The sequence below is a fragment of the Geospiza fortis genome, unplaced genomic scaffold, assembly GCF_000277835.1.
Source record: "Geospiza fortis unplaced genomic scaffold, GeoFor_1.0 scaffold40, whole genome shotgun sequence".
Taxonomy (NCBI): domain Eukaryota; kingdom Metazoa; phylum Chordata; class Aves; order Passeriformes; family Thraupidae; genus Geospiza; species Geospiza fortis.
The window spans coordinates 10,620,268-10,726,340 of record NW_005054297.1 but is presented as its reverse complement, the minus strand read 5'-3'; the positions used below and the strand labels follow the sequence as shown (position 1 = coordinate 10,726,340).

General features: G+C 35.5%; 2 protein-coding genes across 2 annotated transcripts; one reads left to right on the top strand and one right to left on the bottom strand.

Annotated features, from left to right (window-relative positions):
* The first annotated feature begins 5,427 nt into the window (after window positions 1-5,427).
* On the top strand, window positions 5,428-100,174 carry ATP8A1 (ATPase phospholipid transporting 8A1). Its single transcript, XM_014311944.2, has 37 exons — window positions 5,428-5,503; window positions 7,364-7,478; window positions 8,679-8,778; window positions 9,480-9,578; window positions 12,586-12,631; window positions 16,538-16,578; window positions 17,474-17,547; window positions 21,631-21,700; window positions 22,302-22,429; window positions 25,598-25,709; window positions 26,538-26,703; window positions 28,902-29,029; window positions 31,653-31,730; window positions 34,097-34,185; window positions 34,722-34,766; window positions 37,355-37,427; window positions 39,198-39,303; window positions 39,896-39,978; window positions 40,134-40,183; window positions 44,864-44,933; window positions 45,934-46,018; window positions 49,516-49,655; window positions 51,314-51,452; window positions 52,628-52,692; window positions 55,930-56,102; window positions 58,657-58,840; window positions 58,949-59,059; window positions 65,583-65,657; window positions 65,775-65,897; window positions 68,380-68,458; window positions 71,637-71,698; window positions 74,855-74,911; window positions 75,361-75,468; window positions 87,301-87,389; window positions 87,783-87,875; window positions 95,328-95,419; window positions 95,695-100,174. The coding sequence occupies exons 1-37, from the start codon at window positions 5,428-5,430 to the stop codon at window positions 95,790-95,792; spliced, it is 3,522 nt and encodes a 1,173-aa protein (XP_014167419.2). The 3' UTR covers window positions 95,793-100,174.
* A 3,858-nt stretch (window positions 100,175-104,032) lies between these two features.
* Window positions 104,033-105,715, bottom strand: SHISA3 (shisa family member 3). The gene is made up of 2 exons (XM_031055620.1): window positions 105,697-105,715; window positions 104,033-105,411 (listed from the first exon to the last, which is right to left on the bottom strand). Exons 1-2 carry the CDS (start codon window positions 105,713-105,715, stop codon window positions 104,960-104,962), a joined length of 471 nt encoding a protein of 156 aa, XP_030911480.1. The 3' UTR covers window positions 104,033-104,959.
* Window positions 105,716-106,073: the final 358 nt, after the last annotated feature.

The window sequence follows — 106,073 nt, the reverse complement described above, 5'->3', positions numbered from 1 at the left end:
GGGCCTGGGGTTCTCGGCCCGGGAATGAGCCGGAATCCCTCTTTTGTGTGTGACATGTACGTGTGCGCTGATCATCAGAAATAAGCGTTTCTGATACATGGCTTGTGCCAGGAAGCTTCGGACAGCGCTGAAGTCTCGTACCTAAGTGGATTTATTTAACCTCAGGTAACGTGTCAGCAGCTGCTTTGTGGAAAGAATCGTTCCTGTAGAATTACAATACTATAAGGTTTATTTTATGCAAAAGTAACATTTGAAATCGTGGACCCCAAAGCAGCGGTATGTTGGGGCTGCCTGTGGTTTTTGGTTGCTGTAGGTAACAATAACAATGTCCCGGTAATGGCATAAGTATTGAGGCAGTTATGCTGGATTTATCCCCTTGTCTGAAAGTTTCCTTGCTTAAACCATCTATCCAGTTGATTTTTTTTTTGTTTGTTTGTTTGTTTGTTTTATTGTGCTTTGTTTGGTATAGGTAGGCAGAAACCTCCTCCTTGTATATTTCTTTCTTCTTTCAAACAAAGAATATTTTATTTAGCTTTTGTGCAAGGAAAAGCACAAAGAATCATAGATTAGAAGTGGGCTGTTAGATTGATGTTCTTTTCCAGTTTTACCATGTTTATGCCTTCCTCCACCAAAAGTAGTTTTGTAGGAGGTCTGGCTCTGCCTCTGCCTAGGAAATGTTAATGGCAAAGAAATAGAAGGATGCATCTTTCTAAGAAGAAAGGGAGAAAGTGCATCCTATCAGGAACACTTCTGAAATGTGTTTACAACCAGAGCAGCAGTCCTGTATACTCACAGTGATTAGTAGATGCACATAATGAGACTAGTTAAACGTCCGATTTTTCAGTGCTTAATTTCAATTCCTTTTCACTTGCCCTTGTTCCAGACAATTGGTTTTCACTGCAAGCTGAGCATTGCATAAATAAATTGGGAAAATTGATGCTCTCTTTAAAATTATCTAATTCCAGAACTCTTAATGGTTATTAATGGAATAAATATGGTGTTCCCTAAAGGTAACTGGCTATCTAAGATTTACAATTGCAATAAAAGGAAAAAAAGAAAAAGTCTGGTTTATTTTTCAAGGTTGAATGACTGTGAAGCAGTTAAATAGTGGATTTAAGAAGCTTACCAAAACTACTTTCTTTAGGACTGACAGTAGGTATAAAGCATCTTTTAAGAAACTTAACTTTTGCAAAATGACATGATAGTTTTTTCATTATACCAGTCAAGTTGATTCTATATGACTCATACTGTACTTTACTGTATATATAGTACTACTCAAAAAAATCTGAAATCTGTTTTCTTAGTCTTATATTAATGTGACACTTACTAATTAATTTGATCTATAGTTAGTCTTTGCTTAGATATAATTCACAGTGAAACCGACATCAATTAGTCTCTTTTTTCCTATTTGAGACGAGTGATTCCAAGTCCGGTTACGCCATACATTTAGACTACATAGTTGCCATTTCTAAACAGCTCTTTATAAATGCTACTGTTTTCTAAAACAGAGAACTTTTTTCTTTTTTTTTTCTAAAACAGAGTGTTTTCTAAAACACTCTGTGGTGTATTTGACAGGGACATAAAGGAACTGTCAAACCCTAGTTCTGGCAACAGCCCAAGTCTCTTAGATAAGCACTATGCCAAGTGATGGTAAAGCTTCTTTCAGAGAACTCTGCCAAAGTCTTGCCCCAGTGCAGAGTCGTTACTGGCAGGGTCCCTCTGTGTTCTTGGAACACTGGTAATACTGTAATCACAAACAACAGCTTCCATGACTTCTCTCATGGTGTGGACCATTCCTTAGCCTAAGAATTGTGGGGGTCTGATGGGCAGTATTACTTGCCTTGTTCTAGAATTTTTGTATTGTATCTTTGGGCTTAAAATCTGACTTTTCTCTCCTGTCACTGCAGCAACTAATTCCTGCTTCAGAGACCTTTTCCATGGATAATGAACCACCTTACCAGGCTGGACTGCCTTGAACACCATCTCAGAAAGAACTAAGCTCTCTCTCACATGAAGAGATAGTGATAGTGTTATTAGAAAAAAATCAAATGTTGTGCTCAGCCAAAACAAACTGAATCAGAACTGTCAGAAGGATGTGCACATGTAGCATTCCCAAGAAGTGGTCAACAGTTGCACAGAAGAATTGACACTACAGTCTGTAAATTATTGCAAAATAAAAATTATAGGTATTTTAGGGTCTTTAGCCAACATGCTACCTGTGTAGAAAAAGAATTTGAGCAAAAGTGAACTACTGATTTTGTGCTATTCTTCCAAACCTCTGCAAATTCTTCATGGCTGATGAAGGATAACCAAGCACATTCTAATAGGTTTAATAGGTTTAACCATGTTTTAATAGGTTTTTGAGTCTGTTATCCTGTTGCAAGAAATAGGTGCTGCTTACCATTCTGAAGTGGTATGTGTACCAATTAAGTCTCTCTCAAGGCACAGAAGATCTGGCCCTCTTAAACAAATATAGGAAATTGGTGTCATGTATTCTGCAATTGCAAAACACGAGGGGAATTTTTTAGCAGTGTGGCCTACATAAAGCTTTATTAAATACAGTAACTAACTGTGGTTATTTTAGCTATATATAGCTTCACAGTTAATATATGCATCTATTAAATAATATGAAATTGGATCATTCAAGTAATTCTATTTCTTTTGAGAGGTTCTGGGATAGTGGAATTGTTCTTCTCAAGTCTTATTAGGGTTCTCTGAAGATTGAAGCATTAATCCTTTTCTTCTGTGTGTTGGTGGAGTTCAGTGAACTATATTAGGTCATTGAGAAAGGGTAGAGAGTTGAGATGCCATGATGCTGCCTACCAAAACTAGTAGGTAATAACTGGTTCTCGTTGGTGTTGTACAAAACACCACATCTTGTACAAAATCTAGGTAAAGCTGAACTGGGGTAAGATGAGATGTCTTTCACATGAAGAATGTATTTTGAAATTCTGTAGTGGTCATCAGATTGTCTTCAGCAGACTATCAGTTTTTGTAGTGCCTAATGTATCCTTAGGTATTTCTGGTTATGGTCTTTAGGACTATATAACATTTTACCAGATGCAGTGATCATTATAGTCCCTTTGTCTGGGGGTTATTTGTGCCAAGTGTGTTTTGATCCCAGTGTTTCACAACAGGGAAAAATCTTGATTTAGTTTCTGGACAGGTTTGGCCATCTCAGTGGTACCAGCAGGTTCAAGCAGGTCATTTAAATGTCCTTCTGTGCTCTGACTCCTTGGAAGGATAGACTGATGGGTCAGATTCCCAGTGCCTATTCTGTCACTGAAGGTCTGTCATGGCTTTGCAGCAAATAATTCTGAAGACACTTTCATAGTGATTCCACCTTTGAACTATACCACGTGCTTCAGAAATATGAGCTAGCGAACAGACTATTCTGGCATTGGCTGGGGTAGAGTTAGTTTTCTTCCTAGCAGCAGATACAATGCTGTGTTTTGGATTTAGGCTGAGAATAATGTTGATAACACACTGATGTTTCAACTGTTTCTGAGCAGCACTTACACTAAATCAAGGACTTGTCAGCATCTCATACTGCCCTGCTAGGGAGGAGGCTGGGAGTTCAGAAGGTAAAGGAGGGGACACAGCCAGGATATCCCTGATCTTTTGGTATTATCCTGAACAGCAAAACCAGGGAGAGTTGGCAGGGGCCTGGCAGCCTGCTGCTCAGGGACTGGATGGACATTGGTCAGTGGTTGGTGAGCAATTGTGCATTGCTTGTTCTGTTTGTTCTTTTATCATGATTTTCCCTTCTTTTTCTGTTCTATTAAGCTGTTTTTATCTCAGCCCATGAGTTTTACCTTTTTTTCTGATTCTCTGCCCCAGCACTTGAGGTAGGCAAGTGAGTGACTGTAGGGTATTTAGCTGCCTGCCAGGTTAAACCACAGCACTTAGTTGTGTAAGAGGTTCTTGGCTACAGCATCAGCTTTCAAAGGTTTTGAAAGCTCTACTTAGAGAATAAAAAAGAATTTTTTTATGATGAAGAGGAGTGTATTAAGATCCTTTTGGCAATTTGGTCGACGGTTTTCTTTCCTTCCCTTTATTTCCACATCATAGTATATGTGTATGTAACATTACAATCTTGTCGTGAAAATGAGACTCTTTTAAGGAATGGAAGCTGAAAGTCTTAAACTACCCTACCTGAAGGAAGAATTAGGGATATGGAATTTGCTGTTGTTGTTTTACTAATATAGAAACTTTTTAATCAAGACTGGTTTAGGAGGAGTCCCTGCAAATACTGAGTGTTTCAAGAGAGATGCTTCTTCCAAATTTCTTATTGGAATCAAAATATGGTCTTCAATGGGTGCTCTTGTTGAAAGAAACTCTAACTGGTTTGAGGGCTGTTTGTTTGTTTCATTGGTTATTTATTTATTTGCAATTTGTTGTTACTGAAGATGTTATGGGTTTTTTGCTGGGTTAGGCTGCCAAATGAGCTTGTGTTGTTCCTGGAGTATTTTGTTGGTGCCTGTTAAGGTAGGCCAGTCTGTTAGGCTGGCTGTCCTTCCTCTGAAGAGACTTCTTGAGATAAATACTGATGTTTGAATGTGTGTGTCTTTCATTGGGTAAGGAAGGAAATACAAAAAATTGCAGAGGTGAATGTAGTAGTGGGGATTTCCTGTGTCATAATAGAGTCTGTGAATTATAAATGGGAAGTGGGATGAAATTAAAAGTTTCTGCTGAGCCTTTTCTCAATATGTGGAGACTTGAACTTGCAAAGTAGTGTCTGAAATGTATTTTGAATAGGTAAGAGGCAATATATTGGGCCAGTGGACTGGATAATGGCTTGGGTTTTGCCTAACACGTTTGCAAGCATTTATGAAACGTGCTAGAAGTAAGCATTAAGTTTTCATATACAGCCCTAATTGTCTTGACATGCTATACATTTTGATGTATTCAGTTGCATTATAGTATATTTTCAGTGTCTTTTTCTTGTTCTCATACAGAATGAACAGTGTATATTTAATGAGCAACTATATACACACTTTACTGGTAGCATGTTAAGATTTTATGGTGATTGATTTATGCTATAGTTGTTGGTACTTTACAAGCTCCAGCCTGAAGACTGCTTGGGCCTGTTGTCAGCAATGTAGTGGCAGACTGCTTGACAAAACATTTGTGAAAAGCCTTGGGAGGGAAGAATACATTGGTGTCCCCTTTTACAGATGAAAGTTGGGATGCAGGCTGGCACAAGATTCTTCATAGACGAATATACAGAAAGCTCAACTTTCACTGGCAAGTGGAGGCAGGTGCTGGGAATGTCAATGAATCTAATAAAACTATTTCAAGTTAAGCACACACAAAATTAAGAATATACTGATGCCACTTCTCTGGCTAGTGTCATAAAGAAAATCTGGACCAAGTGAAGGAATCTCATTAAGTAACAAGACCAACCAATTAAGATTAACCAGCGTAATGGCCTTGGCTTCCAATGGTCACATCCTTCCAACTCAAGATTGGTCCGTCACAATGAGCACAAAATCAAGCCAGGGTGACAGAAGGACTGGATGAAGCAAAGCATTTGCTTTGCTGTCCCACATAATATCCTTGTCTCTAGAGACACATGGATTTGATGGATGGACCACCCAGTGGATAAAGAAATGGCTGAATGGTTGCATTTCAAGAATTGCAGTCAACAGCTCCGTGGAAAGCAGTGAAAATTGGCATTCCTTAGGAGTCAGTATGGGAGCTGACCTTTTTTCACATTTTGTCAGTGATTTGGACAGTGAGATTGAGTGACCCCTCAGCAAGTCTGCTAACAATGCGAGGCTGTGTGATGTGGCTGACATGCTGGAGGCAAGGGATGTCATCCAGAGGCACCTTGACAGTCTTTAGAGGTGGCCTGTGTGAACCTCATGAAGTTCAACAAGGCCAAGTGCAAGGTCCTGCACATGGGTCAGGGCAATCCCAAGTGCAGATACAAGCTGTGTATGGACTGACAGCAGCCCTGAGGAGAAGGACTTGGGGGTGTTGGTGGACAAGAGGCTCCACAGGATTTGACAGTGTGCATTTGGAGCCCTGACAACCAGCCACATCTTGGGCTGCATCAAAAGAGGCATGACCAGCAGGTGTAGGTGTCAGCATCTTGATGGGCAGATGGGTGCTTCTGCCCATCTTCTCTGCTCTTGTGAGACCCCACCTGGACTACTGAATCCAGTTCTGGGGCCCCCCACGTAAGAAAGACATGGACCTATTGAAGCAAGTCCAGAGGAGGGCCACTAAGTTAATCACAGGGCTGGAACACGTGTATGAAGACAGGCAGAGAGAGTTCAGCCTGAAGAAGAAAAGGCTCAGAGGAGATCTACTAGCAGCCTTCCAGTGTCTAAAGGAGGCCTGCAAGAAGGTTATAGAGGAACTTTTAACAAGGGCATTTATTGATAGGACAAGGGGAATGACCTTAAGCTGAAGGAGGGTAGGTTTATATTAGGTATTAGGAAGAAGATCTTAACTATAAGCATGGTAAGGCATTTTGAACAAGTTGCCTGGAGAGGTTGCAGACTTCCTGTCCCTGGAAGTGTTCAAGACCAGGCTGGATGATGTTCTGAGGAACCTGATTGACTGGAAGGGTCATGACAGGAGGGTTGGAACATGATCTCTAAGGTTCTTTCCAAACCAAACCATTCCTGTGAATTAGTAAGGAGTCCCTGACAAAGCTCACATATAAAAAGGTGAACCTACAAGAGGTCAAAGCAGCAACAGGTGGCTGTAGAAGAGTAGAGAAAGATGGATTTAGGTGGCAAAGTCACAGCCTACCTGGGGTTTAACCTGGTGAGTGCCTTATAGATGGCATTCTTGTTCTCCTTCCAGATGTAACAGCAGGAAGATGATGACTGAGAAGGGTGGTGCCTCTAGGCTGTGTGCCACAGGGAACCTGAAACAAAAGACAATAGAATGGAGTAAACAGTGTCTTCTTCCCTTTGGTCTCTACTGATAAGATCAGCTTTCAGGAACCCCAGGTTCCTGATGCCAGTTGGAAACTCCGAAACAAAAAAGACTTACCTTGGTGGAGAATGATCAGTTTAAGGAACAGTTAAACAAACTGGCAATACAATAATCCATGAATCTAATAAAATGCAGTCATAAATGCAGAGGGAGCTGGCAGGTCTCACAGTTACGCCACTCTCAGTGATCTTTGTAAGGTAAGGATGGTCTGTGGGGAGTGTAGGTTTTTAATGAGCATCTTGAAGATATATAAAAACAACTTTTCTGTTTCTTCAGGGGTCATTATCTGTGAGAAATGCAAATACATTGAGTTCGCATCCACAATAAATGTCCTTTTTGTGTCATGAAGTGCCTTGAATCTTGTGTCAGTAAATCTATTTATGTGGAAAATCATGCTGTGGTTTTACAGGCTATGAGAAGACAGAGGATGTTTCAGAGAAAACTTCCCTAGCTGATCAAGAGGAAGTGAGAACTATATTCATCAATCAACCCCAGCTAACCAAATTCTGCAATAATCATGTCAGGTATTAACAAAAACACTCGAGCATTGCATGCTGAATAGCAAAATTGAAAAGGTTACATTAATTCTATTTCTGTCATTTCTATTGACCCCCAACGACAGTCTTAGACACTGGAGGGAGGAATGAAGTGAGATCAGGAGACAAGTAAGCTGTTTCAGTTACAAACCTGACCTGCATTTTTAAGAATGGAGTGGGGAAGATACAGCTGCTTTACAGCTGTACCATCAATGTGTCCCTAGAGAATGGATTTGTTCTTCAGGTTTCAGTTCAGTCCGTCTTTGAATGTATTCCTTGCAGCTGAATGCTGATGCAGATGTACTGTACTTGAGCACAGCGTTGTTTGTGCTTTGGAAACACTTGGCTTTTTCAGTCAACCAGTTACAAAGATGCTGTGGTTGCCTGTGAGACTAGTTTTCAGTTTCAGGTTCAGGCTTTAGGGACTTTGTTGATGGTTTATGCTGGGTTTTTTGTTTGCTTTTGATGAATTTTAAGTCATACAGTAAATACTCGTAAGTAATGTGTGTTTAGATCTGATAACGTCCTCACTTCTGTTGTTAAAATTCAAAGGAAATGAGCAGCAAAGATACCTCTGTCCCAAGTAGGTGTGTTTTCTGAAGGTAGCTTTAAAAATGTGCAGAAATTTTGTAGACATTGAGAATAATGGGGGGAGGGAGGGGGATTTTCCGTGACCTTGAGAAACTTTAGATGCTATTTCTTGGTGTATACAACTTCTCCTTCTGTCTTTTGCTTGCTTACAGAGTAGAGGGCTTTTGCAGGATACATTCATTCCCCCCTAATATTGACAGTTTTATGCAAGGTCAAAGTAAATATGACTGACTTCAAAATAAGCTAAAATATTCTTACAAACCTTTTTCTTAAAAGTTTTTAGCATGATTGTTTTTATATATATGTTGTTTTAGAACCGTAGAGGGTGGTGGTCTGTTCTTAAACAGATGTAAAAGGCTGACAGAGAGATGGGAGCTCAAACATTTTATGAGGATGGCTTAGCAGAGATTGTTTTCCTAGGATAAATTTTATTATCTTCTTCCAGCCTAGCAAAAGCACACTTAATAGTATTTATCAGTTTAGAATCAAAAAGCAAACTGTTTTGTTTGAAAGCTTGTATAACTGAGAGGGAAAGAATACATTTGAAGAAGTTTTTGTTCTGTAATAATAGCATGTGTTTTTGTCTTTTCCTCTCAGCACTGCGAAGTACAACATAATCACATTCCTGCCAAGGTTCCTTTATTCCCAGTTCAGAAGAGCTGCTAATGCATTTTTTCTTTTTATTGCATTGCTTCAGGTAAGATCCACAATAGGATTCTAATGTTTTAAACTTGTTAAGAGACCATTTATATTATAGACAGAGATACTCAGATACTTGAGATTGCTGTACTGTTCTTTCCAAGCTAGCTGGCCTGTCAGAACAGCTGTATCATGTAGACATATCTTTAATAAAATGCTTGGGTTTGTGGCTTTCTTGCTCCCTGGAGATTACAAAATGCACACAAATATTTTTCTGTAAAACAGGTTAAGTATAGCTGAAATTCTGTTGGGTCAAAAAGACTTGTGAGAAGAAAATTCCGGTTAAAAATATCTGGCATATACAGAAAACTGTTACCTGTAGTTGGCATTTCTTCTAGAGGATAATGTCTAAAAACATACTGAGCTATATGAACAAAAATCTAAATTGGAAAGTTTAGTTATATTTTATAAATGCCTATTTTAATTCAGTTTGAAACATGGGAAAGGAAGGTGAATATTCTGCAAACACTAAAACCTTTGGAAATAGTACCATTGAACACTGTACTGTTTAAAGTACAGATGTTCTTTTATTGTATCAGCTGCTTCTGAATTGAAGACTATAAAGCTCTCTTGGAAATAATTAACACAGTGTCTAAAAAGTGAATTCATGTGTCTTTATTTGCACAGAAAATACTGTTTCTTGTATTAAAAATGTTTTCAACCAGCAATGCAAAATATTTTTTTCTCTTTTTTTAATAGCAAATACCAGATGTATCACCAACAGGACGCTACACAACATTGGTTCCTCTCTTATTTATTTTAGCTGTAGCTGCAGTGAAGGAGATAATAGAGGATATTGTAAGTATTTAATAGCAATAGTTTATAAATAGCTATCATATTTTTCATTTGTAGTATTACAGAAGTGTTTCCTGGTTGTCAAATCCAGGTCCAAGCATTTGATGCACCTCTTTATTTCTAATGTCCCATGCATAAAATCTTTAGTTTCACTGTTGTGACTTTTCATGGTTTTTTTAAACAAATGGGGAATAGGCCTTTTCAGTTTTTTCCTGTTGCTCCCGTCCAGTGCAATTAACTGTTTGCATTTCCTAAATGCTAGCATTTTCCTGGTGCCAAGTGTGATCTGCTGACTCCTGATGGCCAGGAACAGACATAGGTCCTTGTTAGGCACCTATGTTAGGCTTTCCTAGGCTCTTTCTAGTCACTGTCTGTGGTAGTGGTTGTTTTGCTTTCTTCTTGCATTGAAAGAAAACCTTCAAAGAGGTGGGACATTGTCAACACAGAGGCATCCATTCTGATTTATTTTATTTTGAGGGAAGGAAAGGAATTTCAGTCTATGCTTCACTTCATACAAAAGATGTTGAGGTTTTCTGAGTACCTTTTTGCACTCTCTTCAATAAAACTGTGTGATAGAAACCTGTCTCTCTAACTAGCTTAAAATAATTTAGTCTTTTAATTGATGTCTTTTGTATCTAAGGAATTAAAGTAATCTTAATTATTTACCAAATCACTCTGTATAGTAAGAATTTATTTATCTGTGTTTGTTTTATTTTAGTTCTGCAGGTATTTTAGAGGGACAAGACATTAGATATGTCATGATACAGCAGTGTCTTGTCTACTAGAGGAGTAGTGTTCCTGTTTGTGGGCTTGAGTTTTGGAAAGGGTTGCAGGTAGTGTAGTCTTTCCTTGCACACAAATAGTAAGCTGCCTGGGAGCATCAGATTTATTGTGTTTGAGCAGAATTACAATGTATATGCAGAAACATGATCAAGGGGAAGAGTGCTGAGCTGCAAAGGAGGTTTGGAATGGAGAGTGGTTGGTCCCATGTGTCCTTTATTGATTGGTTTTCTCCTCAGTTACCTCTGTGAATGGATGGTAGGCAAGATATTGGCTCCCTAGGTTGTATGAAGCTCCTGGATCACAGAGTTAAGTGGTCCTGCAAGACACAATGAGGTTTACATTAAATATTTTTCTTCTATTTGGCATTTCTAGTTTTTTCTGCTTTACAGTCAGCTTCTCCTTAAATGCCTTTGTTGCTTTCTCTTTACATAAACAAAACCCCTTTAAAAAAAAAGCCATCAAATCAATTCATGTTCTTCTAGATATTTTTAACCATTCTGCTGTTAATGCTTACAGACTTACACCATCTGTCAGTGTCTAGGCAAATATAAAACTGAAGCTGCTGCTACTGTACAAAGTGTCCTTTTTAAAATTATCTCATCCAGTTGCTTTTCTTCTGTTATTTATTTCTACCATTTGCTCTTTGTAACTTGAAGTGTACAGTTTGGTGTGGCAGGGGAGAAAGACAGGGATCAGGTATAGTGGGTTTTGCATATACCAGCTAAATAAAGTTCTCATTACCAAATGCTACAGAGATACCTGAAACCAACACAGCTGTACCATTTTCTTGCTGAGAAAGCTGACCACTTTCTGCATAGTAAAATATTCAATGTGTTTTCCCTTAACCATTAATTTTCATTATGTTTCAGTTTTTTTACACAGTGAAATATCTAGGATCTCCATTAATGGTGATCTTCATCTAATATTAAAGCTTTTGGATGGGAACCTTGTATACTGATAATAACAAATACATTTGTCAAAATAATACTTTTAGCTCAAGAACCAAATGTTTCTCTTTCTGGAATGAAACACCAAGAAGATGTTAGCAGAAGATACGATTCATACACAGCATGTGTTTTCCATATATGCTTCAAAGGTGCTAGCAGGATTTGTAACATGCAGTGTTAGACTGTCAGCTGGTTCCAATAATTTTCACCTGTCGCACCTCAGAAAGCGCTGGATATTAGCCTTTTCCAAATGGAGGAGATTCACCCTGTGGGCAAATAGACATCTGCTATGGTCAAGTTAGGCTTTCCCTTTGATCAGAGGTTATTTATCTGTACAGTCAGCCATCTTTTTGAAAGGAGAATCTGCTGGTTATCTATGAAAATCTAGTAAAAATAGTATTTCAATTTTGCAGTTACATGGTGGCCTTTTAAGAGCTGCTAGCTCAGAGTCAAATCAACATTTTATTGGCAATAAATCACTCAAGTATCTTGACCTATTTTTCTTTCGTTTTACAAGATTGCTTCTGATTTTGTTTGTATCACAAAGGCATGAACTCTGAATGTCTGTTTAAAAAGTGCACCTAAACCAGTTAATTCTGCTAAATTCAATTTTCTAAAACATGTTCCTGCTCAGGAAAAACTGAGTTCACGAATCCTAAATAGTGTGTTTAAAGTAGTACTTTCCTAAGCTTTTTGTGTCTGAGCTTGGTCGTACCTTGAAAATGCTGGCTGTTAATAACTGTATCAAAATATTACTGTCAAAAGATGTCTTACAGCTACATTAAAACTGAGGGGCATCATCACCTTTTTGTGGGGGTGTGCTGTTGATTTTTTGTTTATCTGTTACTGTTGTTGAAGTCTGCAGGCAGCTTTTTAGAAGTGGAGTCATTATGTTTACACAGTCATTGCCTGACTTCAGATGTCTGTATGAGACCCTCAGATGAAGAATTGTTCCATGATCTTTGCTGTGGTAGAGTCGTCTCCCAGTTCCAGGAAAGGACAAAGTTACAGCATTGAAATGCACCAGTTCCTTATGTAAGGAACTTGTCCAGATAGAGATTGCCCACATGAAAGGATATTTTAGTACAGTACAATTAGCCTGGAACTGGATGTCACTTTCCTGCATAACTATGCAAGTAATTAATAGTCCTGTTTAAATACTTATGTGGTTTAGTGAATAGATGAGTAGGAGGGGCTAATAGATGGGTTTTTTTATTAGAAGTATGAACGCTTTATCTTATCAACAAAAGTCTTTAACCACTCTGCATTTTTTAATTTAGAAAAGACATAAAGCTGATAATGCGGTGAACAAGAAACAAACTCAAGGTAAGAAATTTTTTTAACCTTTTTAGGGGGATTGTTGAATTTTTGCACATGGTAGTAATACAACTCAAACTGCTGACATAATTGACTGGGAAATCACATGTGCAGATTACTTCAAAATTTCTAAGGTAAACAGTTGAACTAATAATTTGCAGTGATGTTATCCCTACAAAATGGAATATGTTCTAGATTAAGGTTGTGAAGTTCCTAAGAAACTTGAGCATTTATTCATTTAGCACAGGTGATGCTGTCACTATTAGAAGATTGTAATCACCTGTATATTTAATGGACCTACATTATAATTGTACTCAGAAATGCAGACTTTTAATTATAATTTTTTTCAGCCAGCAATAGGAAGGAAGCGTCAAAAAAATAGAACTGTCTTTCTATGCTGCTTCAAAACTGTGGATAAACACTAATGGAGTTATTTTGGGTTTGATTTGTTGGGGTTTTTTATTAAATCAATGTACCAGTTTGATTAGAAATTATGAGATATTTAGCCAGTGTACCCTAACCAAAATATTGGCATGTAATTTTTTTTAATAGATTTTGATAAAGTGGTATAAAACTGTGATTATTTTAGCTCAGAAAGTGAGGGAGTTATTAGTATATCCTAAACATGTTTATCAGGTAGTATGTCAAAATTTAGGTTCCTGCTTTGCTGCTCTTCAACTTTTCATGTTACTTGTTCTGAGGTAGACCTCTCTTAATGGAATCAGTCCTGTTTTTATAAACAGGAGGAGGAATGAGTGTCATGTGAATTTGATTCCAGAAAATATGAAAAATACCACAAAGAGAAAAATCTTACATGGAATCCTTTTAAATATATAATAAAAATAACCATTATTTTTTAGGGAGAAATGTAGTAATCACTTAAAAATTTGTGTAGCACTGCATAATACTGGAAACATAAATTTTAAAGCCTACCTAAATTGTATGTAAATCTTTACTGTAAAATTTAGGGAGGCTTGGAGGGCAAGGTAGCTTAGGAAACTATTGAGCATGTAGAAACTACTGAGCTCAATAGCAGGTAGGGAGAGATTAGGATGGGGAAACTAAACTATTGACTGAAGTCACAGAAATAGAAATCTCCAGAGGCCTGGAGAAACAGATAACCTATTAGCAATACATAAAAAACAAAGGAAGACTTAATATCGACATCCAAAATTATCACCAACCACTCATAGCTTTTGAGATTACAAGCAGTTTTGGCGGCAGTGAAATCTTAAAATGCCTTTTCAATTTTAATTTTTGTCCACAGTGTACAAAGTTTTAATAAAAGGCTTGTTTTACTGTATTTTCTGAATCTTCTTCTTGGTTACCTCTCCTCAAGGTCTTTGGTAGCTGTTCCTAGGATTCCTGAGTGTTCTATGCATGTAGAAGAGTATCTGGGAAGTTAAATGTGCGATGAGGATAAATGAAATACTGCTCACACTGAGAAACATTTCTTAAGCTCATGCAGGATTCACATATGTGCAGCATTGATCCTAGCATCCTGACAAATCAATTTTTAAATATATTGTCAAGTACAATCTATTGTCAAAGCAATAATTAAAAAGTTAATCAGTATGGTACTCTCTTACTTTGTTTTTGTGTATTCAGCAGTTCTGTGACCCTGGAAAGCAGCGATGTGCATAGTACATTGTATGTGCACCTCCACCTTTGGTTGCCTTTTAAACACAGAGAATTGTTAGTGAAATGACATAAGCATGTGTAGATTCTGTATATGGGTGCCCATTCAACTTTCTCTTACTTAGTGATGATCTGTATCTCAGTCAGGCATAAGCAATTAACTTTCTAAAAGTTTACTATAAAAAAACCTTTTACAAAGGATTTGGATGTATTAGGCTGCATTGGGGATAATTTTTTGTTGCCTCAGGCTGCATACATGTGTGATCCAGGAGGACACTGTCAGATATTCTGACAGGGTGAAATCTGCATTTCTGTAGCGTGGTGAAGCAGCCTTCTGTAGGGCAGATGGAAAATGCTTTTGAAAATCAGTTGTAAGAGACAGCTGAAAAGTGGGAGATACAAATGAGAAAGTCAGAAGACTGCAGAAGACTTTATGGTGCAAGTTTCTGACCATTATATAAAAGGTGCATAACAACACCACTTCTTTTTTTGTTCTCATAAGAAAATTTATTTAACTGAATGTTAGTGTGTGCTAATTGTCCTTAAAAGCTTACCAGATCAAAGGTTAGGGTTAGAGTACTCTTGAGATTTCAGGTGGCTCAGCATGTTTTCAAGAGTCTGACTCATCTGTTTTTGAGCTGATTTTAACCACTTAAACCAGCAAGAAACAAATCCAGAAAGAAAAAATGATAGTGTCCTTCCATGGAGTGGATTAAGCTGGCTCATCAAAGGGCCCAGCAAACCCAGGAGGCAGCATGCACAAAACAGTGAGGGCACGCACCTTGGCATGGGGTGACAGCAGGACAGGACCTTTGCTCTGCAGCCAGAATCACCTTCTTAAAAAGTCCCTGGCCACAGCTGGTGACATACTTCTATTGCAGACCTGCAGAACTCCAGTGGCACTTATTAAACTGTAACTGTTTGTGAAATGTAGTTGTCTGGACTGCTGCAAGGTATACTTTTAATTCTTGTCTGTTCTTTCATCTGATTGGTGCCATGGCCCCATCAGTATTGCTGTATTGTAAGCTGTGTTGCTGACACAAGGGGATGGAAATAGGTAGTTGGCAGCACAATTATCAAATGTCTTGGGTTTCTTAGGACAGTGGTACAACCAGTCATCATGCTGAACCTGTAGTTTTACCAGTGGAGGGAAATGATTTGTCAAAATAGATTTTGTATAATGATCAACTGGTTGGTGAGGCAGTCATTAAAATGTCTTGCTTACTGTCAGAAAAGGAGCCTGCCCCATCTACCATTGCCCTGAGCATATCAACACTAATAAACTTGGGGGAAGGAAGGTGAAGACTTACTAAGCAGGTTAAATAATGATTGCAGATATCACTGAGATGCACAAAAAGAGGAGTCAGTCTGGACAGAACCTCCAAGAAGACTTAAATGTAAAGCCCATGTGTAGTCCCAGATTTTTATCCACTTTTTTGAAGTCAGCACACTCCTGTGCAAGAATTTGGTCCTGATTGGAACTGAAGCTTCCTGATGGTTTGAAAGCTGGAAAACAGAGTGAAAGGGAGCAATTTCTTAAAGTTATCAGAGTATTGATACATAGCAACATGTTTCTTTTTCCTTTTGTACATCCATCTTCAGTAACTGCGGCTAAAAAACCATTACCTTTATTATTCTCTGAAAATACAATCTTGGCAATTAACTGGCAACTAGACATGGTTTTTGTATCATAATAGTAACATGTAAAACTAGAATAGTGGAATGTGGTTTCAATATTAATTGTTACTACCAGGGAAAAACTATACTAAATACTGCTCTAAATAGCATGGGGTATTTTCAGGATATTTGTGGCGGAGGTGACTGTGGTGATCCTTAAGTTCTCTTCTATGACAATAACAACAGAAGAGATAAACTATAGCGAACCTCCTGGCACTTTTAATGAATATTGAATGTATTCCTCTCACCCCTTAAGTAATTTCAAAATTTTTTAACTTCAGAATTTTTTATTCCAATTACTGATTTATTTTGGAAAACACATTATCATAAAATCTGTATCAGATTTATTTGATTCTCAAGCCCTGTAAAATGTTCTCATTGACTTTGTAATAAGATTCAATGATACAAAAACTATTATCAAGAATATGTGCCATATATTTGAAATGCTTGAGCTGAATTCATAGAAACAAGGCATGCTCTAAAATATTATGTAAATCAGATGTGTCTGTATGGCTTTTCATGAGGAATATAGCACATACCTGTATACTGCAGTTAGATTGTAGGACTGGAAAATTCTTTATTTTTTTCCTTTTCTTTTAGTACTACGAAATGGTGCATGGGAGATTGTCCACTGGGAAAAGGTGTGTGTCTTTATTGGTCACTTTTAGAGCATAAAGCGTATTTAATATTTGTTTTATTTCTCCATGTAATTTTTAATGATAAAAATAACTGATATTATGGGAAATGTATAATCTCTTGCATTTTATTTTTTCTTTTTTGATATTTGTCTCTCAAAACGTACTTTGAAGTCAAGTCAGTTTTGATGGCATGAGTTCAAGCTGGTCAAGGTCAGTGGGAATAAGCTGAATAATATGATGACTGAGGCAAAATTACTCACTTCCTTAGTATAATGTGGTTTGCCAAGGCAGAAACTTCTGTATGGAAACTAGTTACTTCCTGTATTTGTTGAACTTCATCGGCTTAAATCATAAGAAGTTTAAAGGTGTATGCGCAGTGGTACCACAAGGAAGGGACTCTTAAAGGTATCTTTCAAGAACTAAATGTTGTGCTATCATCTAGTCACTTCATTTTAATGGTTTCCATACCTGAAAACTTGAAGAAAATTTGATCCACCGTAATTTGGAGGTAAGGTTCAGATGAAATTGGTTTATACCTTTGAAGAAGCAAGGATATAGTGTGATGCAACAAAACGATGGTCTTGGGTGAGATTAATTTCTTCTTTAACTCAAATTCTATCTTTCAGTAAAGTATTTTACAAAACCAGCAAAATTAAAGACATGCATAGAGAAGGCTATTAAAGATTAGGCTTATTTAGCTAATTAGGCTTACTAAAGATTTCCAAAGAGTTGCAGTAACTTTTGGCAGAACTCCAAGCTGTACAATCTGACTTCTCTAAGTGTGTGAGTTTCTAACAGTCTTGCTAGCAAATTCAGCAGGTAAATATTTACTATGCTTAAAACAAGGGTATAATACATTTTGTTTGAGACCATTAACCAATTCCCAGTTTTCTTTCAGGTAGATGTTGGAGATATAGTTATAATAAAAGGCAAAGAGTATATACCTGCTGACACTGTACTGCTCTCATCAAGGTAGAGATGCCCACTGATACTTATAGTGTAGAGGCTGGTTTCTCTACCCTGCATTTATTTATTTATTTGTGATTGCTCCAAGGAAATAAAGAATAAACAAAAGAGCTGCTGTTCTGAAGTGTAGTCTTGTGTTCATTTGGTCATTTCTCATTTAAAGCAATGGGTTTTTTTTTCAACTGTGACAATTGCAGTTTTGAAATTACACAGGCATTCAATTTACTCCTAAGAAAAATGTAGTATGTTAATTTTGTTGCTGAATATAATACAAAAAAGGCTGCTTCTCTGTCTGAAAATTGGACCTCAACTGCCATATTTAGCCATGTTGGCTTTTTGATATGTACCCAACAAATTTCATCCCATAAGTAAATTGAAATTGATGTATTGCAGGGAACAGAAATGGTTTCTAAATTATATAGTCTCCAGTTTGATAATTGAATCACGGAAAAAAGTGAACATGATATGTGAATCATCAAATTAGTACTTATCTGAACACTCACTTTATTATCTAATGTTTATATTATGAATAATTTCATCAGTTGGAAGCAAGACTTAATTTTTAGCATGTCATGCTGTGACCCTTTTTACATGGACAATCAGAGATTGTTTATCATCATTTCCTTGGACAGTTTTATTTAAGAAATCCACATCTTAAGTGGGAGATGCACGTTTTTCAACATCTATTTGATCAGGTCAACAGACAACATATTCTAAGAATCCTTTTTAATGGATTTTACCTAAATGTGAATGTATTGTAATTTTTTTTTTCTGGCACAAGCAGAAGTGTTATGTGTATGACTATGATTTAGATATGAACCCTCTGTGACCCCACTGAAGTTAATTAATCTACTTATGCCTACAATTAATAAAGTTGGGATCTTACGCATTTCTGTTGACAGACTGTGGTATAGAGTAGTACATCGTTTCTCTGTCTTCCATTATATTTCAAAATTAAGTGCAACTGTTTCTAAAACACTTCCAATAAATTACTATCAAGTGTAAAGTAGATCCCAGAAAATATTACAAATTTCCCTCATAGTCTGTCTTCAGTGCAAGTGTTATTCATAACTTAGCTTGTGTTGAGTGTCCTCTGTAAACCTTTTACTTCTGTACATTGAGAAGCTTTTACAAATTCTCCACCAAGATCTTTCCTTCTCCAGCAAGAACTTTGCAGGCAATACACCAAGCAGCAAGGACACTTTCTCTGTCTGACCTGATGATAGCTTCTGTCATGCTAACCATAGTGTCTTGCAGGTGGAAGAGATTACATCCTCTCAGAGCAGCTTCTTCATAATCTTCCTGAGTAATCCCTTAAATTTTAGTCTGTTCCTAGATGTCTTCACAGTTTTGCCCTTTCAGATTTGGAGGACATTGCATCACAGTTGTGGTTTACACACAGGAAAATACCAACTGCCTAAAAAGCCTACTTTGCAATCCTTGTACCCCTAAAGGAATCTTGTATCATGAGTTGACAGTGAAAATAATAGTTAGCTGCTACTGGACTTGTTCAGGACTGTTTCCGTTTTGTTTAACCCCTCTTTAGTGCCCTTATTAGAACACACTATGTGTGTCCAACTATGTGTATCCAACTATTACTCACATTGGATTTTTCTGTCAGCTTTTCTTCCAGGATCCAGTTTGCAGTGGGGACTCTTTGAATAACAATTGATTTTCTAGGCCCAGTTCAGGCATTTTTTCCAGCTAAAACATCTTCCCTAGTTAAATTACTAGGATCCTGTTCCAGCCTTGCTTCCAGGAGAGAGCCCTGTACTACTACATGACCTCTAATTCTCCCTGCATACTGGCATGTGCTCTCCTCCATCTCTCATCTCCATGTGGCCATGTTTCTTTTGGAAGACTCTCATCAATTTCGCTTTCATATCTTTATTGATGCCCAGCTACATTTAAGGTTCCAAAAGCAATGTGAGTGTGTGGGCCTGATTTTAATTCAAACTAATAAGACTGGAATGTTTTTACCAGCAATAGCAGTTTCTGGAGAAAAAGAGGGTCTTAATTATTTTAGGAAACTATAATCTCTTACAGTGAAGGACATAAACCTCTGAGATTTAAATCTGCATGGTTCTTGCTAGTTCAGTGTACACTGAAATTTGCGAAACTGGAAAAAATACAAAACAATTTTCAGCATGTCTACATAAAAAAGGTACTTGTTACCTGGCTCTTCAGAAAAGCTGGTGAAAAGTTGGTTGTTGTGGGTTTTATTTTCTTAATTGGTGTATGGAGTGGCTGGAAACTTGGTGAGTTGAGAAATAAGCATAACACTTTTTTATGTTTACATACAATGGCTATGTGTTCTGCAGCTTAAAGTTTGTGCCTTACAGTAAAATAAACCACTTGAGTAAAAATGAAAGTGTTCTAGCTCTTTTCTTTCTGACCTGATTAAAATAGATTTTGAAAAAATTGTCATCAGACATTTTAATTAACATGTATTGTCTGAATAATAATTTCAAACTCTGTCTTTTTGTCTTTGTTCATTTGTTTTGTTTTGTTGTTGGTTTTTTTTCCCCTGTCACTTATTTTTCTGTTCTAATCATTTCAAACTGGGATGTGTAGGTGGCAGTAGGGGAAGTAGTGAAAGTGACCAATGGGGAACATCTCCCAGCTGATCTCATCAGTCTGTCATCAAGGTTAGAATAAAGTAGTTGCACAGGATATGTGTATGTGGGTCCTCATATACCAAATATGAATAACACTGCCATGTTGATAATCTTTGCTTTGCTATTTACCTTTCTCCAACAAGGCCTACATATTTATAAAATTAGAAAGGGTTCTTTTATCAAATATAGACCATTAAAGTGAAAATGCGCAAGAACACTTTAAGAAGTTAAAATTGTTTCACTCCTCTTGGTTTTTACACTACCCCCATGGAATTTTATCAAACATTGAAAAAACACAGTTAAACACCAGGTTAAATATATGTTTAAGAGGAATATACATGTTGCTACCAACTTGCTGTTTTCAGCAAAGAATATAGTTTAACATTGGTAGGACTGGTAGAGGACCCTCTGCACAAACTTGGATGTTGCACAATCTCTGCTGCATGTGGTGGCAAAAGCAGCATTGTTCTTGTGTACTGTGACAAAATGCATGTTTCTTAGACATGTCAGCTTTATGCTATTGTCTGCACTCTTACCACACTTTGTTTTTTCCCTAACTAATCAATGGGCCTGCCTTGATCTAACAATAACTTACTTTGGAGGTCACTGTAGTCTGCTGCAGTTCTTGCAATTAAGCATGTGTCTCACTTGAAATATCTTTGCTGCCTTAGTTTGTTTTAAAAGTGCTTTACAAAAATACTGTTTGGTTTTTATTGTTAACTAATAAAAATGTTAGAATTGTGAAAATGTCTTACACAGGTGGTTCCATCCAAGCAGGCTAAATAAAAGTTGTTTATATTTTTGGAGAAATTTGCCAAGAATAAAACAGTAGCCTGAATGTACTTTATTATAATTTTTGACATTTTAATGCTTATACTTTAAAAATTGTATTAAAATAACCTACTTAACATTATCCTTAACATATCCAAATAATTTTAAATTAAGTCACTTATCTGTAGCCACTTTTCCATTAATAAAAGAATTTTTAAAAACAATTGATGCTCGAATTTCATGCTAGAATGAAGGAAAACACTAGAAGCATTAAAGTGGTATAGAGAGTAAACTTTTTTTCTTTTAAGTTTTACAGTGGTTTTATGACTTATTTGATCATTTTCAGAATCAAAACTGTCTTTCTGTCTTGTTTCTGTCTTAAACTCCTGCTGCCTGCTCTAGTAAGCACTACAAATGCACTGCACTGTGTCCATATCATAATCTCATACGTAAAGACAGAAAACTTTTGCTGAGTACAGTGATTTTGTCAATGTTTCCTTTAAGAAAATGGGCTTTGGCAAACTTCTCTGAAAATGTAAACTACTGTTAGTTTTTATAGCTTTGGCTGTAAATTATTCTGGTTTTGAAGAGTTTATAAGACAAACCTGTTTGTATAAATAAGTATTACAAGATTACAGGAAGTAAATGGATTCTGCCCCCTATTATAATTTTGAATTCAGGACTTTTTTTCTCTTAATAGTGAACCACAAGCCATGTGCTACATTGAAACATCTAACTTAGATGGTGAGACTAACTTAAAAATTCGACAGGTAGGAATTTAATTTCTGGGAATATTGCTTATGTTATTTCTGTCTATTAATGCTTATAAAAACATTTTATTACATTGATGGATGTTCTAGAAGACTGAAATTTTAGTGGTTTGAATAAAAAACTACGGATTATTGGCATCATAAAAGTGGAGGAATGAGTGGTTGCTTCTAAGTCATTCTTTGTGCTTTGTTTTGGGGTTTTTCTTTGGGAGAATAGGTAGAAACATAAGTGGTTTGGGTATTGGCTTTGTTTCTAGAGAGCAGATGATGGGGCAGAAGCCCTGCAGAAAGCAGCTGATGGGGCCAGTATTGTCCTTCAGGGACAGGTAGGGAAGAGCAGATTTTGACTGAGTGCCCTGTCGCTATGCAGGGACATTCTTGCTGAGCTCTCTGAGGGATTATGACCCTGTCTTGGTCATGGTATTTTCAGATGCCAAGGTGACTTTTTCACTGTAGCACCTAATTGCGACAGCAAAGTGTAGCTGGTCCATTTGCTCCCATAGGGATGATTGTTTCCCGGTCTTGCTGTTAGATTTATAATATGTAGATTTGTTATTGGATAGTGTTTTTTAATGTCATGACAAATGAATTTTGTTTCCAGGGTTTGCCACTAACATCAGACATCAAGGACACAGAAAGCTTGATGCAGCTCTCTGGCAGAATTGAGTGTGAGAGCCCAAACCGACATCTCTATGACTTTGTTGGAAACATCAGACTGGATGGGCATGGGTATGTAAATACCAGGAAGAAGGTCTTGGGAGATTCAGTCTATACAGTAAACAGCTATGTGTTAAACTACTTAAGTAAAAATATGAATAGTAAATCTTCTTTTATGTATTGTCTGCTAGACTTTACTCTTTTGAAAAACTAGAAGCATAAAACCTTACTTCTAAATGTCTACAACTTGAGTTGTTTTACTAGTTGTCCTTCAGAAAGCATTAAGTATTAATAATAGGAGAGACTGCTAATCAAATTCTGGAATATGTGCCTAGTAACTCACTTCTTAGGCATGTCATTTATTACAGAAGCTGAATATAAATAATTTCTTGTCTCTTTTATTGTTTTAATTGTTCTTTTCTTCTGTTTGTCTAAGTGTGGAGTGGAACAAAGTCCATTGCTATATACCTCAAATTCTTCTAATTTGGTAGCTGAAAAATGTTTAATACCTTAGTTTACTGAAAGTATGTTCCTTTAAAAATAGAAAATGTGCACTTAGAACACACATGCTTGTACAACTGCTTAAAATTCTTAAAATATTGAAATGCTCACCAAATATCGATAGTCAGTCATTCACTCTGTGAATTCACAAAAGATTTATTGCTAGATCTAGAATTGCTGGATCCTTCATTACCAAAGATTTACAGTATTTCTTATTTTTTTGGTAGATATTTATTTCTCCATATCCAATATTGTTCATGTTTGTGGTTTTAGACTGATACATATAGTACTAATTACTAAATAGCTCTTTTTTTTTTCCCTTAATATTCCAGTTTTTTATTTACTGATTTCTTACAGATGCACTCTGGGATTTTTCAGTCACAAGAGTGTGGATCTATTATAATTCCATAGTACTTGTCATTAAGAAGAGAAAAACATTTACCTGTAATTCTGCTCTGAAGGTAATAGTTATAACAGACCCACACATTCATTCTTCCTCCCTGGCTAGAAGGAAAAACATACTTTCCTTTTAAATCTAATAATTTAAATTTTAAAATTTGAATTAAAAAATGACTATTGAATGTGCTGATGGCTATTATGCCTCAAGAATGTGTAAGAGGCTGCCATCTGCTGGTCAAGAAATTTTTCATTTGAGAAATTATGTTTTGGAATATTTTGCCTATAGTTCCTGTGCAGTGGGATAGTTCCAAAAGTGTGGCTCTAATATAATATTTACCTTCAGTGAAAAAGAATTACAGGTAAGTAACTCTTTTTGGATCTTGTCCTTACTTCAGCCTGAAAAATCAGGGATCTGTTCTTTTTCTGCCCATTATATAGGGAGTGCAAATTCATCTAATTGATATTTACTTGTCCAGATCTTTAGACCTTCCTACCACATTATGTAGGTGCAGCAGTTGTGATTTACACTTTATGCATTACCATCTTATTTGCAAAAGCAATAGAGGTAGAGGATACTGAAAATGTGTCTCCCTCTTCTTTCCCTTAATGTAAGTCACAGGAGTGCCATAAATGTTATATGCTGTTGACCTTTTCAGTCTTTTCTTTTGCCCTTCATGGGAGAGCAACTCAAAAAAAAAGAAAAAAAAGGTTTTCTTTTTATCCTTTTGGATATCCAGTATTCAAGGAGACAGAACACCATTACAGGTATTTTGCCTTTTGGCTAAATCTGTGAACCAGAAGAGGCAAAAGTTTTCTGGCTATCCTCAGCCTTTGAGTGAGCTAACCCTTATCCCCAAAGCGTGCAGCTCTTTATTATGCTTATGAGTATACAGAAGCATGTCAGCTTGGTTTTAGTCCATGAAGACAATTAGCTAGAGAAAGGAGAAAAGTTCTGTGGGCTGGTTTATATGAACCTGTGACTAGACAGTGGCTTGGTGATTGTGCAAAACAAGGTCTAATTATAGTTATCCAGGCCTAAAGTATATGTTTTCTTGAAGACATTCTTAAAATTTTGGGTAAGAGTGAATTATACTTACTAACAAAAACATTTTGTTGTGTAAGTTTTCACATGTGTCTCAGAAATTATTAGCTCTTGATATACCCTCTGCCAGGAAAGCTTTCTAAAATCACCTTCCCCCACTGAAAATACCCTTTACTGAATACAACCCAGGCATGTTGGTGACAGTCAGTAGTTAAGTAAAATGCAAGAGAAATGAGATGTGTTGAATCAGTTTTAAGAAGGCTGAGGCTGGGAAATAAGAGACTTGAGATCTCTGTCAAGCCATCACTTTATGAGAGCAGAGTGTGATCACAATATTGAGTATTTGTTACCTGGCAGATCTGGGCTTTCCATACCCTGACTATATTCTTTGAGCTACCCAAAATGTTACTATATCATGACTTTTTCAGATGCTTTATATTTTATATATCAGAGATACAGCTGCTGTCCTTAATCAAGTTAATTTGTGATATTAATAATGTATTGCTTTCAAACAAATAGAGTTAGTGGTTTTAGGTAAGAATTCCAAACACTAGAGCACTTTTGACAAGTGTGAACTGCCAGCTGGTATTTATAGAAAGAAAGGTACCAAAACAGGACACATTTATCCATGGAAAAGAGTAATAATTATGGAAAAATTTTGTGTTTTAAGAAAAATTTGACATACATTATATGTATAAAGACACTGTCTGAATTTAAGACAATTAAATGTTTCCTATGTCTTTTTAGGGTGTGTTGCTCCTTAACTATACATAGTTTTAAAAGAATAACAGAACAAAATATACCTGATTTTGCAGTTTAAAATATTAAAATGCATGAAATATTATTGTGAATGTTAAATAACTGTGTTCATAAAGGATGGTTATTTCATTAGAAGAATAGACTAAGTTAAGAATTCACAAAATTATTTCATTTGAAAATTGCTTTGAAAATCAATTTTGTAAGAGATCATTTAGGAGAAAAATTGATAATCATAAATCAGAGGAGAATTAGATATTTTTACTTTCAGTATGCTTGGTTAGTGGTACCATATCAAAATTAGTAGTCCATAATAAAAATTAGGCGGTAAGTAATATTTTTGAAACCTTCAATTTTTGGCCTGGTTTTATCTCTCAAGTTTTCTCTGTCGAAACTCCCAAAAAGTTAACTGAAAATTAGATTCCTAAACTATTAACAATAATAATGTAAATTTTGAGAAATTAGTTTTAACAAATGTTGATTACGTTTAGTCATTGACATTGACTGGTTTAGTGTTAAAATGTAAAACTTCTTACTTCTAGTACTGTTCCATTGGGATCTGATCAGATTCTGCTACGAGGAGCTCAGTTGAGAAATACTCAGTGGGTTCATGGGATAGTTGTCTACACTGGACATGACACAAAACTTATGCAGGTTTGTCCCTTGGATTTTGTCCAACCTGTCTGTTTTATTACCTTAATTTACCATTCCATGGTATAGAAGCATGACTTGGTTCAATACAGTACTAAAATGTCAGTAACAGAGCATCTTTCATATCAATTAAAAGTAAGAAAAATAAAGCAATTTCTTGTTATTTTAGTCACTTAGTCCCAAAGTAGTTTTTCCACTCGTAAGCATATTCATTGATTTTTATCTTGTAAGTTGTGCTTTGAAAACTCTTTATTAGCAAGTTCTGTTATCACAGTTTGTCTTTTTTTTTTGACTGCTCCTAAAACTGTCCTGTTGTGGGGCTTTCTTTCCAGTACAAAGATAATCATTCTTGTCAGAAAACAAAATGAGGAGGGAAGAGACTGAAATTACTTTGCCTAATGTGTTTTGAAGTATCACAACTGAGATGCACCTGTTGAGAAAAAATAATTTCAGATTGGTTATTCATGCATTATTTAATGCTTTTCTAATTTGTAAAACAGCTACTTGAAAAAGAACGTATCGGCAGCTGTCTCTATTGCACTGACAAGGTGTATTCACATTCATTTTTAATGTTTTCTGTTAACTATTGGTGTTACCACTGTTCTGTGTGATTGTTTAAACTTCTTGTGTCACAATTCTAAAGCCCCAGTTCATAGATTTATAAGCTGCTGGTTTTGAGGTTTTTTTGAAGTAAAAGAGTTGGGGCATTTTTGGTGATGATGTATTTGGGAGAATATTTAGAAAAGGATACAATAACATGTAATTTGAAAAGCAAGAACCATGTTACCTCATGTAATATTTAATACCACTGTTGGTTTTTGTCTTTTGCAGAATTCAACAAGTCCACCTCTTAAAATGTCCAATGTGGAACGAATTACAAATATTCAGATTTTGATTTTGTTCTGCATCCTTATTGCCATGTCTTTGATCTGCTCTATTGGTTCAGCTATATGGAACCGAAGGCATACTGGAAGAGACTGGTATCTCGATCTAAATTGTAAGATCTAAAATATTATATTAATATTTTAGTATTTGGTTGCCTTTCATATTTGGAAAAGAGGATAATTACCTTGCACAGTGTGGTTTTTTTGTCAATCTCTCTTCTTTGTTTGTTGACTAAAGTCCTTAGGCTAGGTATATCACAGCAAGTATAAAATTTGCCTTGCTGTGCCATCTGAGCTCTTGCTAAATTCAGGAAGGGCAAGATGATTTGTTTGTCTGCTTTTTTCAGGCTTTCCATCTCTGCAGCTCAACAAGGTCTGCATCAACATTCTACTGGCATAAACAGTCAGCTTCTTAGACATCAGTCTGAAGCCTCTTTGAGCTGTTACTAATAGATTACATTTAAAGCTGCAGTGCCTTTTCTGAATTTTTATATTTGTCTTAGGAAGTGATGCTGTGGCTTTATAATTTTTACAGGGTTTTAACTAATCCATATCAGAACTTAATAGACTCCTCCTAAAGAAGATAAAAGAGACACCACAGGTCTCTTTTAATATATTGTACAGGGCAGCTGTACATAAGGTGGATGTAGGGCAGTGTGATGTTGCACAGGCCATCACAGCAGCATGGAACATACTAACAGAGTCTGACCCTCTGTAAGAAAACAGGATATAAAGGAAGTTTTCCTGAACATGCTTTGCAGTCAATTATTCGTGTTTTCAGAATTTTTAGGACCCTTTTTACTTAGGCAGAACCAGAACTAAAACAAAGCTCCTGAGTACAAGGCTTCTGAATGTAGTCAACAAAGAGGGGTTTTTTGGGGTTTTGGTAAGTTCTTAAAGAAAAATATTGAAGTTCTGATTTGAAGGCACTCCTAAAGTTTCTATGTCTGCATTTATGATGACCTTTGTTTCCTTTCTTTTCGATGCTGAGAAAGAAACTTTATTTTTTATTAATTAAGAAACTTAACTTTTGTGTTTTCCTAGTGAGGTAAGAAAAAGTGAACTAGTTAATAGAATATTGACAATTTTACGTAATATCAAAGAAAGACATCAGATGCGCTTCATCTGTGCATTTTTTTTCTTTTCTGGGAAATATAAAACTTTTAAGAATATAGTGACTTATATGTGGTTAGCACAGTAGTGAAGCACTTCATAAGTTGTTATTCCTGAAAAAAGAAACATGAAATAGTGGCCACTGATATTTTGGTTTGTGTGTTCTGAACCGAGTATCCATGTCAGTTTCTTTTCTGATATATGTCCCATGATTAAATGAAATTGTTTTGGGTTTTGTAAGGTATGTCCTGTAAGGCTCTATTCAGCATATAATTGTTCTGATAACAGATATGTAAGAAGCATTATAATTTATATGTGTATGCATTTTATCCCCCTTTCCCCTTAGTTATTTAATTTTTTAGCTCCCTGATCTTTTAGGCAAGTACATCATTTGATGCTGGAATCGATATTAATGAAAGTCTCCAAAACCTCCTTTCTTGGATCTTGTAGTAACAACCAAATCCACGTTGGACAGACAGTGGAAACCTATCTGAGGCTGATTTTCTTTGAGATACCTTAAATAGAGCTAGGCAGGCTCCATCTTCTACCCTTCTGCTGTACTGCACAGCAGACTTTCCCATTCTCATCCTCTCTGAGGTGCTACTGCTAGAGTTATCTTTGTAAGAAAAATTTAAAACTTAAAAGGAAAAAGTAGTATAAAACTACTTGTTTTATATGTTAATATTCACATTTCCAGTTGTTTAGAACTTCCATTAAACTCTCTAATTTTGTATCTTCCTTTCATCTTCCTTTACCTCTTCCAAAGCATTTTGCTCAGTTGAGGGAGACTATATGATTGTATGAAGGTGGATGGAGAAAAGAATCATTCCACTGTGTATTTCCCCTTTCAAAATATTAAACTATAATATTTTGAGTTTAGAACTTGGTTGCTTATATAGATATTCCCAGATTTTGATCTTAAAATGGAGAAAAAGAGGGAATGGCTGGTAAGTTTGCTCTTCAGAAATTGGAGATGATTGCAAAGATTGCTGAATTTGAACTCCACTATTATAACTGAGATCCTTAACTCTAAGGAAGGTCTTAGCCATAGGCAAGTGATACTGTAATTAATTCCAAAGATTCTTCTTAGAACACTTTAATAAAAATCAGCTGTTAATGCAATATTTTGAATAGAGTACATATATATAGTTCTAACTACAGTCTCAAGTATTTATTTGATTACTTTGTTTTTTGGCAGATGGTGGAGCAAGCAACTTTGGATTGAATTTCTTGACTTTTATCATTCTCTTCAATAATCTTATTCCAATCAGCTTGTTGGTTACACTTGAAGTCGTTAAATTTATCCAAGCATATTTCATAAATTGGGTAAATATTATTTTTGTAATATTGATTTCTAAAATCATGTGGTTCAAAAGTGAGTGAAATAATGCATTGCTTGTCTATGTATACATTTTTTCAGACTTTTTCTAAATGCTGTTTATTTATTATTAGTGGAATCTGAGGAGATAATTATAAATTATTTCATTTAGTGTGCTTATAGCTGCACCAGATTGATTTTTGGAGCATGTTTCTTGTGATCCACTCACTAATTGTAGAGGAGCAAAGTGAACCTTCTGTGGATTGCAGATAGAAACTTGAAGTTCAAATATTCCCACAAACATGGTTAAAACCAAACAAGTTTAAATGTTGATAGTAAAAAAATTGATACATTTTATTTAACAGTAAATTAGAAAGAAGGAAATACAAAAAGGGGGTGGGGAGATAGGAAGAGTGAGAGAGATTAAATAGAAATATATCAGATTAAGTAGAAATACATCAGACCTCTGTGGGTCCCAATGACGTGTCATTGGTCTTCTCCACCTAGTCTTCTTGGTGGTGAGGGTCCCCCTCTGAAAGGCATGGAATTCAATATTTAATTAACCAGCCTGATTTGGGCCATATGGAAATGTCCAGGGCAAGTTTGACGCTGTCTCTGGCAAGACTCTGGATGGGTTGCATCATTTTGCATAATGTGCAGTGCTCTGAGGCACGGCCTCAGGAATGAGTCTGGGGAGCACTTTGGGGGTCTTTGATGATTGTGACACCCCCTGGGTTGCTCCTCACATGAATGTCCTGTGGATGTGGCTTTCCTGGGGTGGTGGGGGGTTGTTTCACAGCTGAGCCAGTTTGTGGGATGGAGGATGGGTGTTCACTACCTCTGACCAGAGGTTGCACCACACACCCAAGGCCCTTCTCCTCCTCCTCCACCCTTGGTGGGGAAGGAGTCTCTGCAAACCTGGCAGCAGGAGATAAGACTGGGAGCTGTGGCCTCCCCCAGCCCAAAGCTAGGGAGGGATGATTTTCAGGACAGCTGCTGGGCTTGGCTCTCCAGTGGATGCTCTCCCAGCTTTATCTGTTTCTTCCCAGACCTGAGATGATTGAACAAAAGTGTCCTTTTATCTTATCTCAAGTTCACTTAGGCGGTTTAACTCACAGTCCAAGGTTTCATTCATGGGACCCATTCAAGGTGGGCTTTGGTGATGCAGCTTTTCGCATCAATGTTTAATCCATGAACTATAGCATTTCAGTCTCTTGACAGTGTTTTTCTGCTTTTTACTTTCTCATTTTTGGTATTCAGGTATCAGTTTCATTCAGAATGATCAGAAGAATGTGTTTTGCAGTGCTGGGGAGTTTTGTCCAGTTTCATATTTTCTTTCCAGACTTTGGCATTTTGCTTTGGCATTTTGCTTTTTTTTTTTTTTTCCTGAGCACAACCCTAGTTTAATGGAGTGGGGTTCATTGTACAAAGGCAGTGTTGCTAGTATTATCCCTTATGAAATATATAAAAATCATTTTGACATCCTTTCATTTTTTTTTCCTTAATGAATTAGTGGAGAAAATGAAGGGTTTACTCTGAGTGGGTGTGATTTGATTTCCTTAAAGCCATGTAAACATACCTTCCATTTTTCCCTTTTTTCCATATGTAAATTTATCATAGCATTCTGAACACTTTAATCTGATTCCTTGATCATATGTGTGAAATGGATTTGTATGTGTGAGATATGTTATGGACATATAGATAAGAATGCATGTGAAGTAGCAGGTGAAACATATGCTTTATTTTAGAAGTTAAATACTTTGTGAGCAGTCAGCTGGTTTTAGTTTCTTGAGGGGTTTTGTGCTGTAAAACAAACTGTTCACAAATTGGAGAATGCAGTGAAATTCTTCCATAATTTTCTGTATTTTAAAATAAATATTCAACAAAGACCCATCTTGAATGTGGAGATTGCCACTGTTTATACAAGAAATCAGAAAGGCAGTTTTAACTTCTCTTCCTGCCCCAGTTTCTCATTATAAGAGATTAGTTGCCTTTAATTGATCCTAATCCGGGACTCTGGACATTTATCTTAAGTAATATTTCTCTTTGTGTGTAGATTATATTTGTATGGGGAAGTTGGTTGTCTGCAATCTGTTGCACAAGGTTACCATGTTTGACAATGTTTTAATCTTTTACTGTATTTAAAAACAAACTCTGATGTTTATTTAACAAGTAAGAGGAAAAAAAACTCACACCATATGAATCATATCTTATGTTTATTGTGTATTCTCAAATATATCTTCTTGTTTTTATCTCAAGATATATTTATCTTGCTATTTAGAAATGACTGGTTGTGCATACAATAGAAGTAGGTAAGACTCACTTCTCTCCAAGAGTAATTTCTGTTTGTTGCCGATGTCATTTTAAATGTGTGGGTCAACAGTTTTTCAATATACTGATCACTAGAAATAATCTGAGCAAAATTACCCATGAGAAAATCTTACTTCTTCTGGGGACTCTTGGGAGTGATCTGATAGTGTCTGCAGCTTACCATGTTGAAACAATCTTAGGTAGATCTATTCATGTGTGGTCTTTTCTTCTACACTTAACTGTTCTATTTATCTGCTAGATTTTTTGTGAGAAGTTCTGGAAGACTGATTTTTAAATATATGTACCTTTCTTTATCTCTAGGACATAGACATGCACTATGAACCTACGGACACTGCTGCAATGGCTCGTACTTCCAATCTCAATGAAGAACTTGGACAGGTAGTTAAAAGAATTACTGATTCTAACTCTGTATTGAAATTATTCATGTGAGGATTTATTTTAAAAAATATACTCTTGCCTTAGTATTTGCGTATTTCTATTCTCTTTGTTTTGTCAGATACTTTTAAAAATACTTTGCAGTATCAGTGAATTAAAACTAGTATTACATGAACAATCTCTGTATCAGTGTGCATGTGGTAATCACAGAAGATTGAAGTGAATCAATAAAGCTACAAAATCAAAGGAATTTTGAGCATTAAGGCTGTCTGTAGCATAAAATTTAGTCTCAGTATATACATGTATGATAATGTGTGTTGTCAGTATGTAATTTTTTTTCACATTCTCTGCATTCCTCAGAAGTGACAGTGAGTATCTTAGGGCTGAATCAGTTCTATAAATGTCCTCTTTTCTTGCCACTAAAAACTAGAACCTGTGAATGGAATGGGGGCTGAATTAAACCCTGGAAATTTCGGCTTAATTCTTTGTGCTTTGGAGTTCTCTTTTAATACTGTAAAATCAGTTGGACTTTTCACAAGACATCACTTGTTATATGTTGTTCATAATTGGGAAGTATGACTTAGTGCAAGTGTGCCTGGGGCAGAGGGTATGCTTCTACAAGAACTACACATGGTATTTGCTCTTTCAGTCAGTTGTATTTGCAGTCTGGCTTTAAAAGCATGCTGAACTTTCTGGTACACTGGTGGTGAGCAGCTCTTGCTGTGGAAAATAAATTACGTGCTCATTTAATTGAATTGTATTATGAACACAAGTATGCATGTTCTTGTATTTCCTAACCTAGAAGTTCTCATAACTAATACTTTATTGCATAAGCATGTAAAAGCTGTCTCTAGCTTTCCAAAACCAATAGCTGAGATTTAGCCATATAGTAAAGCAGTCCTAGGTGTCTTTTGGAAAAACTGCTTGAAGGTTAACATGTTCTATGACTAGTCTACCTAGAGGAGTACAGAGCCTTTGCCTGTTTGGTTTAATATGTATGTGCAGAAAATTTTGTTCTTTTGCTGGCTTTGAAGGGGAGTACAAGCTTCTCGAGTGGGGAAGAGTCTTTGTTGAATCTTAGCTTTCCTTCTGTTTCACTTTACACTGTCTGTTTTTTCTAGCTCTGCAGCTAGTTTGTTATTCACATTCCGAGACACATTCTTTCCTTTTGACTTCAGCAGTTTTTGTCTTCATTTCTTAGGATTCTCATCAAATTCTCCTTCACCATCAAGAGCTAGTCAGGCTTCTTGGGATCTCCACTTTAATTTTTTTGGCAGGTTCTTAATTTGAGCAGATTTTTGTACAGAGATCATAGGACTCTACTAAAAAGAGCAGGTTTCTTCTTTGAAGTACATGAGGGTTGCACATGTAATGAAGATATTTGCCCCAAGAGATCTTCAGGTTTTAAGAAAGGCAAAACTTTGGTGTTGGGAAAAAAGGTTGAATTTTTTTAGCTGCAATTCCCACTTTCCCATTGTGCCCACACACAAAAAAAAATATACAATTTTCAGCATAAACCTGACACAGAAAGATTCCTTATAACTGCTGGTTTTACTAAGGCATAGTTCCTCAGAAACATTTTTACTAATACATAGCTTTATTAGTCCCAGATATAATGTAGTTACTTCCTAATTAAGAATTCTTGGATTTTTTTTTAATTAGAAGTAAAATTTAATGAATTGAAGTTTACCTGTGACTCGTAGAACTTTTGGTTCATCACAAACGACCTCATTTCTTCATATATTAACTTTTTTCATAAGATTAGGTTTAAACAAAACTTAAAAATATCACAGGTTTATGTACTTCAGCTTTGAATTTTAAAATGCTCTACCTAGTAGTTTCTGGAACAGAAGGGTTTGTAATGCCAGGGGAATAGAGTAGGTAGAAAGGAATGTATTTCTCCTTTTCCTGTAATTTGGCATTTCTGAACTGTTGTGCTTTTACTAACATTTTGGGTTTAAGAAGATATTTCTGGGTCAAAAAGATTGGCTCAGAAATGCATATAGATACTTTTCTAAAGCATATTGCTTTCTGTCCAAAGTTTAATGTTTTACTGGCAAATTCATTGGTCTTCACAAGTTTCTTGCACTTCAGCAAAATGAAGAGTGAGGGATGGTTAATTACACCACTGTGCACTGAAGAAAGCTTAAGTTTCCTGACATCTCAGTTGATTGATTTGTTTGGAAATGGATATGAAGGCTGTGTATCTGCAGTGTTTATGTATTGATTTTGTTGTTCGATTTTTTCCTATAAACTGTGAAAATTGCAGAACAGATAAAAATATTTCATATGTTGATGGTCATAAATTGTACTAGATATGTCACTAACTGCTGAATATTGATGTATAATGGATTTTATTGTTCATTTAGGTCAAATACATATTTTCTGACAAAACGGGTACCCTGACATGCAATGTCATGCAATTTAAGAAGTGTACAGTAGCAGGAATTGCATATGGGTAGGTATTTTTATATATTTCTTCATCTGTGTGCCTCTGCCTGTCCATATGTACTCATGCATTAATACTGTAGTTAAAATAAACTTACACCTGGAAATATCTACAACTCAGTCAGCTTTTTGTGACTATAAAATAGTACTCATAAGAGACAGGATCACTTTTGTCACAACGTCTCTTTTTGCAAAGAGGAACAAAATAAAGTTGAGATATCGCAGGCTTTCTGCTGTAAGGTAACTTCAATATCTTCAATATGCATGGTTTTGTCATCATTTACCCTTTTTAATGTTGTAACAAACAAAACCCTGAAGGAGACTTGCAAAAACTTGGTTTGTTATAGTTTATGAAGTCTGAATAGAAAGACCATATTTTTGCAATTTTCATTGCAATCTAGGCACTAGCAAAATAGCTGCAAAGCAGGGGTTTTTAGTAATTTTGTTTTATTAACTAACTACTTTTTTTTAACACATGATCCAATTTTTAGCATTTGTGATTCTTTCTCCTCTCCCTGTTCTGTTTTTTCCTTGCTTCTTGTGCAGCCATTGCCCTGAGCCTGAGGATTATAGTGTTCCTTCAGATGATTGGTAAGCTCTAAAAATCATTTAGCTTCTGCTGTTTCTTGAAGATTCAGGTTTAAAAATACTGAGCAATATATTTAAAAATGGAGCTAGATGTGAGATAGTTTACTGCTCAGAAGTTAATTTAGCATTGAATTCAGGCAGACTGACAACCTTACACAAAGTTATGCCAGCCAAATCCTATGGCATTAGGTTGCGTACTGTGGAATAGAATCTCTAGGTGGGTCCCTGAAATATATTGCTGTCATTATACTGACAGTCCTGGTGCAATTCAAAACTACTTATTGGAGAGAAAGTTTTGTCTTTTATTATCATCTGGTATTATGGTAACTTTAATCACACTTTTCTACTGGTAGTCAGTAATATGTTAGTAATAATCAATAATATGTTTAGAAAAAAATCCATATTTGAGAGTGAAAAATATGTAATGTTATTGTTGCTATTTTACTTCCTCCAGATAGTTTTAGAATATTAGCACTACATAGTTCTTAACTGGAACTGAGATTAGAGCACCCAAATACACCTGGGACTAAAATTAATGTCTTAATGGGGTCTTCAGGAAGGAGGTCCTGGCTTCCTTTCTGCTGTCATCTACATGAAGCCTTGTGCTTCTTCATCATACTTTCTTGCTCTAAATATTTGCAATATCATTCAAAGTAAGCTCAGATATATCAGAGAAAAAAATGTAATTTACAGTCTTTAAATTATCATTATTTTATTTGTTGAAAGTGACAACAAGACAATGTCACACAAAATTGGAATGTGTTGTTGTCTTTTGTTGAAAATATTTGAAGGAAAAAAAATCTTGGCTAAATTAGAATTAATAATTCTTTGTTTAGATAGATAAAAAACCAAAGCCAGAAAAAATCCTCCTGCAACATACAAAAGGTAGTACACAGGCATACCCCAAAATCTTACCTGACCTGAATATCATTTGATGTAGAAGGAAAATGTTTCCTAAAGATGCACAGATTTGCTTAACTGCATACAAGTAATTTCATTAAAACAATGCAGTGCTTAAATGAAATGAAGCATGCTTGCTTATAAAGGATTAATGAAAAAAGACTGGTTTTGAATAAGTATTTATTCATATAAATATGAACACATCTGAAATGGATAAACTGATATCTGAACAGTAGTTTTAAAAAAAAACAACACAAATCATCTAGGTGAAGAATATATTAGAAATACTTAGAAAATATGATACTTGAAATTTCTTGGTGTGTGTAAATCTATTGCAATTAATAAAATCTCTTTCTCCCAGTAACACTTCTAGCCCTAACATGACTAATATACTAAATCCCAAATCTTCTTTTTTTTTTTTGTATTAGAAAGATTTGTTTTCCACTTCATTAAAACTTACACCTGGAAATATTTTTCTGTATTTTAACACTGAGAATCCAGAAAATTTATATCAGAAAGCTTTAAGCAAACAAAGCTTAAAGCTTAGACTCTAAACAAATATAATGTGTCTGAAGGTGTTAATATTTGGCACTTCAAGATCTATTTGCCTTGCATTCAAAAAAGAAGTCTTGGTGAAGAAGAATGCTTCAAATTTTTCCTGTAGTTACAAAGTTAGAAAAAGTACTCCTTGCATGGTGGTACAGAGGAGATTCTGCATTTTATATTCCTCCATGGTAGTTACTGGAGGACTAAAACAACTCACTTCTTGTTTTCATATAGAATCTTTAGACTGCCTTTGATGTATATGGCTTATTCTTCAACTTAAATTGCCAAATGTATTTATTCTTTTGTAAGACTGTGTAATCCAAAGTAAATGAGAAAAAAAAATCCTTCAACTGGATTTACTTTTCAGCACTGTTTTGTTTTTGTTTTCAAATTCAAAGTCATCTAGATTGTCTTAGTACTTAGCTGTAGTATTAAGACTGCTGCTGTAGTCTGCTGCAGTAACAAATCTTCCTAGAAGTATCTACATATTTGAGCTCTCTCATTCAGCCAGAATATTTGTGCAGTTTGGGAGATGTTAGTGTATGCCTTTATTTCTTCAGAACCATCTCCTCCTTGCATCTCTTAAGTCCATACTTCACCACTACTGTTGTGTCTTCTTTATCCTTCAATTTCATATGTTCCTTTTTGATTATAAGCAATAAAAAGCAAATTCTCTGCATGTAGACTTCTCTGATGTCTGAACTCATTTGTTTATCTCTTTCAGATTCCAGACTTGCTTTTCTGTAGACATTTAGAAACTTATCCCAAAACTGCTAATTTCTTGATGAACTATGATCTCTTTGTGCATATATATTTTTATGCCCCTTCTATAATCTCATTCTAGAGATCAGAAGACAAGAAGCCTCAGTTTTACATTGTGGATATATTTTTACTTCATCCTTCATTACCTGAATTCAGCAGAAAGATTTTGCTGGATTTATGTGTATTTATATAACCCAAGGTTTCTTTGAATTAAATAAACTTTGGAAATGCGAGACAATTACCTTTTCAATTCTTTTTCTCGCAATACATGATTGCAGCCTTTATTGTAGCAGCTATAGCCCAAAACTTGTGTTTGGATGATTTGTATATAAACTGTTAAAATCATGCTAAGAGTGATCTCTTTTTTACTCAATTATTTCTAGGCAAGGCCCACAAAATGGAGAAGAAAAAACATTTAGTGATGTGTCATTACTGGAGAATCTTCAAAACAACCATGTAAGTTATATAGAAACAATTATCATTGTTTTGTGACATGAAGCCATTGCTTCCAAATTCAAAAATAATTCAAAAGATTATGTCCTTTGAGGGAAAACAAAAAAATTGTGTATTTATACAAAATCAGCGTGAGGTCATGAATACTTTTGTAATTGTTGCTGATATATGTTAATTACATCCAACCCTTATTTTCTCCCCTCCTTTTTTGTTTTGATGCTATGGTTCAGATGTTACTAGTTTAGAGTAGTCTTGTGTTCTTCTTTCTCTGGGTATTTTACTGGTGCTCCTGCTGTTCAGATGATATCATGACGTCGAATAAAGCTTTCAGGATAAGCCAAGTTAACATCCTGACATGACTTACCTGGGCTTGGACAGGAGTCAGGAGTTAACTGTATGCCTTGGGTTTATGTGCATGCTTCCATAAGGTTAGATCTTCAGATGATTAAATGAAGGAGGCATTTTGGAGACTTATATTTGCCCCAAAGAGACAATACATTTCTCAGGAAAATAACAAGTTATTTATTATCTGATTAGGAAACAGTACCATCATTACCACTTTCTGCTTTTTGTTCGTGCAAGAGATTTTTTACCTTGTCATAACCAACACCTACTTTAAACAATGTAACTGTTTGAAGAGTTAAAGTAAATTGCGCTTTTCTTTTCTTAAATTTTGTCCTTGCAAGAGGCTAGTTCCAGTTTAAATGACAGACAGTGAAGGAGCTTTTTCTGGTAGATAGGTATTATTAAGTATATATAATATAAGCATGCTATAAAAATGTGTCTGTATGCATCTTAAAAATTCAAGTACGCATTCAAAGAGAAGTTTCAACAGTGTATTTTAAATGTATCCAGAAGTGCTTTGGAAAAGAATTTGTAGTTCAGCTTTGTGAATGCATCTTAGAGGATCTGGGGGCCATCAGTGGAAGAGAATAAGAACTTGCTCCCATTAGTGTTTCTGCACTGCAGAATTAAAGTAGGTTTTCAGAGATTATTGTCTTTTATAAGGTAATTGTAATGTTATTCTTAGTCTGAAATACAAAACTGAAATACTGTAAGCATGCTACAAGAAACCCTCCGCTGAGGTGGCAGCTGCTTTGAACTCACAGGGAATGCTGGGGTTTCTTTTAAACCTGTCAGTTCATTCATTTTGTAAATGCCAGCTGCAGTAATAAGGTTCTTAGCTGTATTTGTCAAGTCCAATCAACTATTCTACTTATATGTTTCTTTTCCCCTCTTTTGGCTAAATAATTTTAAATTGTTTCCACTTTTAACATTTTGAACTGCCTGATATATTCATCTTTAAAGCAGTCTGATCTTGCAACATTTTCCGTGTGATTTTTGTTTGCTACATCTTTCTAAAGATTCTCAAAAAGTGTTGTCAAACACAGTACTAGACAAAAGTAAAAAGAGACTATTTTTTAGTAAAAATTACAACATCCAAAGACACTTCTGTGAATAATGTAAAATTCTTTCAATACATCATCCATACTTACCTTCCCTAAAAAGTAATTATCTGAACTGTTCCATGTTTCTGGTTATCTAATTTTGATTGTTATGGTAGCAAATGCCACTAAATTCTATTTATATAACCAGTATGTAAGTACAGCAGAAATAAGTTATCCTGCATGCTGAAATTAGTTTACAGATAGTATTTAAAGAGGTACCTTTCATTAAATTTTTGTGGGCTATTATTTGTCTATATCTATTATTACATTTTGGTTGTTTATTGCTTAAATGATTAATCACACTCTGACCTATTTTTTTTCTTAGCCAACTGCACCTATAATATGTGAGTTCTTGACAATGATGGCAGTGTGTCATACAGCAGTTCCAGAAAGAGAAGGTGATAAAATTATATATCAAGCAGCATCTCCAGGTGAGACTCAAATAACTCAGCAAACCTATTTCTATCAACTCAACAAGTAAATTTTACTCAGTTTGTACTGACAAGGGCAAGGGCAGAGGTAGTGCCATAAATAAGGTTAACTGGGTCATGGCACTGTTTCACTGGGCATTGCAAGCAAACTCCATTCTGACCTCCTGAGCCACTTGGAGGCAATTGATGACTGTTGGAGATGTGGTTGCTGGTTTCCTGAATGTAGGCATTGAAGGTATCTGTTATTTACAGGAATGACTTACCACTCTTCTCTTCCAAACCAGAACTTAAACAGAAAGCATTGAACATTGTCCAGTGACCTGAGGAAGGTGCTAACCTAGGTGCTTTGAAGAGGGTGCTCTCATTACTGAGCTGAGAGGTGTGTTCCTTTCAGGGCCTATTTTCTCTGAACTGTTAACTCACTTCACCAGTTTTCACAGGAGAAACAAAGAGTTCTTTCCAGTGCCACATTTAATCTTAAAATCCATAAATGAAAAGGAAGTGAAAAGTAGAAAAGCCTGGACTGTGTTGCTTAAATCGTGATTAACAGTTTTCTGATACATCTGTAAAATAACTATTGAACTTGCTGCAGATGAAGGAGCGTTGGTCAGAGCAGCCAGGAATCTTCATTTTGTATTCACTGGAAGGACACCTGACTCAGTAATCATTGAATCTGTAAGTACTTTGGAATAACTTTATAATTTACTGCATTTGCTTATGCTTTAGTTTAAATAATCTGAATAATGGCATTGTTTGGTTGGTTTTGGTTCTTTTGCTTGAGATTTTTTTTTAAATTCTTACCCTTCTGGTTTGTTTTTTTTATTCTTCAGTTGGGACAGGAAGAGAGATATGAACTGCTAAATGTCCTGGAATTTACAAGGTAAATTTGTACTTGGTGTCTTTTTGAGAAAATACTTGGACACTTCTCTCATGGATAAAAATGCTTGCATTTTTTTATATTTTTACAGGTAAAGTATGCAGTTGTGTAGCTTGAATCTGTGTAATATGTAAACACACTATAGACAAAGCAGAGTACATGATTAAGATTACACTGCCCAGTTTATTGTAAAACATTTTGGAGACTTTTTTTTTCCTTGTTGTCTACCTTATGACTTATATTTTTCACTTTTGCCTTTGTTCAAAGATTTAAAAAACCTTTGATATCAAAACTTTTTAAAAATCTGTAGAAAATAATATAGGAAAGTATTCAAACTTCTAAATGTATTTCTGAAAGTCCTGACACCATATGATTTATCAAAAAGTAAATGTATTTATCATTACTGCTAAATGAAATTTTGCATTTGACCTTAAATATGCTTGGATGATTATGGTTTGTTTAAATACTCTGGACTGAGATTTATTATCTTCTGAGCAGCATCACTGCAGTAGTTGACCAGTTGGTTTACTTGGGATATGAATTTATCACATCTTTTGCTTTCAGTAAAAATTTTATGGTAAAGTTCTTCAAGTTATAAATGTACCCATAAGAATTATGGATGCAGTTTCAATTCTTATGCAGAGCTGTTTGTATTGTATCTGTGCATGCTGCCTGTGTTCTAAATGGTTGTGTAGGCCTATTGCTTACTTTGGCACAGGATAAGGAAGAGATTTGCATGTAGAGGAAGTTCCTTTTTTTCTTAAAATGATTACTCATAATTGGGCTTGTGGCAAGTGATTGTTGTTTTCCTTCCTGTCATATTATATTTCCCTTAAGCTTAGATCAAAACAAAAAAAAAAAAGGAGGAAAAAATAAACAATCCAATGCATGAGAGACAGACTGGAGATGTATAAGTTGTGTGAAATCAGAGTGGTTGCCTATAGTTATAGTAATAGCAGTAATAATATGAAACAATGAAAGATTCAACAGAAAGTAATTTTTATAGTTTTGAATGTATTTTAATGTCTGTTTGCAATTAATGGAGTTTTTTTATATTGTAGAGGACATAGGTGAAGTTTTTAGATTTATGTCATGATTTCATTTTTTTTTGCAGGCATTGCTTGCATTTTATTTTTCTTGTAAGTTAGCAAGTATGTAGTGCAAAGTGCATTGCTGTTAATTTGACTTCTGTGAAAGTTCATACTGCATTTCTGGAGTAGCAGTGAAGGATTGCTGCTTTGTTTCTGGTTTTGATTTTGTCTTGATTTCATCAATTTTTTTAAACTTCTGCATAAGTCTAAAATTGTAATTTAAACAGTGATGCTTTATGGAGGTGAGAGAATTGCTTCTAAATCTCAACTTTCAGAGATACAAGTTTTTTGGTTGATACTGATCCCAGAATCTTTTTAAGTATTCAGTTTTTGTAGATGCTTTTGTTCTTATTCGGCAATATTTAGCTGTGCTTGGAATTGACTTGTTGGAAGCACTAGAGGTCACCCGTGTTCCACAGCAAGAGAAATTTTGGCTCCAAAACAACACTATTTGTATGGGTAGGAGCATGTACCTTCAGAGAAGTAATCTGTTTTGAATAAAGTGTTGAGTTAAGAGTTTGCAGGTGTTCCAAGTTTTTCCCAGAAAAAATGCCAATGAATTCCTTGCCACTTTCCAGTACTGGCTAGATTAAGACTCTTCTGCAAGTAGAGTGCAACAGCATCACGATTTGATGGGACAGTCTTACAGAGAAGCATGTTACAGAAGTAGAATTTGTGGGAATGCTTGATAGACTTGTCACTTCTGATATTCTCTTTTTTCAGTGATTGTGCTTGTGCTTGTGAAAAGAGAAGTCTTTACCTGTATTTACAGTATTTATCTGAAATTCATACTTTGATTAGTCTCTCCTGTATGATTGGTTTCCTGAGTAATCCACAGTGTCTTAGCTGTTCTACTGGGCAGACAGAAGGCATCCTAGAGCATTTGGGGCCTTACCTCCTCTCATCCATTCAGAGAGCTCTAGAATACACTGATTTTGTGACTGAAGTCATGATGCTTCTAAAAGTAAAAAAAGAGTTAGTGGCTGACAAAGGAGGTACCAAAACCTCTGTAGCAGTTTTTTTTTCTGTGGTTGTTTAATCCTAAGTCAGGTTTTAGAATAACTGGACCTACCAAGAGCTGCTTGGCTCTTGTGACTTAGGGAAGTAATCTTGTGACTTAGGGAAGTATTTCTGTCTCTTTAAGATGCTTCTGTCTATTTATAATTCCCCTGCAACTCCTTGGGAATTACCAGCTATTCTGCCTCTAAGTAACAGCCCAAGGGGTTACCCAGGCTGCAGGTCCATGGAGATCACAACAGTGGGTTTGCAGGATCCCATAGCACACAAGGACACAGGGGCTTTTTTACCTACTTTTTTTTTTAATTGCAGATTATTAAAAATTACTGTTAGCAAAGGAATGTATACAAGCACACCCTTGAGGGTGTGCTTGGGGATGAGGATGAGGATGATTTGATTGGGGCTGACTCTTAGAGAGGCTCTGTGTTGGGGCTGACTCTCTGGTAAGTCATTTGTGTGGGGCACAGACATAAGGAAATGCAGGACACAACCACATTCAGCAATCAGTAGATGCTCCTAATTTCTGTATTTCACTTGGGACTGCCGGTAGATGATGGTGGGTTCTTTTCTCCAAGACAAATTTTTATTTTTCCAGATCTTTGTCAATTCCTAATTTCTTATATTTTCTTCATTTTCCAGACAAAAAATTCTAGCATTCTAGTTAAGTTTTGTGCATATTGATGGTATCTCAGGATGCCTCCAATTTCTAGGCTTGCAGGCATTTTCTCTGTCACTATTTCAGCAAACATCTTCTGTTCAGTATTTTTTCCCATTGTAACCAGGTCACCTTTATGGCTGCTCACATTGCTTCTACAGAGAGCAAGCAGAACAAAACAGTGGTCTCACATTACAGTTATTTGTATTAGTGCAATTTAGTGGCTTACTGTAGTTCACCTGGAAAAGGAAATAAATCTGTCACTGCCATAAAAAGGTTTTTAAGAAGTTAGAAGTCCTTGAGAGTAACTCTTGGTCATTAGCTTTATTGCAGTTTTACTAAGAAAGTTTATGTCAGTCAAGATTCAATATCTGTCTGTATAGCTAAAATTCAGAATGCTACAGGAAGTCGGTTATTCTTTGATACATCTTCAGTAGAATAATATGCAGCTCCATACAGGACTTCAAGGTTGCAATCTTCTGGTATTGCAAGACAAGTACAAAACTGCTGAGTTTTTACCTGTAAAGGGTAAATAGATCAAATTATTGTTTTATACACCCCCTAACCTACTGTAATTCCTTCACTATTTCTGAATTGAACATTCAGGCAAGTGTAATGAATTCAAGTAGCAGAAGCTAGATAATCTTGGCTAGAATCAATGTGGATCTGAGACATGCTTTTATTTTAGGCAGCTTAACTGTAGTTTAGATGATCCTAATCTCTCCAGTGTTGTCTAAGTAGATTCACAACTGGACACTGTCTAAAGCTTTTTGGAATTCTACTTATCTGAGGTTTAGAGGTGAAATGGAAAAGAAGTTGCAGTAGTTAACGGCTTTGTATGGGCTTTTGTGCAGTATTCACAGTAACAATGTCATTTAATATTGCTTTTCAGAAATTTTTACTTGAAGCAGAGTGCACACCCAGGAGGAATTAGAAAATGTTTTCCTGAAGATACTCTTCAGCTTGTTACTTGACCTATAATTATAAATTTCTCTCTTTCACCTATGTCCACATTCCATTTACAGAATGTTTTCTGTGGGAGTCTGAACTTCAGGAACCATTTATACAATAATGCTCCTTGATGATGTATAAATGGGATCCAGTTCCAACTGGAACCAAAATTGTTAAAGGACCACTTATTTCCATCTCTGTTTTACTGTGAACAGTTCTATGAGAAGTGTTTTGCTCCCTGAATAGTTTCTGTAGATTTATTTATAAAGTTGAAATTTGAAAGACTTATGATATAAATACACATCTTGACAGGACATGATCTTGCACCTAAGGAATGCTTGTTGGCAAACCTCTAAGGGAAGAAGACAGAAAGCAGACCGTGACAGTCTTCTCCATGTTTTCTTCCAATTTCTACCTCAGTTATGAGGACAAAAAGAAAAAATAACTTGGATTTTATTAACAACTGAGAGCCAGAGAGTAGTTAAAATTAGTCCAGCCCCTTTCCAGCTCTTAGCATACTGAAAACTTTGCATGATAAATGAAACCCTGGGATAACAGCAATAGGATTGCAGCACAGTACAGTGTATGAGTGACTCTGGCTGGCTGGGAAGGAAGAAAAAACTGAAGCAGTCCGTGATACACTACCTCTTTATGATATTCATGATAAGTGCTTTGTGCTTTAAGGTGCTTTTTTGTCATACAGTATTTAGATGAAGGTGAAAATTCTTAATATCATTTTAATGGGAAAAAGGCATACAGAAGTATGCACAGAGAAATAACATTCATTTTAATTGGTAGGCACTAAAACTGTTTTCCATCCCAGTCAGCTGAGAGCATAATTTAGAATTGATAGCACTGACTTTTTATTCTTTGTGTAATGTAAGATATATACTGATACTATCAGGTAAAATATTGGTAAATACTGATATTTATGAACCACCTTGTATAGAGAATTTATTTCTCTTTCAGCACTAGGAAGAGAATGTCTGTGATAGTTCGCACACCATCAGGGAAGTTAAGACTCTACTGCAAAGGAGCTGTGAGTTTTATTCTTTTTCACTGGAACAAAGAATACATGCTACCAATAAAAATACAAAAGCAAAAGATTGTAATAACTGCAGTCAAAACATTGAAGATGTGGGGGAAGGAATGTTGATGTACCTCTTTCAATTTACGTTGTTTTGCTATGTAGCTGTTCAATGTGATGAACTGGTTAATATCCTTTTTTACTAACTGCCTAGGAAGGTATGACAGACCTGTTCATCCTGTTCTTTGTACTGGACTAATACCTTTATGTTTCCTAATAATTGCTTCCTTCTGTACTCCCAAGAAAATGGATGAACATGTATTAATTACTTGCTGGAGTAGCTGGGCATGGATCACTAGATAGAGATAGTAATCTAGCATAGCTGACTAGATGGGCATGTTAGCCAGCCATTGACATAACGCAGAAGTAAATTTTCCTGAAGCAGGACCTGTGAAAATGTATCTGTATCATAATGCATAGGGGAATGGCAGAGTTGCTCATTAGTTCTCAGTCTGTCAAGTCAAGTTTGAGGAGGAAGGAATTGAAATCCAGCTCCAGAATGGTTTAAGGAAAGGAAGTTTTTTGAATATAAATGTCCATTTTATGTCATCTCTAGGGAAGAAAAAACTCCAAACCTGTTGTTAATACTCCATGTATTAAGCTGGCTACAAAAAAATCTGAGAATGTCAGTTATGAAGCACTAATTTTACTTTGTGGGCATAATATTAGACGAGGAGAACAGCATTATGGCACTATTCAAAATAAGGGGAAATAACATCCAAAAATGTAGAAGAAAAAGACTGCATTATAGCAGAATTTTTAAATTTAGAAAATCTGAGGATTAAGAAGTCCTTCTCTAACTTTTGAAATAAGATTATGTCTATTAATTTTTGATGCTTAAAAAATACAGTTCTACTTTTCAGCAATGTTCCTACATGATTTGTATTGTCTACCCAAAACAGAAATAATTTTTCTATTAAAGTGTTCTGAGCTATATTTATTTGTTTTGTAGGATACTGTAATTTATGACCGTCTTGCTGAAAGTTCAAAATACAAAGAAATTACCTTAAAACATCTAGAGCAGTTTGCTACTGAAGGTGGGTGATATTATTCAGTATGAAAATGAATATGAAATTCAGTTACTGCTCGAATTCCCATATTTTAAATTTTGTCTTGCTGTAGTGTTTTACTCATGTTATGTTTGAAAATTATGTTTTGGCAATGTATCCTTAAGAAAGTCTTCTTCTTCCTAAGAAATTTGAGTAATAACTTCATGCTTTAAAAAAACCCTAAAAAACAACCCACACACCCACAGAGTATACAGTAGAATCTTTTAACCAAAACATATTTTTCCAGAGAGCAAACACATGGCACATTGTTTCTGTGAAGATCTCATTTCCCATGGTTGCTTTCATGTCCCATACCCAGTGATGCTGTAGGGGTAGGCACACAGGAAGAAGTAGCCAAAGTAAAGATGGTTGGAAATTATTAGTGTAGTGCTTTTAAGGTAGTTTTTAGCTGTATTGTTTCTGTCACCAGTCCCAGTAAGGGGGATTGCCAGTGTCCATATGGTTTGTTTTGGTGTCTACAGTTTTAATAATGGCTTTTACAAAACAGTTGCCAGAGGTGGGGAACCTCTCTGTGAGGGTTTGTGAAGTAGGAATAGTAAGTAAAATTTAAAAGACTGTGAAATTAAGATGATTGATACAAGCAGCCAGTTAGTTATTTAATTATATTGGATTTCACAGTACAGATGTGATGAGAAAAGTAGAATGTAGAAACGTTTCTCCATGCCGTACCCCCATAGTATCTCAGGAGGATTATAGTGTTGTACTGTGCAGTATCATAATGTTACAGTTTATCAATGAGGTAGAGAGGGGTTGGAAGAAGAATTATAAGAGTTACGGGAATCTGAACTGCAGAGTTTGTACCTCTTTGTTTTTCTAATGCAGTGCTACTAGAACATTAAAATTATCTTTAATGTGTCTTAAAAACAAACTTACACTGGGAAGAAAACTAAAAAGCATTGCTTATGTTTTGTTAACTGATCTCTGGCCAGATATTTTTGTTATCATGAAAGGTCATTTTTTTGTCATGCATATGACTTCTCTAGGTTTTGTCTTCTGGTTTATCATGGAATTTAGGGTTTTGGCTAGTGTATTCAGCAGCTTCAGTCCCTTAGTTCTACCAGTGACAGCAGAAACAAGTCACAGATCTGTTTCTTTTGTTAGTTTTTCATATCAAGATCTCTGTAGGAAGTATTTGGTTAATCTTAAAGAATCTTAAGGTAAAAAATTAGAATAAATTTTACAATAAAGTTGAAAGCAGAACTATACCCCAAAAAAAATGACTGAGGGTATAGTCCAAAGCCTCAGACACACACTGGGGTTCTAGAAAGGCTTAACCAGAATTAGTCTAGAAAAAGTTACTTAGGTGTGAAGTTAGTTTGGGCCATAAGGTATATATTTGGTTACAGAAAAGACCAAATTAGATCACTGTCTTCTATCCTGTGTGAATTGATGTGAAAATTTCAACCCAGTTCTTAATTACCATTCTCATTGCATCAGTAGTACAACTCCTCAGCAGTCAAGTTGAACTAAATAAATCAACATAAAAAGTGAAAAATTCCATCTGTCTTTAGAACCACGGTACATATGATAGGATTAGGAAGTTTATTCAGATATTTTTTGTATCCTTCTTTTCAACAGATTGAAAGATTTACTGTTCAGAAGAGAGGATTTCTAACTTTTAAAAAGCATAAAATTCAATCTTTAAAAAATCACATATCTCTGGAATTGATTAAAAATTTGGTATTTATTTTTACTTCAGATTTAAATTGCAGCCAACTATGTTGCAAAGTTTCTCATGAGTATCCTTTCATGTGGCAGGACAGTATGTCCTTGGCATTTGCTGCCTGCTCTTGGTGTGTTGTTCAAAAATGAAGTGGTTAGCATGGCTGGCATTTAAATGTAAGCATTTATTAAGCTGGAGTGTTAATGCCTGCTTGGGTAAATAGAAAAATCCTCTGTAATTTTCCTGTGTTGTTCCAGTCTGTTAACAACGGGCTTAATGTTATTTTGTTTTCCACGTTTTATTTGGAAGATTCTTTTAAATCACAATGAAAAGAAGCACAATAAATTTTTTTAAAAAGTATAATTAAGCAGTGATTTAAAAAGAGAAAGCAGATACCTTGAAAAAACTATTTGCTGACATTCCATACACTTGGATTTCTCTTCTTCATTTTATTGTCTGCAGAAAATATGTTGAAAGCATTGTGGAAATAGTATCTCTGTTAGTCAGACATAGATTCCTTTCCTCCCCTTCACCTATATTCATTGCTTTGGACCTTGTAAGCATATCCTTATTATGCAGAGAAAAAAAAATCATTTGAGTTGTCAGCCTTGAGTTTATTCGTCTAAGTCTAAATGGTGAGACACTCCATTCCTAATGCTGTTTAGTTGTCAGAATACCCACATTACACATGGTTTTTATCCTGAAGATGCTAAATTACACTTACATCTAAGACATGTATTATTTCATGCCCAACCTCTTATAATTTCAAAATTGCTACTGGTGCTGAGCTGTATGCCCCAGAAACCTGTGGCCAAATAAAGGTTACATTTAAGCATCCCTGGTTGTGGTGCTGTTTGTCTCCTAGAGCAGAGTGGGCAAGTGACCAAAGGTAACTACATTAATCCTGCCTACCCCCCTTCTAAATCTACTGGCCCGCAAACTGTGGCTAGTATATAAAGAGTTATGTCAACTTCATTCTCTAGAAATCTGGTGATATGTGAAAATGAGCTGTTAGAAAATTCACACCTAGCTACTTAAATTGAGTGTTAAATGTGTGTTGTCAAAAAATAGATATTTCTTAAAATCATGCCATCTCAAATTCGTGCTGTAATGCTTGATTCAGATTTTTGCTGAAGGAAAAAATCTGTTAATAATATCAACCAGGTCAAAGGTTGGTAAGTAAATTTGCCAAATGGTATATAGTGATTTTATTTTAAGAATTTGGAAAGCTGAAACAATCTGTGAGATGGGAAAGTTAAATGAGGGGATTCAAAGTTGGCTTCTAGGTGATAAACTTTAAACTAGAATTCACTAAGAATATTGAGGAGGGGTGAAAAGACCAGTTGTAACATTGTGCTGATATATTTTAACTTTACTTCCTTCCAGCATAGCAACTTTTAAGTTTATAAATCTTTTTCTCAGAAATACAGTTCAATTTTACACTTTAAATGTTTCAGTGTACATACTTGTTCAGCAAGTGTTGGGGTTTCTTCATATTTTTTTACAGTTTAACCTAAGTCAGATCTTGCATAAAAATTTACTCTTTTTTTCCAGTGAAATACATCGCCTGTATTACGTTCAGCTTCTTTGAAACTGTTACTCTGTTGAATAAATTCCTATTTATAGTTCATTTTTACTTTATGTATATTTAAAAAGTTCTTCAAGATGTGCAGCAGTAATTTGAAATCAGGCATAAGCATACATAAAATACAGAATAATTTCAGCTTTCAAAAGGTACTCACTGCAGGCATATCAGGGAAGGGACTAACAAATACTGAATCATTATCTGCTTTCTCTCTAGGCTTAAGAACTCTGTGTTTTGCTGTGGCTGAGATTTCAGAAAGTGATTATCAAGAATGGTTGGATGTCTATCACCGTGCTTCTACAGCTATACAAAACAGAGTACTCAAACTTGAGGAGAGCTATGAACTAATTGAAAAAGTATGTGCAGCTTGTTGTAGCTTTCTGGGCTTTGGGTTGGTTGTGGGGGAGGATGGAGTGGGCAGAGGGATGAGCAGAAGAGTGGGTTCTTAATTATTGTCCTTATTTTCTATACCATGAAAAGTGAATCACTGTTGAGGAATAACACTTAGCTAGAAAAACGAAATCTAGTCATATACTGACTGTTGTGTCAGGTGGTCCTTGCAGTTTAAACAATCAAAATGAAAGAACAATTAATCTGACAAAGTTTTTGTTGCAAGTAGCACTAAAGTGCTACTGCTGGAAAATGTCAATTATGGGTTGAACTACTGGAAAACTTTTTTTTCAGAGTTCTTCTAGTATGTAAAAAACTGTAATAACAGATAACATCTGCTTCATTATATAAGAGCCTCTTGGTCTTTCACTGTGCAGTATGCATTTTGGAGAAGGATGGCTGCTCTGCAAGCTTCAGTTAGCAGAAGGAATTCCTCCGTTAGTCTTCTTTTTTTCCCATGTTAAACTCATCCTACTTCTTCAGGTGTTTTTAATATGGGGTGCTCTGGGCCCTAAGCTATTTCTGTGTCCCTTTGTTGGACTTGTTCTACTTTGTCAGCCTCTTTTTTAGTGAAGGCCTGTAAAGCAAGCTTGTACCCAGAAACAGCATCACAAGAGCAGAGCCTTAAGTTTGGCAGCCCTGCTTCTGGAGTGGCCAAGCGTGAGGTTAAGATTTCCCTGCCTCAACAAAAAAAGGTCCCATGACTATTAAATTTATAAGAAAAAGGATTGCAGGAGACCAATAGAGCCTGAAGTTTTGATATTTAAATTTTGGGGGGGTTATTTTTGGGTTTTCTTCCTCGGAAAGTATAAGAGAGATTAGATTGATGAAACTGCTTACAATTCAGAGCCTCACAAATCTGTAGTGTTTAATTCATGAAAAAGAAAGGTGAGGGTATATAGCTTCAGTCACTAATAAACACTGCTGAGCTTCAGTCACTAATAAACATTGCTGTTTGTGACAAAACAGTCTTGAACTACATTACTTTTTAATACCGTGACAACCCTGCTACCCTTACAAATGTGCGTGTAAGCTGTGCAAGTACTTCCTCAGGACGTAGTATGCAGGCCATGCTGCTGCCAGGATTGCACACTATTAGATGTATAATGGTGTCTTTAACATTTAGCTAGTTTAAAGATATAGTAATAGGAAATATAAAAAATGGCTGTATTCACAAAAACTATGTAGATTTGCTCCATAGGAAGCTAAAATCAAACATAAAATACTAAGATAAATTTACAGGTGTTTTGGATTTTTTTACAAAGGGAAGAGAAATCGTTAAAAGAGAGAAGGCATGGTATTAGCACTCCTGAAGCCTTCAAATCAGAGAGATACTCCTCAGGAAAAGGTAGCTGTTGCTGCACAAGCTACTGAGCTACTGAGAGAATAATTGGTTGAAATTTGAGTGGTCACACTGTGCAGTTTTGTCAAGCCACACAGATATCTAAGTTAAAGCTCATGGAATAATGTGGAAGTTCTTTATTTGTTGACACCAAATCTGATTAATGAGTTTAGAGTGCATTAATCTTGTTGTAAATACAGAGAGTTAAATAAAATAAATGGAACATTGAAATTGAATTTAAGTTAAAAAAAACTGTATGTATGAAATATTTTATGTTCACAGAATCTTCAGCTGCTCGGAGCAACAGCAATTGAAGATAAACTACAAGACAAAGTGCCTGAAACCATAGAGACACTCATGAAAGCAGACATAAAAATCTGGATACTTACTGGGGACAAACAAGAGACTGCCATTAATATTGGTATTATATTTGCATTTATTTGATGTCTTTGTTACAGGTTTAAAAAAACTAGCAGTTGATGCAGTAAAATTTCTTTCAGAATGGAAAGTTGTCTTGTAAAAATAATATTATATGTCACTCCAGAATTTGAATGTGAACTTAGTCAGTGATAGGAGGAGGAGGATAGGAAATGCTGGATTCTGCCTCTTTTAAAATACTAAGAGCAAGAAAAAGTTACATTAGAGAGGAGGCAAAAAAATAGGAAATTGTACTTTTTTATAGCATATAAAATGAATTTAAATGAATATATTGACTTTTGACAGTGAGAGGGAATAATATTAAGAGAATGTAAGTATTTTTAGTTTCCCTTCTCTATTTTTGCTTCTTTGCCAGAAAGGTGAATTAAAGTACTTTAATGTTTTAACAATGGGGGTTTTTTTCTTTCCTTTTATTATGAAGGATGGTAAAAAAGACTGATTTCAACAGTGATAAAACTGTATCTTTACAAAGTTATACATGAAAGCTGCTTTTAACATTTAATAGTCTTTGCATGTGACCACGTCAATACTTACTACTGTAATGTAGATGCATGTCCAAAATAAAGCCTTACTTTAGTCATATATATTCTTTTTATTGGATGCTATTATTTCTAACCTTAAAGAACACTCCATATGCACACAATACCGTTGATCTAAGGTTATTTTCCTTAGTACCTTCAGGTTTGAGGCAATACGCGTAATACCAATACCTCCACTTTATTAAGAATGGTGATTCATATTTTTGACTAGGCAGCCTACATAATCAGCACAGAAAATGCATCCTGTTTAATGCATCAAAGAAAAAAAGAAAGAATGAAAAGGTGTATATATGTGGGTTTTGAAGGAAATGCAAGTTGCATTCTAAAAATTGACAGGGCTTAGAGAGATTTGTTTGTTGTTTTCTGTAACTCTCTTTAAAGCACCTCTGAATAAGGCAGAACAGCTGCAAGTTGCAGCAAGGGAAATTCTAACTGTTCTGACTTATGTATGTATGTATGTACTTATATAAAATGCAGTGGAATTTCTTTTTTTATCATTTATTTCAGTTAGGGAAATCTTTATTTTTAATTCTGTCTGTAGGCCTATTACAGGAAAAAAATGCTTTGTTATAATGGATTTTGTCAAACTGATTTTTAGAAACAAAATCTTTTCTAACAGGTCATTCTTGTAAACTTTTGAGAAAGAACATGGGACTAATTGTTATAAATGAAGGCTCTCTTGACGTAAGTAAAATCTTTAAAGTTCTCAGTTAATGAAACATTATTTTATTGTTTAAAATATCCTGACATCATGGTGAGGTTAGTGTAAAAAATAAGTTAGAGTGTCTATTTATCTGGACAAACATAGAAAATTCTGCCAAAACCATGGTTTGAGAGGATGCTGTTTATGTTTGTTTTGGGGGGTTGCTTTCTTAATTTTAGTATTCCATTCTTGGAAGACTGTATGATCTTTGTGACAGAATGTTACTGAATAACTGGAAAACAGTCTACACCTTCTGAAATCACAGTGCAGCTACTACACAAAGGAACTTCACAACTATCAGCAAACAAATTCCATGTAGTAGACTTCATCCATGCAGCTCAAAGCCAGGAGTTTCACATTATACAAGCATTACAGATTAACCACCTCTAGTGTGGTGATTCAAAATTTCAATAAATATCTATCAAGCAATCTATTTTTATAGTAAATTTATATATGTATAGGATAAGAATAAATGGTAGTAGCTGCAATGATAACTGCAGTGTACTCTCTATTTCAAACTGGAGTGTCTAGATTGTATAAAGATTGAGAGAGATCCTTTCCTTACATGCCCAAAATACAGAGTACTTTGGGCATGTATGGAAAGGATCTCTCAATCTCTATACAAAAAGAGATGCAAATATCTTATGCCAGCTGAATTTGTACATGCAAACTGGTCACTTGCAAATCTGGTTTTGGTGATAACATATATCATGTGTTTTTTCAGCAGCAGGTAAATGTAGTCTGAGAGGCAGTTCAAAAAATAAAGCGTAAAGTAGCTCTATGCAAATATTTTAACAAGAGACTATTTATGAAGTTTTCTGCCTCATGTGATGGTGTGCATTTTACTGTTTGATGAATGTATATCTTGTGTCCTACCTTTGCTTGCTAGTGTGGTTGGAACGACAAGTCAGTCTCTATTTCTAGTGCGACTCATTACCTTGAGTAAATTACCTTGAAAGTTCTAATAGAGGAGTGGGTCAGGTCTCAGGAAATGAAGAGAGGGATGGATTGCTGTGATTGCAGAATGCTGAGTTAGTGCAGCTGCAGAGGTGGATGAACTCCTCTTTCCTTTCTGCATACCAGTAACAGTTGGCAAGAGACTGTAATAATTAGTTGGAATATTGTCTGTTAAGGAAATCACATAGGATGAGACTTTGACTTTTGAGTAGCATAGGTCCACCTCTTGTACTGGGACTTTATGCACCCATGAGGGTGGCTGGACAACCCAGTTTCCTCATTGTGAGAGGAACTGAGCAGCCAGGAAAGCTTGAAGAAGATAATTCCTTATCTCTGAAGTACTGTCTCTTGGCTATATAAAGATCTTGATAGGTTCAGTGGAGTTAGGGAGGTTGACTTTTCTTGGTCTCCATACTCTTCTGAGAAACACTGAAACCTTGCACTGAGAACAGTGGCATTAAGTGAATGTTTCTTCCCCTTGCTGTTAAAATAGTAGTATATGTCATTGCATACCAGTGGCTTTTCCTAGAATTAAATGTATTTGTTCTGATTGTATCCCAGCTCTGTGAACTGAGCTTACAAAGAATATGCTAAAATAAAAGATCCTCTAATTTGAACAGGTACCCTTGTTCATGAAATTACAAGAAGAATATCTCAACCCCATGCACCTCCCCAATCCCCAATAGACATTAGCTGGTATAGAACTGAAAGTATTTAGGTATCTCAACTCTTTAGAATGTTTTGGGGCTCATATCTAAAAGTGGCAGAGACCATTTACTCCTGGATTATGGGGATTTCACTACATAGAAGAAACAGTAGATGGGAGGAATATGACTTTCCCTGTGTTGTTTAAACTTTGATAGAAATTATATAATCCACAGAGATGAGAAAAATTGATACTTTCTTTATGTTGCAATATTTCTTAATTAGAGAAGATGCTCTCAAAAATAGTTACAGAAACTGTTGTCATTTTAAAGACTTTCTAGCATGTAATTTTAAACAGTGGAACTTCATTTCTGTTGCAGTTTCTAGCAGGTGAGAGCCAGGAAACAAGTGCAGAATTCCCCAACAGGCTAATCTCCTTTTAGATAAACCAATGAATCTTTAGAAGGCCAGTAAAAGCAAAATAAGTCCAATAACCATTAACAGCAATGTGTGGAACTGGGAGGAGTAAGTTGAGTTGAAAAGGCAAAGTAGTATCCTTTAATTTCATTTCAGAGGGGTTTGAGATTTTTAGTTCAGTGTTCTGTTTTTAGGTGGTTACACCAAATTTGGTTTATGTATGCCTGACATCACTGAAGTAGCACAATTATTTGGTTGGTAAACTTGTAAAAAAATATGGGAAGATGTTGTCATAGGATGTCACTAGCTTCCAAAGTCAATATTTTACAAGCAGAAGAGGTTTTTTTCATCTTCCTTTCTCCTCTAAAATACTTTTTACTTTTGGGCTGTGAAGCAGGAAACAGAAGAAAAGTGTGTTGTAGCTCTGTAAAGGTCTTTCAAAAAGAAAGAAGGGCAACAAGCAATATTTTTTGTCCCTCATGACACTCCATGGTAGAACTGCACTGTAGCTAACTAGATGTCACTGACCTTCCCAAAGCAGGCTACTGCATAAATAAATATATATGAATGTATTGTCTACTGAATGTAATCTGAAGTTCTCAGTACTAGATCACAAAATAGTGACTTCTGTAGGTATGATTCAAACTGTCATTAACAATTGAAAAATACAAAATGTGTTCCTTGATATAACAGGTACTTTGTGTTATAATTGTTAAATTATGTTAAAATATGAATTTAATGTAATAGAATTATCAATTATAATGCCTGTATTTATATCATTAATTATTTGTGTTTCCTTTTTTCTAAATATTTAGGAACATTTTGTATAATAGCAAATTCTAATATCTCTATATATGTGAATCATCTTTTGTATTATTATATCAGTTTTCTTTATACCTATGTCTTCTGGCAAATATTTATGCAACTACTGTTATTGTTCAAAGAGCATTGAAGGTTCCACCTCAACTTATACACTTCTTTTTTGGCAGAGTGAAAGAACAATCCTACACAACATTTCTACTGTGTTTCTAATAGTGCAACTATTGCAAATATTGTTTTTACTTTATAATATTTGGTAGCACAATGAAAAGGCAACTTCTCCAAAAACCTGAGTGCCAGTGTTTCTTATCACACTGAAAAATTTGAATTTAAGAATATTAAGAACTAAAAATAATGGACACCATTTTTTTGTGCAACAGGGAACAAGAGAGACACTTAGCCATCATTGCAGTACTCTTGGTGATGCTTTAAGGAAGGAAAATGATTTTGCTCTCATCATTGATGGTAAATCTCTGAAGTATGCTTTGACATTTGGAGTTAGACAGTATTTCCTGGATTTGGCTTTGTCATGTAAAGCTGTTATTTGTTGCAGGTAAGGTTTGCGTTATTCTCTCTCCATGCTATTTTTATTGACATATAAAAATAAAGAAACTGAAGTTATGAAATACAGTCATTCAAGTGAAGTATCACTGTAGAGCAGTCTGCAACAAAGTGTACTTGTCAGAGTCACTCAGATTGCCTATTTCCAGGAATATAATTTGTAATCCATTAAGAGTAGTCTCAATAAGGTTGAGACACTAATCTTGATCTTTAATTGATATTACAGTTAACCACAGGTTTTAGCATATCTAGAGTCATCTGTAGATCTTTCTCCACAGGCTACTTTTCTGTAAGATGTGGATTACACTGTATAAGAAGTGCTCAAAAATGTTAAAAGTACTACTCAGGGTGATTTTTGTTACCTGAAGCTGGTGGAAATGCCATTTTAAGCATTATTGTGCCTGATTATTTGTTTATACAATGAGCCCTGTCATCCTTTCCTGTAAATATCAACTATTACAGCTAGAAACTTCCATTGTTCCATTAAAATAAGTGAGATTTATGTGAAAAATCTGTTCAAAATGGAACTATTTTTCTGCTTTGCAAAAGGACACAGAAAAAGAAGTAATATTACAATATCCAAATAATCACCGGTTTTCTAGTCTTTCCATCCCTTCTGAAAAGCAGTGTCATGCTGCCAAGGGATTTTTTAATTAATGTTTTTGTGGTTAAGCTTTGTAGCCATGCTTCAGCCTGAAACAGTTTGAATTTCAAACTAAGGTTTTACTGTCTTCTAAACTGAGAAGTTACTCTGATGAACAGTTTATACTGTGCATAGACACCTTCCTAATGGCAGTAGTCTTTCTGACAGATAAGTTGGAGTATTGTGCTTGTTCTACTAGGTTGAGTTTGCTCAATACAGTAACAAGCAGGAGATGCATGTAGAACTGATCTTTTAAAGCTATATTTCTTTTTTTTTTCCTTGATTACAAAATACATTTTATTCCATTTGAAGAGATAATTTTTCTGGTTTTGTTGAACTGGGGAACCATTGAGGGGTATTCTGTACATAAATCTGTCTTTTATTGTTGGCATTCTTGTAAAGAAACAGCAAAGTGCAAAATGAAAGTTTCTGTTCTAGTAGTATTCTCTCTGTAATTTCTTCATTTTACACTTCCATAATTTTCCTAGGTCAGTTGGTTTCAATGCATATCTAGATATATGTCTGACATATTTTGTAGTTGCTTAAAAATTGGCTACAGGTTTAAAACTAAAATACTTGCTCGTAACACACACTGTTTTAATGTGAACATATTTAATACCCCATGTTTCCCAAAAGTCAAAATTCTGCCAAAATATTTGTTTCTGTTAAATGCTTTGTCTTTAGTACCAAAAAACTGAATTTCCTTGTTTATGAACTTGAAAAAAAAGTTTTAAATAGTAGTTTTTAATTAAGGTAAATCACTTTAAAAAAAATACATATATATAATCCAGACTTAACAAAAATGTAAGCTCTTTCTTCATCCATATAAAGGCAGTAAACATCTAAAATTCTCCTTTGTTCTAAAAGTACAAATTACACCACTTTTAAATTTGCAGGCTGCATTGACTTGTGCAGAAGCATTTATTACCAATGAATTCTTACTAAGACTAGCTGTAGCACAGATGATGCTGACAAATATTCAGTAGACATTTCTCTTAAAAAAAAAATCTTTGTATGTTATTAATTCTAAGCAGATGTTTGGCTTAAAGACTTCAGCAAACTGAATTCCAACTCTGTGTTGGTTTCAGAGTAATATATGCAAGAAGAATGTTATATGGGTTATTCTGGAGTAAAAATGTACAGCTAAGAGTGAGCAACATGAATGAAAAATAGTTTTTACTGGATTCACCATGAACTTGAGGCATTGACAGTGCCATCTTCCAGCTGCCCCTATAACATTGTCTAAAAAGGAATAAAGGCACTGTTCCTGAGAAGTTAAAAAGATGAAAAAAAAGTACTCGGGTCAGGAATCTTCTGTAGAAGCTGGCTGTAGCAAGTCTTGATACAATTCTCAACAGCAGAGTTCAAATAAAACATGTACCAAAAGATCATAGAAAGATATTTTTTCATATAGATGCACCAGAGAATTTTTCAGAAGGGCTGTTGCCCAGAAACTTTCAACCCAGGTTTTCCACAAGGCTGTGGACTCATCCCACACCACTTTTTTACAAGTCCAATAGTTGTGCATGTGTTGTGCTGGCCACTGAATAATGGGATCACATAGCCACCTTCAATTTGAAGGCTGTATTATTTTTCATTCTTTTATTTTTTAAAATACATTTTCAAACAGTTCCCTCTAACACACTTGTAAGGTGACTTCCTCAACATAGGATCCTCTTTCAGCTTTTAAGTAGTTCAAAGTTCATAAATGTTGTTTTTTATTAATTGTTCTGTGAATGTGGTTTTAGCATATACCTTTGAAGGGCAATAACAAGACCATGTCACTCACTAGGATGTTAATTGGCCTGGGTTTATTAGCTTTTCACAGAATATAAAGTATGTTTTTGAAGTACATTCATTTGAAAGTCCTGTATTAAACTTGTTTGGGTTTTTTATCCCTTAGGGTATCACCACTTCAAAAATCTGAAGTTGTAGAAATGGTTAAAAAGCAAGTTAAGGTAGTAACTCTAGCAATTGGTGATGGAGCAAATGATGTTAGTATGATACAAACAGCACATGTTGGTGTTGGTATCAGTGGGAATGAAGGTCTACAGGCTGCTAATTCTTCAGACTACTCAATTGCTCAGGTAAGTCATTACACTGCAAAATACTACAATAAAATATTTTAGAATATTATTAATATTAATTACTTATGTTTTAATTGTATGTTTGTTCATTTTTCATGTTTTTTGCAGTTCAAGTATTTGAAGAACTTGCTGTTGGTTCATGGAGCCTGGAATTATAACAGAGTAGCTAAATGCATCTTATATTGTTTCTACAAGAATATAGTCCTTTATATTATCGAGGTAATTTTACAGCACATGAGATGTCACTTCTTGAAAGTAAAACCTTAATTTTGAGCTTTTGGTTATGATATATATTTTTTTTAATATTTTAACTGTAAATAAATACCTACTAGTATTGAATCTTGAAATTTTTAATAAACTGATTAATATGATTTTTTTTTTTACTTTAAAAAACCACAGTTGTTTAAAAATGCATGGTAAATATTAGTACTAAATATGTTTCCAATATTGCTGGCTTATTGAAATGTTGTACATGTAACATCATTGCAGTAATTAAGGAGTCCAGTTACAAGTTTGCCTTAAGTTTACCCAGAGATGTGTGTGCTTCAGCTCCTTGCGCTGCTGTCAGGGCCTGTGGGGTGCGGAGTCTGCAGCTCGTCCGAAGGTCTCTGTTGCACTGCTGGGCTCTTGCTGCTCAGAGCAGTGCCCAGGGCTTTTACAGACAGGTTCAGTTCCACTCTTGGGCACTCTCATTTCCTGAATGGGGTGATCATGCATCCTCAGGCTCCTGTTCAAGAACAGGGATACTTTCCTGAAAGAAGCTAACCTAGTTTTTTCACCTGGGATTTTAAGGAGTGAAATCTTGTGTAAAATACAGTGGTATGAGAGGATTGTGTTGTAATAAATGTACATTTATTGGTAGGTATGGTTACAACAGAATGTATAATTGTAGTTTTCACTCCCTTCATCACCACACAGCAACCATAAAATGTTTTGAACATATTTTTAAATAATTTTTTAAAGCTACTCTCTCCCTTCCCTTCCTTTTCTTCTGTTGATTTAAAATTTATATTCACAGTGAAACTTTGGGTTAAAAATGTGGAAAAAATATTTAATTTTTGAAAATCTTGGCCATAAAATAAATTTTGTTGAAAGTCTTATGTATTTTGTATGTTAATGGGGTTAACAGATACTCTTTAAATTTTCATAGTTTCTTTAAATATATTTTCATATTAGTACCTTAAACTTGCAAAGTAAGTATTCAGCTTTACTGGAAGAAAAATGCTTTATTTCTGTTAAATCTGATGTAAACATTAGATTAATATTTCCAATTTTGATACTTACTTATGTGACCTTAATTGTTGTAATATTTGAAAATACTTTAATCAATTTTTATGTACAAAAGTTGTAGCCAAAAGAGTGTACTTTTTTACCATATTTTTATATTTTCTAAATTTCCTTTTTTCTCTTCTTACTGTGTTATAGCCGCAAATAGATTTCTATGCAAGTGGCAGCAAGTTTGTAGCCTCTTAAGAAAAATATAAAGTTTGTAACCTCTTAAGAAAAAGATAAAGTAGGAAGCTATAGAAAAAGCAAGTCCACTAAAGATCCTTTATTGTCTAGAAGTGGCAGACTTTAGAGCCTGTATTCCAAAGGCTGTATATCTACTTACATGATCAGACTTCCAGAAGTACTGATTAGCAGTAGCTCTAGAAGTATTTGAAAAAAACAGTATTAATGTATACTTTGCCTATAGAAAGCGTATAAAGGTTGGCTTTAGAACATATCAACTTATTTCTCTTAAATTTCTGTCATTGTCACCTGCAAACATGTTGTAAATTTTAACAAATCAGATATAAGTATCCCACTATTTGTATTTTTTGAGACAGAAAGTTAAATGCAGAGTAGAGAGATCATAGTCTAAAGATCAAAACTTTAATTTTATGAACAGATAGTCTCTTCTTCCTGAGCAGATTGAAGGGCAAAAAGATAATTTTGATATGGGTTGTTATGACCCTTTATATATAATTCATGCAATCATTTTGCCATGTACACCTTCTCTGGAAGACAAAATAAATTCTACTTGAATTCCTGTATGCCTCACATTTGTCAGCTCAGAAAACTTTTCAGAGATGTTAATAGCTCATGTCAATACTGTGAGTGAATGGGCAGAAATTCATCATTGAATGTCTCCAGAAAGGACAACTGCCAGTCTTGAGTCTCTCTTTTCAGTTTTTTTGTACAGATCAGGCGTGGGAGCAGGGAGCTCAATGAGTATTTGTAAGCTGCTGCTTAATATGCAGAAATGCTACATCAGGAAAACTTCAGTGAGGCTTTTGTGGCCACACCTCCTCTGTCTTGGAGTTTAGAAAATAGTACTGTGAAAGGCACGTCTGGAAGTTACTTTAAACAAGTTTCCTTTTATTCTGACAATAATAAAAATACCTACCTCTACTTAATAGATCTGTATCCTGTTTTTAAATGTCTTCTCAGTACTAATCAAGAAAATAATGAAAAATATTCCATTTAATCTAAAGTATAGCCTTTATCCTAGGCATTCATGGGCTGATATGAAATTGATGTCAGTTGGTTTCTTAATTCAGAAAATGCTGAAGGTCTATAGTAATACTCGAGCACAGTGATCAATGCTTATTGACATTTAAACCCCTATTCATAAGAAACTAGAAGTGGTCTGTAATAATGTTTTTCTACTCTGTGTCTTGATGCAATAGCTATTTAAATATGGGCCTCATCTTTTGTATAGGACTAGTCACAATAGCTTGAGAGGTTATATTCTGATGTATCAGTCTAAATTGCAAGTGAAAACTTTGAATCTCTAATAGATCACTAATGTGCTTTATTGAGCCTGTACAGAGCATCACACTCATGTAGGATAAGTCTATGCAAAGTCTCATACCTATTTTGGAGGAGCTGATATTATTTTACAAAGGTGGTTGAGATTGAGATTGATCTCATGACTGAGAACTCCTTTGTGGATTGGTTTTATTTTTATAATTACCATTACTGTATACACTCTGTCATTAAACTACTCATTTTCTGAAGTTATGAAAATCACCCTTTGACATCAGAGGAACAAAATTTTCCTATTCCTACTTCTCATTTTGCTATCTAGTAACAACTAGCAATAATGTAAAATAGCTGGTTCATATTAAATAAAAAGGATTTACAGTTTTAAAAAATAAGAATATTTTATTTTTACCCAACATAAAACATCAAATGAAAGAGTAAGAATAACAGTAAGAATCAGAGTAAGAGTGATAAAAGACCAAGACAAGCAGAAGAAACAGATGTGTGGAGTTGAGATTTAAATTTCAGTCACAGATGTTTAAACATGGCAATTTATAACAATTTAAGTGACACCATGAAAATAATTAATTTATTAAGTAATTGGAGCTATACTGACTTTTTTTATTCCGTAAACTTTGGATGATGGGGAGGTTATTTTCCCCCTTCCCCCAAGCAGTTCATATCCATAACTGGAATTGAACATTGTGTTCCTATTTCCTTTGCCTCACATATCAGATGAATAGCCATGATCATATAATGCATAACCAATATAATGCATAACCCATGTAATGCATAACCCCAAACATGAGCAGGCTTCTGGGCATACTCACACTGGGTCTGAGCTGCACAGTTCAGCTGCTGTGGTTCACTGTGCCATGGCTTACTTGAGGGGTGCAAACTGCACCAAGTTCAGTTTGAAACACACACAGCAGAAAGTGATTATTCGCATGCCCACATTTTTGCATTACATGGCTGGAAAACTTAGAAATACAAGGATCTTTGTTGAGGTCCATCTCATTTTAGACAGGCTGGGGACCTAATTCTTTCCTTTTCAGTAGAAAATTTTGTAGGTGTTGAACTACAGAGTGGTCTGAATTTTCACTGCCTGTTCACGTATATAGACTAAAATACTATTTTTAAAAGGACCCATCACCTCTTCTTCTGTAAAAGGGACCTGGATTCGTAATTTGAGTTGTTAGAGTAGGACGTATACCCTAAGAGAGGAGTGTTTGAGTCTGCTCCTAAATTAGTGTCCAGCATCCTAAAACCCTATTTTGCAGGTACAACTTCCTTCATTGTCCATCATAACTAGGATGGAACACACTTATCTCTGAATAAATTGCCCACTGCATAGCAAGTGTTTCTTGTCACTAATAATAATGTAGTAAGCTCCATATTACTTTTTTCATATAGGGTTAAGAGTGTAATTTTCTAGGGCCCAAGATTCAGAAGGCAAATAGGTAGGTTATTTTCTTCTTCTCTTATAGTTTGAGGTGAGGGCTCTATTTGTCCTTTGTCTTTTTCCGCCTTTTAGCTCTTTTAGTTTTGAGCCATTATGGCATGAGCCAATTGTTCTTAATCTTGTAAGTAATATAAAATTAATGTTTCTGCTTAGATACTAGAGATGTTTTGTCTCTTGAAGTTAAATATGTGGTATTCCACTAAACAGTAGTGTTTCTACTAGAGACCACTGCTTTTAGCCACACTGAAAGATTTCTTCTTCATGGACATTTATTGATATATTCCATAAGAACTTGAGGACTTAGAGATGCTACCAAATTTCATCTCTGTTTAGTTTGCATCTAGGCCTCTGACCAAGATACATACCAGTCCCTTATTACACTAAAATGAACTAAAATGCCTAAAACTTGCATGCTTTCTTTAGAAAAAAGTAAATGCTAATATTTCAGGAAGTCAATACTATGCCTTAAAGGATTTCTTTACAATTTTATACTAAAACCACTTTCAGTGTAAAGGCCTTGAAAATTCTAACTTAAATTCTGTACAAAATAAGCTGAAGGCAACATTCCATTGCAAATTAAAATTTTATTCTAAATACTTGCCTTGCTTTTTAAAAGTCACTCCGAAACATTTCCAAGTGTTGCTTAACATCATTTACCTGTAAGAGCAGTCAACATGTGGAATAGATTCAGTGTATGTGTTTAGGCCTTTCATTTAAAATTAGTGTTTTATAACACTTTGCCTGCTAGTTAAATCATAGTGGAAAGTTAATGTCTTTTCCATATACTCCTTGGTTATGAAGGGTCAAGCCTATGTGTATTTGAGGTCTCCTATTTTCTTCCTAGAGTGTGATGCTTTTCTTTACTCTCTTTGCAATTACCAGCAATGAGATGTACACATATTTATGACCAGCTATTGAGTCATGTATCTTCCACCGCCCTAACCCTTTCAAATCAGTATTTCTAAAGTTTACTCCAGTATTTGATACAAACAAAGGGGAAAAAAGCATCAATTGTACTGATGTTGAGTGCATAATTAATTATTCTGTAATGCACAATTGATTATGTACTCATCTTGCACCTTTACAGTCAGCTCCTGCTGCCAACAAATTCATCACAATTAAATAATAATTAATATTTTGAAATTCAAAAATCAAAATACAAAAGAGCTGCTAAAATCTGATTCAGCTAAAATAAAGTAATTCCATGTCTTTTCAGTTTATATTCTGAAAAGTTATAAAATTGTGCTTGTTGCACTTAAATCTACCAAAGTAAACAAATTTAGCATTAGAAGATTTTGGAAAATTCAGGGTATTCTCTTTCTGTATTGCAGCCTTGAACAGTCATGACTTTGTATGCAATCTTGTTTTAACAAGTGACCACCAAAAAAAAATTTACTCTTATCTGTTGTAAAAATAGCAATTATGGCTGGATTTTACTTTCCATTTTTAGTGTTAATAGTTGCCAAATTCAGGAAGTTTTCCATCTCAAAGTAGTCACAGACATGTTCAGACATTGCACCATATGATTTTTTAAAAAAATCTGAATTTGGTCATAGAATCCAGTCTGGATGCCAGTCTGGGTACATACAATAAACATACATATTGATTGTAGTAATTCATGCTTCCTTAATGAAGTTCAGTGAAATGTGAATTGTAAGAAAGCAGCATCTAAAAATTCACTTGAAAAACTTGAGTGCTAAATGGAGTAGACTGTTCAAATTATTTTGACATGTCTTACTTAAGAGCTTACGTTTTTCCTAGACTATATAGTTTCAGTGTAACTTGGTCATAAAGATTCATCAGACGTGCTGCTTCTCCACTTTGTCATTGAACTAATTCAAGGATGAAAATAATAGGAGAAAGTAGATATGCAGAATGCTGTGCTGAAAAACATTAAAAAATATGTTATCACATGTTTCAAATTAAATCTGCTTTCATTTAACCTTTTAGCAAAAAATGATAAAAATTATGCAATTAAAGAGATGTCCACTTCCCTCTCTACAGTACCTATGTAGCTGAGTTAGTGCTTCTTAACTAAGTAGCTCTAATGCTCTGGTAAAGCCTAATCCTTTTATGAGTAAGGATTATTGGTAGTTTTAAGTTCTAAACAGCAGGTTAGTCTATGAATTCTGTTAGTCAAGTTTGCTAACAATGGGAAGATGATGACTACTGATCTGTGGGTTCCCCTCCAGCAGCCCATATTTGTCAGAATTTTTATTTCATTAAGAATTAAGTGAGATTAAATCACTCTTAAAACCTTAAAGAACCTGTCATTTCTTCTGAAAATAGTTACCTCCTTAGAACATTTTCCTATTTACATGGAATTGCTCACGTATCTGGCTAGATTGCTTGCTGTCTGTTCTTGATTGAAAGTTGGGTTTATCATTAATTTTTATACGGGTTTAAACCACAACATTTTCAGTTGTGTTGTAAATATGTTGTAGTGGTATCCCTTTTTGAGAGGCTGAGGAAAAATCTGTTTATTGTACCTTGCAAGACATTTGAGTAATACACAGTTCTAATCTTTTGCAGGTCTGGTTTGCATTTGTCAATGGCTTTTCTGGACAAATTCTTTTTGAAAGATGGTGTATAGGTCTTTACAATGTGGTAAGACAATTTGTGTGCCTTTAAGTACATTTAACCATGAATGTTTTTTGAGTAAGCAATCTTTAAGCAAATCCTCACCTCTAAAATGTTGCATTTTTTTCTTTTTAAACCACCTAGATGTTTACAGCAATGCCTCCTCTAACTCTTGGAATATTTGAGAGATCCTGCCGAAAAGAAAACATGCTGAAATACCCTGAGTTATACAAGACTTCCCAAAATGCACTGGACTTTAATACTAAGGTAGATCTTTGTAAAAATCAAAACATAAAGCAAAAATTCATAGGAATTCAGTATAGTTATGTCCTATACTGCTCATAATTAAAAATTGAGGGGATTTTTATTGCTATTATTTCCAGGTGTACACTTGTCAGTGAATGGTACAAATCATATATATATGATTTGTATATATATATATTCATTTTTACCAAGTATGGAAATGGACAACAAGGATTTCATTTTTTCAACCCCTTTTTTTTTCCCTGCTGGTAATAAAGCTGTCTTCTGTAGGCAGAAGTGATTAGACTTCACTGTTGCTGGGCTGTATGTATTTGTACTGTTATATGGAAATGGATTACTGAGGCCTGTGGAGAAGTGTTGCAGTGGACAATAAGAACTGTCACTAGATTTGTAGAGGGAGGGACGTGGTACTATGTCAATTTGGAGTTGTGGTTTTATGGTTTAATTTTGAGTTTTGGGAAAAAATACTTGAAAGTCAAGAATGTGTCAGTATGGATCAAAAAGAATGTGAAGCTACTTTTGGTGGGAAATGGGTGATGTTCATCTTAGAGAGACTAGCATAAGTAGTAGTAAAAGAATGTAGGACTCTTTAATACATAAAATAAAGAAAATTTCTACAGCATTGCCCATAAAATATCTCTTTTGAAAAAACTAAGTCAAACTTGTGCCTGAATCTGTGATTTCATGAGTATTTGACTTTTGTAAAAGATTCTTCTGATTTTACTTTTCGTAAATATAATTGTGACATTTCAAGTAATGTCCTTTTACGTTGAACTTGGGGACATTTTCAGTATATCCTGGAATTAACAGTGCCTACATCGATGGTCTGTAGTAAATATGCAGAGCTGATACAGCATACTTAACTCTTATATCTGCACCACTTGTGCTATATAACTCAAGTTACCCCAATATATACATAATTATTTGTCTAAACTATCTTTGTTCACTGAAATAGGTGAGATTTTTCTCCTTCTTCCTCATTTCATCCCTTCAAAATCCACCCTGAAAGTTTGTAGGACACTGTAACAGAGTCTCTTGTGTCCCTATGAATGCTTTCCAAATTTGAGGCTTTTCATCGTCCCATAAATACATACACTTTTTTGTGTTGTGATAGTTTTAATAAGCAGTGTGAGTTATAATAGCTGTTTTTCTCTTTTAAAATAAGCTTTCATTTGTTTTTTTTTTATTGCACAGATGTATTTTTGACTTAATTGGAAATTCTGTGACTGTTCCCATACAACATTTGCTATGAGTAAATGTCTACAAACTCACCAGCTACAAAATTCCCACCTATATAAGTTGAATAGTTGGTGTTAAAGATTTGGAAACATTACTGCCTTGAATATTGATGCAGATATTTGTTATGGTAAAAGGGATCAAAGGTTATGAGGTCATGACAGAGGTTAAAGGATTAGCATGGGACAAAAAGAATTGGTCAGGAAAATGGAAAAGTAGAACTAATTTTTCTTGCACCCACCTGTGCTTTCTGTCAAATAAAAACTTCTGGTAATGACACAGCAAGAAGGAGAGACAAAGGTTAATGAGTAGCACAAGTTAAAATGTGCAAAGTATTAGAGTGTAAATTGGACCATGCAACCAAGTGTAGCTGAATAATCTAAAAAAAGACATTGAGATATTGTGGAAAATGTGAGACAGGCAACTTAATTTCAATTGTTTGAACACCTTAACAATCAAGATACACATCATTCAGTTACAATGAAAGGTATAACAGTCAAAAGCATTGTTAGTGAAAAAACCAATATTGCCATACTGAAGGAAATGGGCTACGTATTTTTATTGTCTTTTTGTGTCATTATGCAATATATTATGGGCAGCGTTAATAGAGTGTTTTTTCTTAAACTTAATACAATCCTTTGCAGAAGGCATCTTTTACAAATGAAAATAAGTTTGAAAGTAAAGCTTCAGCTGTTCGCAAATACATTAAAGGAATTTTAATATGATCAAATTGTGCTTCTCAAGAATGGAGTATGCAAGGAGAAATCTAAGGAAAAAACTGATATTTGTCCTTTTTAAATTCCTTTGTGTGTGGGAATATGTAGGTTAGGCATATGTGTAACTCAGGTTTTAATTTTTCTATTATCTAAATTTATTCTTATACTAAATGCAAATTATAAAAGCTAGAGTCCTTTTTAATTCCCCACTTAGAATGTAGGAATTGTTCCAGCTGTCTAGTTTAGTCTCATTTTTCTGATGATATTCCCATATTTTTATGTTTTAATTTCCCTTCTGAATTGAAATTAAAAGGAGGAGATAATACACACTTTTTTTCAAAGCATAAAAATAAACAAATGACCCATGAAGAGCTAAGAGGCAGAAAGTGCCTGTCAGTTATATTACTTCACAGTGGTGGCCTAACAAAAACACATTTTGTGAATCTAACACACGGATAAAAAGAAAGGTCAGGGTTCACAGAGCTAGTTTATTGCAAATGGTTCTCATGGATTTTCTGTTTTCTCTTTCTTAGGTTTTCTGGGTTCATTGTTTAAATGGCCTCTTCCACTCATTCATTCTGTTTTGGTTTCCACTAAAAGCCCTCCAGCATGGTAAGTATTATGAAAAATAAAAATATAAATGTTGAAAAGTACAAAATTTCTAAATATTATCTTATTTCTAAGAGAAGCTTTATAAATAATAATAGTTCAGTGTGATTAAATTTCAAGATACCATTTCTAGAACTAAACCAGATGCCATATACATAAGATGTTTTATTTAAGATCTGTGTAAAAGCAGGAATAATAATATGTACATTTAGCTATTTCAGTAGTGTGGATGTAAATGCAAACAAGATGGAGAAAAAGACATAGCTATTTAATCATGCTAATTTTTATGAAATACACCACCACGGTAAATACCTACACAATTCTAAAATGCTATGATCCCTTGTATTGCCTCTTACATTTTGTCAACATTTAGTTTTACTGTGTGTACATTCTGTCCTGTTAGTTCAAGGCCATACTAATCTGCTAGTTTATATTTCTAACAGTGGGATTGTGGCAGAGGAACAGTGACGTCTTGGATGGCTCAGTCCTGTCCATCTTCTAGTTCAACTGTTGTATATGCTTGAGCTGCAGAAGGAGGTGGGGTGGTTGAGAGGAAAGTGGTGCTAATTAAAGGAAACTTGAAAGCACTACTTCCATTTTGTGGGAATGTTTGGGGCTGTGTGAGCTCTCATAAAGGTGGGGTTTTGTTTTGTTTCAAATTTGTGGGGAGGAAAAAAACAAGTGCGTACCTTGCAGCTTTTCTGAAAATTAGTCCCGTTTCAGTTTTGGTGATGTAGCCAAGCAGTCTGCCCTGGCATAGGGTACAGAAATGTTCTCATGGACTTCTGAAAGTGCTTAGACTAGCAGCTCAGGTCAGCTGAGTAACAGCTGCTTATCCCCTAAAAACTTAAGGGATACTTCTGAGAACAAGTCCCTGCTTCCACCTTCTCTTAACAAAGAAGAGGTGCAGATAGATCCTGAAATATGAAAGTTATAGCTTAGCTTTGTGCATTAGAGTGCTGAGTCCCAGCACTCTGAGTGGTGGAAATAGGCTTAGCTGTCTGCCTATTCCTCTGCCTTATTCTCACTTTGCTCTTTACTGCTAGGAATATATTGCAAAGCAGTGCACTGCTATATTAGCAGGTATTTATTAGAATGTTGAAAACCAAATCTTGAAGATTATTAAAATCTCTTGTCGCCCTTCTCTTGGTCAAATTCTACTGTTTAGTCATAGTCTTGCTTGTCCACCTATTTCTTATCTGTAAGTAGAAAATTTCAAACTGCATGTCATAGTAGAGTCTATCAAGAAATACGTGATCAGAGAATAAGTATGGATTTGTAAGAATTGTTTGTCAGAATTAGCTCCATGGGACTTTACCATTGTACAGTACAAAAAATTTACACTCTATGTACTGTCATGTGGATACAAAAAGGGACCCATAAATTTTCACAGAAGCTTCTTCAGATGCAACTTTGTCAACATAAATGGGAGAAGCCAAACTTGCATGTACTAGTAAATTCACAGGTGCTCCCTCTTTTGTATAATCGTTAAAATAAGTTATAGTCTCGGCTTTTTTTTTCAGGCTTCAGCTCCTGTAGTCCTTCTTGGTGTGCTAGTCTGTCCAGGGAGAAAGTTAAATAGGGGAAGTGTCAGAAATGCAGCCAGTATCACTAGAGCTAAGGATGCAGCCATTGTGAGCTCCTCATCATGGAATGGGAGACAGCTAGGTTATGGAGGGTTTCTATCCTAGTATTTTTGTATGAAGTTGTCCCCTGCTGTCTCTTCCAGAATATCAGTAAATACATAATTTTTTTTTCTTTGTTAAACTATCTTCACAAGTCCTGAAAAGCTTTTAGAGAGGAGCATTCTTCATCACAACCAAAATGGATTTCATTTCAAGGATATATAAAGATGATATGAAGGCTGGAAAAACAATCAACACAAATATGAAAACATACTTAATTAGCAGTGTTTAATATACCATGTGCCAGCTGAGATAACGGAAAATAAGTGTTTCCAACTACAGCCTGTTTTTATCAGCATTTATCACCATTTTTGTCACCTTCCTCTGTCCAGCCTAGTCAGAGGAGTTAAAAATCCATCCCTTCATTCCCCCCACAGAGAAATGCCTATATTCTTCTCTTTCCCCCAATACAACTTTTTTAAAAAATACTTCATTATTATTCTTTTTTTTTTATTGTCTTTTACTTCTATCCTTACTACATACACAACATTTTGATTACTCAGAATAACACAGTAAAAAGCAATATCCCAGTGGTTAGAACCTCTACAGCAGTGTTATAATTTTATTGTTTTAGTTGCTGTATATGAACAGCCCTGAATGCTAGAAGCATTTCAAAGCTAAACATGGGAAAATGCAGCCACCTCATCACTTTTAATTGAGAATGAGGAATTTCCTCATAATATTTCAGTTGTTGATCATCCCATGTCTAAAAATAAATTTGACAGAACTGGGATCAGAAAAGCCTATGCTGTAAAAATACTCATGAACTTCTGATAAATTATGGAAAATTCACTGCTTTAGAATCTTAAGCTTAGGAAACATGTGGTTTTTATGGAAATACGATTTTTTATGAAAATGCGTCTCTTGAGAGCTCTGACTCTGCATAAGTGATGTGTGGGTGTGTTTCCATATGTGCCAAATGGATATGTACTTATATGAATCCACATATTTGAGTTGGGTAAATTTTGAAACTTTTATGAATGACAAGCATCTCAAGAATTTAAACTGAGTATATTTTGTATTTTTACTGAAGTTGAATTCAGAAATATGCATAAGGGCAAAGATAAGTTTCCCTACCAAAAATAACAATTTATGAATTTATGAAAGTCTGACTCTAAGCCTTCTGCTTACTTACATGTTACAATCAATATATACTATAACCATTATATTTCACATCTTTCTGAAGATAAGATTTTATATCTCTGATATTAAAAGAAACTATAATTGCACTGTTACTGAGTACGAAGTTGATTTTATTGGTATATGGTGTCACAAAATGTTCCTGTTTCCTGCATAATCCCTGAAGTCACTGAAAGTTTTAGAGCACTAAACATGATACAAGTCACAGTTTTCTAGTGTTCAATGCAGTTCAAGGTGAAATCTCTTAGTACCCTGTATAAAATGCTGCCATCCCTTTTGTATCAAAATTAAGATCATATATAGTCCTGTTGTGGATGTTTAAATGTTTTTATTTTTATCCCTGTTTCCTTTTCCAGGTACTGTATTCGGCAATGGCAAAACTTCTGATTACCTGCTCCTGGGTAACACTGTATACACTGTAAGTCTACATTGGCTCTAACTATTTTAAAGATATCCTGCTACTATTACTATTAATTCTATTCCTGGAAGACTTTATTAGTGCAGTGCCTTAAGAAGTGCCTTAAGAAATGGCTCTTGAATGACTCTTTGAGAAGATTTGGAGTGCACTTTGTGTTCTAATTCCAGTTTTTAAAACAAAGCAGTTTAATAAAGATGCAGAAGATACATTTGTTCTTTACTCTTAACTGTCTGTTTTTTTTAAATAATGGGAATTCTAATTCCCTAATTAGCATGCTTATTAATTTAGTTTAAGCATTTGCATTGGAGAAGTCTCAGGTTGTTGATTATAGAAGTGGTTTGTGGACTTCTGATGATACAATCCTCTTCTCTCTCTCTTAATTTATTATGAGGCCTTAAAAGAGGCATTGAGCCATATTGAATAAACGTTGTGGGATGCCTTTTCAAAGGCAATCAAACCACCAGAAATACACCTGATCTATACCTAACAGTAAACTTCTGTTGCCCTCATAGATAGTAGTCATAATTGTTTTTTTCCTTTTAATCTTTTATCTCCTAGAATAAATTAGTGAAGCTAAATATGTGCTTTTCACTTACTAGATGTGAATGTTATGCAGTAGCAGGTTTTCCAAGGTCTCTCTTAGAAGTAAAATTAGATTTATGCTTACTGTCCTCTGTTCTTCAATTTTAAAAGTTTAATTTTTCAAGTTCCTCATTGTTGGTAGGTACAAAAAAGAAGTTACTTCTTCCAATAAAGTAAGGGGACTGTAATATGAATTCACATCAAAATCACTTCTTTGGGGAATAAGGAAACACCACAACTGAAATAGAAGGAAACTGTTCTAGACACATGGTAAAACAGAGGTCACAATGCTGCTCATATGTCACATTCTGAAACTGCTTCTCAACTAGCACAGCTGAAACTTGACCATCTTGAGAGGTTAATTTCTTGCTACTAACCTGCAGAGTGGTCAAGAATTTCCCAAAAAAACTAATTTCCTGCACTTCAGGTTAAAAGTCTGGGGAAATATAGAAGTTGCAATTGATGTTTTCCTGCTCTTGCACGGGAATTCAAGGAAATTTGGTACATACGTGATTTTTGGAGAGATTTTCAAAATGAGGGTGGAGAGTTTTTTTGCGTTTTTTTTAATCTGTTCATGTGAAGTGTATGAGTAGTAACAGTTGTCAGTCATATCAAAATTCTGAGGCTAAGGTAATTCTCATTCCTCATACTGTTTACAATGTGGTTTTCAGACGTCTGTAGTCATCAGTTCTTCGAAAGTCAATAAGAAAGGAATTCAGAAGTTGATATAGTTTAGTTTCTTTGGATCCAAAAGTAAAATTCAGAAATATGCAATGATTCATTGTATGTCCTGGAATTATTTCTTTAAACATAAATTCCAAGTAGGAATAGAGTGCTGTGAAAATATCTGTATGACCATTTTAAGAGTCTTTTTGTAAAAAAAGCTCAGTCTTCACACAGAATACCAGTTTGAGTTCTTGGTCCCTGAGTAGGATTTAGTGCACTATTGAAGCAGAGGAGGGAGCAGTAAACCCCATATTCTTGAGGGAGTGGCTGTGTGTAGTTGGTGATTTTGTTAGGGGTATCAGATCTGATCCCATCACAGGTCAGTAAAGGCTCTATACTCACTCCTTTTATAGAGATCTGCAGTGTTTGTTTTGTGAATACATTTTGTCTATGCAGCAGCAATGTTTGATCTTATCCTGAAGGATGTTTACTTCTCTTACAACTGAGAAGCAAACAAGTGTACCAAAGGAGTTTGTTTGGGTTATTTTTCCATAACTTTTTTTCATGCATTCAAATACAGAACCCAAACTGGATAGACCAAGCAAATTATAATACTCATAATAATCTTCAATTTTCTTCTAATTAGATTTCATACATGTTTTAGATAATGAAATTGTGGTGGTGTGAGGTTCTGGTGGTTTTTTTTTTGGTCTTTAATAGCCCAGTTGAAATAGGAGATTTCAGGATTTCAGAATTGAAAGTATAAGCTTATAGGTGAAAGCTTTCTTGCAGTGTTTGTATTCTTCTGTGCACCAGAGTGAAAGATTTGTCATACATATTTAACTAGTTGCTTCAGCTTCTGATTGAAGTACATTTCTTCTGAATTTCTGAGGCTGCTTGAAGTTCGATATAAACAGACTCACTGACAACCAGTGCTGCCAACAAGCTAGAATTTAAAGTATCGCTGTTAGAGTTGGAGGTTGGTCTTTGTGACTTCTTTTATCAGCCTGATACTCTTCAGATTACAAGTAAAGCAAAACTTGTGATACACATCCACGAGTGAGTTACAGAATGTCATAACTATATTTGTGGTAAACAGAAAACTTGCTTGAGTGAATTTCAAAGGAAGGAGATAAACAATTTTTCTGGATCAACTACTCCTTGCTATGGGATTCTAAACTTTCTCCTGTTGCTCATCTGTAAGCTAAAATGGAACATACAAACGTGATGTTTTCAGAGACTACTGTATAAAAAGTATAAAGATAAGAAAAGGGTAAAGATCAGAGGGAATAATGAAAATGACATAACAAACTTACTCAACATGTTATTTGTATGCAGAACATAAGTCTTATATTACCAACATTTAACTCTTGGGCTTTTCAGGGTTTGGTGCAGATGACTCATTTACTGATGAAGTGAACAAAACTTTTGGTTGTTTTTTAAGTTTAGATTAATGTAAACTTGAACAATTGCAAGCTTTCTTCAGTCCAGCATATGTCTTCTAAATCTGTCTTGGTGTAGAAAGTTGCAGTCATCGTCTGTAACTAGAGGGTCTTCAGTCTCTACTGAAGAAGACTACTACCCTTTTCACAAACCTTTCTGTGTAACCTAAATACTGTCAATAAAGATGCCAACACCTTTGTAAGAGCCAGACTTAGAGTTCTAAGAAGCAAGGATAAGATTTCTAATGCAAAAGAAGAGTTGTCCAGATCAAGGGAGTGGCCATTATTAATGGAGTCTAGTAATTCTTAATGTTCTATTATTAGATTATTACTGGGTTGTGTCCTAAAATCTTCTAGTAGCAATTCACTTTTTCTTGTCTTCTCCTGGAAGTTTAACCAAACTAATAATTTCTGTGTGTTAAGATTCCCGTATTAAGAATCCTCTCTTTGACTTTCTCTCCTGAAGTTTGTGGTTCTGACTGTGTGTTTGAAGGCTGGATTAGAGACCTCATATTGGACTTTGGTAAGCAAATGTCTTTACCATATTCTCAAATGTTTTGTGAAATATGATGGATGAATAATTGTATTGTTTTCTTCTTAGCTGCTATATTGCACCCTCTAAGAGTTTGTCAGTAGCAAGCTGTGGTTACTGTGTGGAAGGACAGAATATCCACATACAAAAAATAATGTTCAATATTGAAAATTACGACAGATTTAATACTTAAAGTAGAAAAATCAAATTACTCTGGACTTACTGTAACTGAATTGAAATTGGCTTAAAATGCAGTAATATTGTTGCTGATAGTATCATTTTCCTTTAAGAAATAGCTAACTGAAGTAGTAGAGTTAAATTAATACAAGGCAGGGAAATTTAACCCAATATATCAAAATAGCATTGTAAATACTAGGTAGCAAAGATCTTAGGTTATAATGCATCTGTGATAATTGTTCTTTTTTGGTTTGTTTCAACAGTTCAGCCATATAGCAATCTGGGGAAGCATTGCACTTTGGGTAGTGTTTTTTGGAATCTACTCTTCTTTGTGGCCGGTCATTCCTATGGCACCAGATATGTCAGGAGAGGTAAAAATATATTTTAACTACCATCCAAATGTGTGAAAAAAATATTGTTTCAGTCTGTAGTACAGACCTAATCTTTATTGGATCCTTCTGCTAACTAGAGGTGCATATGTCATTCTGTCTTTTATACCTTCGATATGGCAACCATGTTTATTTAAAATAGAATAAATTTTTACTCTTGTGAAAATGGAGCTCAGCTAACAGGCTGTGAGTATATGGTCTAATGAGAAAGAATAGACAGGTAAGCTGTTTTGTAGTTCTTAGGTAAGCTTTAATTTTCTGAAGAAAAGTCTTACCAAATGCAGTTCTCAGAATTACAGCGCTTATTTTTCTGGAGCATTTTTTTATGATGAAGTAACCAATAGTAGCCTGGTTAAGGCTGTTTTTAATCTTGAATTTTACAGATTTTCCAAGTACTTCTGTAAAATGCCTCAAAAAAATTTGAGGTGCCATAACATTGCATTAACCGCTTGTCATGAGCACTTCCTTTTTGATTAATGTGCTGCTTGGAATGCATTATTGTAATGTATCTTTAACCTTTTGACAGTAATTAGTGGTTTCTCATTAATTTTTAATTGCATTTGTGTAAACCTGATCTGAATATTCCAGATTGGATTGAATCTGTAAAGGATCCTTATTTGCTACCTTATCTGATTTAATTGGAACTGCAGTCCCACATTCTCAATACCACTCAGTTCCAGAAACATCCAAAGAATTAATTTCCCAGACACTAATGTCTGCTTCTGGGCAGGACCAGTACCTCCTGAGCTGAGAAATTTGATGTGCATTCTCAGTGGGAATCAGAAACTGATTCCCACTGAGAATGCACATCAAATTTACAAGAATACAAGATACAAGAATACTTGCTTGTATCAGGAAGATATTCTTCTAATGGTTCTCAAAGCATACAAACTACATCAAGCCTTACACCAGTAAAAGAGTGAGTCCCTTTAACTCCACCACCACTGTGATACAATTCAGCAATTTAAAAATTTATGTAGGATGTGGGAAATGTTGGTGCATATCTCTCCCTCTCTTTAAAGTAATTAAGACTCATAAATCCAACCTCCTATTTAAATAGTTAGAGGAAAAAATTGTTCATAGGCATTTCTGTAACTACTGCATTTTAAAGGCAAGCACAAGGTGTTACCTTAAATACTTGGACTCCTAAGGAAAAGAATTTGAAATTACACAATTTCTGTCTGGTTTTCCTCTGTATGATAGTGTCTAACGTATGTATATAGGTAGATTTTGTATGTTACCACATTGCCTCCACTACTCAAAACTAATTCTGTATATTATTTTAAATTAAAGTAATCAAATCTATGATACTTCTGCATTTTTCTTCATATATACTATATTTTATAGAAGAAACAATGTTTTTGGAATTTGGTGGTTTTAGAGATTTTGTAAAACCTTTATAGCTTTTAAGACAGCAGAACTTTCATGGTGATAAGCACAGTGGAAACAAAATGGTGTGTTATACCTGGTATGACATAAGGGTGGATACTTCACTATTGAAATAACAGTGTTATAGTTAGTACATTTTCAGACCCTGGAGTTACGGTGAAAACACCTGGTTTCGAGGGAGTATAGTTCCTGTGATCTTCTAGAAACAGTTCTTCAATAAAGAGATCTGTCAACAAAAATAATGCTCATAGGCTTTGAATTCAAAATTGTGCCAAAATAGTCTGATTTATGAACCTAAAGTCATTTATTTGTTGTGATAAAACTTTATCTGTACTTGAAATGGGTAGTCTTAATTTGTTAGTGTGTTTGCTTATGCATGTGTGTGTATATAGTAGTTTTGATGTGTGTATGTGCATGAAGTTGTTCGAAGGGGGGTGTTGTTGATGAAGGTTGGTTTTGTTTTCTTTCTAGGAATATATTTCAATGTCTGTGATGTCAGAATAAAGTCTTTTGAAAGTATCATAGGCTGTTAAAGCTTATGTTTAAAACTCTGGTCTAGCTTTTTGTGCTGCACTCTGTGTGGCTAAAAGTGCTGTTGATGCATTCTGCAGCTCAGACTGGAAGCAGGATTTCCGTAAGCTTTCCTGGAAGCCCCACTACTGACTGAGTAGTCTCTGGCAGGGCAGATTTCACTGAGTTTCTCTGTAGCAAATCAGGCTTTCCAAAAGTATTGAAACTAAAAGAGTCATGGATTTATCTGTGCAAAAAAAATGTGATGTGACAGAAACAAATCCATATAAGCAATTCTACTTGCATGTGCAAATACTGCTTGCCTGATTTCTTCAAATGTGTGAGTCAGACTTGAAAAATTCATCAACTATACTTGGCAAAAGTTAGAGGATGTCAAAAGCTGACGTCTGCTTCTTAGCTTTTTGTCCATTTTAGCTGGTATGATCTGAGAAATTATGCTGAAGGGGACTTTCATGCATTTTTTTAATCAAATGTGTTCATTAAAAATTCCCCCTTTTTAATAAACTTAAGATTTATAAGGACATATAGTTGCAGGTTACATAACTATATTCCTTAGAAAGTTTAAAGGTATGATCTTTATTCTTCTTAGAGCTGGTATGGTAACAATTCTGTCTTAGTAGGTTTATAGTCTTTCCAGTCTGTATTCTTGACATAATATTGGTCCAACAATTAAGTTCCAGCTAGATAGAGTCTTCTGCAAATAGATTTTCCATGTCTTCTTTGAGATAGAAAGGCACTTAACAAAACATTCTGGTAAGGATTCAGTTCTTCTTCATATTAATGTCATGAAAATAGTAAGGTTCTTCCTGCTTATTTCTGGTTCTGTTCCAAGAAAATAAAATTCTAGTGCTCTTGAGGGGAAGAGAAAAAGCATATGGAGGTGATGGAAAATTCATTAATTGGATGCAGAGGAAGGTTTTAATCTAAATATTTCAAAACTTATTTTTTGTATCCATTCCTATAAAATATTCAACTCTGATAAATGTATTTCAGTGGAGAACAATGCAAGGTAATGACTTGAGAAAAAATTGAGTTGTAACAGAAGAAAAGTCAGTTCATGCTCCTAATACTCTTACATTTGAGCACTAAAGCTAGTGGTCCAAAGTTAAAGCATAAGAGTTGTTGGTTTCTGTTCATCTTTTACTATCCAAGCATCATCCAGTCACTTACTGAAGAAAGAAACAAATATATCATATATTTTTGCAAGTTTTTCTGACTTTTTACGCTAATTGTTTCCATCATTTTGTGTATTTTTCCAATTATACAGAAGATAATTAAAGTTGGTGTTTACTGTATTGTTCCAATTATACAGAAGATAATTAAAGTTGGCTTTTACATATAGGTTGCTGTATGTTGGTATCACAGAAGGAAAGATTGCAGAATGCTGTGCTCTAAAAAAAAATACAGTAAAATGAAAAATTAGGAAAGTTACAGCATTTTTTCTCTGTTGTCTAGGCCACTAGACCCCTTTCTTTGACGTGTTCCTAATAGTATATTCAAGTGTATTTTTCTGTCTCTCTCTTCTGCTCTGAGTTTTCCCAGAACAAAAACACACAGGGCCCCCCTTGATCCAAAATGTCCAGTTCATCTAGCATGCTGAGACAATTCTGGCATAAAGACCATTGTTTTCCGTTTTTTCAAGACTGGTTTATCTATACTAGGCCAACTCATCCACCTATAGAGTACTATTTCTCACAGTGTGGGAACTACATGGCTGTCCATGGTGTAGTAGTCCTAAGTCTTGTAAGTAGTGATAACTTGTTGTCAAACAGGTAGTGCACCAGAAGAGTTGCAATTTGACTTTTGACTCACATAAATAAGATATCCTGTCACAGGTGTTCTCTTGATATAACTGGTAGTTCTGTAGCTGATTATCTGTTAGAGATTGATAGTAGGTGTCTAGGTTATAGTAGCTTTCCATATTCTGAAACCAGTTACATCTTGCCAACCTTAAAACAGTTTCTATTCCAGTTGTGGGGTTTTTTCTTAAAGAAATAAAGTTCCAAGTGAAGAAAACTTAATTCATTTTCCCTGATTGATGATGTTCAGATGAAAACTGTCAGTTCACTATTGTCTTTTGGCAGACACAGGCTAGAAGGAAAAATGGATGCAAACTATGAGAGAAGCAATGGGTTTTATGAAGCTGAAGAAAATGGAAAAATAGGCCATAAAACTGAAGAAGGATATATGATAAAAAGGAGTGATAACTTAAGTAATTAATTATGTAGTATAGTATGTGTAACTGTAGCAAATCAACATCATGAGTCTCTTAGTAGAAACAAGACATAAATATTTTATCATTAATTAAGTGGAACTTACTGTTTACTTTCATATTATTTTGCTTGATTTAAAAATTACTTTCCTTGAGTTTATTCTGAGACTATATTCTTCTAGTCTTAGACACAGATCCTAAAAAAACTGGGAATTTAGCCTCTATCTACTTATAACAAAATATTAAAATACCTTTTCTGCAAGGAGAATTTTGGTAGTAGTAGCAAAACACTATTTCTGTGGGAAAAAATGGGGATGCACAGCTTATTGAGAGAGAAATACTGAAAACATTTCAAAAGCTTTCATTGATTTTATAACAACTTTGCATCCTCTGTAGCATACAGAGGATATTTTTTATTATATTAAAATATTATAATAGCATACAGAGGATATTTTATTATATTAAAATTTGCATTACATTTGCAGGAATGTTTATTCATGCATTTACTTTCTGTCAGTACTGTCTAGTATGGAAGCATGTGAACAAGGAACTTTGTGGGTTATTTTCTTAATATTTTACTAGTAAAGACTGTGCTCTTAAATACAGATGCACAGGAAAGAAAGGGGGAAAAACAACATAAAATTCTTTTTAGGCATTTTTTGGCTAGATTTAATACTGTATATTTTGACCCCTTGCATTAAAAAAGTTGCATTTAATTTCAAAAGAAAGATGTCACTTCAGAATAGAAGAAAATTTTTATTGTGGACTTGAAAAAAATCAGCTGCCTGGGTCTGTCTTTCTACTACATTGATATTAATTAGGTTGATACTTCTATAGATAATATTAACAAATAGATAATTTAAATACATTTTCAAAATATTTTAAACAACTTATGGTATTTTCTGTTTAGGCCAAATGAAGTTTGCATAAGTTTTTTAAAGTAAATGCCAAGTCTGTTCATACTTGATAAATGCTTTGCAGGTGTATTTTCTTTTTTCTTTTAAACTCTTCAGTACACAGAAGACTGTTCTGTGATACTGAACCAAATGGATTTTTAATCTTCAGGGAATTGCCAGAAGTTTCCTGTTGTCCATGTTTTGTCATATCTATATAATGACTGCAGAAATAAATGAAGCTGTGATTAGATTTTTCTATGTTTTTATATCTGTGTAGTCCTTTTGCAATAATTGCTTTAACTAATGACATTTCTGTAACTTACATCATCTAATAAGAGCAGCCTCCATTCATGTGTCAGTAGGCTGTAAAGCTGCAAGAACCTTCCGTTAGTGCTTCCAGTTAATAGGTCTACTTTTCCTTTAAGTCCTCTTAAAAAAAGCAGACTAATTTTTTAAATTATAAAAATAGATACTTTTCTAAACTAATATGATCATCTCTTTCTTGAAAAAATCTAGTTATGGTCTGAGTTTCAAACCTGTAATTGAGGTGGGGTGAAAAACAAATCAATCTGTAATGCTCCTTGTTACTGTTTTGTGCTCTGAATTGTTAGGCCTCTTTTTTTTACACCTATATGATTAATAAGATAGCTTAGAATAATAATACTTTACTTGAATAAGAAGTATGATATGGATACTAAAGCAAAAGTTGAGTATCCACAGAACTTTTTAATTTATGGTTGTACTGTAGACAATGCGCTGTAAAGTTCTTCAGAGCACCATCTGTTTCTGCTCTGCCTGACCCAGGGGATTTATAAAACTACTGGCGGAAATTGGAGTTAAGGTCCAAGCATGTATTTTACAGAATTTAAGTTCATTTGATTGAGGTTTTCAGAAGTCTTGTGAAAAACAGTAATATTTCTTTTGGGAAGATTTAGCTGCACTGTGTAGGAAAGGTGTATTAGAATATACTACATTGACAGCATTGGTTTCTTAAATATTGCTCTCTCTATATTATGCCAAGTATCCTGTTTATATGAAATCATGCATATTAAAATATTAGATATGCATCCTTTAATGCCTTTACTACATTGGGGTTTTTTACACAAAAACACATTCAATTTTTTTTTTTTTTTTAAATGTAGATAGTTTGGTCTCTAATGAAAAGGTCTTCTCTAGTAAGATGTTTGTCTAAAGTTTGATCCAAAAGTGGGAATTGGTTTTAGTCTCATGTAGAGCAAAGCCTACAAAGCAAAGTTTTTAGGATAGAATACAATCATAGAACAGCTGAACAGGTCTCTCGGAATCATCTGGTCTAATGCTTCCAACACTACGCCGAGTTGCCCTGGACTGTGTCCAGACAGCTTTTGAGTGTTACCAAGGATGGAGACACTACAGCATTTCTGAACAACCTGTGTTCCTGTTCAGTCACCTCACAGTGAAAGGTTCTCTTGATGTTCAGATTCAAGTTTTAGTTTGCTCTTCTTGCCTCTTGTGACATGACAGGGCTTCACTGGAAATAGCCTGGCTCTGTCTTCACACCCTCCACTCAGGGTGAGAGATCCCCCTAAGCCTTCTCTTAGGCTATAGTCCCAACTGCCTCAGGTTTCTCTGTTGTATGAGAGACACTTCAGGACATTGGACTAATTCAGTATATCTGTGTTTCTTGTGCTGGGGAGCCCAGAACTGAAGACTTCCCTAGGTGTGACTTCATCAGTGCTGAGTAGAGGGGACCTGCCTTCCCCTCTGCTGGCAATACTTTGTCTGATGAAACCAAAAGATACCATTCACTTCCTTTGTCACAAGGGCCCATTTCTGGCTCATTTTCAGCTTGGTGTCCAAGTCCTTTTCTGCCAAGCTGCTTTCCAGCTGGGTGGCCCCCAGGATATACTGTTGCCTGGGGTTGATCCTTCCCATGTGCAGGATTTTGGATTCCTCCTTGTTCAACTGCATGAGGTTCCTGTCAGCCCTTTGAGGTTTCTCTGGATGGCAACACAATCCTCTACTGCTTTTGCCACTCCTCCCCCCATTTTGTGTCAGTAGCAAACTTCCTGAGGGTACATTTTGCCTCTCATCCAGATCTTTAATGAAGATGTTAAATGAAACTGGACCCAGTATTGACCCCTGGGGTATACTTTCAGTTACTGGCCTCCAGCCAGCCTGACACTGATCACCAGCTGCCATTCAGCCCGTTTTCAGTGTATCTCAGAGTCCATCCAGCTCATACATCAGCAGCTTCTCTGTGAGGATCTTGGAGCTTTTGCACCCTGCTGTGTTGTCCCTCCAGTTGTAAAAGGTGCTATTAATGCATACTTGTCTCTTGCACTTTTAAAAAACAGTTGAATATTTTTAATAAGTTTTGCAGAATACAGCATAATAAATACATTTTAATGGTTGTATATTTAAGAAAAAATTCTATGGTGCTTTTCCTCAGTGTTAGCAGGGAGAGTTATAAATAACACCCCTAAAATTTGGGAAGTAATGATTTCTCTAAATTCCTCCAAACAAGAGAATTACTGTGCCATGCTTTTAAGGGAACCTGGCAGATAACTGAGTTGGCAATCTGCATTTCAAAAAATGGCTTTGAGCTCTGTATGGTAAGCAAATACCAAAGTCTATCAATTCTCACTTCATCACTTCATTATCACAAAATTTGTGGAATATGTGGAATATAGTCATTCTTCAGTGATTAATATCTAGGTGTCTAGGGTAGTTGGTCTTTTTTAGTCTTTTTTTCCTGTTGCACTGCTTTTTTACCAGTCTGGATTAAAATATTATCCAAATTCTGTGTCTTCATTTCAGGGGGAATAACTGGTGTACTAAATTTGCAAGAACATTGAAAGAATTCAACAATAAAAGCTAGGCTTTTCCTTCTTAGTCCAGAATATTTCCCATCCTCAGCAGAAGGCCCTTAGAGGCATTATCCTACAGTTTTAGCACATTTTCATCCCCCTTCCAAGTTTTCCCAGCTTGTCTTTTAAGACCTGTGAGTCTTTACAAAACAAAAATCAGTAGTCTGTATGTCTTCCTTTCTATACCTATGTGAACATCTTGTTTAGGGAAAAAAGTTCCAGTGTACATTTGTGGAGAATATTATTACTTTTAAAAAAAATTGATTTATTGATTATTTTTTTAATTTAATCAGAGTTCATCACATAAAACATATCCATTTTAGTCATCTGTCCTCACCTGGGAGCCTAAAATTATGTTACCATTCTGATACTAACATATATTAACTATTTAATAATTTATATTTAAAGTTTTCTTTTTGTCTTTCACTTCAGGGGTTCTCTAAGGGGATTTTATTTTTCCATTTAATTCCCAATAGGTAACTTCCATTTTTACTCCTCAAACCTTCACGTTTAATTGTACTTGGTCTAGTAGCAGACATTTATTTGTGAGCCAGAATCTGCTATTCCCAGATATACTTCAAAGATCCTTCTCCATATTCAGTAGTTACATTCTCATTCTCTCAAACAGGAACAGCAGAGCTGATCTTTGAACTGCCCAATTTTATCTTCTCTGCTTCCAGTGGTCTGTCTTGGTTAATGTACCTAATAACCAGAGATCCTAATAGAGAGGAACTTAATTCTTTGCAATTCTAAGTAACACAGTTCCCAATTAAAAGGAGCTAGAAGACATTTTTTAAACTCTACATAGCAAAGACCAGAGGCAATACACAAATTTACTTGTAGGAGCTTCATTGCACTGGAAGTTAATGCAGATCTGTTTTAGTTCTACAACTGTAAGTACTTTGGCGTATATGAAGGCGAACACATGCACATAACTACTACTAATGAAGTTTTTTTGGTAGGTTGAAAATAGAAACTTTTGCTGGTTTGATGATGTTGAGGTATTTTATAGCTTTGTAGTTTATAGGAAGGAGATACATACCTAGATGATACTTGAAATAGATAAACTGAAAAGGGTGAACTTTTCTGCTGCAAGAATTTTACCACTGTTTTCATCTTTCTCTTCTTATTTTTAAAGGCTTTTTAAAATCTGAGCCAGCTGTTTTGGCAGATCATTTCATAATGAGGAAAAAGCAAATATTCTCTGTTCATTCTGACATGTAATTTCCTAACACTACATCTTCAGTAGTGCTTTAAAAATGTTTTGCAGCCAGGATTTCTTGTCTGCCACTAAATCATGAAAAGGAGCATTCCTCAGCAATTTTTTCTTTTTTGAAAAATGAGAACCTATATAAAAATCTAAACTTAAAAAAATGTTAATTTATTTTAGAAAGTCTTAATATTGAGCATGAGCTACACACACAACAAATTATTTATCTTCCCTGCGGGATTTGTAAGTCCTACAATAAACTGGGCTTCCCAGCTCTCATTTTGGATTACTTCTGAATTCCCCTGGGAGCCACTTTTGTGGCAGATTCCATTTGGTTTCACAAGGCCTAAAGGGGGAAGACTTGGCATAGACCACAAATCTCTCACATTAGGAACAATTTGTAAACCACAAACAGAGGCAGCCAGAGTCCGTCCCCAGAACAGGCTGCTCCTGTTAGTGCCATTGTCTGAGAGGGATTGGTTTGCCATTTCCCAGATGACCTGCCTATGTGTGGAGAGATGTGAAAAGTTAGAGACAAAAATGTTTTCTACAGAGTGAGGGGGGAGCTTTCTTGTACAGAAAGGAAGGAAATACCTCTGTGGGATTTTATTTTTTCCCCTCTTCATCCAAAAAATACAAAGAGGGCCTCTGTCTTTAATGCGAATGTCGGCTTTAAATCTTTTAGGTTTGGATTAACTCTGTAAAAGAAAAAAAATCTGACAGGCTTTCAAATATGATGCAGAAAAACTTTTTTTTTTACCTCAATTCATGTTGTTCATTTGTAAAGCCAAAGGCTGGATGGAGTGAATAGTAGGCGCCAGTTGTTCTTTCATTCATAGTTAGCATTACAATGGTCAGAATTAACATCCTAAGACCTACATTATCACTTTTGCTGTTTCACCAGCAAACATTTAATACCGGGTGGCTAACACAAGGACAGCTCTTTGCCATATTCTTATAAATAAAAAAATGTTGTTAATAATAGGAAGTAATAATCATAATTAGTTCAAATTGTATTATTATGCTTTTTTCTTTTTTAAGGGAACTGTCTAATTGCTAGTTAATTATAAAATGTCTTGCAAAATGCATTTATGATAGACATTTCATATTAGCTCCTGTTCTAGAAAATTAGTATTTCATCAAATATGTCAAAAGTCAGGTTTTGCTTATAAAGTGACTGCTAATACATTTTTTCTCTAATACATTTCCTCCTGATACAAAATTTTCTCCTTTTTTTTCCCCTTTTGAAAATATGAATTGTTTTATTCTGAACCTGCCACTTCTCAGTGTTTACACCTTTGCTGGCAGCTGTTGACAGAAGTAGTTAGTAGAATCTCAGAGCAATATTATGTCCTTTTAACATAGTCATGGGAAGGTTACCATATTTTTAAAGTACATTCTAATGCTTTCCAAAGAATCAATGCCATTAGGAATTTGGATACAAAAACAAGGAAAATTGAACTTTTTGCTTATATGAGAATTAGGTTTTTTTCTGAAAATAATTAACTTCTATTTTCATATATTAACTAGAGTATAATTCTTAAATGTTCATGTATGCATGTTGAGAAATTAGACTTCAGCTACTGCAAACTATCTACTATTTGTCTGCTAATTAAAACTAGTAAAATTTCGGCTTATTTATTTTACATACTGAGGCTTAACCTGTGAAAGAAATTAGTCTCCAAGTAATGAAACAAAGGATTTGAAACTACACTACACTACTGTTGTGTAGTGGTGTTACTTTCAACTTCTCTGCAATCAAATTACATTATAAAATTATTTCTAATACTGACTACAATTCAAACCCCTAGTAACATGCTTCAGTAAGTATTTATCATACTCTTTGCATCCATCATATTATCAATGTAGACATTTCAGTGTGAATTACAAGGGTAAAGAGATTTTTTCTTTGATGTCCATATATTGTGATGTTTGTTTTGGCCATTCAATATGTTTTAGTTTTTAGTATTTCTGCAGAGTTGTTTTAGTATTTCTACAAGTTGTGAACAGAAGAAATTCCTATGTATTACATATAGTGGTGTACAGAAGAAACAAATACACAGATAAAAACGATTACGTGGTTTTCAAATATTTCACCATGTATTAAGGTGTTAGATCTTCATTTAACAATATGTTGCATATTTTCGTAATTACATAAATAGTTGTTTCCTTATTTCTTGTTTTTAAGCAATCTGTTTAACAGGAGTCTCTGGCAGTGTGGGAACTGTGGTACAGCAAGTTCTGTGGGAGAAAACTTTGATCCAAGTTAGATTGCAGGGTAATTGTAACAGTGTCCAGTATCCAAATGAAGGGTCAGAAACTGTTACATCCTGTTAGAGTAGATTGCAAATTGAAAAACTATGCTCGTGATGTATTGAGAAAGTTGGAAAAGGGTGGATTTTTCATAAATCTGATTTTAATGGAAAAGCCTGCAATCAGTGGCATAGAGCAGCATTGTGGAGGGGTGATACCCCCATGCAAAGAGCTAAGCAGTGTATCTTTCTACCAGCTTCTTGACATGAAATAGTGCTTACTATTTACTGGATTTATGTTGCTACTCAGGGGATTTTAGAAAGGAGTTCAAGTTCTATTTCACGTTAGTCGGACTAGAATGATTCATGTAAATTTGCTTTTGATAGCCTCCACAAACTACTTGATATTTCTAAGATTTTTTTTTTTTTTGCTAGTTCTTGTCATGACATCGCATTTTGTGCATTTTCTCTTCAGGCAGCTATGATGTTCAGCTCTGGAGTGTTTTGGATGGGACTTCTGTGTATTCCTATGACAGCTTTACTTCTTGATATAGTATACAAAGTGTGAGTACGGAAATGCCAGTGTTTACAGAAGAGAGTACTGACTTTTAAATGTGTGTTCTAATTACTAATATAATAAAAAACAAATTAAGATAAATTCTGGTGATTTTATAAAATTCTTTTTTACCATCATTGTTTTTTAAAAACTTCATTAACAAGACTTGTAGCTATTTTAAAGTTTCAAATAATTGTAGTGTTTTATTAATAAATATTTTCTCTTTCTAATTTGCAAGAACAGATGATAAAATATGTTCTTTAGATTTGTTTTTTTATATTTCTCCTTAGTTTTAAGGGGGAGATGGATTTATAAATTGAATATTTATACAAGCATTAAAATTATCTGTTGTTCTACTTTCAAGAAGAGTAAGTGTGGCAGTATTTTGTATGTACTTACAGAGTAAAGAGAGCTACTTACAAGACACTGGTAGATGAAGTTCAGGAGTTGGAAGCAAAGTCTGAGGATCCTGGGGCAGTTGTGCATGGCAAGAGGTACAGTAAAAATCTGTAGAACGTTGTCTTAAAAAACAAAGCTAAATATTTTTAGCTTTATACATGTATCAAAGGCGAAAAGTTTTCAAAAGCTGTACAAATGAAAAGCATCTGTGAAGGACCTTCAGGTCTACTGAGCCTATGTGTTTTTTCATAGGCTTACATAGAGGTTTTACCAAAAGCTTTAACTGATGTGTTTCTTTGTAGCTGACTGGTTTCTGGTTCTTATGTATAAAACAAGCTTGAGGTGCAATTTTAATTCTGTGACTTTTGACTGTGTTAACAATTGAATCACAAACAAAATAAGAAGAAAATGGGTTAGAACAAAATGAGTTTAAATCTGCATCATTTTCTAGTATAGCCATAAACAGGGCCTAAGCAGAAGAAACAAAAATTAAATTCTATAAAAGCTGCTGAGTAGCATAGGAAAAAACAAAAAATGTATCTAGTATTTTCTGAAATTGAATTTAACAAGCTGGTTTTTTATTTAATTCCAGTCCAGAGCAAACTAATTTGAATAACCTATATTAAGTAAGTAAAATTTTTAACTTAAGACTCCACAAGAATTCCCTTGTTATGTCCTCTTTCATGAACCAGGCAGATAATTTAAAAGGGAGAAGGTAAAACTGAAAAACTGGACATTTTCTACATGTAAACTCAGCATAAAGGTGTGCACTCACTAAAATATTTCAGACTTTTTAACCCCAAGCTGAACTTGTAGCAAGCACTCACTGAATGTATGAGATGACAAAATCCCCCTCTCCCCCCCTTCCAATTCATTAGTGCCGTCTGGCTGAGCTAGAGCTTTCTTTTCTTGTCTTCATTTTCATGAGTTTTGTGAAGTCTAAAAAAAAGCCAAAACTGCTGATACTTGATTTTCCTGTTCTTTCTTTTATTTGGACTGCTGTTCTTTTAGTATCTTCATGGCAAAAAGCATAGCCAAGAAGGCTTTTTTCCTACCAAGCTATACACAGAAAGAGACCAGAAAAAACGCAGCCATTTCTTTTACTATAGGTTCAATTTTCAGAAAGTACCTTTTGTTCATAAAGCTACTTTGGCAATCTTATTGTATCCCTCTTCCAGTCCAGTGGGAATCAGTTTACTAGGATTTACCAGGTTGAGATCAAGTTACATCAGATACAAGGTGATAACCATCATTTTTAATGGGGTTTGTGTGAGCACTTTCACAATAATGTTTTGTCTCTAGTTGGGTTCATCTTTCCTGGTAACAAGGAACTGGGGTTTCAAGAGGCCTGGAAGCTCATCCTGACACCCATGGAGCACCTAGTCTAGTGTGGTGGGCTACAGAAGAGGACACACCTGCATGCCGTCTCCTCTCGGGCTCTATATTTCTCTTTGTAGCAGCAGCTTCACACTGGATGTACTGTAGAATCTCCTAGTTGGTGGCAATTCCTCCTTCAAGCTTATTTTTCCTTCATCATTGCCAGACCTAACCATTGCTTGAAAGATTAAGTTCTCTTGCTTTTAAAGGTGCTGTAAATTGATTGCTTCAGATGCTTTCCTCCGGTGGCAATGGTCATTCAATCAGATTGAGGGAAATCTCTTCCTCCAAATTAACCCACTCAGCTATCAGTGTGCTGAGCTTTGAAGCAATGTATGCTCTGTCCTCTTTTGCAAAGAGCAAAAGCTGTAGAAGAATAAGTTGCAGAAAAGAAAGCAAATATGGTGCTAAAAGGGGAACATCTTGTGGGTATAGAAAAAAGTAAGGTAACCTACCTTTTTAGTATTTTATACTTGCATTCACAAGATTTCCCTTGTATTCCAATTCAGCTACTTTAACTTCAGCTGTCTAGGCAGGATGCTTTTCCCTCATTCTACACACAGCATGTCTTCCAAATCCCTTCTTATATAGGTAAAATGAACTTGGTGTTTTCACCACCACTTTTGTAATTATCTTTTTATCCCACAGTTAAATAGTTATGAAGGCTCCATGACAGCTGTTTAGTTACCTGCCAGAATGTCTTTCTTAGATCTAATTCTTCTCCACAAAGTTACTTTTTGACAAGCATTTCTGAAGGATACAAGCATCCACCTTATATGCAAATCACTGGATGTTACACAAGTCAATATCTCTCAAGATTTTATTCCCTCCATTATTTTTTTAATGTATTAAAATTCAGGTGATAGAGCCAAAACTTTACCTTTTATAGAGAAAGTATTCATTGTTAAAGAAATGGTCTGATGAACTGACTTACTTGCATCTAAAATTTGATTCAAATTTTGTAAACACTCTTGAGTCTTCTAAATTGCAGAAGCTCAGATTATTAGTTACCAGTACAGAGTAAGTAGTTAAATGGGTGAGGAATGTCCTCTACATCTGCTTGAGATGACATGAGACTTTTTTATTTTAGTGTATGCATATCTGTGGGAGTACCTTTTTCTGTTATAGCAGAAGGGATTTATTCTCATTAAATGCCAGAATAACCTAAGAATATATAAATCACTGCATGATTAAAAGATAACTGGGAAACAGTGAGAAAGATAACTCAGAAACTTTTCCTCTCTGTCCACTCCCATCTTAGAAATACTACAACACAAAATAGAAGCCTCAGCTTCCACAGATAACAGGTCAGGATTCTTGTATTGGATAGCTGTTGTAATCAGTGTGTATCTGAATGTTTACTGAGAAGGGAATCTACAAGAAAGCCAAGAGATTTTATAAGGGCATGTAGAGATAGGGCTGAAAGAGGGTAGGTTTAGTTTAGATACTAGGAAGAAATTCTTTACTGTGAGGGTTACAGGAATTCATAAAATAATATTTTTTCTATAACTGTGTTTAATTGCCTGTAAAGGTATACATCTAATGTTCAAAATTAGTAATTATTCTGCTTGTCCATATAGGTACACATAATGAGCCACAGGCATTTAGTTACTGTGATCTAACATTGGTTAATTATGAAACCATGTTTTCTTGGCTTCACAAGTAGATATTTAAATATGCTTTTGAATGGCAACAGGGTGATTTGTAATAGAGAGCCCACAGCATTTCAAGTATAGAAAAGGAGCAGAATTTAATACTTTTCTCAAGTATATTTCCTATGTATTTTGTGTTTTCTTTACCAGCAATCAGATCTGTGCAGTGGGAACTTCATTATACATTAATTAAGATATGTGCATACTTCATGTTCTTGTAAAAATTTAAGGTAGTCTTTTCACTGCTTAGCATTTAAGCAATGAAATGTGGTGAAATGAGGAGGAACATCAATAAGACTTTCACATTGGACTTCCAGAGGGCAGACTTTGGCCTATTTAGGAGACTTATTCAGAGAGTTCCTTGGGAAGCAGCCCTTAGAAACAAAGGGGTCCAGGAAAGGCGGGTGTGCTTCAAAACAGAGACCTTGAGGGCACAGGAACAGACTGTCCCTGTGTGCCAAAAGATGAGTTGACAAGGCAAACAGCCAGCCTGGATGGGCAACGAGGTTGTGAAGGAACTTAGGAATAAAAAGAGGATGTATAATCTTTGGAAGGGGGGTCAGGTCTCTCAGGAAGTATTTCAGGGGATTGCTAGAGCATGTAGGAAAAAATTAGGGAGGCCAAAGGTCAATTCAAACTTAATTTGGCAACTTTTGTAAAGGGGAATAAAAAATGTTTTCATAAATGTATTAATGGCAAAAGGAAGGGTAAGACCAGCCTTTTTTCTCTATTGGATGAGGGAGGGGACTCAGTAATTGCAGATGAGGAGAAGGCAGAAGTGCTTAACGCCTTCTTTGCCTCAGTCTTTAGTGGGAAGATGGCTTGTCCTCCAGACAACTGTCCTCTTGGGTTGGTTGATGATGTCAGGGAGCAGAATAGTTCCCCTGTTATCCAGGAGGAGGCAGTCAGAGATCCAGTATTTACCAACAGTCCTGGCTCACTGGTGAGATCCCAGATGGCTGGAAGCTGGTCAATGTGATGCCCATTCACAAGAAGGGTGGGAAGGAGAATCCTGGCAATTATAGGCCAGTCAGCCTGACCTCAGTACCTGGTAAGGTTATGGAACAGTTTATATTGAATGTCATCACACAGCACTTACAGGATGGCCAGGGTATCAGACCCAGCCAGCACGGGTTTAGGAGGGGTAGGTTGTGTTTGACCAACCTGGTCTCCTTTTATGACCAGGTGACCCAGCTGGTGGATGCAAAGGCTGTAGATGTTGTTTATTTGGACTTCAGCAAGGCCTTTGGCCCTGTCTCCCACAGCACACTCCTGGAAAAGCTGCAGCCCATGGCTTGGACAGGAGCACTCTGTGCTGGGTTAGGAACTGGCTGGATGGCCGGGCCCAGAGGGTGCTGGTGAACGCTGCTGCATCCAGCTGGGGCCAGTGTCCTCAGAAGTCTGTGCTGGGGCCACTTCTGTTCAATGCCTTTATTGACGACATGGATGAGGGCGTTGAGTCTTTCATGAGTAAATTTGCAGATGACACTAAGCAGGGAATGTGTGTTGATCTGTTGGAGGGTAGGAGGGCTCTGCAGAGAGACCTGGAATGGTTGGATGGGTGGGCAGAGTCCAGTAAGATGATGTTTAATAAGTCCAAGTGCCCAGTCCTGCATTTTGGCCACAATAACGCCCTGCAGCATTATAGGCTGGGGATGGTGTGGCTGGACAGTGCCCAGGCAGAAGGGGACCTGGTGGTACTCGTTGGCAGCCAGAACATGAGCTAGCAGTGTGCCCAGGTGGCCAAGAAGGCCAAAGGCATCCTGGCCTGGATCAGGAACAGTGTGGCCAGCAGGAGCAGGGAGGTCACCCTTCCCCTGTACTCAGCACTGGTGAGGCCACACCTTGAGTGCTATATCCAGTTTGGGAAGGATGTTGGGACACTTGAGGGTGTCCAGAGGAGACAACGAGGCTGCTGAGGGGCTTGGAACACAAACCCTGTGAGGAACGGCTGAGGGAGCTGGGGGTGTTTAGCCTGGAGAAAAGGAGACTCAGGGATGACCTTATCACTCTTTACAACTTCGTGAAAGGTGGTTGTAGTCAGGTGGGGGCTGGTCACTTTCTCCAGGCAGCAACTGACAGAACCAGAGGACACAGTCTCAAGCTGTGCCAAGGAAATATAGGTTGGATGTTAGGAAAAAGATTTTACAGAAGGAGTGATAAAGTACTGGAATGGTCTGCCTGGGGAGGTGGTGGAGTCACCATCCCTGAATGTGTTCAAACAGAGACTGGATGTGGCACTCCCTGTGGTGCCATGGTTTAGTTGAGGTGTTCGGGCATGGGGTGGACTCGATGATCTTGAATGTCTCTTCCAGCCTAGTGATTCTCTGATTCAATCTGAACATTCCATTCAGGAATACAAGCAAGGAATCATGGTACCAAGAATGGTACAATAGACATGATAATGTTTTAAATAAAATATTTTTATTTAGTTTTTTAAGAATTTTTTATTTATGTCAAACATTTCATAGAAATTTTCTATTTCAGCTCACATTAATAAGGATTTCACAGATGTATAGCAAAGGAGATGCAGCTGATAACTGTAACTAAGTGTATCCATAGTCTTCCACTCCTTGGCTTCCAGTTTTACATGAAAATACTGATTTATTTATTCAGTCTCTGTATTCTTACAGTTTTGATTTCAGTCCCTAATTTTTTATTAATGTTGTCACTTAAACGGTTTACAGCTCTGAACTAAAAAAGAAAGCTCCTACACAGCATAGAGGAGCAAGCAGGATGAAAAAAAATCTCCAGAGAGTTAGCTTAGGAAAGCACTGAGAGTAAGATGTGTTGCAGTACTTCAGCCTCTCCATTCTTAATTCAGTCAGTAGATGCCAACTACCTTCCTGGAATTGGTACCTAATTGTTTTTCTTACAAGGAAGTCTCATTCCATCTTTTCATTCAAAACACGGCCACAGAAGCAGTTTCCCCAGCCTATCATCTTACCCTGTAGATTTTCCAGTTAGCATTCCTCTATGGGTGTGGAAATAGTAGGTTTATTTTCCTTTTCCAACTTAAAAAAGCCAAGCTTTCACCATATGCTTTAACCACCAGACTAGAGGGGAACAGAAAGATGAGATAAACCATTAGTCTCTCCAGCTCTAAACAGAAAGAATGAACATTTCTAATTTAGTGTCTTGAATGGTAATCTAGTAAGGAAAGCAGTCTAGTTCCCTTCCTTGCACTACTTAGTCTGGTTGATAGTCTGGGAAGGTAAGTCTGTTGAGCTAATTGACAATAATATTAAGAAGTAATTTGAGTAGTCAAAACTTGGTAACATAAGGTGTGTGAAATCTGTTTTTCTTACTACATCATTGCACAAGAGACAACTTTGCTAATCCAGCAAAACTGTAGCAATATCAAATCACTGTCTATTCACATTATACATAAGATACATCTCTTTTTAAATTGAACTAATTTTAGACCAGTTTACATGGAGAGGGGGCTGGATTTTTCAGCATTTGAAGTGTTTAAGTGATAGATTGGTATTTCTTGAAATGCAGGTTGTAATTCACAGTGAATAACAAATCAAGAGGACACTGAAGAGTTTTTTTGAGTTTTTTTAATACAGTCCCTTGCACATGTTTAATATGTTATTAAAACTGTCAGATTTTGAAATTTTTCTTAGCTATGGCTCATGTACCTGGTATTTATTTAGTAATGTATGTTCCTATTAGAGAGAACTTTAGTGCAAGAAAGACAGAAAGGAAACCCAATACCTTTGCTACTCATTTCACTATAGTTTGCAGCATTTGGCTGACTCTTGAGCCTCAATTTAAAAAATGTTTAATGCTCCTGTTTTCCACTTGGGCTGAAATGGGGAGTACCTTGAGTCACACTAAAGCACAGTAATCATACAACACAACAAACTCAGTAGTGCTGGGAAGGAAGGAGATGGGCTGAGGTGGTCAACCTTAGCAGCAATAGTAGTCTTTTATTTGGGTATGATCTCCAGAAAAACACCTTGTAGAGTTTCCTGGGGAAAGCTCCTTTCTAGAACACTTTTAATGGAAATAATGTTTCTGTACACACAGCTGATAACCATGAACGTGGCTTTCCTTCCACTCATTTCCCATCCCTTTGGGTACTGTGTCAATAGAGGCTGGGAACACTTTCTATGGAAGATAAAAAAGACTAATTCGGGCTGGCACTATTCAAGCTGTGCTACATCAAGGAAGACAGTGCCTTCCCTTTACATTGTGTGTTTCTAAAGGAATCACACTCAAAGGTTCACAGTATTATTAATTTATTTGTGTTGTCAGCACACAGCAGTGTTTCAGACAGATATTTTGCCCGCACTATGACAAGTAAAATCATTACCAGGGGTCAGAACTTAATAATCTGTCCTCGTGCAAGCTTTTAATCATCATCTTAATAATTCATTAGGCACAATATAGAAAGAAATAGGAGGGTGGACACTTCTCATTTAACAATTAATTCCCATTGAGCAGACTCAAACATAAAGAGATAGGGTAATTAGTAAGTAAATATTTTTTGTGTGTCTACTTTGTCTCTAGCTTAACTGAAAGAGCCCAACTACTGAAGAATGTTTTTAAGAAGAACCACGTGAACTTGTATCGCTCTGACTCTTTGCAGCAAAATTTGCTTCGTAAGTGTTCACTGACAAATATTAATATCCTAAACCCATTAGACCATATTCTTTGTCTGTGGTTAAGTTGCCCTTCATACCTAAGGTACTGTGCAGAGCTCTTTTGGCTGTTTTATAACTGCAAAATTCTGTAAGAAATGGCACAGTATTTTACTTATGGTTGAAAAGAGGTTTATTCCCTTCTGTTCACCTTTGTTAAGTTGCTTTTATTAAAGTTTTTAAAAAAATTAAAATTATCAAACCTAATTTGTTTCTATTTCACTTTATATCTGCAGATGGCTACGCCTTCTCTCAAGATGAAAATGGGATTGTTTCCCAGTCTGAAGTCATAAGAGCTTACGATACCACAAAGCAAAGGCCTGAGGAGTGGTGAAGGAACACAGCTGGACATCTAGGCCTTAGTTGTTACTTTTGTGAGACAGGCTACTAGATCTTTGCTGGGAGCTGTGACCATGGTCCAGTTATCAGACATTGAAAGATCTATGATGGTCTTGTTCCATAAAGTTTGGATTTGTGTATTCAGTAGACATAAGCACTGTGCAACTATACTGTAACACACCATCTCTAAATTTTTAACAAGTATTTGCTTAGCCTTTGTAAACAGATTGGAATTTACCTTGTATCTTGCCAGCTTGCTTATTTTACAATGAAATTGGATCAATACTGGTCATACACTAGAAAGGCAGTGGTCAGATTGCTAAATGTACTTTACATTGACAGATCAACTAGCATCTGTGAAGGTTTTTAAGTGTTAATATATTTAAATATATTTGATAACAAGCCTTTGATTTCAACAAGTGCTGAAAAAAACCCAGTATCTTAATGGTGTTAATTCACCTTCTTTAAGAAAGATTTTGAGTCAAGATGCTCATAGATGTTTGTGTCAAACTAATCTAAAAACATTTGCCAAAGAAGTTCCATAAATGTTTTCTGTTAGAAACAGTTTGAAAGGAAACTATCTCCAGTCCTGATCTCAGAACTGCATGCTTGAGTCTCCACACTTGAGGAGAAGGTATAGTGAGTCTAATTTGAGTGGCCTTTTTGGCATTTGCTTTCAAAACTGCAAGTCTTTGCACCTTTGGCCTTATACAAGCTTTCCCCTTATTTTCATTTAGTATTGTGTATGTTGAATATGGCTGCCAACTTGTATGATGGAGTACACGTAATACTTTATTCAGTTTTTAAGAATTGCTCTGCCTTACTTCCCTTTAGCAAACTTAATTATTTTTGTGATGCTTAGTTGTATCTGCTTATACTGTAGGTTCAAAAGAAAGTTTGTTTAAACTTATTTTTTAAAATTAATCAAATTTTCAACATTTTTATACTAGGATTATTTGAAATGCATACATTGAAATACAGAGCAAAGCATGCCCTTTGCTAGTCTGTGGTATGTACTGGTTTATTTGCACTAAAGTCACTTCCTATAAAGGTGTGAAATACATTGCAGCAGTCTCTTTACAACTTATTGGTCATGCAGAATACTTATATACTCTCACCTTTAATTAAAATGGAGAGGAAGTGACTTCAGGAAAAGATACACACCTGGTATGAGGGAAAAAAAAAGAGGACGGTATTAAATGAGAACATTGTGATACATGCTTTAACTAGTTACACTTGGTATATCTCTATTACCATCCAACAACCGTCAGGTTTCAAACTAAGAAAGGCTACTTGAACTTTAAAATTTAGCTAATTCTTGCCTCTCTTTAGTCCATGTTTAATTCTGGGTTTAAAGGCCACCACAATTACATTAAAAATACTATTTTCTATAGTAGCAGTTGGTTATACTGTTAAGTAAATTTTTGTGAATTGCATAGGAATTATCTTTTTTTTCCTTTCAATGGAGATCAACCAGATGGAAAAGCAGAACAACAATATCCCCAGTGATCTGTTTAATTGAGTATTTCCTCTTTGCTCTCCAAATCATAACAAGTCATCTGGTCCCATCTTTTCTCTGCCCTCCTTCATTTGTCATATACTAAAGGTGACTTTACCTCCTTGCCTTTCATGTAGCTAAATGCTTAACATGTAATTAATCTCACTATCCAAGTTTCTTATCCTCCATTCTGAGAGAAACTTAAAATTACACAGAGAAAACCCAACAGAAGGCAGTATATGAAAGTCCGTATTTAGGAAGGTGTATCAGTGGCAAGGCAGTCTGCATTTCATATCCCTGCTATGCAGTGTCTTCCTCTCACTAGCCCGGAGTGATCTCTAAACAGCAGGCACAAGGAGAAAGGGAACTAGAAACAGTACTGCTAGTCAGTCATGCAGACAAGAACTGCCTTCAGAAAAGCCATTGCAGGCATAGATAAATAGATGGATCAATATGGGAGGGCCAAATCACTTGACCTAAGGCAAGAAAAAATTCGGGGGCATGCCCCTTTCCTAAAACAGGGATCCCTACTTGCTGTCATCCAAGGGACAATGACCACCTTCAAAACATTTCTGAAATTAACCATGACACTGTTGCTCCTTTATAATCTTTCTGTGTACTTAATTCATATAAAATTAATCCATACATAGTCTCTTCATGGGAAATTTTTTTTCTGTTCTAATTGGTTGAATTGCTAATTATGCAGATATGGATTAGAATACACTGTGAAATACATGCAGTGAGATATTTACATGGTCTCTTATTCTTCCTATGAAATAAAATTCTGTCTTACCATTGTAATACAGTTTGAAGAAAACAACACACAGTACATCCCAAATTAACTACCTTAAAAAGGAAGAAAATTACTGAAACAACTCCAGATCCTAAATTTAGACTAATTTAAAGGTTTGTAAGATAATCTTATCACAGAATTTCATGCTTACATCTTTTCAGAATTTGAAAGAGTATTTCACAAAGTGCATTTTTTTACTACTTCTGATGATTTTTTCCCCTGTCTTGTACTTTTTCTGATAATTAGTGGTTGAAAGATACCACTTCTTAAAAATAGCAGAAAAGACAAATGTGGCAAAAATAGTGGGTTTTGATTGCTCATACAATTCCATTTTAAAATACAAGATTATCTTATCTATGTGTGCCCATTTTTAAATCAGGCCAAGTATACAATATGCACTTTATTTTCATATTAAGTACACAGTAATATAATCTAGTTCCATCCTGTTAGTATGTCATACCTTTGTTAAAATAAGGGGATTCTGCTGATGTTTGTTTAAAGGAAAAAAGAACAGTTGAGGCGGAAATGCTCGTAACAATGCCTCTGTTCTTACTGTTCCAAAATTCAAAAGTGTATTAAATAGAGAGTTCACGTGGACTTTTCCATCTCTTTCATGGGCACTGCAAGTTAATATTAAAAACTTCCATCTAAAAGATGAACCTGTGCCACTAAAAAATCGGGTATCTTATATAAATACTTTTGCTTGATTATTTTTAAATATATACATACATATATATAGAAATTATTCGAAAGAGTAACTGGAAAAAATTTTAACAAACCTATTGACAATTTGTATCTGGAATTTTTTCTTGCCATTTCCTAATTTTACACATATTTTTGCAAAGCAGTTTCAACAGATTTATACTTAGTCATCATTCTATTTGTATAAAATGATAAATAAAATATTTTGAAACGCTAAGAGATAGCTGAAGATTCTTATATGTCCACATGCATCCATAAAATTCACCTTGTTACAAAGATGAGCATTAAGTGTCTTAAGATGTGTATCATGACATTTGAACCCATCTTGAATGAAGAGTAATTTGGAATATGTGTTAAATTTAAGGCGAAAAGTTTTTCCCTTTTTTTCTTGTGTATTGTGTAAAAGCAGTTGTAGTTCTGATGAATTTATCATTCTGTCTGCATGAGGCACTATTTCTAAGTGTTCTGAGGCGATGCATGGTGGTTGTTTATCCCTGTTTTTTAATGCCTTCGTTAAAAGTCTGCTCATAATATATTGAGAAGCTAGTGCCGTGTAAGCAAATGAGTTTGTCAGTTCAGCTTCCTTGGTACTGGGTGTTTTCACTGGTTACAAAACTCCACAAATGAGTTTCTCCTTCCCCCTCTCTGCCCTCGCTCCCCCAGTTTCCTCGCTGTTAACCAACAGATCTTTATTAAACAAAGGAATATTTTAGCATTCCAAACCTGGTTCCTGCTTATGCAAACCACTACTCTTATAGGGTTCAACTGGACTGCTTGTGAGTATAAGGACTACTCATCTGAGCAAGGATATGCAAAGTTGGGCACTTTTGAGGGTTGATACTGAAATAAAAGTATTTCCATGTAGAGTGTGATTTGTAATTGCAAAGCTGTGACCAGAACAAGTTTGTTTTGTTGGGGTTTTTTTAAGTCATATTTTATGGTGTTTTTTTAATGTAGCATAGAAGCCATAAATGCGTTAATATTGTTTTTCTACTTCAACATAATTTTTCATAACGATTTTCAGTGTTTGATATGTATTAACCGCTGCAGAAAGCGGTCAGTCTGAAACAGCAAAATTTGCATTCAAGATGAAGTGAGGTTTTACAGCTCCACTAAGCCATTACTGCTGAAACTGTTGTGGAAACTATGAAGCTGCATGAATGAAGATTTTTTGACTCGGTGTTTATGGTAGTTTCTCAGGTTTAGTTTTAACTGGATGTTAAATGCACTGTGTTTTTTAAATAGTTCTTTTAGTAACACATTCAGTTCTATGCAGTGTTAAATGTCATTTGGCATTTGGTGAATGTGCATGTTTTGAACTGCAAATTTTAAATGTTTTGTCATTTAATTGTTAAAAAATGAATAAACTTTGCCATTAAATTAAGAAGCTTTGTTGACTTTATTGGTTGGAAATGCTAGGGATTACTTTCAGAGGAAAACATATCTTATCATTCTTGGGTTTGAATGCTTTAAAATGAGACATACCAGAAATATTGTTTCACAAATGTCATCAAGTTCTTGCATTTTTTAAGGTAAACTCAAAAAGTAGAAAATTGGTATAAGGTTTGTTGGGGTTGGTTTTTGTTTTTTTTAATGCCTTTTTGGAGATATGTTTTTCAGTTCTCATGTGAAGTCTAGAAAAGTTTAAAAAAAAATTAAAGAGCACAGGAGTCTGCAATTTAGTGACTTCCAGCCAAGCCTTAACATATTCTGGTGGTGATACCCTATTTTGAAAGAGAAGTATGTAGTTCAAGAATGATAAGAGTAAGAATAAGGAAACATCACTCCCCTTTTCAGACAACAGTGGTAAATACTGTATCCTTTGGCTTTGATAGTAGCTGGTATTTCATTCCTCTAACAGAGCCCACCACTGAAAAGAAATCAATCTATCCAAACCTTAACTGAGTTTTGTTAGTAGCTGGGTGACTGATTTTTATATATACACTAGACAATGAATTTATTTTTTATTCGGTCCAAGCAGGTTTGATAATACATGCATCTTAGATAGTGCTAGTTTTGCAAGATCAAGCCTGTAGTAGCAGAGCTGGTTTAAGGATATTGCACCTCATAATATTTTACCATCTCTCTTATACTGGCAGTCATGAGGCCATTGAAATTATTCATTTTGTAATCCAGTTTATAATGATCCATGCTCCCTCTCAAATCCTTTCCCTTCTTTCTTACAGCAAACATTATTTTTAAGCTAAAATCATTTCACTAACCTGATTTACACTACAGCCTCCTGAATTTGCACAAGCCATAGATGGAAAGAATAAAAAGAACAGAAAGGCATTTCCTTGTCTGCCTTTGCTAATGAAAAGAGGATAGCATGGAATTATAGCCTTGGTGTAACTGTGAGTCAAAAACTTTATGTGATATTATGGGGCAGTGGCTCCCTCATTGTTCAGAGGAGTTCAAGTCCAGACAGTACATTGCAATAGGCAGCAAAACAGCACTGAAAACCAACTTCAACTCCTTAATGTTCCTTAATGTCCTTATGTCAAGCTGTAACTGAGCAGTAATGACAAAATACTTTTGAAATTGTGACTTTTTTTTTTTATTCCAGTGGGATTAGTATTAGAAATAATCCGTGAGTTTTCATAGCCACATACTGTACTGCTTACCTAGTTTCAAACAGAATCCTTCAGACATTCTTGCAAGTACTTGTAATTTTTTCCTAGCACTGGAAAGTCTTGATGCATTTTGGAGATACACACTTCAGAATCCCAAATAGTGGAAACACAAAATAAATGGCATGCCACTGTTGCTCATTATCCACAGAAGGCTTGGGTTTCATCTAAGTCATTACCAGTTAATGGCAACCAAAGCATTTGTTGCATTGTGTGTGAATGACAGTAATCAATTTAATGAGTGTGAATATTCTTCCATTTTGATTTTAGATTGTTGTAGTGCTAGTAAAAAGGAGTATGAACTAAAATCAGAATTCCAAAAGAAATAGTTAAATCTACTTTGTTAACATGGCAGTAAAGCAAGTACTGCCTGTAAATGTTACTTCTGATAGTAAGCAATTGCTTTCAGTTCAAGCATACATCCAGCCCTTCAAACCATTTCATTAGTCATTAAAGTGCTATCACAATGTCATTTCTGTTCTGTCTGCAAGTTTTAGGAAAATTTCCTGTTCCTATAAATCATAGGAGTATCTAGTGCCAAAAGGCTCTTTCCATTAGGAAGGAAATTCAGCATTCTCGCCTGCACACCAAATCCATCTGGGTCGGAAACTACTGGCACAGGCAGAATTGTTTCTATCCATGGGCTTTATTCTGGCCACCTCCTTTCCTCTCCCTTCAGCTATATAGGTCACTGCTACTGTAACTACATGAACAATAATAAACTTTTTTTTTTGTTTATAGTTTCTTCTTTGTCAGTCTATTTGCAGATGCTGCATAATCTCCACCTCAACTATTTTACAGGTAGCACAGCACAGCTATTTTCACTACAGCTGATCTTTCCCACCCTAAGAGCCACATCTGCAGGATTTGTTGCAGTCTGGCTACTGATCTGTGAAGTACTTAGCACTGTGTAAACTTACAGACAATCTACGTCGGATTCAATGAAATTATTCCTGTGTGTCAAGTTCTTCAACCATTCTATGAGGACAAACCCATTATGCAGCATCAGGGGAAGAAAGGAAGTGGCTCAGAGGGGTCTTCCCAGCTAGGCTGAGTTTCTTGCTACATGGCAAACTTCACAGCTCTTCTTAGGCTGAATAGTCATTAACATTGAAGGCTACATGCAAGTGTAGCAAAAATCTGCCCCGTGTTAAAGCATTGATAACTGACTGCAGAGCTCTCTGAGACCATCACACTGAAGCAGCCTGGCCTGTACAGCACCAAGTGGTAACGGGCAGTGACTGAGCCAAACTCACAACTTTGCTGTGTACAGTCTTTCTTTCAGGAAAACACTGAATTTCAGCCACTCACCACCTGTGTCAGTGGCTCTGATGACTAATTGCTCTTTAAAGGTACATAAATTGCCCCTCCTTAGTTAAAAATGATCAAGTTTCTGCTTCCAGAATGGGTCTGCATTGCCTTGGTTTACTAGATAAAGATTTCTTCTAATTGGAGACTAACTATAAGGGTGGAAAATACAGTTGAGTTGGTTTGCTGTTTCTGCTGTATACATGAGTGATCAGTACATCTCACAGTATGCTTCTGAACAAGACAGCTGATACATCTTGAAATATTCAATGATTTTTTAAAAAAGTTACTTGACAAACAGTCCCATCCATAGCCATTCAAAATATGCAGTGAAGAGTCCTGTGAAACCTCATAAAAGGCAAGCAAAAATTTTCTTTCTTGAAGATTGTTCCTACAATAAAATTACAGGCCAGAACACTAAACTTTCAATTAATATCCTGAATACTTTAGTATCTTGCAAAACATATACACAGCTGTGTATCATGATTTGGGTTGTAATTAACAATTACATCATTCAAGCTAGAGCCTATTACTTAAAACATCATTGTATACAACCTGTCTTTTTGCATTTCTAGCAGCATTGTCTGCTGGATTATAATGTTAATTGTGAGGTTAAAAACTTACTAAAAGGGTTATTTTGAAAAATTTTTGTCATAACTACTGATGACTAGATATTTTCTATGAGAATGTATTCAACTCGTGAGAAAGAACCAATGAAGCTTTTCTAAACTACTTGTTAAATAGGTCAGCTATAATGTCCTTCAACAAATCCTAAACACAGGGAGTTTGAGGCTGATAAAATAGGAAAGATCAGCCTCTGATATTGTAGATTCTGACCCACAGAATGACTTCAGTTTTTCACAAAAAACAAGTATACAGAGAAGCCCCTTAATGACTGCATTTTTTACTTGTGTATTTTCCATTTGCTTACTGCATGTATTTGGTTTAGATGCTTTTTTTTCTTCTTCCATTTGGTTTGTTGGTTTACTTAGGTGAAGGAATGTAGAAGGGCAAACAGAATTTATTCCTAGCACAGGATGTTTTATCCAAAATACCCAACTAATCAGTGGCGTTTTCAACACTTTTTCACTGCAGCCGCATGTAAAAAACATAAATGAATCTATTAGTTTGCTATATAGTCAAAATTTCGTATTATATTAAATCTGCACAACAGGTGTAGTTAAAGCTGTAAATAATTTTAAAAAGCAGAATAAACTATTTTAACAGGAAAAAAATACAAAAAGAGTTACACCAACCAAATTCAACAAATACTACCTGTACAGAGTCATACTGATGACACAGCATTTCAACCACACAGTTTATTGGGGTTTTTTTTGCGTGCTACTACTAAATAATTAGTGATGTCAATGGTGTAAATACATTTTAAATTACAAACTTGTCTTTACATTTTATACATGGCTAATTTTACAAACAGAACTTCATGATCAGTTTGTCCAACTTACACTTGCTGAGCAAAAAGCTGACAATAAATACTTCCTTCTGAAGAATGCTTTAGTAGACCGCTATTTTTAGAGTTTTATGTGAAGTTATTGGTGATATTGCTGAATACATTCCGCTTTCCTCATAGATAATTTGGCTATGTGAGACTGTCTGATCTTCAACTAGCCTAATTACTACTAGTTTTATCTACCATCGTTAAAGTTTGCTAATACAAATATGCAGTGTAAGTTCAGGTAGATTATGTGTATTTTTAAAAAACCTCTGCATTTTGATATCTAATAAAATTCTTCCTCTTACTTTCATTGCTCATGGAAGTGGTAAGCAGCGTGTTTTCAAGAATCCTCTTTAGTAAGTATCACTCCTCTGTTACTTCTCAGGTTTATTGCTGCTTTATAGAACTAGTCTGATTATTATCAGTGGAAAGCAGCCACTGTTTGTTAACTAAGTTAACTGCATTAGGGTAAAATGTCATTTATAACAGTGAGTACCTTCATCCCAACATGGTTCTTTTACTTGTCTCTGAACACATTCTGCACAAATTAGGCAGAGCAGTCCAGTTTTAGAGCAACTGTTTGGAGTGTTTTACAATTCCTTTGTAAGTGTGATCCAAGTTTGGGAAAGGCAATCTCAAGTGAGACCCCTCACTTTTCAAGGGCAACTCACCCACAGGAACAGTTCTGACTTCTGCAGCCACAGAGCACATCAGTGTGACACCCAACAGCAGCAGCCTCTGTGGTTGCAAAGGTTGCTTTACTTCTTCACAAGTTCCTTCAGCTCTGAGTAAAATCAGAGCAGCTCTTCCCAACCAGGGCAGGCTCTGGCTGGAGAGGATACCCAAAGTATGGTGGAGACACCAGAAATCCTGATGGCTGGGTCAGGTGGACTGTGTGGGCTGTCTGGAAGCAGCCAGATGTGTAGGGAGGAGGTGAGGACGGCACAAGGCAGCCTGGCTCTGCCCGGGGGAAGGAGAACCTGCGAACCGAGCTGCTGGTCGAGCTGGAACTGGTCGCGGTGCTGGACTGCCTGGATGGGGTCCTGAAGCTTGTAGAGGCCAAGATCATGGGAAGAGTCTCGGTCTGATAGCTCCGCAGAGAAAATCGGATTGGCTGTGACGGCTGTTTAGGTCTTAAACATGTGCAACAGTAAACTGCTACCAGCGAGCCCACGATAATGAAGGCAATAAATATTGATCCAACAATGAGGAATGGAACGTAGATTGGTTCTGGGAGAAGAAAGAAGAAAAGCCATGCAAATTAGCCCACTTAAGTAACAGGTCTCCTGTGAAGAAATAAACTCCACAGTGTTTATGAAGCCCGACATTATTTCAGTCCCAATAACATAACAATCTGCTCAGAAGACAGAACACCATTAGTATTGAAACAAAATCAGAGTTCAAATCCCGTAGGGGTTTTATTTCTGTTACAGTTTTAATAGTTACCAAAGGTAAAAGCTGTCTACATCGTGTCCCCTTCACTGGTTCTTGTTAGGTATGGCTCAAGAATCTCACTCCTCTCCCCCTCTCTCATCCCCCGAATCGCCGGGACTGTGCAGTGTAACAGCTTGAATCTGCAGGTGAAGCGCAAATGCTGCAGATGCTACTAAATCGCTTCCTTTCCTAAGGTGGAAGATAAGCGCAGAGCGTGTGACTTGGGAAACCAGTCTCCGTATGCGCTGCCGGATTTCTTTTGTTTGGGAAACTGACGGCCACTAGCACGGTGGGCTGTGCGCGCAGAGCCCCGGGGCCCACTCACACCTCCGGCAGCAGTAAAGTTAGACAGACACAGCAGAATTTGCCGATGCGAACTTAAAATACAAGTGCACCATGCGGTCAGGAGGGATCCTGCTGCCGGTGCCCTCAGGAGCGCGGAGCTGCGGCCCCCGGTC

What these genes read in the sequence shown, in the direction of transcription:
- ATP8A1 (XM_014311944.2), top strand. Translation starts at nt 5,428, where the DNA reads ATGGCCTTGGCTTCCAATGGTCACATCCTTCCAACTCAAGATTGGTCC. An exon ending in AGGAGATAATAGAGGATATT is followed by an intron (nt 9,579 to 12,585) that starts GTAAGTATTTAA and finishes TTTTTAATTTAG; the next exon opens with AAAAGACATAAAGCTGATAA. An exon ending in CTGGTATCTCGATCTAAATT is followed by an intron (nt 26,704 to 28,901) that starts GTAAGATCTAAA and finishes GTTTTTTGGCAG; the next exon opens with ATGGTGGAGCAAGCAACTTT.